Here is a 144179-nt window from a genome sequence, read left to right on the forward strand (position 1 = left end):
TTTAGCTCTACAAGAGTGAGATCGAAGAGAGTTCTGAGCTCCTCAAAGGATGAGAAACCCTAGGTAATGCCGTTACGAATAAATGGCAAATAAGGTTAAATTATCTCTTTAGTTTCTTCTAGTTGTGAGATTCCATGATGTTAAGAGCACAGGATTTGGTGAATTCAGAGAGAAGTCACTGTGGCAACTGAACCCAGGCAGGAGCAACCTCTGGCTCCTAACATTTTCTTGCAGTACTGTGAGGACTGCTGAGCTACTTCAAGGTCATTGGAACAAAGAAGCTATGTTGATATTGGCATCTTTTTCCCCTCACTTCCTTTTTCAGCATCCACAGCATGTATCATCCTGGTTTAGTGGGCTGAAGCTACTTGGGAACCAGGTTTTAGTGGAAATGCCACTTCCTAAGCAAAAGTCCTCTTTCCATCAAAAGAAAAAATGAAAAAAAAAAGAGAGACCTAGTTCCTGCATCTCTCCTCCTTGAATATGAAAGCTCTTTATGAATCATTTAGAGTCCTTGAAAAACCTTATGGGAGTAGCTTCTTTCCTTCACCCAACACACACACACACACACACACACACACACACACACACAGACACCCTAGAAAGCAATTTGTTGTAAAGCAAAAGACAGCTGAAAAAGCAGTCTTTCCAAAGACTTATAAATTTTGAATGGGGACAGCACACGCCACATCTAATCCCAGGAAACACTCAACTCATAGGAGCATAACAGTTTCAAAGCTACCCCCACTGAATCAAAGGAAAAGAAATTCAGACCAACAGGTAGAAATTTGATATAGAAACAAGAACAAATGATTTAAAATCACATTTTCTACTCAATTCCTGTGTTTGCTCTTAGCTGTGCAAATGCACAGGTATTGGGTGGGGAATATAGGAAATGCTCAGCAAATTTTTATGGAATGGATAAATTCCTGCTATGCTTCAGTTTTCAGGTTCTGTAGTCCCATGTATCAGACACATTAGACATTAGACAGAATATCTTTGTGGGCTGAGACACAGAACACAGCCATGTTAAAATAAATCTCAAATTTATACAGCGCTTTAGAATTTACAAAGCACTTTTAAGTATCACCTTGTAAAGCAGATATTGTCCCTATTTTACAAATAAGAAAACTAAAGCTAAGAGAAGTTAAATGCTTTTCCCACAGAGATTCATTGATTATATAGAAAGTCAGTAAGTAACAGAATCAAGAACAAGTCAGGTCCTTTAAGTCTTGTATGAAGAAGGCTTTCCATTATATTGCACTGTATCTTTGGCTTCAGGTTTATGAGGCTGACTCCAGCACTATTCACATCTCTTTAACCAAGGCTTCCATTTGTTGCTCAGAAACTTTGGCTTAGAGCCCCTGGCATGCTTAGGTGTCTTTCCAAGAGGCAATGCAAGGCACCTTCCATAAGTTAATGAATATTTAGTGAGTATCTGATACATGCCCATCACTGTACAGAAAGACATAAACAGAAAAACAAAACAAAAATGTGATCCCTTCTCTAAAGGGGCTTGCAATATAATTAAACCAGAACTAGTCCCCAAAAGAGAATAATTGGAGAACACAGAAATGTTAGCCTGAGAATTGTTGACTAAAATGCTAGGGAAGTTCAGAGAATTACACAGTTTGGAAGAGCAGAGGTAGATTTCATGTAGTTTGCTAAAAAAAAACACAACAAAACTTCACATAGGTCTTTAGGGATAAAATAAGGGAAGAAGTGGAAAGGAGTCCCAGGCAAGGGGGAACAGCAGGAGCAAAAACATGGAGACTGAAATAAGCATAGCCTATATAGAGGACTGTGAAGTGATTTTATGTATTTGCCTGGTCTGTAGCTTGATAAGTAGGATTTACTACAGCAGATCTGTGACCTCGTGTGGAAACTGCCTCCAATGCAGTGCAGATGGTAATCAATGTCTTTCCATCCTGTGTGAATACTGCCCGTGTTTTCCCAAAAAATCTCCATACCCAACGTACTGGAGGCCTTCTGGTATCCCACTTTTGTGGTACTTGGGTGGCATTCAGGATGTTATTCTTCATCCTTGCTACAATCCATGAAATAAAGTGGGAAATAAGGTTGGATAATAATAATAACCAATCTATATAGCACTTTTAAGATTTACAAAGCTCTTTCCTTACAAAACAACCCTGTAGAGCATATAGTAAAAATATCACTTATATTTTACTAATGAGGAAATTGGGGCTCAGAGAGGTTAAGTGATTTAACCATGGTCACATATTTAGTAAATACTGGAGTTGGGATTCCAACTATGATGGATGGGAAAGGATGTTGGATTTGGAGATAGAGGAAGCAGGTTTGAATCCGGGCTCCGTAACTTACTAGTTGTTGATTTTGGGCATATAACAATCCATCTAAGCTGCAGTTTTCTCATCTATAAAATGAGAGGATTGGACTAGATGATCTCAAAGGTCTTTTCCAGCTCTAATAGATTATGGTTCTAGGGAGTGACATAATAACGGTAGTGTTTTGGTGTTCCATTTTGTATGTACTTGGAAAATGATACAAGTAAAGGTTTCATCACAAACTAGCTGTTTAGTCACCACAAGGAGGTAACCAGGAGACTGCTTTCTCGTCTTGGGATATCATATAGCACGACTCTGAATGGTAGCATAGAAGCTTAACTCTGAAAGCTTTATAAAAAAAAGACAATATTTTATGTACAATTTATTAAGCATCCACAGTAAAATATAGAATGATCTCCCATTTTATCAAATTTAATTGTAAAAAGAACCTTAATTGTAGTAGTGATCTTTTTCAGTATTTTCCCAGGGGCTGCAGGCCAAAGAATGAGTTCTTACAGAAGTTCTTACATCTCCATCCCTGGAGATGATCTTCATTCTCTCTTTTCTATTCCTTCAAAGTGTCTGATTCAAACCGCCTCCTTTTTTGGGGGGGGTGGGTCACCTTAAAAAGCAACTAGGTTTTGAGGTAGAATTGAAATGAAGATAAGGAGACTGTTGGAAGAAAGGAGACTTTTCCAGGCATATTGAACATATGCAAAGAGGAAGGGGAAAGGGAAGTTAAGACAAGTGGGTACATAAGAGAAGAGGAATATAAGGTAAAAACTGTGTATACTTGATGCAGAAGGGGCTGAGGCTCAAGTAAGGAGACTGATGTTTCCATTGTGCTGTGAATCCGGAAAGTAAAAAGATGCCCAAATCCAAAGAATACTGTGTATACTTGGGGGCTGAAGCTGGGCATCTTGGGGACAGTCTTTTCATTCTGAAATACTCAGGAACATCAGGCCCTACCCAGCTCATTGGATGGTGGCTCCTTTTTGCCCAAAGATTTGTGCAAAACCCCCCATTTCTTTCTCTATTGAGAAATAAGATGAAGACGTGTAGGGAGAAGTTCCTTTTTAAAGGTTTCTTCGTGGTCCTAAGGTTACCAAACTTTGGCTCACTCCCCAAACAATCGCATCTTGCCCCAAATTTGAAGCCAGATAGATCCGTGCTTAGAAATAACATTTATTCTAAGGGTGTGGTGCAGTGCATCATGGGAATCGCTCTCCCTCCCCTCTTTTGCTACCCCCACCTTGTCCTCCTACCCCTCCCCTCGGCTGCCTCTGAAATGATTGGCAAGCCATGTGATTCCCTCCTTTGCCCTCCGCTTGGACACAAGTAGAGGAATGGACAGATACAGCGACAAACCACAAGACCCCTAATTTCTCCTCCAGCCAATAGAAAACTTGGCAGACCCTCCAGCCCCACGCCTTGCATCTTTCCTCTCTCTTCTTTTCCCGTTTTGAGCCCGCCTTCCCACTCCATGGCTTAACCCTCGACGTTTGACAACTCGATCGGCCAATGAGAAGTTCCCGCTCTGGGTGGAGACTCCATAAAGTGATGGGCATCCAATCCGACCAATTGATCGCTCTACCTGTGGGCGGGGCGTGAGAGGCAGCCAGTGGCGCAGCGGCATAGATGAACGGAGAAGAAAAGGGGCGGGAAGTGAGTCTCTGAAGGAGGGAGGGGAAGGCCCTGGAACCTAGCGCTATCGCTGCCGCCGTCGCCGCCGCCGCCGTCGCCGCTGCCCGAGTCGGAGGAGGAGAAGCCAGAAAGAAAATGGCGGCCGTGGCTGCGGAGGCGGCAGCGACTGCAGCGTCCCCGGGGGAGGGGGGCGCCGGCGAGGCCGAGCCAGAGATGGAGCCCATCCCCGGCAGCGAGGCAGGCGCCGAGGCCGGCACCGATCCCCTGCCTGTGACCGCCACCGAAGCCCTGGTGCTTGACGAGGCGGACGGCAAGCCCGCTCCTCAGGTCGATGAGCCGCCGCTGCCGCCGCCGGGGGAGTCCGCCCGGAGTCCCGGGGCGGCGGGGCCCGCGCCCGAGCCCCGGCTGGAGCCCGACTCTCCGAGGCTCGAGCCCGAGGAGAAACCTCCCGCCCGCCCTGAGGAGAGAGAAGCGACGGAGGAGGGGGAGGCGACGACAGCCCCGCGGGGACCCGAGCCCCTGACGCCGCCGCCGGAGGAGGGGAAAGAGCCGGTTCCCGAGGAGCCGCCGCCGCCGCCGCAGCCCCAGCCCCAGCCCGCGGCCCCGGCGCTGGTCCCGCCGGCGGGCGGGCACTCGGCCGTGGCTCAGCTGATCCCGGGCTCGGAGGTGCGGGTCACCCTGGACCACATCATCGAGGACGCGCTCGTGGTGTCCTTCCGCCTCGGGGAGAAGCTTTTCTCTGGGGTCCTCATGGATCTGTCCAAAAGGTACCGTTCCCGGGTGGGGGACCCCCGCGGCGGATCCTCCTCCCGCCCCCTGGTCTGTCCATGCGGCTGCGGGCTCTTCCCGGGGCCGACCCTCGGGCAACGTGCTCTGAGCGCCGGCGAGGGAGGCTGGGCTGCGAGAGCGCGCCTGGGAGGGAGATGCTCCGGGAGGGACGGCGGGGGAGCCCCCCAAGCTCGGGCTTCCCCCCGGCCCCGGCGCCCGTCCTTGCCGGGGCTCAGCGCATAGACCTCCCTTCTGGCGTTTTTCACACCAGCCTGGGGAAGGGGCGGGTACACGGGGGTGGGGGTGTAAGGGGAGGCTGGTTAGTGGGGAAGCTGAGTCCACAAAGCCACTTAACCCCTTTCCAGGAGGGGATCTCCCCCCCCCCCATTTCTCCTCTCTTAGAGGCGTCTGGAATGGGACAGGTACGGCATCTTGCCCTTGGAAGAGGGCATCTCTAGGGGGAGTGAAGTTGTGAAGTACCCTCATTTAGATGGTCTTAGGAGGACCTCTGGGTGGGGTAACCTTGGTATAATTATAATGCAGTTGGGGTGATTTGATAGACAAATATCAAAACCAAATCTCTTCCCTTATCAACCTTAAATTATTTAGGAAACATAAGGTAAAATCCATTTAATAGGCTGGAGATGTTAGATGGGGGCCCCATTAAAGCTTGACAAAACCTTGGGTGGGGATTCTTTTAAGTTGAACAACGTACTTTTAGATTTCAAGTGGATGTTTCTGTTAAACTAGATCTAACTACAAGGAAAGGAATTATGCACATGTGTATTTATGATACAGATTTTACATTTCTGTAAACACTTTTTCCTTTTATTTGGCCCCAAAGAAAAATTTAAAATGATGATATTCCTTATGAAAAGATTTAAGAAAAAAGACAACAGATATGATAAGATTTCTCTGGGCCTTCTAGAAAGCTAGCTTGTGAGCCTTCATGAAGGCAGGGATCTCATGTTACTTAACCCTTGCTACCTCCATCAGTATCTCACAGTGTTCAAGCAGCTTAATAAATGTTTGAAATTGAGGGAGGAAAGAGGAAGGTTTGACAGTGGAGTAGTCGTGGTAAATGTCTACGCGTGTTGAAAATTGTAGTTAAGGGTGCGTATTTTTAAACTGGAAGATTGAAATTTTTGGACCCGTAACTTCAACCAAATCCAACTGTAACCAGAACTTCTAATTTACATCTGTTTGTATATCTAACTGAAGTATACATTGTAAAGGTGAAATAGGTGATTTATTTACAAGTTCAGTGTTAACTTTCTTATTCCCTTCTTTTGCAGATCTGAAGTACAGAGCCTCTCATTCACGGCTCTCCATTCTGTTTCTTTCAACAGCATACATTCTGCTGATGGTATCTCACCTGCTTCTAAATGGCTCATTAGTTTGTCCCTTTTCATTAGAATGTCCGTTTCTCCCTGCCCTCCTACCCAAAATCCTCTCCCTCCCCCAACAAAAACCTGACATATACTGCATTTTAAAAACAGACGTAAATTGTGATCTTGAAAATAGCATGAAAAAACCTCCCACAATATTAGATTTTGGGAAAAGACCAAGAGGCTTTACAATTATTTACTGTCTTCTAGTAATTTTAAAACTTTTAAAAATGTGACTTTTTACTTTGTTTCTGGTGTTGGAAAGTAGGCATGGTAGAAGAAGAGACTGGAATTGTTGCAGATTGATTTACTAACTTTTGCAGTAGAAATCATTCAGCAGTGTGTATGCTATTGAATAAAACAGAACAGAGGACCAATGCTTGTGAGACTCTGGACTTAATATCTGCAAAAGGAAGGTACAAAAAGGTAAGTTGCTGCTGTAATTAGGATCCGTGTGTTTTTAGGCCTGAGGTGGTAGTGATTATTTTGGTTTAGTTTTCTTTAAGTATTAGGGTAATATATTTTTTAGTTTAAAAAAAATTCTTGAGTATGTGCTTGGGAGAATCACTTTTCACTTCTAGCTTTTGCAGTTGACTATTCTTTTTGAGATTGGTGAATAAATTTTACCAGGAAATAATGATTTTTAAAAAAAAGTCCTCTAGCGAATGAACCTGGGGAATTGAACCAACTACATTTTCAAATATTTGGAATACCCACTTGGTGCCAGGTTTATAAATGCCCTCTAGAAGCTTGGTTTGGGTTTGGAGGTCAGTGGTAGGGAAATGACATAGTTTCTAATTAAGAATTTTTCTGAACAATCAGCACCTTGGACAAAGTAGATATCTGATAAATGAAATTTGAATGAGTCTTGATGCAACCGCTAAGAAGGCAGGCCCAATCCAATGGGCAATTATCAAGAGCCTGTTTAGTAAGGCTTGGTGTTAGACCCTGGAGGGGGTATAAAGATTAGCAAAACAGGAGTTTTTTTTCTACTGGAGGGAAGCCTATGGATGAGTAAATTTAACGTATTTACTAAATAAATCGGGAGAACACTCATTTGGGTAATTTCATAGCAAAAGCCTATAAGATGTGGTGTTTGAGCTGAGTTTAGGTGTACAAAATAATCTTGGCTTAAATTCTGTTGGGGGAGAGGTAATCAAGCATATAGATAAGGATAAACAGGATAATTTAAAGATTTAGGAGGTAACTATAACTTTGAGAATGCACTTGAGCTGACCCTTTAAAGAAGCTAAGAGGTCAAAGTGAGGAGTGCAGCCCTTTATTTTTTGGGGGGTGAGTTGCCCAGTTTAAAAACCAATTTGAAAAAAGTTTTTTTCTTAATTTTTAAAATGCTTAAATCCTTTAGCACTTTTATATATAGCCATCTGTGGCCACAGTTATTGTATGTTAGTGAGTTATTTTTCTTTAGTTCCCACAATACTAGAAACTTTTAGTCAAAATTAAAAACAGTAATTGGGCTTCCAGTAGAAATAAGCATGAAGTAATGAGCATAAAGATAGCTTACTTTTTTCAACTTCAATTGATGGACTTTTCTTCAAAATAGCAAACAAAGCAAAGGGAAATTTATTGGGGACTGGAAAGGGTGAAAGGATCTGTTACATGTTGTTTGTTTTTTTGGTGGGGAGGAGACTGGATCTTTTTGTCTCACCTAGGCTAAAAGTATCTTTTCCTATATCCTTTAGGCAGCCACTAGTTGCTCCTTGGGGGGAGAAGGGCTCACCATATTAGTGTTGGACTTAGTGTGAAGACCCATTCTGTTTTGGCCCTACTGTAGCTCAGAACTATAGAAATTGGGTATTCCACTGGTCCCTTCCTCCAAGTGGCATGGAATACAGTTAGGCATGAGCCACAGAGCCAGGACTTTCTGTTCCATTTTGCCATGGCACTAAGGGTCAAATATTGGACAGATTTCACTTCTAATAGAAGGCAATGTGAATAAAGTTAGTTGAATCAGTCAGTAAAAAAAATTTCTTGAGTTCATTCAGTGAGTAAAAGCATCAAATTCTGTATGTGTGAATATTTCTATTTTTCTCTTTAATCTTCCAAAATCAATGGCTGCCTCATTTTCAGTGAACTCTTCTTACTGAGTTAATCTGAACAAATAGGTGGGCCAAACTGGCCAATATCTTGTAAGTTATTTTTATTTTTCTTTTTTAGGAGGGGCTAGGGGAGAGAAAGCATTTGTTGTAATATTGTTTCATTTCTCACGGACACTTGTGTCTTTGCTTTTTTCGCTTACCCCATGTATTGGAGTACTCAACGCAGTGGGGTGTGATCAGCCATTGAAAAGCTGAAAATGAAATGTATAAATGTGGGGTAATATCTTACTGTTATCTTCCTTAACACAGATATTGAATACTTTGAAGGCAGAATGGGCTGCTCATTGTGTGAAAGAATGATGCTGCTGTGTATCCTTTAGAACTTAAAAACTTAGGCTACCTATGGTCCCAGGTTACTTTTATAGTAATAATCTTTTGAATTTATTTGTATGAGGAAACAACTTTCATGGTAGTAAACTCTCCAGGCTTAACCTTGTGAAAGGAAGAGCAAGTAACTTAAATACTTTCTTTTAAAAAATAGCATATGTACATGTTGGAATTTTATAGTAACACAGGTGTGGTAGAGCAATGGCTTGGTATCCAGAAGTTTGAGTTACGTTTTTATTTATGTAACTAATTTAGCTGTTTGATTTTTGGGTGAGTCATAATTAATACATAAGGACTTCACTTTCCTTCTGTGTGATAAATGGCTTTACCTAGATAATTAGCAAGTCCTCTTTCAACTTTTTAAATTAAAAAAAAAAATTTTTTTTCACCTAGCATAAACTAAGGGTTTACCAAGGCAATTGCTGTCTAAAGAATCTTAATTCCATTATACCTTAAATGAGACCAAAATTTCTACTTTTAGGGAAGATTCAAATTTTGATTTGGAGGTTTTGTATTTTAAAGAGAACCATTGACGTAGATATTTTTAGATATCATTTGTAGCAAGCTCAATTTTAACAAGTTTGTTAGATCACATATATTTCAAAATAATAAATCAAGAAATGATTTTTTTTTTTTTGCAGAGACCATGGTGCACTAGCCATACTTTTGGTGGGAATTATATGCAGCCAGTCTGGTGAAGCAGTGAGTAGTAGTATCCGTAGTGTAAATTAAGGCAACAGCAAGGTTGAGAACATGGACCTTCGTTTGCTTGAATTTTATTCTTGGGTTTTATTTTAACCCTTAAAAAATTACTGTTATTTTGCATCCAGATCTTAAACTCCTAAGTTGTCTTCTGGAATAAAATATAATGGGCACATGCAAAACATTTTCTTGTTCAAAAATAGTCTTAGGACCCACTGCTAAGATACATTGGACATCAATGCTCTTTTCCCGTTGAGCATGTAGTCATTTTGTACTATGGATGCTACTATTTTATTATTACATGTGATTGTTTGTTGGAGGGAAAACACTCAAAAGTTGCAAGGTCCTTGGCATGTAGATGAATTTTTGGAATTTTAACAGTATTTAAAAAATCTAAAATAATTTATAAAAATAAGAAAATGGTATTTTATTGTGCCAGGCATAGCACAATGGGATGAGTGCTGGCTTTAGAATCAGAACATGCATTCACATCCTGGTTTTTGCCCCTGAGTGCTTGTGTGACTTTGAGGAAGTCACTTCACTTCTGTGGGCCTCAGTTTCTTCATCTGTAATATAAAGGCATTTGGATTAGATGGCCTCTTAAGGTCTCTTTCAGTTCTAAATCTAAGACCCTCTGTGTGCGTGTGTACATGTGAGAAAAACAGAAACAAAAGCTTGAGGGGAGATGTCTAGACCTGTGATTTCATTGGCCCCTTTTCTACCAATGCAGATCAGCCAACATCTTTCCTGCAACTTGTGGTCATAAAAAACTGCCTTGGTTCACTGGGAGCATTCTGTATTGTCGAGTGCCACATAGCCAGTATGTCAGAGGGAAGGGACTTTTGAACCTAGTTCTAATCCTGACTCAGAGAGAGGCCTATGCCCCCTGTACTCTTAGTGTGCCATAACAAAATTGTTAGGATGATAATTTGTATTCATTCTCATTATACTGAGCATTTTATAAAAGTAAAATGATTAGCTTAATCACATTAAAAATTAAACAAAACACCAAACTTTTTTGGAATTTATGTTTGTTAAACAGTCCGTAAAAGAGACTTTGAAGTGCAGGTTATTTCAGAATTTCAGTTGAATACTACTTTTAACAAAAGTAAATTGAAATTTCTTATCCTGTTTGATTTTTGTCAGTTTTCTCATTTGTCCTCCATAAAGTATGTTTGAGACCTCCTTGTTCTTTTAGTATCTCAGAAGTACCAATGTATCTCGTTTATTTATCTGTTGTTGTCAATGATTGGCCATGACCCATCTCCTCTTCCATTAACATGTATCCCGGATAATATCTCACAAAATGTTTGTGGCATGCAAATTTGTCATGGTAAATTGATGAGCCCTTGTGTATGTCCACAATGGATCTTCCATTGCTTTTTGAGTTGTTTATATTAATTTGATGTCGTATTCCACAATTGAGTCACCGTGGGGACAGTATTTATGTTAAAAGAGGTGGATTTTTTGCACTAGCAAGGAGTTTGGGATCAGTAGAAAACAATATGCACTTTTCCAGATCCAATCCAGCCAGATTTCCTATTTGATTTACAGAAGATCATTTGTATTGTAATGTTACTCATTCCAACAAGCACTTAAGAGTAGTGATAAAAACTAGACCTATGATAGTGAATATAGAGAACTCTGAGAAGAGGAGACTACCCCTGCCAACTTCTGTAATTTTTGGAGTCTGAGAATAAATTACTTGAGAGGTTAAGGGATTTGTCTAGAGTCGTAGAACTAGTTAAATGTCCAAGGCTGTACAATGAATATAGGTCTTACTAGCACCAAGGCCACTTCTCCATCCTCTACACGATGCTGTATCTTGAGACAATTTATACCAACTCATTTTTAAAAAATAGTATTTCTACTCATTGTTAATGTGGCAGGTTTTTCAGTAAATTTATAAAAGTGAACAGTGTGAGAGTTTTTGAAGGTCTGTTAGTTGTATTTATGAAGTGGATTATTTTCTTTAAAACATTTAAAAGTAACTAAATTTCTTATTTTCATTGACCTGCACATTGCAAGTCTTAAAAGTTTTGCTCCAGTGGCATATTTGTAAAAGAAATGAGTAAATTCATAATCCTTAGTGAAACTTCAAGTAGTAATGATGTTCAGGGAACATATTTTAGGTTATCATTTGCCAGAATACTTGAATAATCTAAAAGTTTTACATTATACTGCTTTGAATGTTTTTGGATATTTAAAAGTAATACAAAAAAGTATAGAAATTTAGGGTGGCAGATCTTATTTTAAAAGTAGGGTGAATTGTAATCTGTACTGTGGAGTGAGTGGGAGTGTTCACATTAATGAGATGAGCATTCAAAACAGGTCTTTGGTGAATTATTTTCTCAAATATGTTTATCTTAGTCTATAGTTTTCGCTTCACCATTTGCCTTTCTTTTAATACACTTACATGTACCTGCATGTACCACAGTTTAGGCAGCTTCATTTATTACAGAGCTTTTGGTTGTGAGAGCATTTGGTACTTTCTAGAAATGGCACTTAGATCTACCTAAAGGTAACTTTAAAAAATTTTTTTTCTTTTGCTTTTTGGTGAGGCAATCAGGGTTGAGTGACTTGCCCAGAGTCACACAGCTAATAAGTGTCAAGTGTTTGAGGCCAGATTTGAACTCAGATCCTCCAGACTACAAGGCCAGAGGTCTATCCATCGCGCCACCTAGCTGCCCAGTAATTTCTTTTTTTAAAGTCTCATAGTCTGGAGTTATTTTCTATAGGAATTATATTTCCTATTTCTATAGGACTTATAATCTTTCCCTTTCCCCCATTGTGGCCCTGCATTTCCAAGTAAAATAATTTCAAGGATAGAAGAATTCTTCCTTGACCATTGAAGTCGGCTTTCTAGTCACCCAGTAGCCAAGTTAAAGGCTGTGTGGCTGTCATTTTAGTATAAGGGAGAGAGATTTGAACACCTCAGTATTTGGTAAACTCTAATCCCCATTTGGTTTTTAGTTCTTCAAGGAACCTTTAATTTTCATTGCTGTCTAGAAACTAAGGAGTGCATAATTTTAAAGTAAAACATCAATGATATAAAATAATTAGTTTGAAAAAATGATGATGGTTTATTTTGTGACCACTTGCTGAGGAATATTTGATCCTTTTAATGGTTGGTATACTCATTCAAGCATATCTTAACTCTTGAACTGAGCCCACCTACATTATTTTTGTAGATTAAAACTAAAATGAAAGGCCAAATTAGTCATTGCTAACCAAAAGTCCGGAGTTAGAACTTAATGATATTTTGTCCAAGTGTTTGAAAACTCTTGTGAATATTTACAGTATTAGAGAAGGTCCTTTGATGGAAGTGTTCATTTTTTAAAAGAAATGTCAGGTACCTAGTTAATTAATAATCAGTGATGTCCTCTTCTGAATTAGTGTTTTCATTATTGATAGAAAAGTGGAATCAGGTTTTACTAACCTAAAGCTTTAAAATAAGAACTCAAAATTGGGAATAGCAGGAAATATGAATGAAACACTCTGGAGGTGATATGGAAAGCCCCATTTAATTTAGGAAAGACTAATATAAAGTTTGTTTTGAGGGACTATTTTTGCCTTAGTGTCTCTTGCACAGTCCTGGCACAAAGTAAGTTATTTTATCTCATTTCCTAGTCTATCCTATTTTCTTTAAAGGGTTGTTCTGAAACCACGTTTTTGGGAGCTTTAAACCACTCATGCTCTTTCACTGTCTACAAATGAGGTCTGCCCCACCATTAGCCATCTTACCTATGATTCCTGTGGTGGGAGTAATGAAAAGAAAGCTTTCTGCTTTAAAATAACTTCTCATGGTCAAATAGATTTGCCTTGAAATAGGAGTTCTTAATTTTTTTTGCGTGTCACACACCCCTGTGGCAGTGAGGCAAAGCCTGTGGACCCCTTCTCAGGAAGTTTTTTTTTTTTTAATAATTCATAATTGAAAGAAATGGTAAGTATCAGAGGTTAATGAAAATGTAACTATTTTCCCCCATCTAAATTCATAGACCCCTGAAATCTGTCTGTGAACACTCCTCTCCAGCTGCTGTGCTCTCCCCACCCCGCCACCTTTGCCTTAAAAGATGTTTTTTTTGGTATATGTATGTGGTACAACTTTTGTACTGAGTTTTTGGGAGACAGTGGAAACAATCCTTTAAAAGAGCTTACATTTTAATAGAGACAATATGAGCACATAAAATATATGTACAGAATGAATACTGGGTAGTTTTGTGAGAGGTCCTTCTCCTTGAAAGTTTGGAAAAAAGCCTTCTCAGGAAATAATTTATGTGTAACAGTAAAAAAAAATTGAGATCCAAATTCTCCCTGCCCCTCCCTCCACCTTTTGAGAAGGCAAGCAATATGATATCAATTATATATGTGAAATCATGCAGAACATTTCATAGGAAATTATATAACTGGTTCATCGCATGTACAACTAGGAGGTTGTGGAGTGAAAATTGGAAGGTTCCCATCTTACCTTAACCTCCAGTTTCTTAGGCAGATAGAGTGTATATCATCAATGACTGAAATTATTATTTTTTCCCTGTGTTTTCCTAAAGCTTAGTATTAGGAAAAGGGAGATCATTATTAGGGAAACTTAAGTCTTATATGTATTTTTGTATAAAGTTTAAAATGACCACTCTGAATTATAGTTATTACTTTTAGTAGGCACTTAATACATAATTTATTTAATTGTTGTTAATCTATTAGAATATCTGTGTATCCCACACTTCCCCTTACCACAGGCTCCCTAAGGGCAGCAACTTGTTTTTATGCTTTGTATACTTTCAAAGCCCTTACACAATGCCTGCTTATCTGTTGGGTGCTCATGGATTTGTGCTTTGGTTGTAATTAACACGTTCATTGTTTGAATGCTGGGCTTATACTAGTAGTCTACTAATAATAGCACCTATATATTTAAGATTTACAAAGAACTTCATATATATTTTCTGGCTTTCACAGTCTAGATTTTGGTCTTGATAGAAATTGGTTTATTGATAGAAATTTTTGCTAACCAAAGTGCCTTTTTCCATAGTGCTAAGGTCATAGTAACAATAATGATAATCATAAAAGCTAGCGTTTATATAGTGTATACTATGTACAGGGCACTGTGTTGTATTATTATCTCATTTGATCCTCACTACAGCCATAGGAAGCAGATTTTATTATTCACTTTTACAGTTGAAACTGAGGCAGACAGTGACTTGCCTAGGGGTCACAGCAAGTAAAGTGTCTGAGGCCAAATTGGAACTCTGGTCTTCGTGATTACAGGCACAGTGCTCAATCTATGGCTCTACCTAATTGCCTTGGTAAATAGGTCTGAATTAATAACATTCTGAAATAATGTTTTGGTTTTTTTTCCTGGAAATGATTCCTTTTGAAACTGTTTATAAATTTAGTTTGTGAAATTTGGTCATTGCACTTCCAGAAATTTTGAGTTTTAAGTAAAAAATAAAAATGAGATAAAGTCTTTGGCCCACTGCAGATATACTTGGCTTAAATATGCCGAGCAAAAATGCAAACCTCTTTATTTAAGGTAAGCTAAATATTAAAGTCAGATTGCCTTTATATGCTTCAACTAATTTTGTGATGTTTATTATTAGTTTTTAATGCTTCTAAATAAATGAGGCAGTTTGTAGAAAACTTCTTGAAAGGGAATAAATCTGGAGAAAATTTTTAAACAGGGTTTCAATATGAAATACTGCTTTCCTACCCAGCTAGCTTTACTGTCTGTACTTTCTCTTAAGAGAAGTGAATTCTGGGAGGAAAACATGTTCCTTTTGTCTTCTATTGATCTTTGTATTGTTTGCTGAAGGGAGGGGTGTGGTCTACTACCTTTGGGAAGCCTGCAAAACCAATCTCTTCTTATGTTGTTTTTGAGCCTTGAACTGTTGACTAACCTCTGCCCCTTTCTTAATAGTAAGTTTAATACTTAAAAGAAAATTGTGCTAACTGGAAAAAAAATGTTTTAATTGGGGTGAAGCCTATAAAGATAAATCAGTTCAGCATGGACAAATTGATCTAAACAGAAACTAGAGGAAACTAGATCCAGGTCTGAGAGTATGATTGGATTGAGGTTGCTTTGAGGCTAATGCTAATGAGCAATTTGAACATACCAGTACCTTACCATCAATACCACTTAAGAATTTGAGTCAGGAGCACACATCTGTGGTTTTTAAGGGCATAGAATAGTCCCATTGGCTGATTCTGTTTTCGTTTGTTTCTTTTTACCATTATATCAGTAAGTGTATTTCAAGTGTTACAAACTGTCTCCAAAAGTAACAGTGTTGTGTTGACCTTAATAATGGGGACAGAGGAGGGGGTGAGGTGGCTAGAATTATAGCACTTTATCAGAGCGGGTTTGCTTATAGAAACTCTCAGTTGGGGGACAATGATAGAACCTTTTGGAAAGAATTATGTGTCCATCTATTGAGTATATCCTTCCCTTTTTTTTTTTTTAAACCAAGGTAGCACTAAGACTTAGCTTCTTTCCATCTAATTATTAAAAAATAGCTAACTCCAGAATATTGAATTTTAAATTAATTGGGTTAGTTGGAAGGTTATACAGGTATACTAGACAGAACTTTTTTTTTTTAATTTGACATAGCATATACTGCTTAATCATTTTTCATTCCCTTTTTTTTCTCATTTTCCCATAGATTTATTATTCCTTTTCTTTGCCTTGCCTATCACTTCTAGCCTTTACCTCTAGCTTTGTTACAAAGTGTCCCTTAGCCATATAAGCCTTCCCTCTCTGAATATAGGCTCTACTAGAAGACAAATGCTGCCTAAAGTACAAGATAGCTTAGGAACAACAGAAACCCCAAGGGTATGTTTCATCTTATGTTACAAGTAGAGCTGAAGGAAATTTGACCTATATTAAGCACTTAACCATGTCTGCCTTGCCATTATTTTACCATTTGTCCTAAAATGGAACACTGTAGAAAAAAGAATTGCTGTTTTTAGGAGGTTATAAAATGTTTTTAAAAACTACTATTTGTAGTTATAAATACTCTGTTGAATGTCTTTAATATAAAGATCTCTGGAATGATCTAATCCACGGTACTTAGACAACCTGGTAATGCTTTGTCTTTTGAGTTATAGTTTATATGATTGTTAAGGGTCCTATTTGGATTTAGAAGGCATTCCTTCTAGAGCTTTCTATGCAACTTAAATAATTAAATGATGTTCATATTATACAACACACTTAATTTTGACCTTATAAAGATGAAGCAAAACTTAGCTGCTGGCAAAATAGGTCAGTCTTTTCCAGTCCTATGTAATTTGGGAAGATTACCATTAAACCTCTTTCTTATATTTGGTCATTGGGTTTGTAAATGATATGTGCAGGGGAAACTAGGTGAGTTCACTAAAAAAATTTTTTTCAAATTGAAAACATAGTTAATTTTGATACTCGGGTAATTTTAGCATTATTAAAATTACTGTTTTTGAGCAATTTCTTCAGAGACCATATATCCAGTCAGTTGCTAAAGCTTACATGTTCTTTCTCCATGTATTCCTTTCTGTTTCTACTTACATATCCAGTAACCCAGAATCAATTTTGTTTTTACTTTTTACCTGAACTAGTACTGTAACCCCTTCATTGGGTTCCTTGATTCAAAGTCTAGCCTTTATGCAATGCACAATACTATGCACTACTGAAAAATGAATGTTACTAAATTGCAGGTTACTCCTCCATTAAAAAAATCTTAAGTGGTTTCCTTTTCTCTAGGATAACTCAGCCTGGCATTTAAAGCCTTTCACAGCCTGGCTTTTGAGACTTAATTCATGTTATTCCTCTACACTCGGGTTAAAATGGCCTCCATGGATTCTCCTGAGCATTCTTTCTGCAGAGTCTGGGCTTGGTACAGGCCTAGCACCTGGACTATTCCCCCTCTTTCTGCCTTTTAGAATATTTAGCTATCTTCAAAGCTCACTTTAAGCACCACTTCCTATAGGAAGCTTTTTTCTGAGTTCTCCAGATCGTGTACTTGCTCTTTTCTGAAATTGCTTTGTGCTTATTTACTGATACCAAGATTGTGCCTCTCAGTAGAAAGCTAGGTTTCTTGACCTTATAATAGTGCCTTGAACGTAGTTGGTACTTAATGATAATTACACTAAATTGAATTAGTGCTTTTTTTGTTTTATTAAGCTTTTAATATGCTTTTCAAGGATATTAACAGCATGACTTTGTGGAGAAACTGGAAATTGCTGGTCTTGGAGTCATCAGACTAAATGAGGTTCAAGTCCTGACTCTGACACTGGCTGTAAGACCCAGGGCAAGGTGTCTGTTCTTCTTCTCTGTGTCTGTTCCTTTGTCTGTGAAATGGGGATGATGATATTTGGGCTACTTATGTGTCAGAGTGGTTGAGAAGGAAGGGCTTTATAAATGTTGTTTTCCACTTTAATAGTTTGAAAGAGATGGTAATTTTATTGTGAATGCTCCGTCCATTGACACAAATCAGAACTTTTCTATATATCTTCAGTTGCCATTCTGTTAATAAGCATCTCTTCATTTACTCAGATTAATTTTGTCTCAGTAGGCTGGTATTTGAACCATTTTATGTATTGTAATTTGGAAAATCCAGTCATATGCTCATTCTTATGGTGTGAATGACCACATGGGAAAAGGTCTAAAAATAGGAAAATTATCATTACTTGAATGTTTGTGTCCTTAGAATTATGGATAATAAGCTTCTATTTTTATTCTAAATGAAAAGGATTAGACTGTTAAGCTAATTTTAGGATTGTGTTATTTCAGAGAAATTAGGAGGTCCTCCCTCCTCCCTTTTATATGATTTTTAGAAATCTTGAAAGTTGAGTTAATGGTTCCATAGAATCATTTGCCTATAATGAACACATGATATACTAGTAATTACCCTGAGAATAGGTAACATGTATAGTTTTTGTACTACAAAATGGGCAACATTTTGGTTTTATAAAATACCTTAGGAATAAGAGGGGAGCATGATATACTGAAAGAAGGACCTTATTTACCTCTGAACCTTAATTTGTCTGTAAAATGAAGGCAATAATAATTGACCTGCTGCCTGTTAGTCTTATTTTGAATATCAACTTGAGATGGTATATACAGTGCTTTTTAAAGAGGTAAATGTAGGTTATCATTTCCACATATTAGTAATACAAGTGATATATTTAGTTATATAGTACCTATTTATTTCTTTAATGGAACACTACAAAACTAATAACTTTTCACATTAAATTTAGTGACATGGGAAAACTGGGGCTTAGGGAAAGTTGTTTTGAATAATAACGGTGTTACTGCAGAAACCCTACGATGGCATAGATCATTTTATGGATTTCATGGCTAAAAATCATTGGCTAGATTACCTTCGGGATAAAAGAGTAAAAGTGTATAATATGGAAAAGATCTTAATATCAAAATATCCATTGGAAGAAAGCTCACAAGATCTTAAAAAGGATAACTTAGGCATTTTAGGAAAAATAACTCCCCAGAGTTCTGCCCATACTATTTTTTTGCTTTTATGAACATGGAAAAACACTATTAAAGTTTTATTCATTCATTTTCATCCTTAATCGCGAGTAAATGACAGCTAATGTGAAAGTTTATTGAATTTCATTCCATTGTTGTACTCGGACCCAAAATATAAAGTTAGGGCTTAAATATATTTTAGAAATTTAAATATAAAGATTTTATAGTCCATTTTTCACGAGTGAATCTTATTGTTTAATGTAGTCAGAAAATTAAAAACCTTCTACCTTCTATATATTTAAATACCTACTATGAGGAATGTATTGTAGCACTTTGCTTATTCCTTATAAAAAATGGTGGAAGAGAAAAGATTAATTGGTAAGATTACAATCAGGGGAATATATCTTGAGGAACAGATACCCAGACTATGACCACCTATTCCAGATTCCATTTTGCCATGTGACATGATATATATAATGGCTTGCTATAGTGCTCTCATTTGAAGACATCAGGACTTTAACCAGGTAGTTTGGTGGACCAGGCTTAAACAAGGCCTCATAAACAACCTTTTCACTTTTTTGGTGTTAGATTTAGTCAGCAGGTTCATTTGGGTATCTCTCCAGTTTTGGCTGTGGACAAGAATAATTTCCCCTCCCCCCCTTAAGTTCCTTTTTTTGTGTTGTCTTTCCCCATTATATAGGCAGGGACTGTCTTTCTTTTTTGTATTTATATTTCTAGCACTTAGCACAGTGCCTGGCATATACTAGGCACTTAAAAATGTTTATTGACTAAAAAGTCAAAAACGTGTAGGTGAGGGCCAAATTTCAAGGTTGGAGTATTTTTATCCATGTGTGAATTGTATGAATGGCAAGTAAGAAAGATTAAGCTCTGATATAACAAACTCTAAGGTATCCAAAATACTTTTCAGAATGCTTTTATTATGGAGGTTCGTTGAGAGGTACAACATTATAGTGTTAGGCCTTTGGAGCACTGTAAATCATGGCAAATCATTTAATACCATGGAACCTAGGTTTCCTCCTTTAAAAGGAGGACTAATAACCATGAAATACTTATTAGCTCATAGAGTTGTTGTGAAGCTAAAGCAAGATAATGTATATAAAGTGCTTTGCATATCTCTAAGTGATATATAAAACTAGCTATTGTATCAAATATTGCTTTGAAAAAGTGAAACAGACTTTTCCCCCATAGAGAGATTTTGGTTGTCATAGTATTTGTTGTGATTAGACCCATACTTTCCAGTTTTTCTAAATGGAGGAGAGTAAAAAGGGGGGGGCGTGGTACAGGGTGTGGAATGGGTGGGACTGGAAGTCATGATATTTGATGTCCAAGGATCTCAAAATCATAATGTACTATATATAAAATTGCCTTCCATTGGTATCTGAAGGTTTAATTTTTGTTTAATTAGGGAGGCACGTTAGCACGTTGGACTGAATTCATATTCAGAGGTTTGGGCTTATATCCCTGCTTAGAGGTAGTTATTTCTGATTTTCTGTTATAGTCATGTAATCACAGGGTTAAATATTTTATGTCGATCATTAAGTATTTTATGCGATTAAGGGACTTAATTTAGAAAACTTGCAAACTGTGACTGAATTCTCTGATTTGTTTTGAGTAGTCAAAGGCATAATCATCTTGGAAATATTATAGTGAAATGATAAGGCTTTTAGATGATATTTCTTAAATTTGTAGTTATACTTCTAGAGCCATATTTCCTGCTTAATCAGTGAATGTAATTCTCCATTATAGCACAAAATTTTAAAGTTAGGCACCATTGCTGTGGAAGGGGAACTATTTACAATATAAATCACCTTAAAATGCTGCTTAAAGGTTTTTAAATTTTGTAGTAACATGAGAAGTCTGAATATTTTTTAGCTAGCTATGCACAGGAAAATGAGGTGACATGTGGAGGGAAGGGAGGGTGGTGTTAGAATGAGCAGCTATTTTTTTTCCCCTTAATGAATAAGTAAGAAAGGGATTCTTGCTTATAATTGCATTTTTAAAAAAACTTCTTGTTATAGCTTCCAGGACTGACCATTTTAAGTTAAAATGTAGGTTTGAGAAGTTGCATTCTGTCCCCTTAAGTATTAACTTAATTATTTCTTTTTTCCCCCCAAAGGTTTGGGCCCCATGGAATCCCTGTGACAATTTTCCCCAAAAGAGAATACAAAGATAAACCTGAAGCCATGCAGCTCCACAATAGATCATTCCAAGAAGGAACAGAAATCAAGTGTGACTTGAATGGTGCTGGTCCTGATGACCGTTCTCCCATTCAGCCACCAGAACCTAGCCTTGCTAAAAGCCTGTGGACTTCTAAACCACCTCCTCTCTTTCATGAAGGAGCACCTTATCCTCCCCCTTTGTTTATCAGGGACACGTATAACCAATCAATACCTCAGCCTCCTCCTCGGAAAATTAAACGACCCAAAAGGAAAATGTACAGGGAGGAGCCCACTTCTATAATGAATGCTATCAAACTACGACCCAGACAAGTCCTATGTGACAAATGTAAAAACAGTGTTGTTGCAGAAAAAAAGGAAATTAAAAAAGGTGGCAATGCAAGTGACTCATCTAAATATGATGATAATAAAAAACGGAGAAATGAAAGTGTAACTACTGTGAATAAAAAACTTAAAACTGACCATAAAATGGATGGGAAAAACCAAAATGAAAGCCAGAAAAGAAATGCTGTGGTCAAAGTTTCAAATATTGCTCACAGCAGAGGCAGAGTAGTTAAAGTGTCTGCTCAGGCAAATACTTCAAAAGCTCAGTTAAGTACTAAAAAAGTGCTCCAGAGTAAGAACATGGATCATGCAAAAGCTCGGGAAGTGTTGAAAATGGCCAAAGAAAAGGCACAAAAGAAACAGAGTGAAACTTCCACTTCCAAAAATGCACATTCTAAGGTTCACTTCACCCGTCGATTTCAGAACACCAGCTCAGGTTCCCTTCCACCCCGGTTGCGTTTGAAGCCACAAAGATACAGGAATGAAGAAAACGACTCTTCCATGAAGGCCGGACTTGAGAAAATGCGGAGTGGCAAGATGGCACCCAAACCCCAGTCTCGCTGCACCTCTACCCGCTCAGCAGGTGAGGCCCCTTCAGAAAATCAGAATCCCTCAAAAGGTCCTGAAGAGGCCAACAGTGAGGTTCAGGACACAAGTGAAGTACATGTGCCTGATGAGCAGGATGAACAGCAGACATTGGGCAAAAAGGGCAGCAAAAGCAATATCACTGTTTACATGACCCTAAATCAAAAGAAATCTGACTCTTCCAGTGCATCAGTGTGTAGCATTGATAGCACAGATGATTTGAAATCTTCCAATTCAGAGTGTAGTTCTACTGAAAGCTTTGATTTTCCTCCAGGCAGTATGCATGCACCTTCCACCTCTTCCACTTCATCCTCTTCAAAGGAAGAGAAAAAGCTCAGTAATTCCTTGAAAATGAAAGTCTTTTCCAAAAACGTCTCTAAATGCATCACACCAGATGGCAGGACCATATGTGTAGGGGACATTGTTTGGGCCAAGATTTATGGCTTCCCATGGTGGCCAGCCCGTATTCTTACTATAACTGTAAGCCGGAAAGATAACGGCCTTTTAGTCCGACAGGAGGCCCGTATTTCATGGTTTGGGTCTCCAACAACATCTTTCCTTGCACTATCGCAACTGTCCCCCTTTTTAGAAAACTTCCAGTCACGCTTTAATAAGAAGAGAAAGGGCTTGTATCGCAAGGCTATCACAGAGGCAGCTAAGGCTGCAAAGCAGCTGACTCCCGAAGTGCGGGCCCTGTTGACACAATTTGAAACGTGAACATGGACAGTAAGGTAGGCAAGAAAAGTTTGGAGGCTCCACAAAATTTTATTAGGCTAGTTAGAAATATCTTACACAAAGTAGACTTGGCCAAAACCAGGAAGAGAAAAATTGCACTCAGTTGGCTGCTTTTTTTAATACTAAAATTGATCTCATGATAACTTTCTTGACAGGCAAATGAAACCAATTGAACATGCAATCAAATTTTTTTCTTAACATGAGAAGTTTAGCAATATTTTTAAGTAAAGTCTTGCATTTTAAAATTCCTCAACCTTACCCCAAGGCATAGGAGCCATAGCCTCAATTGAAAGGCATTTTTTTGCAGGGAATATGCATCGGTTTCTTCCAAATATGTAGCCTATTACTATGTGACACAGGTTACAGATGTGGGTAATAGCTGTGAGGGGGGTGGTCCAGTAGGAACGTTTGGGATTTTAGTGACCACTTGTTTTTATTTTTATTTTTTTATAAATTAAAGAACACATAAGCCTTTCTATGCACACAAGGGCATAAGTTTGACACTTCAGTTTTTGACAAGCTGAAATAGGGATGGATGCTCACTGTTCAAGAGGCAGGCTGCAAAATTGCTCAAGAGTTTGGGATCAAGGGCTGTCAATGCTGCATAGTTGTGAATCATAACTTCCTGTTTTTCTTCCATTAAAAAAAAATCTTCCAAGGTTCTGACTTGGGAGTTTAGATAAAGAGAGAGGTTTGTTTTGAAAAATGTAAATAATTGATTGCTAAATTGGTCAGATTTTCTCCTGACTGGTTGTTCCTAAATTTTTAGGATACGTCCTAGTAAATTACACTTTGTGAATTACTTGTCATGTGTAATTGTTGCATTTTGGATGTACCTAATTTCATAATTTTGAAAAAAATATTTCCGTTTAAGGTATCTGTTTGCAGGTCAGAAAGTAAGAAAATGTAATTGTGTAATGCTCTGATATGTACAAAAAATGTAAATAAAATTGACTAAATCTGAATTATTTGTGTGTGTTTCTCAAAAAGCTTTGAAAATAAATTTCAGAATATTAGAAAATGAGTATTTTCTATATAGTACTTAGAGATAGTAACAGATCAAAAATTTAATTTCTCATGTGCCCTGCCACAGAATATTTTTTAATAAGCTCACGATAAGACATTATTCAATACATAGTCCTTAAAATTGGATCTTGTGTAGTACAAAGAAGGGTCCAGTATATTTTTAGGTTTGTTAGCTTATAAAGGTATGAGTTTTAATTCTCATTGATAAATCTTAATTTTTCGTCACATGCTTAAATTTTCACAAGGAGGTATTTAAATTTAGTCTCCTGGTCTGTTTGGTACTTTGCCCAATATTATTGCCCATTTGGGGCTTTTTTTTTTTTAAATGCTGGTGACTCAGCTCCCTCTCTTTTGTTATTCTCCATTCGTGCCCATTTATCTTTGTTAATTGTTTTCTCCTTTTTCAGGTTTGCCCTGTTAGGGAAATTTCACTTGCCTATGTATCAGAGCAAGTTATATACCATGTTTTCCAAGTTGCTTCATACAAAGGCAATAATAGTTTTTTATGTGATTAGTTTTTAGCTGTTGTTTTTAACAGGTGCATTATGTAATTTTAAATGATAGAGGAATTGACACTTTAAAAGACTTTTAATGCCTATAGGATGACAGAATTAGATATTTTAATTATTTTTGTGGATTTCTAAATAACCCAATTTGAAACATTTTCTTACTATTATTACACATTTAATGTGCTGCCTATTGGTAGTTACTCCTCTGGATGTGATCAGTTAATCAGTTTCCTTAAGCTTACAGTTATTTATGCACAAACTATGAAAACTAGATTTTCTGCTGGATAATTTAAGTAACTTCCAGGAGAACTCAATGCTTTTTGATTGTAGTAAACACACAAGTTGAAAATTTTTGATTGTGAGATGTTGTTTCACTTCTATAAAATGTATTCTTTCCTGCAAACAGAAACAACTACAATATTTCAGGAATTATTATTTGCGCTGCATTTATAAATCTTTAGTGTTGTGACTATGGTGCAGTGGAAAGAGTGCTGGATCTCAGGAGTTAGAACCTGGGTTCAAATTTTAGCTCTGTTACTTTATCTTCTGTGTGACCTTGAGAAAGTCACAACCTTTTTGGGCCCCAGTTTCCTTATCTGTAAAATGAGGGGGTTACTCTAGATGGCCTCAGAATCTCTTCCAGCTCTAAATCTATGATCCCATAATTAAAGCAAGTAGATAATCTAGAAGCTGAACCCATAGTATTATTGATTGCCCTGTGGTCATTAGAATAATTTGTTATTGGGGGCTATCAACACAATTTTGTAAGGAGTTTTGGTTTGAATTTAATAGACTGTTGACTGAATCTAAGTTCCTTGATGATTAAGGGCAAAAATAATCTGCCTTCAACTGTTGATTTTATAAACCTTTAGTGTCCCAGATACATTGTGTATATAGTGATTAGCTAAAGTCTCTCACCTTAGTAATGGTGTTTTGACAGGTATTTGCTTAATGTGAAACAAATTTGTTTTACATTTTGGAGGATTAAAATAGAAGTATCAGTGACTGTTGACCAAACAAATGAGTATTATATATAGGATGTGCTAATACATTATAGGAGAAAGGGAAGATAAAACTGTCCTAAATGAGTGATACATATTCCGGTTTTATATAATCATCTCTGAGGTAAGCAAAGAACTATATATATCCACATAGTTGCAGTCTTAATTGCCAAGTTCAATGATTGCCTCTGTTAGAAAATAAGGCACTAAGATTGATGTCCTTTAGGATGTTATTTTCATCTCAAAAGTATTTTGTTAAATTGACACTGAAATAGCTTATTATGGTAAATATATCAAACTTGTACTCCTCTGCTGCGGTTATTTTCTCAAAAGCATTTTGTCCTGATAGGTGTGGATAGTTTTCTGCTTCAACAGCTACAATTTTTTTTGCCACAAAAAGAGACTGAGGTGGTTTAGGTAATCCTAGTGAATTTCTTTTTAGAGCTCATTTTGGAGTGTTACAAAAAAAGAAATTAATTTTATTTCCTCCCCCTGTATACATTCATAGTTCCATGGGTATTTTTCCCCTGCATGGAAAAAAAAAAATCTGCTTAATGGGCCAGGTACTGAGAGTGTGAAAGGAACAAGTAAGGAATTACAGAGGGGAGCTAAAAGCTAAAAATGAAACAGGTCAAGGCAGGAAAGAGAATCATTGTTTTGATTTTGAAAATGTTGCTTTCCCAGTTGACTCAGAACTGAATGATATACCTTCTCAATGAAGTTGGAAGGTAAGGAATGACCTGATTTTGGATTTAGAGGTTGCTGATAAATATAAATTATCTATTAATACCTTCATTTCACAGATTATGAAACTAATAACTCTAAGGTTGACTTGTCCAAAGTGACAGCTAAATATTCTAAAAAAGGAGGTCTGATTCCTAGGTCTGTATTCCTACCAGGCTATTTCCCATTAATCTCCAGATCACTGTTCTTGACCAATTTTGCTTTTAGGGGCAGGTACTGTTTTTGTGTTTTTCTTATAACCCCCATGCTGAGAACAATGCCTGGTACAGTAAGTGCTTAAGAAATACTTGTTGACTGATATATAAACCATTATAACAAACATTGGAGAATTGTAGTTTTATTAAAACATGATGGCATTGCAAAGCTATCTTCTGTGGTAGCAGTGTAGAATAAGGAGAGAATACATTGTACTCGAGTAAAAAGCACATGCTTTCTTCAATAACTCTTATAACCTATTAACACTAAATAGTGATCCCGATGAATTGTGTGGCATATTTTTATTCTCTTGACACTTACTAGGCCTATTTTTACCCAGTGGGTCATAAGTAATATACCTTAGGTTTGAATTAATATTATCAAATATGAAATGTTCCTTCTGGAATGTCCTGAAAGCATGGCATGTTAAAACATGGGTTCAAGGAAGTCTCAGACCAGGTAAACCTAAAAGGGAAAAATATGGTAGCAACATAGTACTTTGATGTCAGAGTATTTAAAGTGTGATACTTTGGATGCTGCTTTTTTCCATTTAATGACCAAAGACTAGTAGGAAATGAAATGCCCATTTCAGGAGACTAGCAATTTTGAGTCATATTATTAGGCTTATATCAGAGAATTGTGATTTCTCAGTATGTATGCTAATATTGATGAATTTTTAGTTGGCATAAGACCTTTGAAAAACTAGGGTAATTTCAATTAGATGATCTGACCTGGAGAGAACTATTAGTTGTAAGTCATTCAATGAGTATTTAATAAGTATTTACTATGTGCCATAGAATATTAAGCTAAATTATAGTGTGCATGCATGAGTTGCTGTGCTAACATTTAAATGGCTTTAATTTTACAAAATTGCTGATATCAAAGGAAAGACATGATATTTACATATGTTCCTTTGCATATTTTGATGTATCTTGTGATTTTATCTATTTGGGTACTTCTGCCACTAATGCTGATTTTAACTATCGGATGTTCTCATAATTTTTCTCAAACAGGTAGAACTTCTGAAGGGGATGATTAACAAACACGGGGTCACTGTGTAATTGGCAGTACCTTTTAATAGGACTGATTATAAACAATCCCAATTGACATATACACTTTGAGAAATATGGGCAATAAAGTTAGAATAAGGAAACCCATTAATAATTAAAATCAAGTGAATTAGGTACATTTAAATTTTGGGGGGGGCGGGGGAGGCTAGGCAATGGGGTTAAGTGACTTGCCCAGGGTCACACAGCTAATAAGTAGCAAGTGTACATTTAAATTTCAAATTAGTTTCTGGATACTTAGTCCATAGTTTTCTACTTTTAATTCATGCCTTTTTTCCATTTTACTCTTTAGTACCTTTACTAATGACTGGGTACCATTATCTCTGGTAAAAGATTTATAAGACATGTTAAAATTCTTGGCGAAATTGAGGTTTTCATATTGTGTAGATTTTTAACTAGTTATGTCGTCATTTAAGAAATTTGACTAAAAAGGTCAAAAGAATTAGATTGTTCACATTTTTAATTTTCTGTGTGCAAAAGTAACGTGCATAATTTGTAAATCAAAATAGGGAGTTTCTCTGCACCTTGCCCCAAGTTCTGTACCATTAGTAAAAAATATTCCCTTCAGAGTTTTAAAAGTGCAGAATTTATTTAGCTACAAATTCATAATTAAATTCATTTTTGACCATGTATACTTGACTTGTAAATTATATATGTAGGTCCATGTACTTTTCTTTTTCCTTTTTAAAAAAATATTTATTTATTTTTAGTGTTCAACATTCACTTTTATAAGATTTCAGGTAATTTTAGTTTTTGAAGAGATGAACTAAATAGTGGCAAGTCAAGTCTTGAATTTTGGTATTTAGGTTGAAAATTTTTTTTAAAAGCCCTGTAGGTACTGAATTTAAAATAATTTAAGAGATTGCTTCTTTATTATAATGAGAAGAATGGAAGATTCCATCAAAGGTTAAAAAAGAGCTGCAGAGGGGGCAGCTAGGTGGTGCAGTGGATAGAGCACTGGCCCTGGAGTCAGGAGGACCTGAGTTCAAATCCGGCCTCAGACACAGAACACTTACTAGCTGTGTGACCCTGGGAAAGTCACTTAACTCACATTGCCTGACCAAAAAAAAAAAAAAAGCTGTAGAGAAGACTCATGCTGATGAGAATAACAGAGTTTTTTGATATCTAGAAAAGAAAACTTTGTCAGGCAGCACTTTTCTTTGATATTTGTATTTTTTTCCTTAAATTTAATGTACATAGTTCTGTTTTTGAAAAAGCACGTGCTACCATAAAATGCTGATGGTAATGGGAACGATTAGGCAGACTCTTTTAAAAAAAGGTATTTTTAAAGGTGAGAATTAAAGACTTGCCCCAAAGAAAAACTTGACTCCAACTTTTTAAGATTCTAAGAAAATGGGGAGAAAGAACATCTAACTCTATTAATGGAGTTGACCCATTACTTAGAAGAGTGCATCTGTCTCAATCTTTTAATTCTTCAGAGTCTAGCTTCAAATCTAAGCAAAGGAATGTCCTTTGCTTAGCGAGTTAACTTGGTTGTCATGGTTTTCAAATTTGCATAGAAATGGTCGAATCACAGTTCAGGTTTTTCATGCTGTTAATACACTTGTCTTTCCCCTTGGAATTTGAAATATAGTTCATATTTTAGCAGAATTTTTGTAGTTGTCTATGAAAGCAACTTTGTAAAAAGTATGTAAACTTATTGACCTTTTTGGCAAAGATTCAATTTTAAAGCCTTTGTAAAATCTGGAAGAAATGTTGTTTTTCCTAGGTGGAATATGTTAGAACTTTTCTTCTAGGTGAACATATATATATAGATATATATAGATATGTAGATATATATATAGATATATATACACACACACATACACATATATATTTGGCAGAAAAGTTATCAACTGAAGCCCAACCTGTTAAGTGTAGAAGTTGGAGGTGGATTGGCTATTATTACCTGTAGAACCCATAACATGAGCTGTCACAGATACTCTTTCATTTTAAAGACAGACAGTAGTTACTTGTAAGCCTTCTGCATTAGTTAGTGATTAATTTCAAACTATTTATAAATTAAGGTAAAGAATATTTAAGATTGTAATTTTTGGCTTGGGGGGCTATGAGGAATAAACTAAAGTGGGTGGAGTAGTATGAGATTTATAGTTGGGCAACCTAGTTGGGAGCACTGATTTTGTTAATTGTCTGACCTTAGATAAGTCATTTAACCTTTTGAGGCCTTAGTTTCCTTATCTCAAAAGTAAGAAGATTGAACTAAATCACCTATAAAATCTCACCCAAAATTATAATCCTGTTACACTTGCCCCTTGGAATTTTTTTAAAGACCATTCTAGATTAATATTTAAGAATCCTTCTCCCAAATAAGGTAGAGTTTCTATTATATCTGCTGATTTGTGTTAGGCATGGAATGTTGTATTTTGTTATATGTAGTATATAATGATGTATGTCATATATAATGTATATCACATAATGATGTAAAACTACTTTAATATTTTCTCCCTTACATACTTGGATATTGTGTAGTAGTGTTTATGTTTATCATTAGTATAATGGGGAAAATATATCCAAAAATGGCCATATTATTCTTTAACTGCAAAATTCCAGTTACTCATACATTTTAACAAAGAACCTGTATTGTCTTAGAATGTGAGCTATCACAAATCTGGAGTAAAGTTTTGGATGTATAATGGGTGAAGATGTGGAATCTTAGGTGAAACTTGCCTTTAAAAAAAAAATGGACATTGCAGGTCTCAGTTTCTGCCTCCATTCATTCAAAAAGTATTTGTTGAACATAAACTACATCCAAAGCCTGGTTAGTTTGCAAAGATGTATATAACACTTTGTCCAAAAGGAGTTTATAGTCTAGTAGCCCACTCAGTAAACTTTTTTTCCCCACAGTATATAAAATATTCATTTATAGCTATGAACTTGGATCAGATAATGGGTTGCATATATCCATAGAGGGGAAGAATATAACCTGTCTGTTTCAGAGGAGTGGGATACACATTATATCTGTCTTTTGGCGGGGAAGGGTCGAAATGTTTTGGGGCAAAGCCTATTGTGAATTATTTCATCACTGGATAGATTTAGAGCTAGAAATGACCTTAAATGTCATCTGTCCAATCTTCTCATTTTTCAGATGAGGAAACAATTTCAGGGAGGTTTAGTAACTTGCCCAAGGTCAAACAGGTGTTTTCACCCGCTTTGGTCCCGTAAGCCTGGGGTATTCCCCTTCCTCATCTCTGCCTCCTGGCTTCCTTTAAGTCTCAACTAAAATCCCAGCTTTACAAAGCCTTTTGCCACCCCCCCCTTAATACTAGTTCATTTTTTTTTGGTGTCTCTCCAATTAGATTGAGCTCCTTGAGAGCAGGGATTGGTTTTTGCCTTTATATTCCCAGAGATTAGCACAGTGCTTGATACATGGTAGGCAATTAATAGATATTGATTGACTGTGACAGATAGTAAGTGATAAAAATATTTAAGCCCAGTTTTTCCAAGTCTAAATTCATTGCGCTTTCTCTTCATGGCTGCCTCATATTTTCCTGATACTGTTTTTAAAGGGACCATATATACAGACTTGGGACAGATGAGGAAACAGGTCCAGCAAAGTTAAATGACCTGTCTGTCCAAGGTCATAGAGATAGTTGAAGAGTTAGGATTCCAACTCCATATCTAGCACTCTTTCTATTGTACCACTCTTTCTTTTTTCTTTTTCTTTTTTGTTGAATTATTTTTAGCATCTGACATATTTTATTTACTCTCTGGAAACCTGAAGAGAAAAAAAAATTAGAGCTGAAGATAAAATCCTACAAGTTGAAGTAGAAGCTAAGGATTAAAAAAAGATGGCTGTAAGACCAGTTGGAAAGACTGCTGAAGAATATAGTGGGTAGGAACAAGCTATTGAATTCTATTGCATAGATTTACAGACCACCTATGCCATCTGGATCTTTTTTCAACTGTCTCATCTCAGCTCTTTAGTACCAAACTGTTTCTTTAGAGTCTATTGTAAAATTGGAGAGAATGTGGGATGGTAATGGAGCTCCTTTCTGCACATTGAGCTGTCAAATGTAGTACCATTGTTGCTAGATGGATGAATCAATTCATTTCAGTAAATGATGCATTTCAGCAGGAAATCTGGCATTTTATTATTTTAAGCTACATTACTGGTTCAAGAGTGATTGAAAAGTAATAGGAATTCTTTGTAAACCCTTACAACCTCCCCTCCCTCATTTTTTGGTGGTTCATTGATTAGGATTCAGTGGGACATTCCTTTTCCCCTTTCCTGAGATACATCTACATCACAACAACTTTAGCCTCATGGATTTAGGATGGAAGGGCTGATAAATAGGAAAGAGAAGGATATTTTTCTTCATGGGAAATGGTAATTATTAGCAAGGGCCTGGTCCAATTTTGAGACCGTATTGATAGCAGCACTTCTCATTAAACATTTGATTCTCTTTTAAGTGCTTCATTTCAAGTTAGAACCTGGGGCGGGTAGAATTACATTCAATGTTGTTTAAAATCATGAGAAAATAACTGGTTACTGCAGAATAGAAAACTTCTGGACCCTTCTAAAATGGGTTGTATATTAAAGCGTTCCCTTTGCTTGCCCATCTTCAATTATACTCTCATGAGCAGAGAAAACTTTGATCTTTTCATTTAGTTGTAACAGGATGAATTCCTATATGTGTTCTAAATTGTTATTTTTAATTCAGAGCTTACTCCAAAGATCTTGGCCTTCTTATTTTCTACCTTTTTCCAGCACCATTGGAAGGAGATTAATTAGTCTTTGGTTGTTTTCCACTGCCCCTTTTTCTCTTGCTTCTTTCCAGTAGTAACTGCCATTGTTATTTTTTTTGTTTTTACTCTGTAGGCTGTAGTATGTAGCGTCTATGAAGTCAGCATTTTTCTCTGCTACAATTGCACTTTTCCTCCTCCAATCCCTGTAAAGAAAAGAAAGGTGGTTGTCTCACACTATTTTCATTTTGCCCAGTCATTGCCATCCAAAGGATCTTTTTCTTTTTACTGGCCTACACAGGAGATTACTCCCTGGGCAGAGTATTTATGGGCTCAAATTATAGTGAGGAGAAATCTGACACAAACATTAATAGAATAAATCTCATCTTCCGTTCATTGTGTCTATGCCATTTCACTGTTTTACTCAGAGAATGAATTATAAAAGATTTTAGATCTCATTTAGGCCTAAAGTTTTAGATTTTTAGAGATGAGAAAAAAAATAGGTTACGGGGAGCGGAAGTCATTTGAGGCCAAGTGATTACTTTTATTCTTGTTTCACATGATTTGGTTTTCCTTTGTGCTTATGGCTGGGCAGCATGATTCTCTTGTTGTCTAGCTATATTTAACTCAAATTCTACCTGTACTACTATATAGCTAGTGACCACAAGTAGATTTCACTTTGAATATTGCCAACGTGGTATGTAAACGGCTTTTTTTTTTAATTCAGTAAAATTATAAAGCCAATGGGATGACAATTGAGTTCAACAATTCAATGAACATTTATGGAATGTCTTAAGTGTTCAGTATTGTTCTAAGCACTATGTGTTAGTGTGAGGACGACTTGTGAAAACAAATTTTGTAATAGCTATAGAGTTCTTCACATCCTTTCTACCTCTGTTGTGATTATTCTTGGTTTAGGGAAAATAAAATACCTAACCAAAATTTCCTTGATAAAACCTGGTTATTTTTCTAGTCACTTTTAAAATATTGCCTTCTTCCTAGAATCTGTATTATATTCCTAGCTAAATTCCATTTGTAGTTGAAGTTTCTAAAATTTTTTCTTATGAGGTTCTTTGTCAGGAATGTCTTGTGGGGGGATAGAACCTTTTTCTCTCTAATTTCTGCTGCTGCTTTTATTTAGTACTTTTAAAAGTACTAAATGGGCAGTGGTTATTTTAACTGGGGTTAACTGGGGTTCTAAAAGGCAAGTAAATAATCTGAAGGAGGAAATGAGTTCTTAAGGAATAAAAATTTTGTTCATTTATATTTGCTTATTAAGGGTTACATGCAAATTCATGGAATTATGTTTATGGAATGTTTTACAAACTAAAGCATCAACATCAGCACCTTTAGTGTCATTTTAATAAAAATTATTAGCTTATTTTCATTACTTTCATTTAGTAGAGGTTTGTTATTTATTCAGAAAAACTCAGGGAAACCCAGTAATAACTGTTACTTCACATGATAAGAATTTTAGGCATGGAAAAATATGCTTATGTGGTTACTGGAATTAAGAGGAAAGGGGCCTCAAGTAGTCAGGACATTTTTGTGCAACAGAAGCTCTGAGCATATTCATGGATATTTAAGACTTTCTATCCTGTGTTGATGTTCAGTAATTATTCTTAGGTTAAAACAAAACTCAGGTCAAAAGTATACTTTAAATATGACATTCACTACTTTCCCTGTATTTCTAAGTTTGCTTTGTGAGCAACTTAGTATGCCAATCGCCTTGCTATGGAAGCAGATTGGTCCATGTTATTCTATAGTTTAGTTGGAACTGTGTACATAGATAGGTCCCTTACAGTCTTTTGTTTTCTGTTAGTGTTCTATATGGCATCATGCTTTTTAGTTATACATACATTCTGTGAAGCCCAAGAGTTATTCAGCATAAATGCATAATGACAAATGAAATCTGGTCACTTAAAAAAAAAAAAGGAAAAAAGAAAAACTTTTTTTTTTGTAAAATGGGTTTAAAAAACTTGAATGACTACTTTATTTTTGTTAACTTGATTTTTTCTACCATAGGTCTCAACAAATGGCAGCATATTACATCAGACAGTGACGAGTCCTGCTGCTCCCTTACAGTGTCTGACAGACCACTGTGGATTCAGATTGGGAGCATTGAAGTTAACAGTGAAACGGGCAGGTCTGTCTGTTTTAAGCCCTGCCCCAAAGTGAAGGGGGGCATCATGTCATAACTTAATTATTCCCCAAATAGTCTAGGTTAGAGTTGATGAATTCATCAGTTATTTTTCTTGTTTTCATTGGTACCTGTGTACCTCATGTAGATTTTAGGCTGTAATTAAAGTCTACTTGGTGATACCTGTCCTGCTCAGAGAGCAAGGCTAGAGTCTTCATGTGTGTGCTTTTGAACATCTGGACCTATTTCTTTTTCAGTTGGTATGCAGGGCCGTATGTTTTATAATCGTAATAAGTAATGATGGAGTCCTGGTCGAGTGGTGGTTTTTAAATATTTTCAACTCTCTCAATGGCCTTTTAAAAAAAAAAAAAAAGATATTCATTACATCATTGTAGGTTTTTTGTTGTTTGTTTGGATTATTTCTTATTGTACATATTCTTGGTCAATTTATCTTTGAAAGTCTACATAAAAGGAATAGAAACTGATCGTGGCAAAGGGCCAACAGCCAAAACGCTGTTGTAATCTAGTTCTTTAAATTTTATTATATTAAATGAGACACTTGATAAAACCCTGAAAAGTTCTGATGCAAGAGAGTAGTTCTTATTCTGTTAGAATAATTTTGGGCTCTTGCTTTGGTAGAAAAGGGATTTGTATTTAATTGTTGCCTTTAGATTTGGATATGTTTTGTATACTTGCTTACTTTCTGGAATTTTTGAGAATTTATTTGCCAGTATCATTGTTATATTGGAAGTGTAGAAGCATATTGGCTCTAATTGTAAGCAGATGATTGAATTGGAACATTCTGGATCAATTGTGATCAAAAGCTTTGGATATTCTGGACTTTTACTCATATAATGTGGCTGGCTACCCTTTAGGTGATTTGTCGTGGTCTAGAATGGACAAGTTTGTTTAGTTGCCCCCAAATAGTATTAACCGCATGAATCTTTTACACCTTTGCTCGCTTCCTTCAACTGAATTTGAAACCAAATGGTTCATAATAGTGGAAGAAGACAGATGCAGATTCACCAGGGAAGAACCTGCAAATGCATAGCTGAATGTGATTTTTAAGCAAAATGGGGGCACCATTAAGAATGGGCAACCAGAAATCACTAGCTTTGTGGATGTGATCCTGACTTGCTAACGTGATTTCAAGCAAGACATTTAACTTCATTGTGCTCTTTTCCCATTTTTTAAAAACAAATAATAGTTTTCAAGGCCTCTGAGGCATTTGAACCTAAGGTCTATATGAATAAAAGACTATTAGCATTATAATTATAACAATGAAGCATCTAATTTCATAAAGTTGTGACTTATATGAGTGCCAAAGGACAAAAACCTTTTGAACTGTCCAACTAATATATTTTTTTCAGAAGCAGTGATTTGTAATAGGCTGTCTGTGAACTTAGCTTCCAGAAATAATATTGCAGCCAGATACGGAGTTGTCCTTTTGAGCGGGCTGAATGTGTTGGTTAAACTTGGACCCAAATACCTTCATAGTATTTGAAGTATTTCTGGCAGAAACACGTCTCTCATTGGTTGGGCAAAAAACTGGCGCAGGGTGTTCTATTTCTCTCACATTAGCCTTATTTTTTACAGGCCTTGAGCCAGGAAGCGGATGAAGCACAAGGCCTCCGTTGCGCGTTAGCAGTAACACCAAGCAATCTGGCAAATAGTAGAAATGATAAATCATTTTTGAAATATAATATTGTGGGGGTGTTTATTTTTTAAATTCTTGTGCATGATATCTAGTTTATTCTTAGGCAACAGTAAATGTTATTTAATTTTGTTAGAAAATATGCCTCACAAAAATTTCTTTCTTTCTCGTGGACGATCAGTTTTGGAGTTCAGCTTTGTGTGGATTATCATATCTTGGAAGGGGTAATGATATAGCAATAATTTCCTTAAATATCTGATTTCTTGTGTTACTGTCTTGACTTCAATCTTCATTCTTCTCAATTATGTAAAGAGAACCTTTCAGTGACCACAGTGGTTTTTTTGGGATATTATAAATACCCATGCTGTATTTTTTTTCCCATGGGGATGGGGTGGAATAGAGATAACTTTTAGGCATCTAGTGAGGTCCAGGAGAAAGCTACTTCTGATAAGGGGTAGTTCACCACATCAGAATCAAATTTATCTTTTGTGTAAGGTATACATGTACTTATGCTTTCTGCTGTTGTGTTTGTTATAGGCAAAGGTTCTCTATTTTAGAGGATATCTTTGCTTGGACAAAATGCTTTCTGATTAATGAACATGCAAATACAGTAGTTAAAGAAAATTAGCCTGCTTTCTAGATATACTTATGCACTCTCAGTCTTGGCATTAGAAGATAATATTATTAGGTGATGATGCTTCTGTGTATATTTCTGTCTGTTGCAAGAGATTGATAAGCAACCAGCCTTCCTTTCTCCTCTTCACACGCACAAAGACCTTTTAATTTACAGCGGATTTCACAGAGGCTTTTGCTACTTGTTTGTGACCTTGCTTTTAAGATTTATGGCTAGTCTTTTTTTAAAATAAAAAATTCAATGAATATCACAATCCAGCAAATGTGTACTAAGTGCCAATTGTTGCTACAACGTAGGGTTGGTGTGTTGCTTTTGCTTCCCAGAAGTACCAAGCAGTTGAGTAGCTCTACTGTATTTAACAGCTTTTCTATCTTGGGGAGGGGTGTGTGTGTGTGTGTGTGTGTGTGTGTGTGTGTGTGTGTGTGTGTGAGTGAGAGTGTGTGTGTGTATATATACACATATGTATACAAATATATTTTTAAAAGATAAATATTGGTAAAATATATATGTATAAATAAGTATACATATATATTTATATGAAATAGATGCTCAGACTTTCAGGAGGTCCTGTTTTTAGTATTTTATATGTAAGGATAGGATGAATTCCCTTTTAAGTAACATTTTAGACAGTATTGAACAAATTTTTTGTAAAATCAAGTTTTTAATGATAGCTAATAATAGTGGCTGTTAACAGGTAAAGATTTATGTAACAGATACTTTAATATAGGAAACTAGAATATTTATTGACTAAATGTTGACATGTTGACATAAAAAAAGCTACTGCAGGAACAAATATTTTAGTTGTTTGGTTAGATGCACATTAGCAAAACGATTCCTCACAGTGCAGCTTGAATATTTGTTCTGTCTTTGTTGATATCTTTTGTTCAGAGTACCAGTAATATATGTTCTTTTTATCAGTTGTGTATTGAATTTAATGTAAAACCTAAAGACCTGAAGTTTAACTGAACACACTCACTTATTAATTTTATAAATCAGATGACATTAACATGGGTTGTTGGAGTAAAAATAGAGCTGAATCTTGAATGACATAGGATTTTGTTTTTATCCAAGTTTATAATTATGCCTAACAACTTTTTTTTCTTTTTACTGTATTTCAGCACAAAGACATTAGCAGCAGGCTGATTTCCTGGAACTCACTACACTGCCACGAGAGAACACCGGCTCTTCAGGACTGAAAGAAACTAGAGACTGATTTTTTTTTTCCTTTTTTCAAATCTTCAAAAAGGAGAAAATGTTAAGAGCCGTTGACTAAGACAGATCCAATGTCTTGTACTTGTAAATTGTAAATTGTTTCTATATTAAACTGAAGAAATGGTATTAGGGAAATATTTGAGAAAACTTTTTGCAATAAATAATGCATGAGATGAGGAGGAAAATGATGTGAAGTGCACATGCAAGGACTCACTTGAATTTTAAATCTGAAGAGTAACTGACAAAACTTCTTTTGATTGTGAAGTTATCAGTCCATTTAGATGTAAATCCCTGAAAATCAAGACATGGGATGATGGCAGGAACTGTTAGACTTTTGTTTTTCATTTTCAACCTTCTTCAATTTTGTTACATTTTGTGTTTCTTCCGACGCTTATGTTAGTGCAGATATGAGCAAATGGTGCTTCTAAAACTACTTGAAGCTGTAAGTCGGTTTAGCCAAGACCAAGGTTTCCTAGTAGAGAGATAACGAACAATTTTACATCTCCTGGGAATTTTTTCCCCCTAAAGCAGGGATGTAGCATTCTAAGTAGAAAGGTTTGCTTGTTAAGAAATATTAAAATTTATTTATTTGCCACCAGTATTTAACATTTTTGTGCACCTTTTAATGATTAAATACTTTTTTTTCCTCCAAATTATGAATAGGAGTAAGGAGGTGGCTTTTTCTCACTGGTGAGAATTAGTATTTAGGAATGAAAATGTGTACAAGATTAACTTCTGTTTCTATGGAGGGATTTGATGATTTTCTTTCCTTGATGATGGTTCCACCTAGTTTGGAAAATAAAGTTACATTTTCTAGGTTTTGGAGAAGACACCTGGAAAGAACTCCTTTTGGGAAGAAGTCTGTCCAGTCTAAATGCAAGAAAAATCCCTACTAACATCAGTAGGAGTTAAGCCAGGTGGAAGACTGCAAGAATGGGCCCATAGAGATGGCCTCAAACCTTTCATGAATGGAGCATGAAATAATAATAATAATATAATTATTTGGTCTTTTTTTTTTTTGGTAAGTATGTAGATGGAAATCCATTTCCTTCCCCCTACCCCCTTTTTGTTGAATAAGAAAAGCATAATATACTATGAGAATAACCAGATGGACCTATTAGAGATACTAAATTTCTAAAGCAATTTTATATTTAATGGTGCCATACTTTATAATAAACGTGAAATTTTTTAGTGGTAATAACAAATTATTTTTAAAACCAGAAAGAGAATCTGTAGCACCTACTTATATACACATACACATATATAAATATATATATATATTTAAAACCCACCTCATTTAAAGCAACATATCAGATAATTGAGCGCTTAGCTCAAATGACTTAATTTTTCATCATCTAGTGTAAATTTGGAAGTTGGTTCTTTTGGTCCATGTGGCATCTCCTTTAATAATGCCCAGGTGCTCAGGATGAATATTTAAGGTTCTGGGTGAGTTCTGGAGCATTTATTTTTGCATCTCAAGTAAGGTATATCTAACTTTTTGCTTCTGGAAAGCTTAGAGATTATAAAACAAATAAAGCTAAATTTTTGGGTTTTGCCCCAGTCCTGGCCTCCTGAGTATTTTCTCATATTACAAAAGTATCCATTTTGACATAATGGAAGGTAAGCTCAGGGTCTGGAATAGCAGGGATATTACATATTACAACTGCAGTGCCCTGGCTAAGTCATGCACATTTTAGGAAAGCAACCCTGCAGTGCACTTCCCTACCTGCTTAACTCCAGTCAGTCTTGTTCTCTCACCAGCACTAACCAATAGCACCTACTACTGGGGCTCTGTCTGACACCTGCAGTTCTTTACACAGGCAGAACTCTTATGGACTTGAAGGAGTTTGACTTGAATGGAGACTGCAAAATCGTGGTATTTAAGGGAGAATAAGGATTCTTTATTAGGGGGTTGGGTGGGGGAAATGAACAAATAGTAAAGTAAAAAGAAACTGACAAATTAGATAATTAAACATTCACAAGTTTTTCTAATGATCAGTTACTGAAGCTGTTATACTGTAAACCGGATTTTCATTTTTTTCTTTAAAAATGAAATTCAGTGATATTTAAAATGTAGATGTACTGTATTGTTGGTTTTTGCTTTCTTTGCTTTAGTTGCTTAATATTTAAGCTTTGCTTCATGCTAACTTTTATCTGTATTTTAAATGGTCACATAACTATTTCATTTTAGACTTGAATGGAAAACATGCATCACCTCTCAAGTTTGCTCAGAGTTTAATGTTAAAGAATGTCATGTAACATTTATTCCAATAAAGTCTTGGATTTTTTATATTTAAAAAATTAAAATGAATGGTTTTTGAAAGTTCCTTCTGTTTTTTTAAAAGTTAATTTTAACTCTACATCATCTGAAGTACATTCAATTATGAAACAGTCTTGAGATTGATCTTTTAGGAGCTGCCTTTAGGAATTGAATACTAGAAATACACATTGTAACTACAGACAGTTCTGGCTTTATGAAAAGTTACATTATGAAATCCGACTTTACATAAAGAATTCTGAAAGAAATCCACATTCCAGAAAAAAACACCTATGCTAACTTTACTGTGCAGTATTGTGCTCACTCTCTGCCCCTTGACCCCCCCCACCAAAAAAAAAAAAAAAGCCTAAAAAGAAAAACCCTTAAAAAAATCTTCCAAGTAAAAACAGAATGGGCTTCTGTTGCCAGTGGAGGGAATTGGCTTAAGACCTGCAGCCTGAGAGAGGAGACCTTTGCCCCATTCTGTCCACCCTCTTGAGTGTTTGCTCTGTGTCTGCCTTCTGTCTGCATTGCGGGTGCTGTGCTCAGGTACAGTGTGTCTGTCCCTGGGCCCAGCGTTTGCCTGTCTGCCCCTCCTGTCTCTCCAGTACAACTCCTAAGTGTTAGCCCAGGTTCTTTCTCTTGGTTCTGGCCAGGCCCACCAGGTGGCTAACTCCAGCCCTGCCCTCCACCTCCCCACCAAAGTCCAGGAACCATGTGCCAGCCCCCTTACTGCTTCCCTTCCCTCCCCCCCCCAACAGTTTGAGTGCAAATTTGTATTATATAATATGTAGATCAGTGTACTTATGTAAAGTGAGAACTATCTATGACATTAAAGTACTACAGCAACAACATTCAGAACTTTTGAGCTATAAGGAACCTTAGAGACCATCTGGTTCAGAGGTTAAAAACCTTGTTTCACAGACCCCTTTTGGCAGTCTAGTATAGTCTGGACACCTCAGAATTGTGCTTTTAAACCCATATAACAAAATAGGATTACAAAGAAAACCAATTATATTGAAATGCACATAAAGATATTAAAAAAGTTAATAGATCTCAAGAACTGAGGATCTAGTTCGACCCTCTTATTTTACAGAGATGGAAACTAAGGCCCAGTGAAGGGATCATTTTACCATTAAGGATGGAGTCTTTGAAATAGGAAAATAACTACAAGTCTTAGGCCCTTAATTCGGCCTTTTTGATGGTTAGGATAAATCTAAGTTTATTTCCATCAGAGCTGTATATAATGAGGTATTTCTCCACTTATTAATACCCTGTTTTGTTATAGAATATAACTGTTGATACTTTGGTAGATCACTTCCTTTGTCAGTAAACATTTATTAAATGCCTAGTATGTGCCAGGCTCTGTGGTAAGGAATAGAGTCATTAAAGAGAGGTCAAAAGGTTGATCTCCAACCACTTCACTATCGTTGCCCCCCACCCCTAAGCAGAATGTATGTTTGCTGCCTAAAAGATTTATTATTTATGAACCTATTCTGTATTACAGAGTTTGCACTGAAAATTTGCATTCAAGCAGTGAGGTATTATTGAACAAAGCCCTTTAAGCCTTGGCCGCTGCTAATACCTATTCTGTGTACCGCTTAGCAAGGCATTTCATCTCTCTGATGCTAGTTTATAATACCTGTAGTACCTATCTCACAGGATTGTTATAAAGATTAAATGAGATAGTATATGTGAATATAAATATGTTGCAAATTTCAAGTGTTAGGTAAATGTCACATTATTGTCTTCATGTAGAATAAACATTCTCTCACTAGTCTGTACTTTATCTAAGGTACATGATTAGCCGCAGTAAAAGGGACGAAGTCTGATTGACTATTAGAGTATCCTAGACTTAGCCTTGGGCTCAGTAAGTCTCAACTTAGTCTTTCATTTCTCTGGCCCTGTGTCTTCTATTGGGTATGAGGAAGTTGTGCTAATGCAAACACAAAGGACCTGTGATTTTTTGGGGGGAACTTATCATTAGAAAGGATGTGTGAATTTTTCTAATCATAGGGTACCCATGATTAAAGTTCCAGTAGTTAATAGTTTAATCCTAAGGAGACCCTGAGATACACAGAGGTTGAAAGACTTGCATTGGGTCATCTGATCCTATTGCCTGGTTTTATAGGTATGAAAACTGAGACAGGGACATTAAATGACTTGTCCAAGGTAGCACAGTAAGTAGCAAAGCCAACATTTACAAGTTTCTTGGTAAATTAGTTGTAGTGTAATTGCTTGTGCTTTTTAAGACCAGAGTTAATTGCAGTAGAAAAAGGCAAATGAAGAATCTTGACTTCCTTTCTAATGTTAATCTTTAACGAAGTAAATGAGATCTATAGTATATTCATCATACTATGCATATGTATGGATATTTACACATGCACTTGGAAAATGAGTCAGAGTATCATACATATAGTTGTTGATTTGTTTTATGCTATCCCTCAGTCAAATGAAATGACAAGCATAGTTTCAATATCATCTGCCTTTGAATGTTGTGTGTGAAGTATATCATTTTGTCCCTAGGCAGAGATCTCTCCATTAGTGGCAAAAATTCCCTGCCAATGTGAAAATTCTGCTTCACTTATTTTTATATTTGATTACTAGAGTTTCTCAAATGACATATTTTGTATTATCTTCCAGAGTCTAGCATTTTTTAAGAAAGTTTTTTTTTTTTTGTTTTTTACTTTTAGGCAATTGGGGTTAAGTGACTTGCCTAGAGTCACACAACTAGTAAGTGTCAAGTGTTTGGTCTGAGGCCGGATTTGAACTCAGGTCTTCCTGACTTCAAGGCTGGTGCTCTATCCACTGCGCCACCTAGCTGCCCCTTTAATAAAGTTTTAAAAAGTCCCTACTACATATAAAGGATGGTTTCTTAAACTGGTATTTGTGAACTTATTGTTTTGGAATTCTTTTTTCTTTTTTGGTAAATTTTAAAATTTATTTTAAACTTAAATGCAAAACAAGAAAAGAAAAAAATAAATATTGCCATGTACACAGCAGAACATAAGAGAGAATTCAATATAAAACAATAAATTTTTATTTTAAGAAAACCTATATAATAAATACCACACATTGTTTTCAAAGCTGCCCAGCTTTTCTTTGCTTACTTATAGGTTTTCTTTTGTTCTCTGCTGTGCACTTTTTCCTTTATTTTTCCCCCTCCCTCCCCTCTCCGTCACCCTAAAAAAGGCTACATTTAAGCATGGACACACACACACACACACACACACACACACATCTACACATATACACACAGATATCTATATACCTATATGTATGCTCACATGTACACATATACATTCATCCACATATATGTAAGACCATAGTGTGCTTACTTCCACTTGTCATATGTTTCTCTGAAGGTGGATAGCATCTTCCTTCATATATCCAAGTCTTTCCATGTTTTTCTAAATCAACCAGCTCATTGTTTCCTACACCACAGCAATATTCCAGTCCAATCCCATTCTATCTGAGAGATCGTCTATGAAAGTTTTTTCCCTAATTTTCTGCATTCCTTCTATTCTTGGCTACATAAGTTTTATTTACACAAGAAAATTTTAATTTAAAGTAACCAAAATTATCCATTTTACATTTCAACAATGCTTTCACCTTATAATTTAAGGTCTGATACTGCTGAATCAGCTTCATTTACATCTTTTTTTCCCTGTTTTCTTTGAAGTTCCTGACCTTTTGTTCTTCCAAATGAATATTGTTATTATTTTTTCTAACTCAGTAAGTTTTTTTTAGTAATTTAATTGGGGTGGCATTTAATAAACAGATTAAGTAAACTTGTCATTTTTAATTATATTGGTTTTACCTACCCATGAACAATAAATATTACTTATTCAATTATTTAGTTGTGACTTTATTTGTACAAAAAGTGTTTTATATAGTTCATATAGTTCCTATGTCTGTTTTGGCAGTTATACTCTCAGGTATTTTATACTGTCTAGTTATTTTAAATGACCTAAAGCAATATAGACACATAGTGTAGTTTTCCTATTTTTCTCTTTTGATTAAATCTATTTTAGCTTTAACTTTATCTGAGATAATGATTACTACTGCTGCTTTTTTTACATAATAAATTCTACTCCTGTCCTTTATTTTTATCTTCGTGTGTATCTCATTTTTATAGTGTTTCCTGAAAGTAACATATTGTTGAATTCAATTTTTAATCTGCTATCTGTTTACATTTTATGGGTAAATTCATCCCATTCACATTCTAAGCTACAATTACTTGTGTATTTTCCTCCTTCCTATTTTTCCTCACTATCCTCCCTCATTTGCCCTATCTCTCCTCACTCCTCTGCCTTACTTCTACCCACTACCTGGCCCTCCTATTCCTTAACCTACCCACCCCTCCAAGAGTCCCTCCTTTATCCTCTCCCTCAGCCCTATTTTGGAAATCTTTATTAACATTTTGATATTTTAAAAAATATTTTATATCAGCCTAGATCCACCTTTTCATCCTCTTACCTTAATCTTCGTACCCCTCTATCCCCCGATTGAGAACATGAGAAAAACAAAACCCATTACAAGTATGTATAGTTGATCAAAACAAATTTCCACATTGTCCATGTCTGAAAAAGTATTTATCTCATTCTGCATTTTGAGTCCTTCTCTTTATGAGGAGGTGGGTAACATTTTTTATTAGTAGGCCTCTGGAATCCTAGTTGACCATTATACTGATAAAAAAGTTCAGCACGATAATATTCCTCATATACCATAACTTGCTCACTCATTCCCCAAATTGTGAGCACACCCTCAAATTCTCATTCTTTGCCACCTCGAAAACAGCCATAAATATTTTTATACATCCTTAAGAGTTTGTTTTGCTTAGAACTAATCCCTCCATTCCTTCTAATTCTTCTGCTTCCCTTCTCCTCTTTCCCTCTTATATATCCATTGAGTGAAATGTGTTTCTGTATCCAACTGTGTGTGTGAGTGCATGCATGTGTGCATGGGTTCACTCTTATTCTGATCATCTCAGATGAGAGTGAGGTTCAAGCGTCAGCTTCTTTCCTAACCCCCTCCTTGTTTGTATAGATATTTGCTTGTGCACTTTGATTATGTCAGATAATTTCCCCTAACCTTCTTTTCCCTTCCTCCACTCCCAAATGTATTTCTCTTCCCTTCTCTTTTCATCTTAATTTCCATTAAGATCATCAAGACAGAACAGAACCATTCCCAGGCCTTATCTAATTAGACTCCCTTTATGAACACTTATGATGATAGGGTTCAGAGGGCACACATTTATTATCTCCCCATATTTGAATTGTAAGCAGTTTATCTTTTTTTAGTTCTTCACTATTGTTCATTCATATTTACCTTTTTATATTTCTCTTCACTCCTGTCTTTGCACTTCAAAGTTTCTCAACAGTTCTGATATTTTCATCAGAAATGCTTGGAAGCCCTCCATTTCCTTAAAGATCCATTCTTTCCCCACAGCATTATACTCAGTTTTGCTGGATAAGTTATTCTCAGCTGTAAGCCTATATCTTTTGCTTTCTGAAATATTGTATTCCAAGTTCTCTGCTGCTTTATAGTGGTGGCAGCTAAATCATGTGTGATCCTGACTGTGGCTCCTTGGTACCTGAATTCTTTCTCTCCGACTGCATGTATTATTTTTTTCTTTGAACTGGACGCTCTGGATTTTGGCTATGATGTTTTTGGGAGTTTTAATTTTGGGGTTTTTTTTTTCAGGAGGTGATTGGTGGATTTTGTTTCTACTTTGCTTCTGGGTTCTAAGAGAGGTAGGTAGTTTTCTTTCAAGAGTTTTTGAAATAGTTATGTCTAGGTTCTTTTTTTTGGTCATGCCGTTGACATTGTCCAATGATTTTTTTCTTTGACCAGTTGTTTTTTGTTATGAGATAATTTACATTTTCTTCCATTTTTTTCCCACAGCCTTTTGACTTTGTTTTAACATTTTTTTTGCCTCATGAAGACATTGGCTTTTGTTTGGTACATTCTGATTTTCAGGGTGCTGGTGGGCAAGGTTCTATTCCAAGCCATTCACTTCCTTTCTCATTCTGTCCTCCTTAGCTATCATTTCTTTTTCAATTTTTTCCTGAAGCACTGTTATTCCACTTATAAAGGCATTTTTTTTAACTCTTTAGCCTTGCTTCATCTCTTCTAAGAATTGTAGTTGAGTTTGTACCCAAGCTGTGATTTTCTCTAAGGCATTGCTTGTAGGTGTTTTGGAGTCATTCTCTTCTGCATTTATATATCTTGATATAGGTTGTATATGTGTAATCATGTAAAAGCTCATTATGGTCAGGTTCTTTCCCCCACCCCATTCTTACAGTCTACTTCCTGACTTTGAACTTGATGTTAGGGCTGGGCTCTGCCACCCTTCTAGAGGGAATGTCTGAGCTAGTCCTGAAGCTGCTTTCTTGGGATAGTGAGTGTTGTGTTATTCCAGGATCTCAGGGATGGACTGGGGACTTGCAAGCTTTCAGTGCTTCTAAAGAGGTTTGATCCAGGACAAAGTAGAACTAATTGCTGCCTCTCTGGTCCGAGCTCTGCAAGTTTCTGATCTGAGTTTGAGACTGCAAGAGTGTACTGCTACCAGGCCCTGCTCTCTCACCCAGTAGAAAAGCTCTATTGGTTCAAAGTGGCATAATTATAGGCTCCCCTTCGGTCTTGGTTTCCTGCCTTGGTTATTCCTCTGCCAGCTGGGCAAGATGCTGGAAGCAATCCCCTGCTCTGAGCTTGGGCTCTGAGTCACGCTATTGTTGCTGCTGGCTTCTGACTTTTCTTTCTTGCTATACAACTCAGGGTCTCCCCACTAGGGAATTCCATTGCTGTATGCAGGTACCCTTCTCACTCTGTCTTGGATCTGTGACCTGGGACTGCAATAGTGCAAGTTGGCACCTGTTCCCATTGCAGTGCCCCTGTATGGGTCTGAGGATGCCCTAGCATGGGCCTGGGACTTTGTTTTATGCTGATGCTCAGCCTCTCCCTGGGCCCTGAAGTGCTCCTTAACATTTTTGCTCCTGGCTCAACCATGTCCCTATTGCCTGTAGACCTCTTCCCTATTGCCTGTAGACCTCTCTGTTTATTTCCTTATGCCAACCTGGACTGGCAAAAGGACTCACTGACTTTTTTTTCTGAATTTCTCCATTAGGATTCATTCGGTCTAGTACATTTTACAGGTCTGTTTGGAGGAGTTGTGGGTGGGAGCTCAGCTGCATTGCTTCCTTCTGCTCCACCTTAGCTCTACCTTTTGATCAAATAATATTTGCATTTCAATATAATTTATTTCCTTTGGAATCCTGTACATTGTAGTTTGTGCACTTAAAAACATTATTTTGAGGAGTTGATAGCATTCAGCAGACTGCCAGAAGGGTCCATGACACAATGGGATAAGAATCCATTCTAGAGGATAAGTAGAATGATATCTTGCCAAACCTTTCTTACCAATTAGGATGGATCATTGGTGGTGTGTGAACTTGATAGTAATATGTGGATTAAAAAAATCAGCTTTTTATTTAATCCTGGTGCTAGGAGGCATGATATTGGACTATAATGGAACCCAGAGTGCTTGATGTCCCTCTGGTTTGATACTATTTGAACTTCCTGGACAGCAGCTTCCTTAATTAAATAAGCATTTATCATCAACTACATGTTAGATGGAAGTCAGAATAGGCCTTTCCTGAAAGAGCTTACATTCTATTGAAGAAGAACAAGTATATGAATAAATAAATGCAAAATGAATACAAAGTCATGAAGGGAAGCCCAAACAATTGAGGCCACCAAGAAGGGCTTAGTGTGAGGTGGTTCAAGGATTGAGCCTTTCAAGGAGTTAAGGCTTCCAAGAGGCAGAGAGGAGGGACAGCATTCCAGCCATGGGATACAGCTTGTCCAAAGGCATGCAGATAGGAGATTCAGTATGGGGAACAGCAAAAAGCTGGTTTGGCTGGAGCTTGGAGGTTGGGAGGCTGAATAATAGCTCATACATGATGCATTAAGATTTACATAAATCATATTATTTCATCTTCACAACAGTCCTGTGAGATTTGCAGATGAGGAATGTGAGGTACAGGGGTGTAACTCAAATCCAAGGTCTTCCTCACTCCAAGTCCCATGCTGTGTCCATTATGCCACACTGCCTTTCTACAAAGATAGGTTGGAACCATATTGTGTGAAGGTCTTTAAAATGACAAAAGGTTTATATACTTTGTTTAAAGGCAAAGGGAGCCATTAGATCCTCTTAAGCAAGGGTATGTGGGCCAACGAGAAAAAGAAGAGATGGGAGAGGAATATCCATCCACCCCTCACTCTGTCTCAACTTTTCAATCCACAATTACTGTGAGTGCCAAGAGATGGAAGGAGCATGACAGGAAGAGACGAAAGTTGACAGGAAGTCTGTTAATGTTAGAACTGGGTTCAAGACAGCACAATGGAAGGGGAGAGCAGAGCTAGCTTGGGACTTAGGAGAGGCTGGGCTGAGGTGGATAGGAATGAGTCCTAGAAGTGGTAGTGGGAGCTTGCTAGCCATATAGAGTTTGTCCATGGGGATGAAGTACTTTCCCTCCTTCTTTTAAATAGTATTTTATTTTTCCAATTACATGTAAAGAACATTTTTAACATTCATTTTTTTAAATAAAATTTTGAGTTCCAGGTTTTCTCCCCCCACCCTTCCTCCTTTCCCTCCTCCCTAAGACAGTAAGCAATTTGATATAGGTTGTATATGAGTAATCATGTAAAACTCATTTCTATATTAGTCATGTTGTGAAAGAAGAAACAGAACAAAAGGAAAAAAAACTATGAAAAAAAATAAAGAAAGTGAAAATAGTATGCTTCGATCTGCATTCAGACCCCATCAGTTCTTTCTCTGGCGGCGGATAGCATTTTCCATCATGATTTGTTTGGAACTATCTTGGAACTTTGTATTGATAGAAAAACTAAGTCAATCATAGTTGATGGATGAAATACTTTTGACTGAGGTTCATACTCTCAAGAGTCCTATGAATGACAGATGGTGAGTCAGTTCACTTTCAATTTAATTTTTTTCCTTCTTTTTTTAAAAATTTATTTATTTTTAGTTTTCAACATTTGCTTTTATAAGATTTTGAGTTTTAAATTCCACTTCCTCCACTTCCCCCTCCCCAAGGTAGCATGCAATCTGATATAGGCTATACATGTATGATCATATTAAACATATTTCCACATTAGTCATGTTGTGACAGAAGAATCAGAACACAAGGGAAAAACCATGAGAAAGAGAAAACAACAAAAGAAAGAGAAAATACTATGCCTCAATCTACATTCAGACTCCATAGTTCTTTCTCTGGATGTGGATAGCATTTTCCATCATGAGTCTTTTGGAATTGTCTTAGATCACTGCATTGTTCAGAAGAGCTTAGTCTAACAAAGTTGGTCGTCACACAATATTGCTGTTACTGTGTACAATGTTCTCCTGGTTCTGCTCACTTCACTCAGCATCAGTTCATGCAAGTCTTTCCAGGTTTTTCTGAAGTCCACCTGCTCACCATTTCTTATAGAATAATAGTATTCCATTATATTCATATGCCACAACTTGTTCAGATATTCCCCAATTGATGGGCATCCCCTCAATTTCCAATTCTTTGCCAAATTTAATTTTTTTTCAATGAGCAAGTATATATTTTCTCCCTCTCTCTGAAGAAGAGAAAAACAAAACTATTTTTAACAAATATGCATAGTCAAGCAAAAGAAATTTCCACATTGCCTGCATTCAAAAATGTATGCCTCATTCTGTATATTTGAGTCAGGTATACCTTTGTCAGGTAGAGTGGCATTCATTCCTTATCACTGGTACTCTGGAATCTTGTTTGGTCATTGTAGTGATCTTTTTAAATCTTTTTAAGTTGTTCATCTTTACAATTCTGTTGTTCTTGTATAAATCATTCTCCTGGTTCTCCTTCCTCCACTCTTCAAATATTCTTGGGTTTCTCTGAAAGCATCCCTTTTGGTATAAGAGCATTGCATTCCATTCATATACCATAATTTTTTCAGTCATTCGCATCAGTTCACTTTCAAGTGTTGCATTGGGTTGTTGGAGGTAAGAGTATGATATTATCTGAAGCTCTCATCCTGACCTGAGTCCAAGAGGTGAGCTAAGAACAATAATTCTGAGTAGTCAAGCCCACCAGTTTTAGGAATGACATCAGAGAGCAAAGTATTATGTCTTAGCTCTGTCTCGTGGTATCTTAGTGAAGTGGAGAAATTAGAACACTCACATTGAGAAAGGCTTTACTATATTTCCTTTAAGTAGCAGGCCTCCCTGCTTCATTTAAATATAATTTTCAAAAATTTGGGTTTTCAACATGGTTTTTCAGTAACACTGTGGAAAGTGAGGTACATTTGTGATGTTCTTGCTACCCCTAAATGCCACAAGCTGAACCATCTGGAGATACAATTAGCAACCGATGGTTCATAAATAAGAGTCAGGGAATCTTGAGTTTGTGTTCATCAGATCATTCAAAAGTGATCATGAGGCCTCATCCTGAGTTAAGCTCATGGAGAGGAGCTATCACCTTCTTTTGGGCATTTTAAACCATCAAAATCCATTTGTGCATTTTAAACCATCAAAATCCATCCATTACCAGAAAGGATCAATGGAATTACGTGCCTTGTAGCTATAAAATTATATGAGTTGTTATGACAACATGCAGTAGGGTAGCCTCACTCAAGAACAAGTACTTTAAAAGTTTCCCTAGACACACACACACACACACACACACACACACACACACACACACACACACACACACACACAGAGTTTTAGGGCTTCCCACACGCATCAGGGTAATAAATGCTCCTTCCCTGTGAATCATAATCTTTCCTTTGCTTATAGAGAATTTAAGGTTCACAGTTTATTACTTTAATGTATTTTGGGGAGCAATAAAAGGAAGGCAACCTAGGCGTTCCGTAGTGCATGACTGAAAGGCCTGAAGGATGAATGCAAGCTTCTCATCATGAAACTAACTGGGGGTAGAAGGCACCAAGGGGCCCTCCTTGTTTCTTACTTGTTGCTTTTTGGACTGACATGGATGCTGTTTAGGTAAATGTGCTCTGGGAGGTGCAATGGGAAAGAATGCCTAGCTCTTTAAACTAAGTATATTTAAAATTCATCGACTAGGAGGTGGTACAATTTGAAATACCCAAACCCTACAGTGAAATAAATATAAATACTTGTACCAGATCTCTACACTGCTCTAATTTCTGATAAGCTTGTGATATATTCTGATTGCCTGTTAATGGGGCTTAGTAGATTTTAGACTGATGAGAATTTAAGTTATACAGCTGAAATAGGAGTTCATTTCTTCCCTCAAATTGGATTATTGTTACATCTTACCCAGAAAGGGACTAATTGCTAGTGGATTGTCCCTGGAACATAGGTGGTGCTTAGAAAGTGCTTATGGATTGATTGTTAGCTTTCTTGATATAAAATTGCAATCTTTCTACATTCTGTCTCCATGACATTGGTGAAGTTGAATTCCAGAATTCTTTCTCTGTAAGAGCCCCTTGCCAAAGTAATTTTATGAGCCAAAATATGGCCTTTCTGGCCACCCAAAAGCATACATTTAAAAATTCATATAGATAGCTTGATGACAGAGTGACCTTCAGAGACAGCTAGATGGCCCAGTATATAGAGCACCTGGCCTAGAGTCAGGAAGACCTCAGTTTAAATGTGATTTCAGATACTTCCTTGCTGTGTGATCCTGGGCAAGTCACTTTAACCTCTGTTGGCCTCAGTTTTCTCATCTCTAAAACTGGGATAATAACAGCATCTACCTCCCAGGGATGTTGTAAGAATAAAATGAAATATTTATAAAGCACTTAGCACAGTACCTGGCACATACTAAGCACTGTAAAAATGTTAGCTATTACCTTAACTTTTTTTAGTTTGGAATATTATCATTATTATCATTATTATTATTATTACTTTTTAAGAGGCACAAAATTGCCAATAGTTTTCAATATGCTTTTGAATGTTGACTCTGCTCTGGCTTGGTTTCTCCACATATGTCATAATGACTTCAGTGGCAGAGAGCCACATAAGCCCCGGCACCTGACAGTTCCCTTTCTCTGTTGGCTGTTTCCTTGACAATCTTTTTAGATAGTCATAACTGGCAGCTGGGGGCAGGCAGGAACTCAGGGTACTAACAAAGGTTGGATTAGTTCCACAAACTGGAATTGTTGGTTGGGAACCTGCAGTTCAGTTTCATATGCTGATGTATTCCCATCCTCTTAAATCCAATTTAGCAAACATTTGTTAATTCCTTACTAGGTAAAAGGCATTGGGCTATTGGGAATATAAAGTAGAAAAATATGGCAGTTCTTCCTTTCAAGGAGCTTACATTCTACTAGGGGGAGTGCCATATTTACACAGATAAAAGAATACAAGGTAACTAAAAAAAATTCCATTGTTTATTTGTTCATTTTAAAAATTCTTTTCTCTTTAAATTGAGTTCCAAAAACTCTGCTTCCCTCTCACTCCCTCCCAGTCCACTGAGAAGACAAGCAATATATCAATTATACATGTGAAATCACGGAAAACATATTTCAATATTAGCCATATATTTTTTAAAGTAAGAAAAATAAAGAAAGCGAGAAAATTATACTTCAATTTGTACTGAGAGTTCATCAGTTCTTTCTCTGGAGGTGGATAGAATTTTTTCATTATGAATCATTTGGAATTGAATTGAATCATTGTATTGATATTACTATTCACAATGATTTCCTGGTTCTTCTCACTTTACTTTGCATCAATTCATATAGATCTTGCCATGTTTTTTTTTTCTGAAATCACTCCCCTTGTCATTTTCCACAGTGAACTCCATCACAATCATATGACACATCTTGTTCAACCATTCTCCAACTCACCAACAATTCATTAGAGTATCTATTTTTTCCTCACCCTTTACAGCATTTGTCATTTCTGATAGCTGTGAGATGGCACCTCAGAGTTGTTTTAATCTGCCTTTCTCTAATAAATAGTGATTTAGAGTATTTTCTCATATGACTATAGATAACTTTGATTTCTTCTTCTGAAAACTACTTGTTTATACTCTTTTACCATTTATCAATTGGAGAATGGCTCTTATTTTTATAAATTTGATTCACTTCTATACTCAATATATATTTGAGAAATGAAGCCTTTATCAGAGTAACTTGCTGTAACTTTTTTTTTATATTACCTCATTGTCTTTGGTACCTTTTAGCAAAACATAGTTTCTTTGATTAGCCTTTTTAATTAGGCCCATTTTTGCTTTTGCTTTGTCTGAGATCATGATTGCTACCCTGCCTTTTTTTTTTTTTAGTTTAGCTTAAGCATAATATATCTGCTCCAACCCTTTATTTTAACAGTGTCCCTTTCTGTTTGAAGTGTGCCTCTTGTAAACAACATATTATTGACTTCTGGTTTCTGATTCTTTTTGCTCTATGTTTCCATTTCATGGGTGAACTTATCCCCTTCATATTCAGTTATGATTACTATGTATTTCTCTCTATCCCATTTTCTTCTATTTCTTCTCTCTTTTTATCTTGTCCTTTTTCAAAGGTCAATTTTGCTTCTAACTGCCCCCTTAATTTGTCCTCTTTTATAATCTCCCCATATTCTCTTATTCCCTTTCCCTCCTATTTCCTTATTGAGTAAGTTACATTTCTATATACAACTCTGTATATACATTCTTCCCTCTTTGAACCAGTTCGAACCAGTTCCAGAGTGAGGTGCATTGTTCCCCTGCCATTTCTCTCTCCATTGTAAAAGCTCTTCCTTGTGTGCCTCTTTTATGTGAGAGATGTTTCCCTGTTCTGCTTCCCCTCCTCTCCCCCTTGTCCCAATGCATCCCTTTTTCTCCCCCCTTCATTTTTTTGGAGATCATTCCAATATAATTGACTCATACCCATGCTCTCTGACTATGTAAATTCATTTTAACTGCCTTAATGATGATAAAGTTCTTAGGAATTGCACGTATGATCTTTCCATATAGGAATGTAAACAGTTTAACTTACTGAGTTCTTTACGATTACTCTTTCATGTTTACCTTTTTATGTTTCTCTTGAGTTTTGTGTTTGAATGTTAAGTTTTCTCTTCAGCTCTAGTCTTTTCATCAGAAATGTTTAAAAGTCCATTTTGCTCGTGAAGAAATATACTCAATTTTGCTGGGTAGTTGATCTTTGTTATGCTTTGCCTTCTGGAATATGATATTCCAAGCCCTTCACTCCTTTAACATGGAAGCCGCTAAATCTTGTGTGATTCTGACTGTGGCTCCACAATATTTAAATTGTTTCTTTCTGGCTGCTTGAAGTATTTTCTCTTTGGCTCTGGAATTTGACTTTCTGGGAGTTTTCATTTTGAGAGCTTTTTCAGGAGGTGATTGGTGGATTCTTTAGATTTCTAATTTTATCCTCTGGATCCAAGATATGCAGACAGTTTTCCTTGATAATTTCTTGAAATATAATGTCTTTGTTGTTTTGGTAATGTCTGACTCTTTGTGACCCCATTTGAGGTTTTCTTGGCAAAGGCACTGGAGTGGTGTGCCATTTCCTTCTCTAACTCATTGAACTTAGGAAGATGAGTCTTCTTGACTCCAAGTTTGGGACTCTATCCACTGAGCACTTAGCTGCCCAACATGATGTCTAGGCTCTTTATTTGATCATGGCTTTTAGGGAGTCTAATAATTTTAAAGTTATCTCTTTTTGAGCTGTTTTCCAGTTGTTTTTTTTCAATAAGATATTTCATATTTTCTTCTATTTTTCATTTTCTAACTTTGTTTTATTGTTTCTTGATGTCTCTTGAAGTCATTAGCTTTCACATGGTGAATTCTAATTTTTAAGGAATTTTTTCAGGGGCAGCTAAATGGCAAAGTAGATATGGCACTGGCCCTGGATTCAGGAAGACCTGAGTTCAAATCTGGCCTCAGACACTTAACACTTACTAGCTATGTGAAGTGATTTGCCCAGGGTCACATTTTCTTCAGTAAGATTTTGTATCTCTTTTTCCATTTGGCCAATTCTATATTTTTAAGGTTTTTTTTTTTCTTCAATGAACTTTTGTGCCTCCTTTTCAATTTGGCCAATTCTGCTTTTTAAGGGTTTTTTTCTTTAATGAATTTTTGTGCCTCTTACTAAGCTGTTAATTCTCTTTCCATAATTTTCTTGCATTTCTCTTATTTGTTTGTTTTTTTCAATTTTTCCTCTACTAGCCTTATTTTTTTCTTTAACTCTTCCAGCAATTCTTGTTGGGCTTGGGTCCAATTAGCATTTTTCTTTGAGGCTTTGTTTGTAACTTTTCACATTATTGTCTTATTCTGAGTTTATGTCTTGCCACTGTAGTAACTTTTTATGGTCAAATTCTTTTTGTTGTTGTTTGCTCATTTTTACAGCCTATTTCTTGACTTTGAACTTTATGTTAAAGTTGGGCCTTGCTCACTTGGGGGTGGGAAGGCACTGTACCAAGCTTCAGGCTTTTTTATGATGCTTTTTCAGAGCTAGTTCTGGGGGTCTGCAAGCTTTGGGTACTTCCAAAGTGGTGTGATCCTAGGAGAGATATAGTTACTGCTCTTCTAGTCTGCACTCAGGTCTTTACCCAGGAAGGGCCCCTAGTCCCCTGCAGCCACAAGCATTAGTGCTTCTCCTTGCCTTGAAACTGAGACCAGGGCCACTGCTCCCTTGTGATTGACTCCCTTGTAATCTGCCCTGGAACTGTGACTCAAAACTGCATATGGGCAACAGAGTTACCAATCAGTGCCAGTTATACTCAGTGCCAGCAAAGTAACTAGTTGCCCTTACCATGTCTGGGCTCAGAGCTCCTGAACTGCTGTAGCTATTGCTGTTGCGGCCATATGTATATATTCTGAACAGGCTTCCACCCTGGTGTCACAAACTTTTCCTGCCACCCTCCTAAGTTTTCTTAGGTTGGAAAAATGTTTCAGTCTGAGTTATTATTTTATTTTTGTTTTTTTGGCTTTGCTGCTCTAAAATTTGAATTGAGGCGTTATTTTCAAATTGTTTGGTAGAAAATGTTGAGAGAGTTCAGCTGAGTTGTCTCTAGTCTGCTATCTTGGCTCTGTTCCCACCTCCCCATACAAGGTAAGTTGAGGAAAGAGAGATCCTCAACAACTCGGGGGAGCAGGGAGAATCCTGGAGAATTTTGTGGAGGAGATGGCAGTTGAACAGAGATTTGATAGATAAAAATCCAGAGGACCAGAGAGGAGGAGGCTAAATATGGAATTTAAAATTTAGGGAATAGCTTGCAGTCTGGCAAACTTGGCTGAAGTGCAGAACACATGAAGAGTAATGTGATAAAAAGCTGAAAAGATAGGTTGGAGCCAAATTTTAGAAGGCTTCAAAATGCCAGGGTGAAAAGGTTATATTTTATCACAGGACAATAGGGATTTATTTAGAGTAGAAAAATGGCCTGACATGTTAATTAGGAAGATGATTTTGAAATCCAAGCTATCATTAGCTTGATATATGAAAAAAATGCTCTAAATGACTAATAATTAGAAAAAATGCAAATTAAAACAACTTTGAGGTACCACCTCATACCTACCAGACTAATGAAGATGACAAAAAAGGAAAGTGACAAATGCTGGAGAAGATGTGGGAGAATCAGTATCCTGATGCACTGTTGGTGGAACTGTGAACTAGTCTATTGCTGGAAAGAAGTTGAGAAATATGCCCCAAAACTATTAAACTGTGCATACTCTTTGATCCAGCAATCCCTTTGGTAGGTCTATACCTTAAAGAGATAAAAGAAAGAGGGAAAGGACTAAAACATATATTAAAAAAATAGCTGCTCTTTTTGTAGCAGTAAAGAATTGGAAACTGAGAGAGTGCCCATCAATTGAGAAATGACTGAACAAGTTATGGTACATGAATGTGATGGAATACTTTTTGTACTGTGAGAAATTATGAAGGAGAAGGTTTCAGAAAAACCTGGGAAGACTTGTATGAACAGATGCAAACTGAAGTGGAGTAGAACAAGGAGAACAATTTATACAATAACAACAGTATTTTAAAGACAAAACTTTTAAAGACTTAAGAACACTGATCAATGCAATGTCCCACCACAATTCCGAAGGAATCATGATGAAACATGCTATTCACCTCCATATAAAGAGCTGATGAACTCAGAGTACAGAATGAAGTATGTTTTTTTTTCTTCCCTCCTTCCCTCCCTTCTTTCTCCCTCCTTTCTCCATTACTTCCTTCCTTCCTTCTTCATTTCTCCATCCCTCTTCTCTTTTTTTTTTTTTTTTGGACATGGCTAATATGGGAATTTATTTTGCATGATTACACATATTTTTAATGGGTTTTGTTTTTCTTGTCTTCTGAATGGGAGTGGGGAGGGGAGAAACAAGGTAGGAAGAGAATTTGGAACTGAAAATATAATTGAATTAAAAAATATATTGGAGACCTGATTTATTTCTATTGCTGCATATATAACATGTGGCTTCTTCAGATATGAGATCGCTTGTATTTGGGTAATTCATTTCCCTCAATGGGGTCTAAGAAGGATTGTCCTTATACCGAAAGCTGCTCTAATAACATGAGATTGTTTTTTCCCATTATGAAAGGTAGCATGGAACTGAGGAAAGAACCCAGTATGCTGAGTCAGAAACCTGTGTATGCATCCCAATTCTACTTCTTTTTAGCTATGTTACCTCTGGGAGGTCACTTAAATTCTCTGAACCTGTTTCCTCATCTATAAAATGTGATAATAATATTTGTATTACCTAGCTCATAGGCACATTATTATCAAACCAGATATTATATGTTAAAAAAAAGAATATGATTTTGTTTACATGTCGAGGGTAGATTAGAGAGAGGATAGATCTGAGGTGAGGAGACCAGTTAGGAGGCTAAACCATAGTCCGGGGGAGAGGTAAGAAGAGCCTGGATTTTTGTGGTAGCCATGTGAGTGAGGAAACCAAAAAGGGGAAGGGGTTAGAATGATGCTATGGGGGTAGAATGGAGATGAGGAGTTGAGGGTAATGGAGGAATTAAAGATGACTTTGAACACACTGACCTAAGTGACTGGGAGAATGGTGGGACTGTTAATGTAACTAGGAAAGTGAGAGAAGAGGCAGTATTAAGGTATTAAGCATATGAGTTCAGTTAAGGATATGATGAGATTGATGTGGCAGCAGAGCATCCAGATATGTCTGGCAGGAAGGTGGAAACATGGAGGAGAGATTAGGACTGGATGTATGTATTTGTGAATCATCTACATAAAGATAATTGAACTCACAGGAATTAATGAAAATAGAAACAGATATAGAGAAAAAAGAAAACAGGGCCAAACACAGAACCTTGGCAGGGAAATCCACTTCAATTAGGTGGCAGGAGATGGATGATTATATAGATAAGAAAACTGAGGAATGATTAGACTAGAGAACCAGGACAATGCAATGTCATGGAAACCAAGTGAGAAGAAAGTATCCAGCAGGAGGGAGTGGCTGACAGCATTAAAAGTTTCAGAGAGGTCAAGGAGGATGTGGACTGCGAAGATGTCATCGAATTTAACAGTTAAGAGATCACCGTTAACTTCTGAAATAGCTTCAATACAATGGTGGAGTCAAAGGCCAGATGACAAGTAGTTGAGGTCAGTAAACAATAAGTGGGGGTGACTTTCTAGGATTTTGGCTGTGAAAGGCAAGAGAGATATAGAACAAGAGCTTGATGGTAGTGTTAAACTACCTTTTTTTTCTGAAGAATGGGGAAAATATGGGCATATATTTGTAGGCAGTAGGGGAAAAAGTAGATAAGAGATTGAAAATAAGATGATTGGTTGGGAAAACTCCATTGATGAGGAGATAGAATAGGACTAAATAAAAGGCACTCACATAGGGATTCACCTCATCAAGGAAGGTAACTCCTTCCCTAAACAGGAATAAAAGAGAAGTGAAAAGGTGAAAGGAGTTTTGAGTGATGGAGGAGAGCCTAGGGAATTCAAGATGGATAGCTTCTATTTTCTCAGTCAAGTAGGAGAGGTCATATGATATGGGAAAGGAGTGGGTGGCCTGGGTATAGTTTTGGGGGCTTAAGAATGTGTTTGGAAGAGCTTCTATAGAAACACGTGATTGAGAGACAATCATGGAAGAAAAGCAATTGCTTTAAAACAGTGAGTGCTCATATGAAAATAGATATCCTCTACATAATGCCAGACTCTTTTGATATGTTGGTTAGTTTTGCTAACTGTTCTCCTTTCCTCCCTCATCTCTTTTTTATTCTGTGTTACAAAGGATGGCTCTCTGGGAAGAAGAGAAGGGAAGGATACATTGAAAAATGTGGCTGACGGAAAAACAAATAACTGAAATTTTATTTAAAAAATAAGACATTAGATAACACATTCAAGCGGGACTTTTCTATAGGATCTTGGCTAGAATATCCCCTTTTTATGGTTGAGCAAACAGGCACAAAAACTTTCCAAGGTCAAAGAGCTAGTAAATATCTATGGCCACATTTGAACCCTGGTCTTTCTGATTCCAAGCCTAGTTCTCTATCCACTAGGCCACCTAATTTTATTTCATTTGTGAAGTGTGATATTGTACTGTTTCTATGAACATTGTATCACAACATTATCTGGGTAAGGCTCATTCTGAAGCAGAAACTGGGCCTCAAAGTAGATGAAAAAACAGAAGCCATTATAGATACTGGTGATGACTGTTAACCAAACAAAAGTTTCTATATATTACATAAAAACTGACAAAATCCTTTTAAAAGCTGCCTCATCCACAGGGTTAACACAATTTGAAAATGCTGGGAATTGTTCTGGGATCTGCACACATTAAAATGATGCTATTTAAGGTTAAATTATTTTTTAAGAGGTAAGAGTAAGTGTAGAATATTAAGTAGGGAGGAAACAATTATTTAGCTAAACAGGTTGAATTTCATAACAACCTTCAAAGATGTACATTGCTGTACCACACAAGAGAGACAAGATTGTGAATCTCAACATTCAAGTGCATTAACCTTTTTTTTTTTTCGCTTTTTGGTGAGGCAATTGGGGTTAAGTGACTTGCCCAGGGTCAAAGTGCTAGTAAATATCAAGTGTCTGAGGCCAAATTTGAACTCAGGTCCCCCTGATTGCAAGGCTGGAGCTCTATCCACTGCACCACCTAGCTGCATTTAATATAGTGAACACACCTGTGGTTCTTAAAAATGTTTGTTCTGTGTTGTATTGAACTTATTAGCATTGGCTTTAATTTTTATTTTTGTCTTTTGTTTTCACATTGCTTTTACTTCCTAATATATTCCTCTCAATCCTGCCCTATCCAGTGAACCATCTCTTATAATGAAGATTAAAAGACAAAAATAGTTCAACAAACTTAGCTATCACATGAGACAGTACATGGGTAATATTTTACACCAAGAATCTCCTATATCTGCAAAAAGAAAGGAGAGAGGTCACTGGCCTTATTTTTAAAAACTGGCCCACTCTAAGAATCTTAGAAAAACTTGGTTTCCTTTGTCCATATAGGCAAAAAATTCACAACCAAATCCAGATAAGTCACAGAAAGCCTTTATTACCACAAGGAGAAATAATAAAATATTGGAGATCACAAGAGCTTTGGCAGTGTATTTGGAGAGAAAATGGTAGAGGGGAGGAAGGGATAATGGGAAACCAATCACTTCCACTCTTTTAGACAGGCCTGATTGATTCTCAAGGAGCTGTTTCTTGGGATCGAACAAGAGCAAATGGCTTTGTGCTGCTCAGGGGTCAGCCTTGCTTTGCAGGCTTCCTCAGAAGAGGACAAATGACGTGCAGAGGGCACCGAGGGTAGTAGCTGTACACCATAAAATGGAGATAAAAGTAGGCCCACCGCATCAGTAAATGTATTTCACTGTGACAGTAAAACAAGAGGGAAAAAGAAGTACTGTGCTCTGTTGAATAGCTTTTCCTTTAGGTAGATGCTTTTATAAGTTAAACACTGACAGTGGCTTTTCCCTTGCTAAACACAAGCTGCACACAATTTCCAAGCCAACTTTTAAGGGAGTTACTATGGTTATCTTATGTTATCTGTTGTTATTATTTGGATTTTGAACGAAATTAATAGAGTAGGAACCAGATGAGGAATCTTGCTTGATCTGGAAGTTTTCTGTGGATAGTCCAAAAGGCCGGAGAACCAAGTTCCCAAGATCTTTTAATTTACCTGCAGTGTAAAAGAAAAAAACTAATAAGTAAGGGAAGGAATCAGAGACAGGGAGAAGAGACAAAATGCAAAGATAGCCTTAGGTTAGCTTTCCCCTTCTGGCAAAGAAATACCTATTAACAAAAGTACCTGATGATGAATTCCAATAGTTTCCAATTCTACTCTTCCATCAAGGCCAAAATAAGAGCAAGTTGCTCTCTCAGCTACGTAGTCACTTCAATTCTGTACTCTACCCTAGACATGTTCTCTCAGTCAGAAACAGGAGAATCCTGCCAGCTCCTCTTTGAAGTTTGCAATTTCCTGCCTAACCAGGCTAGAGGTATCAATGAGCTAATCTTAGACCGGGTAAGGAGGAAAAAAATAATCTATTGTCCGTAGATTGACAACATTATTTCTGATGGGAGAAAATTACTGAGTTTCATGTTTCTAGTATTAAGACTAGAGTAGGGGACAGCTTGGTGGCACAGCGGATAGAACGCTGGTCTTGGAGTCAGGAGGACCCGAGCTCAAATCTGGCCTCAGACACATAACACTTACTAGCTGTGTGACCCTGGGCAAGTCGCTTAGCCCCACTGCCTAGCCAAAAAAAAAAGACTAGAGTACCCTAATTCTGATTGCACTGCTTGTCATTGCTTGTCAATTCTTCCCCTCTATTAGACTGGAGTTCAACCTCAACTGGCCCATGCTAGAACCTCTTTTCTGCAATTCCTCAATAGCTATCATTAAACTGAACTGATGGGGTGGGGAAAGAACAAGACAAGAAGAGACACAGGAGAACATAGACTTTATTTTCCACAAAGGGAGAGATAGTATCATACTCATCTCTGTATTTTTCCCCTCTCCATCAATACTTGTACAAAGCAAGCACTCAATAAATTATTTGTTGCTCTGCCATACAAAGGTTGAGTTGCTGCCCATAAAGCAAAGAAGAGCATTTAAAATCTTTGAAACCATTTGGATTAGGAATAGATGGCCAGTTGCCTAGGGTAAACATCCTCCTTTGAAAATAACCAATACTATTAGATAACTGAGTCAGTCACAGGATATTATTAGCTGAAGGGAGTGAGAAGAGAGCATCAGAATTTATAAATACATTCCGGGAAAATAATGTGATACCTAAATAAACCCAAGCAATATCAGCCCACTCAGGGGGTTAACACATCCTAGAAAACACAGGTTCAAGTCATGTGGTGGCCACTTTGGTTTTGCTGGCAATCTGGCCTAGGCCTATCGGACAAAGAGTCCCTCAGATCTTCTGGGAGGGAGTCGCTTCAAATCAGCACAACCTCACATTGCCAGAAAAAGAATTCTATACATAGGTCCAATGATCTTTGTATATTAAGGATGGATCATTTTTATTAGTTAGTTTAGCAATGGTCTTATATTAAGCAACAATACTATACCCAAAGGGCACACATATAAAGCACAGAGCAAGAAACAGTTAGAAGGGAATAGTAGAAATGCTCAAATACGGCATGATAGAAATAGAGCATTTTATTTTGACTTTGCCTGATCCTTTACTTCCTATAGCTGGCTGACTTCTTCCCACAGAACAACTATGCATTTTCTTTCTTTCTTTTTAGATGCCACCTCTGGCACTACTACTCTGTCTTCTTTTTTTATATTCCACAGCTTGTGCAATTACTCCTAGTCAAGAGTTTGATGTTTCTGTTTACTTGGGAGTCCTGATGGCTACAACTACAGATCAGGCTTCTCTCATCTACAGAAATCATCACAATACTCTCTAAGTTAAGGAATGACAGGAATTGAGTATAATTCATTTAATAAACTTTTGCCTACTGTACTCGAGACACTGTAGATGAAACGGGAAAAAACAAACAAGTATTTCTTTCTATCACGGAGATTCTAAAGAGAAGATAAAACATTTATATGATGTATAATACATACCATACATATACTATACATACAATACATATGATACAAAACAACAACAATAATAAGTAGCATTTATATAGCACTTCAAGGTTTGTAAAAGTGCATGTCTGAAGCAGGAGTAGAGCTTCAAGGTTTTTTGACTTTAAGCCCAGCTCACTTACCTAATGTGCCACCTGGCTGTTTTAAATACAAGACATAATAATGGGAGTTCAGAGAAAAGGAAGAGCTTTTTTTTTTTTTAACTTTGGGTGTGGGGCCAGTGGTAGAAATCAGGCAGCCCGAGTGACATAAGCGGGGTTTCAAAAAATAAAATAAGATTTTAACATTTAGAAATGCAGAAAGGGGATGGTGATGGAAGGAAGAATTCTAGATTTTAGATGAACCATGGAGGGGAACTGTGACGAGTTACTGGCTTCAGTAACAAAAACTTTTTTTTAGAAGTGCTAAAGCTCAGAATGAACTGAGGCTGGTGATAAATGCTAAGGACAATAAAAAGGGCTTTAAAAAAAAAAGTTATGTTGGGATGGATGTGATAAAGGTAATAGAAGAGATTGATCTTATTTTACTTCTGCTTTATCTGCCAAGAAGCATGATCTTTGGACTGTAAAGGAAAAAAACAAAATATGGTTAACAGGGAATTAGCCCAGGTATAGTTACGCTTATTTGGCCTCTGAAATTGCCATTAGCTTTTTCTGTAATTCTGAGATGAATCCTCAGATAAAGAGATAAGAGACAATCTAGTTGCCCTCACACAGTTTAAATCATCATTTCAGGATGTATTACATCCCCAGGGAATGTGAAGGAGAAAAACGTCCTGATTTTTTTTTAAAAGAGAAGAGAGTAGAGTCAAAACTATAGGCCTGCAAACTTGACTTCTAATCCTAGTAAAATTATGAAAAACATTAAAGGAACAGTTTATGAACATTTAGAAAATGAACAGTGATTACATAGAGTCAGCATAGCTTGATTGACAATAGGTCATGGCAGACTAACATAATTTCTTTTCAGACAGGATTATTAGATTGGCAAATCATGACAATGTGGCTGATGTAGTTTACCAGTCACTATCCAATAACAATGCTGCCCCAACTCCACCTCCCACCCCGAATGCAACAACAGTTAAGCAAAACGAACCAACACTGTAACCACATCTGACAGTGTATGTAACATTCTCCAACAATAGCTTTCTGCTTCTATACTAAGAGCAGGGATATATTTCCCCATCATGAGAAGTGTTTGAATGAAGGCTTGTAGGACATATCATAGTGGGGCATCCTTTACAGTCTGGGCTAGATGGCTTCTGTGGTCCATTCCAATTTTTAGATATGTATCTAGAGTATCTAGATGTATATATCTAATATGTATCTAGAGGAAAGCAGCAGAACATAAAGGCTAAAGATGCATAAAAGTCTTGAATGCTAAGCCTGGACTTCATCTTGGAGGATGTGAAGACTGATGGAAAGTTTTGGAGCAGTACAGCTATGTGTTAGAGCTCTGTCTTAGGAAGATGACTTTGGCAATCTATGCAGAAGTGATGAGAGAGATGAAGCTACAGGTGGTGAGCTTAATTAAGAAGGTGTTATCATAGTGTTCGTAAGAAGGAATAACAATGGTGGCAACTGGAGAGATATCATGTGAGGTAATATCAATAGGACTTGGTAACTTTAAAATTCTGCAAAAACCCCCTGACATATGGACATGGATACATACATACACTCTCATGTTTTTTTTTTGTTTCCTGTTTCCTATTCCCTATTCAGAGAGTTGTCCTGGGTGCCATGGGCTTATTCCAACTTTGCTGCACTCAAGATAGGTTCACTTTTTAGATTTACCAATCTGTTATATTTTACAATCTGACTGCCAAATTCTACGCCTCCCCATCTGGGAAACAATCAATTAAGTGTTCTCATTTCTGCTGGCTGCATGATCACTCACCACCCTGGATGTTTCAATGAGTCTCTAACCTTTCACAAGGCAAGAGACATTATTTTTCCTTCTGAAATCTCAAGGCAGAAAGGGTCGCCCAGAACATTGCTTGTATTGCTAGATAGGCATTTTCAGCCTTTACGAGTCTGTGCTTGCCTTTTTTTTTTTTTTTAAGATGAATGAATTTCAGTTCTGATATGTGGTAATTTTTGTGCCTTCCAGTACCGTTATGAGCTCTACTGGTCAAATATGCCAGTATCTCAGCAGATTCATCATACACAATTCAGAGAGTACAGCAGCTTAAATTTGAAACTATTTTGCAAGTCAGCTGAAGGGAAGAAATAACAGAAACACCATTTGTTTTCATCACCTTAACATCATTGCTGTTTAACACAAAATATAACAGCTACTTTGGGGGTTTCCTTTCCCTCTAATTAGAAGGCATGAACAGCTTAAAATTAGATCCTGACACCTCATTTCCTCTCTCATGAAGTACAAAAGTCTTAGCCATGCAGTCAGTCAGCTCTGGATTTTCTGTAGGCAAATAGATGGCCTAGCCCTGAGAAAATGAACTCCATACCTAATGCAGATTCTCACATTAGCTACTGGATAAAAAGGAATGTAGAATCAGTCTTTCCACAAACAATCAAAGGAGCACTAATGATTCCTGGGCAGAGGAGCTAAGAAGCAGAAAGGTGGGGAACAAGAACAAATCAAGCCTCTAGATCATTTGCAAACAAGAGAGCTTATTTCTCTATAAGCAAGAATCATCTGAACTCAATGTGTGAACTGCTTTGCAATAAACCACATACATAATGAGGAGGGAAAAAAAAGAGACACCTTATATATAGATCTATGTGACCGGTGAGTTCTAACCGCCAGAGGTATAACTGTAATTAGGGTAAGGTTTAAAATCATTAAGACTTTAGAAGGTAGCACTGAGGGAAATGTGATACAGAAAGTCAGACCGATTTTGGCAATTTCTAAGGAGGAAATGATTCCAGTTAATTCTTACTGAAGGCCCAGAAAACCCAGTATTTCTAGAAGAGAAGCAAGAAAAGATAGTCTATCTACACGTAAATAATTTATGTTATTAGTCCCAACAATATTGCATTGGTTCAAGAGACTAGTTACTATTACTTCCATCAATCTTTCAGAATTACAATCCATTCAAGATGGTACTCTCAGTTCCCTTCATGCATGTGTCAATCGGATGGTTAGGGATGGCAGGGCAGAGCCAAGAGCCAATTCAAATACCTGAGCATCCAGCACAGGTGGAGTCACAGGAGATGGTAGCACTGAGAAACAAAATCCCAAGTACCTCAGCAGACTCATTATGTACTCACTATTCCAGGCAGCAGAGGTGAGCAGAACAGTAGATAAGTCAAACAACAGGGGTGGCAGGAAGATGTTACCAGAAGGGGACAACACAAACTAAGGCCAGGAGGCAATATATATATACACAATCCAAGAAGTCCTGTTTTGGTTTCCTGAAGGTGCAGCGTGAAGCAAGGGTAAACAATGTTCACTAGTATAACTTTACCCTCCTCTGGGCTGGATATTTCTCCTCTGGACAGAGGTGATGATGCTTGGTTCATTTCCATAAAACTAATAATCAAAATAGAACCTAACCAAAGAAAGAATTCCTGCTGTCCATCCCTCTTACTAATTGGGAGCTATCACAATCACCTGCTCCGATTAGGAGGGAATTAACTGTTATCCTGAGGAATCTTCCTGAGCCCTAATGGACTGTATTAACAAATGACAGAAACTGTAAAGCCCATTAACAATTTCCATGAGGACAAGGTACAGTAAATGGCTTCTTTTTTCTTGCTGTTTAGTGAGGTAATCGGGGTTAAGTGATTTGCCCAGGGTCACACAGCTAGTAAGTGTCAGGTGTCTGAGGCCAGATTTAAACTCGGGTCCTCCTGACTCCAAGGTCTGAGCTCTATCCACTGTACCACCTAGTTGTCTCCTCTGCTTCTAATAGAAAGGAAATATAACCATACAACTTCATATTTTCCAATAACAAATAGCAGAAGTTTTTGCAGGTTATTCTCAGCAAAATTACAGTCAGTTCTCCAGCCACAGCTGTCACACTCTTGTGTAGCAAACTTCAAATAGCTGACAGAGAAACTGTACTTAAGGAAATAATGCTATCTTGGGCCAAGATTGACTGTTTTCTTCCAAAGGATCTCAAGGCACATCAATCTTGGTCAGTTCAGCTGTAAAACAGAGAAAAGTACTCCAAGGATCACTCGTCGGGCTAAGAGCCAATGTGGAAAGTGACTTTTCTTCCCTTTGCAGTATATAGCAGGGTCACATTTAAAAGCAGTATTTTAATGATTTATATATTTATTTTAAAAATATGGCTACTGAGAAACAGCTGACATTTGACAATAAAAATTAAATCATATTACTAGCCATAGCCCTTAAGTCTTCTGAGAGTTAAGTACCAGATGAAAGCAAACAAGGGAATTTAGACTGAAACAGAGGCACCAGAGATAGCTGACAGATATCTGTAAAACCAATGCTGCTAAGAGAGAAAGAGTATTTTTCTTTGAGGATTTCTATCAGCCAGGAGAGATCGGAATTTTGATTCCACATAGGAATGACATTGAGGTCAGGTTTTGTTTGCAGCTAACTAAAAGGTCTTGCTGTATTTGGTCTACTTGAAAAACAAAACAAAACAAAACAAAAAAACAAAGGAAAGAAAGAAACAGTGCCCAGAGAGAGAGAAAGTACTCTGCCAAGCAGACTCTGACTGCCTGGATGGAACTTGTTCCCTGAGCAGAAAGTCTAGGCTAGTAGCAAACCATGTCAGTTCTCATACCCAGTCTATAGTATTTTTCAAAACAAGATAGGACCTTCACACTTTGTGTGACCCACCAGAAAATTTCCTCTGAAGTCATGTAAGAAAGAGTAAAGGACCCCAAGTTACCTTTCCATTAAAGTACTATACTGAATTTATCATAAATAGCTATTTTCTTGGAATAATAGCTCCCTCAGATTGAAAGAATGTGCTTACCTAACATCTCTGCCTTTAGTTTTTCGTTCCGTTCTTCAATTTGCTTAGGTAATCTCTGAGGGAGAAGAGAGAGAGGGACAATAAAGATATCTTTCTTACAGATAAAGTTTTTGGTTAGGTTACTTTGAAAACAATAATTTAGGGCCAAAAGAGGCCATATTAGCTTCATGAAGAGTGTATGGCTTGATTTTCAGGTTTCAAACTACTGCTGAAATTTATAAAAATGCTAGGTATTTCCCATAAATAAGGCAATCCATAAAAAGAATTTGGGAGGTCAAATAAGAATTACTATAGTAAACATGGCATAAAATGTAAATCAATACAACTCTAACTATATATAAAACACACCTATCATAAAATAATAAATCCTTTTGTTTTTTCCACTGTCTACCCAACTGGTGTTTCCACAGTGAGAAAAAGTAACAGGTTTTGGGTTTCCAAAGTGAATGTAGCAAAGGTGATGGTAGGTTCATGTTTTGCTTAGTAGTGTGGGAGGAAGCAAAAAAGGTCAGAGGAGTAGGTTGTAAAAAGAAGGTACTCACCTTCTAGAAACCTTGTAATAAGGGATACATGCTGAGACATAACAAGGCTCTGAGAGAAATCAAAAGGCCAGAATGTTCTTGTTTGAAAATCTCCTTCCTGAAGTCTTACATTTTTTTTTGGACCAGACCTGAGATTTACTGCTATGTGGTACATACACTCATGGTGAGGAAATTCTCTCTGCTATATACACCAGGGCAATTCTGTGACTAGCAGTTTTTAGAGCTGCTGCCATACTGACTGGCCCAGGGTAACAGCCAAAGCAAGAACCTGCCACAGGGAGAACGCAAACCCAGGTTTTCCTCACTACGAGGCCAATTCTTTATATTGTACACCACACAGGCAGCTCTTTTCAAAGCCCAATTTTAATGCCTCATTGTATTGAGCGGATTCTGAGTTCTTGAGGGCTCAATAAGAACAGTCAGAGTTCAGAGGCTCATCTTTAGCGTTACCCCAGGATGAGGAATGTTTTGGCCACAGCAATTCACAAAGACCTTCTTCTGCTAAAGTTAAAATCCACATTAGGGAAACCACATCAATGAAATCATGGCTTTCAAGTATAACAAAACTCTAAAAACCTGAAATGCTATCTATGCTCCTTTCTTTTATTAAATCAAATTAAATTAGCACAGACTAGCTTGTGCTACAGTTTTAAAAGAGTAAAAACATTATAAGGCTAATAAATAAGGCCAAATAAATCTGTAGGGATTAGAATACAATATAGACCCAAATGCCAGAAAAGAGTATTATGTAAAATCACTTTTTTTCCCCCTCGAGAAACTCTCTCCTCTGGGAGAGAAAAGGCATATACGAAGTTCAAGGAAGGTTTTAATAATTCAGTCAAGTCAATCTACATGGATTTATTATGTACTCATATGCCAGGAACTATACTAGGCAATAGGGATATGAATTTAAACAATAAAACAATCCCTACTCTCAAGGAGCTCATATTCTCTTGAGATGCTACAATGTGTACACAGATAAGTAAATAAAAATTGCCTAGTCTCTCTCACATAGGTACCAATGCAGGAAGTGTATAAAGTACCTGGATTGCAAGATAACTGCCAAATTATCAGAGGAAAAAAAAATTGCTACTACTTTTCACAGAATTAGAGCAAATGAGCTGCTTCTGAGTGACAATGCAGGAAATACTCTTCTCATTTAACTTGGAAATAAAAACACTTTGGAGTGGAAAAGTTACAGCATACCTTATAACACGAGAGGGCTATATTACTTCCTTTTCCTTGGAGACTACCTGGTTTTTTCCTTCAACAAATAGTGTTCTTCACACATAAATGCTTCTCTTCTACAACTGCCAAATACATTAGCTGTAGACTACAACTTGTTTTTTTTTTTCCCTAATAGAATCTTAAAGAAATTAGGCTTTGAGTAGGCATAATGTTGTTCCCACCATCTGGAACCTCAATGAGGAGGGACAGAAGTGGGCACAATTTGATTCTAAATTTTGTACTAAAGAACAAGATTTCTGGAGGAACCATTTTTGTCTTTGACAAATGGACATGTGACATGCTACTGAAGGGTAATTATCATCATCAAGCTAAGACACAAACTTATGCATTAATTTCTCCTTACTAACACTGGCATGAATCTTGTGAAAAGCCCACAACTCTTTATCTTTTCCATGTTAGAGGATAGCTTTAAGGATGTGCTTTTATTCTACTAAGTCAAATTTTTTTTTATAATCGGTAAGTAACAAACAGAGAACTTTTATTTTCTGCAACTTTTAGTCAAGTGTGTAACTGTAATGATGTGTGCCCTTGCTATAAAAAAAGAGACAAAAAAGCCTGATCAGTTTCTTCTCCTATTTTCATCAAATATACTCTTAATACATGTGCAGATCATTACCTTAAAAATTTTATAAGGATGAGGAAGTATGCATATGAGCAAGAAGTTATTGATGTCTTTTCAGTTAAATGACTTTTTTTGTAGTAATACTGCTCATGATAAAAAAAAATTTTTTTAAACTTCTTTCCCTTAGAGATATTATATAAAATGATCTCTCAATATTTTCAAGACTGAGATGTTTTCAGGATAGATTTATCTCTATATATATGAGTCTGGTCCAGACACACTATTATTCTTAACTCTTTCTTAAATTCCATTTCTATTTCTTCATATGCTCTGTTAAGATGGGGAGAGGAAGGGGAATTGAGATGTTAAGAGCCCAAATGAGGCATCTCCATTGTCACAGATGATGAAAACATATTGTTACTGAAATGCTAACATATCTATCATATTTAATATCTATCTACTGCCCTCTTCCTATATCTATGACTGTTGGGTCTCACACCAAGTTTTCCACCCTTTTCACTTCCATGGCTCCTTACTATTTCATGACATAATACTGCTCATCATCTTCTGACACGCTACGTTTTACAAAAAGGGTTTGCATTATGAATAGAGGTTGCCATTATCTCTCTGCCTCATCAAGGGGATACAAGAGTATGTTGGCTAAGGAGGTGCCTGGGCTCTTGTGGCCTAGCTGTTGCATTACTTTATATCAGAAAATGGTGATCATGAAGGTCAATATCTTTCTTTCCCCATTTCTCATTTTTCAGTATTAATGGCTTATCTGGAGAGGTCAGGCAGATGCCGTTGCAACTATATGTAGTATGTTCTTCTCATCTTTAATCTTTCTTCTCAGCCAATGTGGAACTTGACCTTGTTATAACCAATCAATGATCTGATCACACAAAGGCAGCTGATTCTGTAAGTTTGTATGAAATATTCAGTGCTCACCAATGTCCAGGGCTTTCAGACATTATGGAATTGAATATGGCCTCAAAACATCTTTTGGAAAATAAATAAATAAATAAATAAATAGAAGAAAATTCCTTTTGGATTTTAACCCTGCATCCTCAGATACTGAAATAACTGGTAGATATGACTGGTGATATCAACTGACATCAAGGAAAATGGGAGAAAGAGCACACAAGCCTGGAAAAGGGCAAATGTCAAAAAGGGAAGATATGTGAGACAAAATTCTAGAGCAGTGAGCCTGATTTATTCCTAGGAAAATTCTAGAACAGATTATTAAAGAGATGTTTAGTAACTATCTAGAAAAAGAAGTGGTGATTGCAAGGAACTGACATGGCTCTAACAAGAATAGGTCAGGCCAGACCACTTTCATTCTTTTTTTTTGGACAGGACTAATAAACTGGTAGATGATGGTTTAACTATATTTAGAGATAGCTAGATAGTGCAGTGGAGAAAGCAATGAGTTAAAATTTAGCTTCAGACACTTATTATCTGTGTGACCCTGGGGAAGATGATTAACCTGTCTGCCTTAGTTTCAACAACTGTAAAGAGGGGCTAATAATACCTACTTCCCAGGTCTGTTATGACGATCAAATGAAATAATATTTATAAAGTGCTTAGCAGAGTGCCTGGCACATAGTAGGCACTTGAAAAATACTTATTCCCTTATTTAAGAGACAGCATGCAAAACAAATATCTCATGCTATTTTTGTGTTACAGATTAGAGATGTGGGTTATAAAATAGTATATTTACATGAATTCATAATTGACTGAATGATGTGACTTGAGAGTAGCCATTAATGTTTGCATGTCAAGTTGGCAAGAGGTTTCCAGTATAGTGCTCCAGTGACTTGTCCTCAGCCCTGTGATGTTTAACATTTTTATATGTAACTGGGAAAAAGACATGGATAGCATGCTTATCAAATCTGTGAATGATGCAAAGCTGAGAAGGATAATTAAATAACACAATGAAAGACAACACTAAAATCCAAAAAGATCATGACAAAATTGGGCTGAAATGAATAATTATATTCCTTTACCTTCCAATAGGGATAAACATAATGTATTAAACTTAGGTTCAAAAAATAGGCTTCACCATTAAAAATGAAAGAAGTATGGTTAGACAGCAATTTATCAGAAAAAATATTTGGGGGTTTTAGTGGACAGGAAGTTCACTATGACTCACTGTATGAATCAGCAGTGTGATATGGTTGCCAACAAAGTAAATGCTGTGTTATGCTATATTAAGAGAAGCACAGCTTCCAGGAATAAGGACATGGGAGTCCTGTTATATTCTACTCTAGTGAGTTCAGTACTTTGTTTCTCAAGTATTGTGTTCAGTTCTTGGAGCCATAGTTTAGGAAATATATCAAGTTACTCTCATCCAGAGAAGTGTAACCAGGATGAGGAAGAAGGGACAAGCCATATTAAGACTGGTTTAAGTAACTAGGGATCCTTAGCCCAGAGAAAACTTTGGAGGAAAATGATAGCTGTCTTCAGTATGTGAAGTGCTGTCATATTTCCAGTAAGAGGACATGTTTTGTTTGGCTCCAGCATGCAGAAGTAGGAACATTAGGGTGGATGGTGCAAAAAAAGACAATTTTAGACTTGCTGTCAAGAATAACTCCCTAACAATCAGAGCTACCCAAAAGCAGAATAGGCACTTTATACAAATTGATTTCATTCATATAAAGGGGGTCACAAATCCCTACATATGGATCCCTGAGGGCCACACATTAACTTAGTTTCAAAATGTAATATTATCTATATTTCATTGAATTTTTATTTACTTGGTTAAGTATCTCCCAATTATATTTTAGTCTGGTTTGGGGCCCACGAATTTGACACCTTTAGTCTAGTGCATCAAGAAGTTAAGTACCCATGCTCACACAATCAGTATGTATCAGAAATAGGACTTGAACCTTGGTCTTCCTGATTCTGAGGCTGGCCTTCTATCCATTATGCCATACAAATTTTTTTTGGAGAAGTTGGGGAGTTTCTATACATGACTATAATGATACCTAGTGTGGAATGGTTATCCAATCCATCTATTTTATGTAGTGAGAAGCAGACATCATCTGTTTATAATGAAAGAAAAAAATTTAACTTTAGAGAACAATCACCTGACTTGATTTGACTAATGTTAAGTAGATATATACTATCCTATAAAAAGGCTGATAAAAAAACTGACTGACTCTGGCCATATACATGGATCTTTCTTAAAGTATCCAAGAAGATCTCTCATTGCATTTTCCTGCTTCATTTAACTTCCTTCTTTATGGGTCTTGTAACATTTATCTTTGCTCTGGTTGCTAATTCCTTTCATTCACTTTTAAATAAGTTGCTGGATATCCAAAGATTTAAGGACACAATTGGTATTTACCACACTCTGCAAAACTGTACTTATGGGACAATGACAGTGACTAGGCTGGTGTTTTTATTTTACCCCGGCACCATCTGAGATGAGCAGCATGAAGTATAATAAGGTATCACAGATGGGAATTAATGATGCACATAGGGCTGGATGTAAACAAAAAAAAAAAAAAAAAAAAGGTGGGGGCGGGGGGGGGGGGGGAGCAAGAGTACATTAGCTGCTCTTTGGAGCTTGGCTGGCAATTCAACCCAGATTGATGACGATGACACACTCCAGGCAAGTTGTGTGCCTGTTAGTCTTTATTAAAATACCGACATTCTTTTAAGACTTTTTGTTCAACAGAGAGCATTCAAACCCTAACGTTGGCCATGTCACTACCTAGCTACTGCAAATGTTTAGAAACTATTGTTCTATGATCTTTTATTCAGCACATGGATACGCACATCTGAGTTTCGTTAGTAAGAGCACCTTTTGGACTTCCATCCCCTCAAAAGGGTCTTAATGTGGTAACCCATACTAACCTAATTTTCCCTTAAGAATGAAAATCCTGAACATGATATTCTATCAGAGAGCCATATAAAAGCAGACTTGGAATCAGAAATCTGAAAGCCACTTCTAACATCACTTGTAGGACATTACGTTATTGAATACATATTTGCTCCAGACCTTTCCCAGGGAGCCCTGCTTCAGTCCCAGATCAAGGCCACTCGCCTCTTGGCCTTTGTCTCCCTGGCAGGTCCTTCCTGGAGAGCCTTGTGTCAGCCTGGATCTAATCCTCTGGTCCTTTTTGGTCCAGAGACTTCGGTTCCAGAAACCTTTCTCAAACCTGACCCACCTTGAATTGCCAGTTCTTGCCTCTTGACTGGGCTCCTTCAGGCCACACCTTTGCCTACACCTGTCTGCAGTTCAGTGGGACTCCTAGGTCTCATGGGATACAATATAATACTATGACTGTCTATGAGGTTGGAACTTCAAAGTATATCACCCATCCTCAATAAACCTCCCTCCAGCTACAGATACTCTGCCTGGACTCATTCATCAGTGGTTAGCATAACTCTTCATATTGCCATTCCAGTGATTCTAAACTACCAGGTTACTGAAGTACAAATCATATTCATCATCCCCAACTGTCTGCTCCCACCACCCCTCTCAACTTTTTCCAATAAATGTCCTACTTGAGATCTACCCACTCCTTCCACTGTGTTCTCTGGAATGCCTGCTCCATAATTACCAAACCTGTTTTCATCCTAAACCTTTTCCTTTCCTATTCCTTCTGTCTACTGACTTTCACTGAGACTTGGTTCCCTCCCAATGACACTGCATCCTTGGTCACTCTTTCCAATCCTGCACACAAATCCCTCATCTCACTGGTTATGATGGGCAAGTTGGAATACTTTTTGCTCCCTACTGCCACTTCTAGACTCTCCTTCTACCACCACCACTCAGCAATCTCTCCTACTTTGAGGTTCACACATCAAATTTATCACCCAATCGAGAGCTGGGTAGTGGTTTTCCATTGATCTCATAAGATATTCTCCTTCCTTCCTCAAGGAATTCATTGCCTGGCTCACAGTCTTCTCTCATTTCCATCTCCTGCTCTCATAAAGACTTCGACATACCTATATTGATCCTTTAATTACCCTAACTTTTCACTTTTCAATCTACCCAACTTCCATGCTTGTTCCTCCATTCTACCTCAGGCACAACACAAAGAGATGGTCATACCCTTGAACTTGCCATCACCCACAAGTATTCTACTTCCATGTTTATTAAGTCCAAAATTCCTCTATCTCATGATAATCCTTCTATTACTCCATCTTTCCCTCTGCTTTATGCCTCCTAACTCTTGTTCACTGTCCTCATCACAACCTTCACATCTCAGATCTTTCCCAGGGCATCATCCTATATTAACTACATTCTCCTCGCTTTTCTATTCTGACCCTTTGGAGAAATCAGTTCAACTCTACATTTAAATCCCTTATACTCTTATTCTACTACTAATCATGCTTTTCCAATTTTGGATTACTCCCATCACTATCACCTAAGCTCCTATTCATGTACAACAGTATATGAAAACAGAGCTGGAGAAAGTCACAAAATTGTGTTGACTGGGTCCACTACAAATTTATGTTCTATAATCTTAACTGGGCCCTCAATGTAGCAATAATCCTTTTATATTCCTCTAACTGATCAGAGGCTATTTAAAACGGCTTTACTTTTTTTTTGGGTTAGGCAATGGGGTTAAGTGACTTGCCCAGAGTCACATAGCTAATAAGTGTTATGTGTCTGAGGCCACATTTGAACTCAGGTCCTCCTGAATCCAGGGCTGATGCTCTATCCACTGCGCCACCTAGCTGCCCCAAAACTGTTTTACTTTTCCAGCCTCCCATGGCATGCTCCTCTCATTCTCTCTAAGGACATTGCCTCATACTTCATTAAAAAAACTAGGGTCACTGGCCAAGAGTTCTCTCATCTCATATCACTCACATGCTTTCCCCCATTTATCTCCTCCTTCACCAATCTTTTAGGAATAGGCAGCCCATCTCCTTACCAAGGCAAATCCCTACAGACGTTTCCTCGATCCCACTCCATCTTCTCCAGCAGATTGCCCCTTCTGTTATCCTCCCTCCCCCTCCCTCTCTTCTAGTCTCTTATCTACTACTGGATGCTTCTTTACTGCCTATAAACATACCTATGTCTCTCCCATCCTTAAAAATATCTACCTTTGCTTCTATCATCCCTGGCAGATATTATCCAGTATCTTTCATCTCCTTCTCAGCTAAATTCCTGAGAAAGCCATCTATACTTAAGGCCTCCTTTTCCTCTCTTCTTCCTGTCTTCTAAACTCTCTACAATCTGGCTTCTGATATCATTGTTTGGCTGAAACCATTCTCTTCCAATGATCTCTTAATTGTTAAACCCAATGTCCTTTACTCAATCTTCAACCTTCTTGTCCTTTCTGCAACATTTAACATGACTGATAATCTACTTCTCCTGGATATTCTTTCCTCTTTAGGGTTTTGTGATATTATGGTTTCATAGTTCTCCTACGGGCCTACTCCTCAGTTTGCTTTGCTGGTTCTTCACCCAGGCCACGCCTATTACTGGATTCTGTCTTGGGTTATCTTCTCTTTTCCCTTTACACACTCTCTCTGTGACCTCATCAGTTCCCATGGGTTCAAATATCTCTATGCAGATGATTCCCAGATCTAAATATATATATCCCTAATTTTTCTCTTGACCATTGGTCTTAAATCACCAAATGCCTTTTGGACATTTTGAACTGTATGTCCCATGGTTATCTTAAACTTCACATGTAAAAACTGAACTGATTAACTCCTCTTCTTTACCCCCTCCACCCAACTCTACTTTCTGTCAAACTTCCCTATTACTGTTGAGGAAACTCAATCACAAAACCTAATTATCATTCTTGCTTCCTTATTCAAACTCCCTATATCCAACCAGTTGTAAAATCCTGTTGATTTTATCTTAGCAATATCTTTCATATATGACCACTATTCTTTGAAAATGCCACCACCCTGGGTGTAGGCCCTCATCATATCTTGACTATTGCAATAGCCTTCTGGTAGGTCACCTTATCTCAAGTCTTTCTCCCACTCTTCCTAAAGTGCAGGTCTATGCCACCGCCTAGTCAATCAACTCCAGTGGCTTCTAATTATCTCCAGAATAAAATCAAGTTTTCTGTTTTAACTTTCCATTCTTGTTACACCTAACTCCCTTCTGCATAACTCTAGGATCCTACAATACTTGCATTCTTTGCAAACAACACTTTACCTCCTGACTCTTCTTTTTCCCTGGCTGTCCTCCAGGCTTGGAATTCTCTCCCTTTTCATTTCCTCTTCTTGGCTTCCTTCAAGTCTCAGCTCAAATCTCACCTTCTGAAGGAAGCCTTTCGTGATCCCTCTTAATGATAGTGTTGTTTCTCTGTTGATTTGCTCTAATTTATTCTGTATATATGTTACTTGTACACAGTTGTTTGCATGTTGTCTCCCTCATTAGACTGAGCTCCTTGAGAGCACCTGGCTGTTTATGCCTTTCTTTATATCCCCAGTGATTATCATAGTGCCTGGCCCATAGTAGGCGCTTAATAAATTCTTGTTGATTTCAAACTGAAGGGATCTCAAACTCACCATGTCCAAAGCTGAACTCATCATCTTCTTCCCTAAACCTTCCCCTCTACCAAATTCCCTATTATTGTTGAGGAGACAGACATTTTCCCAGGTACCCATGTTCACTTCCATCTATTCTGTTTATATTTTGTACAAACAGTCGGGAGGTAAAGTGCTCTTTGCCAGGAATGCAGAATGCAGGTGTTGCAGGATCCTAAAGTTGGGTAAAGGGATTTAAGCGCAACAAGAATGGAAAGTTAAAACAGAAGGTTTGAGAGTTGGTTTGCATATTGTCTCCTTGGTTTAATATGAGCTCCTTCAGGGCAGAGACCTGGTTTTTTCCTTTCTTCGTGTTCTCAGGACTTAGCACAATGCCTGGCACATAATAAATGCTTGCTGACTGAATGACAGCTCTTCTATATTTTGGAGTATTAGACTGAAGTAGTGGAAGATCTAATTTCCCTTAATATTGAAAAGGCAATTAGATAAGAAGAGGATTCTATTTATAGCAAGAGGGCTTTTCATTTAAACAAGACAATAGGCTAATGTATGTCAGTAGCAAATTTAAGCTATCAAAGCAAACAAAGGCATTTTTATAAGCGCACATGTTAGAAAGGACAAGCACCAATAGTTTATATAGTATTTTAGGAAATTGCTTTACCTTTCTCAATAATATCATACTCATAATATAAACAAACAGAATAGAATTTCTGAGCCTCATCTTCTCAGTCTTTGGCTTTCTTTACCACTTTTCCCAGAACATATAGTGAAAAATCAATGGGGTACAGAGAAAAGGAAATCAACGACCCTATGCATTTTGCAGAGGCAGGCCACTATGAATGTGCAATATTGTCAGATATGGCTGATGTATTGGTTGGTTTTGCTGAAATGACTTTTTCCCCCTTTCTTCTCAAATCTTTGTTATACGGGATGGGTCAGTGAGTACAGGAGGGGAGAAAGATAGATTTAGCGAAAAAGTTGATGTAAAAGCAATATATCAATACAAACAAGATATAAATTAAAATAAAAATCAATTGGGAAGCTTTGCAGATTATGTAACTATAAAATGGCTTATTCATATGTGTTTTTAAAGACTATTAATTAGGGGCAGCTAGGTGGCACAGTAGATACAGCACCAGCCCTGGAATCAGGAGGACCTGAGTTCAAAGCTGACCTCAGACACACGATACTCACTAGCTGTGTGACCCTGGGCAAGTCACTTAACCCCAACTGCCTCGCCAAAAGGCATTAAATGCCAACGGCCTGGATTAGTGTAGTGCTGGTGGTAAATTAAAAAGCTGGGCGAACCTGGAGAACATTTTGAAGGAAAAATCAATTTGGTAACTGACTGAATATGGGGGATGAAAGGGTTAAAGAAGATTACTGAGGTTTTATGACTAGAGTGCTAGGCATGTAGTAGATAGTCAATAGTTATTCATAAAATTTTTAAAAAGCCTCCAAATACACTGCAGCAAAATAAGATAACCCTTATCCTGCAGGACTTTGGAACGTTAGACTAAGTTATTCTAAGAACAGTGTAGATCTGGAAACTGCTTTTAGAGCAAACATTATTGGGAATACAATTAGAGTAGGTATACAATTATGTTATAAATAGGCTTCTCTTGGATTTTAATGGGTGTGTAAATCAAAATTTTTGTTGTTGTTCAGTCCTGTCTGACTCTCTGTGACCCCATTTGGGGTTTTCTTAGCAAAGATACTGGAGAGGTCTGCCATTTCCTTCTCCAGTTCATTTTACAGATAAGGAACTGAGGCAAACAGGGTGAAGTGACTTGCCCAGGGTCACATAGCTAGTATGTGTCTGAGGCAGGATTTGAACTCAGAAAGATTCCTCACTTCAGGCCCAGCACTCTTCCCACTGTGCCACCTAGCTGCCCCAATCAAAATTAGGCTAATAGTATAACCAGTAGGGCCCAAAGGGTTGTGACTCAGATGTATAATAACAAAAGGAGTAGGAAAAAAAAAAAACAGAAAAAGTTCTACGAATCTAAAAAGTACTTACCATACAAGCTTCTCCTGCTTGGTATATTGATGGATCTTTTTCTAGAACAGATTTGTAATCTTCTAGGGCTTCATCTAATTTGTCGGTTTTCTCATATAATTCTGCTCTCCTCAATATTGCCCTGATGTAACTGGGATTTAATTCAATTGCTGGAGAAAAAAGGAAGCAATTATTATTATTAGGATTAAGTTGGTACATCTGCTTTGGGCTAGATTTCAGATTCCTTCTTTGATGCTGCCACCCAATGGTACAAAATGGAATTTCTCTTGTTGTGGACTATGCCCCTTTTTCACATTGATCTACTTGCTAGCTATATGAACTAGGACAAGTCACTTATTTCTCTGAGTTTCACCTTCTTCTTTGCAAAATAGGAATAATATTACTTCAAGGAGTTTTGTTGTGAAGCTCAAGTGAAATAATGAATTGCTACATGAAGAATACACTATATGATACTGGTCATTTTAAATGACGGGCTATTCCAGGGTTTTTAGTCTTACTTATGTCTAATGGAAGGTGTTTATGGATACAAGGTGGGAGATCTCTTTTGAGCATCAGTAGGCAAACGAATATGGGTTTAAACAGTTGTTTTAGGAAAAACTAGGCATGCGCTTCTATTGCAATTCCTTTCTTTCCTCTTGATTTATTGGCAGGGATGACAATACTTGGTGCTACAGCTGGAACTGAATGCTAAACTGTTCCCTTCTTTTCCCTGCTAATCATAAGCTTTCGAGGCATTTCTCTGTCTATCTGGTTACACAGGAAGAAGCAGAGAAAAAGCAGGCTGCTATCTAATTTAAACTACTCAGAAACTACAAATCTTACATGAGAGAAAAATCCTCAAAGCATTGGAGTTTTTTCTTTTTTCTTAACTAATAAAGAAAATGTATATTAAAAGATAATTTCTGGCCTAAGTAAGGCACTAGTAAGTAGAAGTTAATTTGCAGATGTCAGACACTTAACAGTCTAGAATGCTGTTGCAAACTTATAAACATAATGAAGATATGAAGGAAGGTAACTGAGTGCAAGGGGCAGGGAAGGAGATACGACTATATACTAGATAAGGAAAATGGCTAAACCCAAGATGTACAAGACAGGAATATTATATCCTCAATCCTTTGGCATCACAGTAGATTTGAAGAAAAGTGAGGCAGGACTTCAGCCACTGAATTTGTTGAAAAAGACAGTTGTCAGTGCTGTCAAGTGAAATTTCAAAAGAACCATTGTGACTTGACATATGGTTTTCAGCACGCAGGTTAGTGGGTGTGATGGTAAGTGAAAAAAGCTTAAAAGAGAACTAAAACATTTGATGATATGGACCGAATGACAGTATGTAAGGGGTGAACCAGGAATATAGTTTTAAAATGATGGAAAATAGGTTTAGAGAGAGCGCTATTGCACTGTGAGAAAATATCAAACACCCTAATGAAAACAAAAAACAAACCAGAAAACAGTCCCCAAACGCAGAAGTACTTCGGCTGATATCTCCTTCAACAAAGGAAAATAATTTGAAGAAACTGTATATTGCAGGTTTAGGTATTATAATGTATAGAGCTAGAATAGTTTTGAATTCTCAATGACATACCATCTTCCTCCTACTTAAAAATCTTCAGTGGCTCTCTAATGCTTTTAGGAGAAAATTACAAACATTTCACTCTTATTTCATATTTGAAACTCTCACAGCCTGCTCCCAATCTACCTTTCCAAACTTATTTCATATTCTCATTCGGTTAACCTAGCCTATCAGTTGTTCCCTGAATTCAACATTATATCCCATCTCTGTACCTTCGGATAGACTATCTCCCATGCCTGGAATGTTCTCCCTCCTCATTTCTTCCTCTGAAAATACTTACCTTTCTTTAAGGATATGCTCCTTAATGGAACTTTTCCTAGTACTCTCTCCCTTCTTAAATTACTTTATATCTACTCCTGTCTTATCCAGTAGATTACAATCTCAATCATCTTTCCCCTCTAATCTTTAACTACTCTCTATTTATTGGTTTGTTTTCTACTACCTTCAAACATGCCTGAATTTCCCCTATCTTTAAAAACCTTCACTAAGTACTCAAGTTATAACTTAAGCTCCTATATATCTTTTCTCTTTCTTCAAAACCATAGAAAATATTTTTGTATGCTTGCTGCCTCCACTTTCTTTCTTTATTCCTTAACCCTCTGAAATCTGGCTTCCAACCTCATCATTTAAACAAAATGGTTTTCTTGCCAAATCTTATTTTATTTCATTTCCCTTCCTTCTTGGCACATCTGCTGGATCTAATCCTGTTGATTACCTGCTCCCCTGGACACTCTCTCCTTTCTGGGCTTTTGAGACACTACTCTCTTGCAGTTCTCCTTCTCTCTAAACACTCCTTAAGTTTCCTTTGATGGCTTATCATCTAAATCAAGCCCCCCAGCTATAGTTATTTACCAAACTCAGTACTAGGCCTCCTATTTACAATGTCTTAGTGACATCATTGGCTCTCATGGGTTTAATTATTACCTCTATGCAGACAACTTCCAAAATTAAATATTTAGCCCCAGTCTCTCCACTAAGCATCAATTCTACATTACCAAATGTCTATTGGATATTTCAAACCAGATGTCTTGGAGACATCTCAAACTTAACAGATCTAAAACAGATGATCTTTCCTCCTTAATTTACCCCTTTTCTAAACTTCCCTGTTTCTGTAGAAGGCACCACCACTCTTCCAGGTTTGCATACTCAGTACTCGCCTTTATTCCTCCATCTCCCTTACACCCTTTAGCTAATCAGTTGCTAAATTCTGCTATTTCTATAACATCTCTAGCATCTGACAACTCCTCCCCACCCCTCAACTCACACAGTTGCCACCTTAGTTCAGGCTCTTATCACCTCTTGCTTAGATCAGACTTCCTAATCAGTTTCCCTTCTTCAAGACTTGGCCCATACTCCACTCAGTTGCCCAAGTGATTTTCCTTAAGCACAGTTCTGGCTATGTCATTCTTGCAGTCAAGAAACTCCAGTGACTATTACCACTAGAATCAAATATAAACTTTTGTCTATTAGACAAGTCAACAAGCATTTAAGCAAGGTACAACGCTAAGCACTGAATATGCAAAAGAGGGCAAAAACATGGTCTCTGATCAAGGAACTCACATTCAAACTGGGAGACAACCTGTAAACAACTATGTCCATACAAGTGACATGAGTATATAAAAAATAACCTCAGAAGTAAAACACGAGGAACAAGGTAGACTAGGAAAGGCTTCCTGCAGAAGGTGGGATTGAGGTGAGTCTTGAAGGAAACCAGGAGTGCACTCCAGGTTTAGGAAAAAGGCAGAGTTGGAAGATGTTCCTTTTGTGCAAGGAACAGTTGGAGAAGGTAGGTGCTGCTGGTACACAAAATATGTGGAAGGCAATAATGTGTAAGAAGACTGGAAAAATAAGAAGGGGCAAGGTTAAGAATTTTTTGAAATGTTAAAAAGGGACTTTTTTTTTAAATCCTGAAGGCTATGGGGGGTAGCTGGAGTGGAGGAAGGAAAGAGACATGGTCAAATCTGCACTTGAAGAAAATCTCTGGCAGTTAAGTAGAGACTGGACTGGAGTCTGAAGGGATGAAGCAGGGAGATACACCATCAGGCTACTGCAATAGTCAAGGAACGAGGTGATGAGGGCCTACACCAGGGTGGTAGCAGTAACAGAAGAGAGAAAGGGGTATATAGAAGAGATGCTGCAAAGGTAAAAGAACAGAAATTGACAAGTAACTGACTATGGGAGGTGAAAGAATGAGGAGTTTGAAGATTAATAATACCTACTTTCCTAGCCTAGGTGACTGGGAGGATGGTGGTCCCCTTTGATAAAAATAGGTAAGTTTGGCAGAGAAAAGGGTTCAGGGAGAGAGGTGATGAGTTCAATTTTGGAGATAATGAGTTTAAGCTTTCTGTAGGACATCTAGTTTCAGATTGGTTATATAAGACTGGAGATCAAGGGAGAGGTTAGGAATGGATAAAGAGATCTGAGAATCATCTGCATTGAGATGATAATTGAATCCACGGGAACTAATGAGATTCCCAAGTGAGATAGTATAGAGAGAGAAGAAAAGAGTGCCCAGGACAGATCTTTGAAGGATACCCACAGTTAGCAGACATGACTAGGGCCAGTATTAGAGTAGTAGCAACAAGGCATATGGAAAAAGGCATTCTACTTGGAGACAAAGTGCATTTGGGTTCAAATTTAGGTTCTGCTATTTCCTAACTAGGGCACTTCAGATAAATCACTTCACCTCTTGTGCCTTAGCTTCTTCATCTATAAAGCAAGGATGTTGCACTAAGAATCTTTGCTCTTGATCTTTTTTGTGTCATGGACTCCTATGGCAGTATGATGAAGCCTATGGACCCCTTCTAGAATAATGTTTTTAAATAAATTAATTCAAACACATAGAATTACAAAGGAAACCAATTATGGTAAAATATAGTATTTTTTTTTAAGAGGCAAAAAAACAAGTTCACAGACTCCAGCTTAAGAATTCCTAGACAAGATAATATTTAAGGTCCCCTCAGATCCAAATCCTTTTATTCTATGAATATAAATAGGGAGTACAGGTTACATATGAGATATTTCAGAGGTGATAGCAACAAGAATTGATAACTGAGAGGTGAAAGAGAATGAACAGATTAAATTAACCCCAAAGTCTTGAAAGAGGGCAGAACAAGTGAATGGTAGTAGAAGTAATAGAGAAGAAGGAAAACAGCTTTAGTGAAAAGAGATAACAAGCCTGGTTTTGAATGTGTTGAATCTGAAACCAGTTGGAGAAAGGTGTCTTGATTAGATTATGACTATCCAACACCATCGCTTCTACCTGAAATACAAAGCCTCTTCTTGAGTATTTCCATGCTACAAAATCCCTTCTCCTTTCTCAACAGATAAAGAGTCCTAGTACAAATTCCCACATTTGCTTCTTTAAGCACTAACACTCCTGTGTTCATACTCAATTACACCAAAATCATCATACCTTTGCTGCAGTCATTGATAGCAGCATCTTTTTTGTCCTGAAAAGAAATATACCATTAATATACTTTATCCAATTTTACTGACTTAATCAACAAAAGAATCAATAACATGGGAATCTACTTTACTGTTTTTATATTTCAATGGATCTGTGATTTCTTCAATGTGAGTATTCTCTTTACTTGTTCAGAGAGCAGTCCATGCACACCTTAATACTATGTAATTCCTGTCTATGTCCTTTGTAAAAGATATAAATTTACCCAACAAACTAGAGGCTTTACTGGTTTTTTTTGGGGTTTTTTTGGACATTCAATAGGTACCAATGTGTCATTTAGATTGTCCATCTGTTATTCTGTGCTTTTCTTTTCTTTCTCAATTTTATTTTTCCTATATTACTGTTTATACCACTCTTTCTTAGAAATTGCAGGTAATACGACTGCATATCTCTGTTGCCTTTTGGGTCACCTGAAATTTTGATTTTTATGACTGTGGTATTCCATGATTCAGCCATATAGTATTACAGGAATACTGATGTTAAACAATTTTTTTCTGTATGTGTTGAAGAACAGCTTGAGGAAGTTGAAAGTGCTATGCATTTTCTTAAATGCAATACAACCGTGTTCTTCTCTCTATTTAAATAAATTTTGGGCCTCTCACTGTCCATCTGTAGAAGACGTGAATCAAGCCCCAGGAGGCTTAATATATTATTTCCTCAATGAGATCTATAACCATTCAAAAGAGATCAGTCCAACAAACTGGATGGGAAAAACTAAATGAAGAATGCTGACTGCTCAGACTATGCCTGCAGTTACACAAGGTAGTCTACTGAAAAAATTCATCCCTACATATTTGGACAGATACTTCATTTTGCTCTTTTTTTCTTTTCTTTTTATTTCTTTTATTTATTTCTTGTTTTTTGTGGCTTTTGTCTTTTTTTGATAGTCTCCTTCAGAGCAAAGATAAAAGGGATGAGAAATGGGGACATGGTCTTTCTGCAACTGCAGGACCATTTCGAGTAAATATCTCATTAAAATGTGCAGAGGTATCTTCAGGCTATAGATTTTACTTAAGGCATGCTCACTTCCTCAGGTGAAGCTTATACAATAGGACTTATGAATACGAATCAATGAACAGAAGGTTGGTTACCAGGTGATGGACTTTTTGGTCATAGAAACCAGTAAAACTATAGAATGTTATGATGTGTGTTGGTGAGGGGAATATTTATACTGAGAATATCTTTTAAAATCTATAACTAGTCTACTATCTGACACGAAAACTGGAAAGTGAGCTTGCCCAAATCGGTGTTTCTTTTGGAGAATTTGATAATTACTGAATAAGACAGGTGATTATAAATTATTACTGGTTCTGCCATTCAATTCATTAGTGGGAATTTACCACAAAAGATGAAAATTTGTGAAGCATTCTGCATTTTTTGCTTTAAATATGCTCTCCCTCTTCAATCTGCCTTTAGTTTCAAGTCTTTGTACTGTGATAACTTCTACATATGATCATAGATCTAAAGCTCAAAGGGATTTCAGAAGTCACCTAATCAAAACCTTTAATTTTACAGATAAGCAAACCAAAGCACAAAAAAGCTAACTGACTGGCCCTAGGTTACAGAAGTAGTAAAAGGCAGACCTGAGATGTGAACTCAGGTTTCATCACTCCAAGTTGAATGTTCCAAATCTAGCAATCTTTCTATTGCACCATGAAGCCTTTCTTGACTCTCTAGCCATCAGTGCTCTTTCCTTTTTCCAAGAATCTTCACTTTGGATCCTCAAGTCCTTTGACGGTTTCAGGGGCCCATGAATTTGGGTGGGAAAAATGATGTCTTTATTTTCACTAGCCTCTAGCTGAAATTTAGTATTTACTTCAATTAATTATGAATTGGAAACATATTATTCTAAGAAAGGGTCTAGAGGCTTACCTAGACAGCCAAAGGGTCCATGACACCAAAAAGGCTTAAGAAACCCTGTTCCAGTTGTTAGTATTCTTCATGTGGAACAGAATTCCAAGGAAGCCCATAAATTCTCCTACCAGAAGGAATTAACTCTGGCAATCTTACAGTAATTGTAGAATCACACAATTTTCAAACCCCCAAAGGCAAATGTATATATTGCCTCTGTATTTGTGGATTTTTAAAATTACATTTCACAATGATTAACCATCCTATCCTAGTATGTGTCAACATTCAAATGCAGAGATTCTGATTTTCTAACCTTTCTACCTTTAACATCTACCTAAAATAAATTTCACAATTAGCAAATGAATTCTTCCAGAGAATTTTAGTACTAACTTCAATCAAAATCACAGGGTTTTCCTTCAAGCTACCTGATCCATATAACAAGAATATTTCTTTTAATCTTGATTCAGATTCCCGGTAAATGGAATCTGGCACGCTGTCATGTACATACTAACACCTGTTTTGTATTATAGAGGCATGTGTATCTATTAGGACTTGTAGTCTTTTACATTAATCTTTCCTAAATCCAGTAAAATCTGTTTACTGGAAAATTGGACAAGTAAGCATAATGTATAATAGGAAAAGAACTAGACCTGTGATTTCACTGTTAAAGGAAATTCTCTCTACCAATGTAAGTCAGTACCATCAAAGCCAGTTTGTGTCAGAGGTAGGACTGGAACCCAGATCTGGCCAGCTTTCTATCAAGTATTACAGGGGCTGCCTCTCATATACAAAGTATAAGAAAATTCTCAGGGGCAGCTAGGTGGCACAGTGGATAGAGCACAGACCCTGAAGTTAGGAGTACCTGAGTTCAAATCCGGCCTCAGACCAAACACTTGACACTTACTAGCTGTGTGACCCTGTGCAAGTCACTTAACCTCAATTGCCAAAAAAAAAAAAAAAAAAAAAAAAAAATTCTCCCACCAGTGTGTAAATAAAACTATTTTCTACAAGTGATGTTTTTTTTCATCATCTGGAAACACTTTGCAAGTGGTCCTTGACTATAACTCTGCATTTTATAGAGCACCTTTTACACTAATACGCAGGAGCTCAGGTTTTCTCAAATATTCATATTTTATATATAAAGAGAAGTCTTACAGTGACTTGCCCCATCTCAGGGATGAGTAATTTTAAGTTGAAGATTTTAATAAGTGGGCAACCCTCTGTATTGCAAGTCTTCCGTGGGCCTGAATAAGAAGTGGTAATTATTCTAAGTTAAATATCACTTGGCTCTTTCACTCGTCCTAATCTAGTGGATGTTTTGTCAATGCCCTAAGAAAGTATTCAATCATCTACACTAATGGGGAATGGTAATAGTAAGTTGACTTAAACTTTAAAAAATTTTTTTTTGTTTTTCATACCCAGAGAGGCAATCAGACTGCCAAGCTAATTTTCAAAGAGAAGCAACACTGTGGAATATTAGAATTCCATTAGTTCCAATTTAATAATTTGTTGTTAAAAGTTGGGACCAGGAAAGAACACATACCTGTTTCATCCTTGCAGCAGCTCGGTTTGAAAACAGAACTGATCTGTCTTTTTGATAGCAGGCAGGGCAAGTTTGAATGGCTCGGCTATAAGAACTTTCTGCTTCTACATATTCTGAAATTTGTAAGGTAAGGAGGTAAGTCTTTAGTATTTCATTTTTTCACACTATTTCTATTTCAAAAGATTCCCTTAGTATATTACAGTATTTTCTATTAAGTCTTATCCCTAGAACAGTGGTCACAGCCATACTAACTTTTCTGCCACAGAAATCACTATAATTATCTTTGGTTTGTTTTAAAGAAATATTGCTTCTTATGCTCATCTCACAAAGCATTTTCCTTTGCTCACTGAGATCCAAAGCAGGTGACCTGATTAACTAATGGCTTTTTAAAAAAAAACAACAAACAAACATCATCCATAAACATCTTTCATTTCTAGGGATGCAGAACCAGAGGACTCTATAAGTAAAAACTCCCAAAGTTTCCTACTATATTAAATTCCAAGTTCCAACTTTCATAAAGCTCCACCAATTTAGTTAGGCATTTTTCAAAGAGGAGAGCATAAATAAAAAGAGAAGGCACTTAAATCTATGCCATTCAGCATGGAAAAAAAGAAGTTATTTTGTTTGTGGTTAAAACTGAATGGCAGGGGCAGCTAGGTGGTGCAGTGGATAGAGCACTGGCCCTGAAGTCAGGAGGACCTGAGTTCAAATCCGGCCTCAGACCAAACACTTGACACCTACTAGCTGTGTGACCTTGGGCAAGTCACTTAACCCTGATTGCCTCATGAAAAACAAAAAAACAAAAGAACACCTGAATGGCAAAAGCCATCCCTCAAATAAATAATTAAAGGATATGAACAAACAGTTCTGAAAAGAATTATAAATTATTAACAAACTATGAAAGAATACTCCAAATCACTGATAAGAAAAATGATAATAAAAAACAACCTTGAGGTTTCAACACAAACCCAGCAAATTGGCAAAGATGATGAAAGATGGAACAGTCAATGTTAGACGCGTTGTGTAAAGACAGAAATGGTGATACATTATTTTTGGAGCTGTGAAAAAACTCAGCCATTGGGGAAAGGAATTTGCCATTGCCAAAGGAATTTGGAATTGGATGTCTATACCCTTAAACCCAGAGAGTCCACTGATAAGAAATATACCCCAAAGAGATCAATGACAAAAATAAAGTCTTCATATACATCAAAACATTTATAGCAACACTTTTTGTAGTAGCAAAGAACTAAAAACAAAGCAGATGTCTGTTGATTGCGGAATGGCTAAAAAAATTGTGGTATACAAATATAATGGTGTATTACTGCACTGTAAGAAATGATAAATATGATAAATATGGAGAAGCATGGAAAGATTTCCATGAACTGATGCAAATCAAAGTAAACAGTCAAAAAACATGATCAATGACTACAATACTGTAAATGGGAAAAAACCCCACATCGATCAAAAATAAACAAGAGCCTGGTTTCAAAAAAACAGATAAGAAGACACTACTTCCACTCCTTTGCAGAGAAGGGGAGGGTCCACAGGTATGGAACACTGTATATAATGTCAGAATTTTTTGATGTATTGATTGGTTTTGGTGAATTTTATCTTTTTAAAAAATTCTTTGTTATAAAAATATACCTCAGGCATAGGGAGAAAATTGGGGGGAAATTTAGGTAATGTAAAAACAAAAGACAAACAAAAACTTACTTCAAAAAAAATTGAAAAACTACAATAGACTGCTCAGAGATAAACATGTTTTATAAGCCCAACACATATCTAATATATAAGATATATATACCATATACATACACATACATATTACACACACACACACACTCTCTCTCACACTAATGTGTGTGTATTTAATCTTAGAGGTAGTAGGGAGCCACTGGAGTTCACTGGGGCAGGTTGACTTGGTTAGGCTGCTATTTAGGAAGATTACTTAGTGGACTGTATGGAGAATGGACTCTAGAGAGGGAAGAGACTCAAGATAGGGAGAACAAGGAGGAGGCTCTTGTGATAGTCCAGGTAAGAAGTGATGAAGACCCTGCACGAGGGTGATAACTTTACATTATTCTAATTTTATATATCATATTATTTGTACGTATACATATAATGTTCCACTTGTGTCAGTAATAAAATTTCTTATTTATGCCCTCTTAGGTCTAATATAATATTTAACTAGATTAAAATGCATGACTTTTAGACGTCATAAAGAGCTTGACCTTACTCTTGCTTCTGGCATATACTAGTTGTGTGACCTTGGGCAAGTCATTTAACCTCACAGTGCCCCTAGGCAACTCTTTAAAATGATAAGTTGCTGAGGTGTCAAAATGCATTGGTAAAGAGGAAATTTCTCAATGAGATCACCCTACAATAATCAAGTCAATCAGTAAAAACAAAAATAATAAAAAAACTCTACTTTTAAAATGTGCTGACTCTACTAAATAACTGTTTAAAGCTAACATCTTAGCACAAGACTCTCAGATACATAGATCCAACCCTAGTCTCTCTCTAGCTCCAGTCTTAAATCACCTATTGCCTACTAGACATTTCAAACTGGAGTCCTTCCTTTCAAATTCAATATGTCCAAAATGGAACTCATCTTTCTTCCCAAACTCTTCTGAACTTCTGGACTCTAGGCTGCTGCCATCTCTCTAGCATTTCAGGTTTGTAACTTTAGCATCATCCTTAATTTCTCACTCTCATTCCACTCAAATCAACAATCAGTTGCCAAATCTTGTCATTTCTATCTCCACAACATCTCTCACACACATCCCCTCATTTATAAAGCCAACAGGCTAGTGCAGGGTCCTTCTCACTTCCCACTTGCACTACCATAAGAGCCTCCTGCTTGTTATCTCTGTCTCAAGCCTCTTCCCTCCCCACTCAAACCCATTCTCCATACAACTCCCTAAGTGGCTTTCTTAAATAGCAGGCCTGACCATGCTAACCTTTCCCAAGATACTCCAGGGTTTTCTATCACCTCGATGATGAAATAAACACTCTTTTGTCTGGCATTCAAAGCTCTTTACAATCAGCTCCCTCCCTACTCTTACACATGGATCTTCTCCACATATCATATGTTCCAGTAATAGTGATCTACTTGCTGCCCCTCACTCATGACATTCTATCTCCCATCTCCATGCCTCTGCCCTGACTAACCCCCATGCCTAGAATGTTCTTTCTCTTTACCTCTGCTTGTTGGAATCCCAGGCTTTCTTAAAAATTAACTGCCTTCTATAGAAAGCTATGAATCCATTCCTTATTACCCCAATTGCTAATACTCTCTGTCCCAAAATTACCTTGCATTCATTTTGCATACAGTCTGCATGCATTTATACAGGGTGTCTCAAAAGTCTTAGTGCAGTGTTATAAATTTAATAGCTTTAAAAATAGTTTTAAAAACTATTAGAGCTTAACACTGTGCTAACACTTTTGGGTCACTCTGTATATGGTCAAGTTGTCTCCCTTGGTAGACCCATAAGATCCTGACAAGCAGGACTGTTTCACTTTTGTCTGTTACCCCAGCACTTATCACATGCCTGGCACTCATTAAATTCTTGTTGGTTTGTATCTTTTTCATGTGAAAATAGCTAATAAAATTACTAATATGCCTAGAATGCTCAAAGGAAACACATGTCTTTTGAAATTATGGGACAGATCATTGTTACAAAAGTAAATGCCTCTTCAAAATTATGTAAAACCATATTAATCCAAAAGCCACTATAGGCTATGAGAGTAGATGTGTGGAACATTTATCTCATTAAAACATCATGGAAAGGATTCATTAGGGTCATGCCTGGAGATAGATGCAAGAAAAATTTCAACAGTAAAAAGCCTTCGAGTTTCAGTCAAACCTTAAAGGTTAGGGTTTTCCAAGGTAACAAGAGGGTTTTTTCCTTTAATTTCTCGAGTGACAGGTAATAGATCACAGGAAAGGAAAATGAGATTTCTGCTAAAAAGACTCATGTGGAAGATGACCTGTATCAGCTAAGAATGTTGTCTATGATTTAGTAAGTAAACAAAATTCCAAGGTATTAGCAAACAAAATTTAAATAGTAGAGAATGTAGCTCTAGCAGAGGCTGCAAAATCTTCTTTTGCTGCATTATTTCTTCATAGTTTTGACAAAAAATAAGGGTTTAGGAAGACCACCACCATCAGTTCTAAAACATTTTATTTTTTAACTTACCTCCTTTCTTAAACTGTTCATTCCCTTCTTCCTTTAGTCTGGTGCTCTCCTGTCTTCTTTTCTAAAAAACACAAGAGAATTTATCTTACAGTATCTAAATGGATGACAAAACAGGTCAGTGTCCCATGACTGAATAATAATTCTCTTGATAGTTTGTCAGTGTTCTTGTTCTACTTTTAGAGATACACATGTGGAAGATTAAGGGTGCTTAGACTTTTGCATGGAGGGTGAAAAAAAATCAATAAATTAATCAACAAATATTTATTAGCTGCTTAGACAATAAATGTCAGGCACTGTGTTAGGTGAATCAGTGAGAGTTATATGTCCTGAACTCTGAAAAGCTACCAAGCTCTTACAAAATGCTGCCCTGATGATATTACCAAAGCAGAATTCCGACTGACTTGGATCCAATATGGCATTCTTTTTGTGAAAGATCAATTATAACCAAGAAATGCTACACTTTGGGATAACTCAAATGGTCACTACTTTCAAAAGGTATCAAATTCTCTCTTTTTTTTGGGGGGGGAGCAGTTGCTAGGCAATGGGGTTAAGTAACTTGCCCCAGGTCACACAACTGTTAAGTGTCAAGTATCTGAGGCAGGATTTGAACTCAGGTCCTCCTGATTCCAGGGCCAGTGCTCTATCCACAGTACCACCTAGCTACCCCCAAAAGGTATAAAATTCTTAACTGGGGAAAATGTTAAGGCTTATACTATTAAAATAAAGTGGCTAAAATGACCTATATATTATCCCACATCAAACTAATCAACCTAAGCTGGAAAAGGGACAACAGACGTACTATATGTGGTTAACCTTTAATATTGTTTCTGGCATTTATTACCAAAGCTGTAAGAAAAGCAAACACTTCCCTCACTACTTACTCACTTTGTTCCCTAACTACTTTCTCTCCCTTCTTCCAGCCAAGACTGTTCAGTCCCCAATTTTATACTTTTCTTTTCTTACATATGACATTTCTAAAGAGTAACTTTATGTTTTGGTACGGAAAAGGCATACAGATTATTATAGCAGAAGTGCTACATTCTTGGTCATGAGATTTGTAAAGGCAAATGATGGTGAGAATGCCTGATTTTCTGGTGCCCTCCTCTCTGTTGATTATTTCCTTTTTAGCCTCTATATAGTTTGTTAGCATATAGTTGTCTGCATGTTGTCTTCCCCATTAGACTGTGAACTCCTTGAGGACAGAGGAGGTGTCTTTTGCCTTTCTTTGCCCAACACTTATCATAATACCTGGCACATAGTAGGTGCTTAAATATTTATTGATCATTTTAAGGAAGTGGAATAAGTTAAATCAGCATAATCTTTGTATACAAATTGGTTAGTATTAATTAATTTCTTCCCCTTCTGGATCACAGCCTTGTCTGGCAGAGGGGCTTGCTTAGCTCAATGAAACCATGAGCTATGCTGTGCAGGGTTGCCCAAGACGGACATGTCACAGTGGCGAATTCTGACAAGAGGTGATCCACTGAAGAAGGAAATGGCAAACCACTCCAGTACCTTTGCCAAGAAAACCTCATGGACAATATTAAACTGCTAAAAGATATGACACTGGAAGATGAGCCACTCAGGTTGGAAGGTGTCCAACACCTTAGTGGAGGACAGAAGGGCTTGGTGTGCTATAGTCCATGGGCATGAAAAGTCAGATGCAACTAAAGAACAACAATTAATTTCTTTCATTAAAATGTTCTAAAGAGACAAAGAAAAAGATTATGAAGAAATCAAGATAAATAAAATCTCCTTTATCCATTAGTTTCTCTTCTTACTCTAATTGAATTTCATAGACAGGCAAAAAAAAAAAAATAATTAAACTCAACTCCACAGCAAAGATGGCACATGCTCAGCACGCAAGTGCTTTCAACCATGAACATCTTAACACCACTGCTAGTAAATGCAAAATTAGCATATATCCATGCCTGTCAGTTTTTGACAGTGCAGTTTCAGAGACTCCAAAAGCATTTCTCTACTCTAGAAGGTCTTATGTATAACACAACCCTACAGAAATGAAACAGAATACTAGGGATAAAAAGTTTAATCCATGGTGGGCTTCCAAACAGATTCCTGAGGCCAATTTCATGTTTTGGCCAGCATACATTTTTCACCCAGAGCACAAAGCAAAGGTCGAAAAAATTACAATGCAGTACGCAAATAAGCAGCAAACATTAGAAAAGGAACTGCTTCCCTCTGCACAGATTGTGCAAATTGAGGATTAATGCAATTATCAATATTGAACAGAACATCTCCTTGGTAACAGCTAAAAATAGTACTTCACGGAGAGAACTCCACCATCCCAGCTGTGCTAAGAGATCTGCTTTCTCTCTACAAAAAGATAGGGGCTCGTTTTGTTGCCAGTATGTTCTCTGTATAGTACTATACCACAAACATACTATACTACTGGAAGTTTTTCCAAGGATAGATTCAAGAGGCTATGATGCAGTCTTACAGCTGTATAGTAGTCATTATGTTAGGGTGCTTACAAAGAATCTTTAGGTAGTGGTGCAAGATTATAGCAGTCAGAGGCACTACTTCTCAGGATATATTCTTTTTACTCTAAAAATGAAAAGCTTCTAATTATGGCGAGGAACCCCCTCATACTCCTCCACAACTTCTTTTAAAGAATTCCGGAAAGGCTCATAAGAAAACATCTGCTCTCTTGTTCTATTTCAGTAAGGGATGGAATAGATTATACTGGACTCTTACCTCAGCACTCAAGGAATTCAGTGCTCAACTCACTATTAAAAACTTAGGGAGGGGAAACAGTAAAACACACTGCAGATAAACTTCACTAGAAGTTGCGTAGGAAAAATTCCAAAAAGCAAAGGCCCTCAAAAACTCATATGATTTGGAGTCAGAGGACATGGATTTGAATCCTGGCTTTACCATTTACTTCCTATGTGATCCTGGGCAAATAATTTCCCTCTGTGGGATTTGATTTCTTCATCTGTAAAGTGAGGGGGTTGGACTACATAGGCCTAAGGTTAAAATCTATTGATTTTGTTCCTAAGAATGGAATGTAATTTAACTAATGGCAACCATATTGTTAACTCCTTGCCTTGAATTAAGATTCTTCATAATCTATCTCTATTCTACCTAACCAACCTTATCTCCCACTATTTTCCTCAAATAATCCTCTATGACACAATATGCTAATTTCTAATTCTAAGACTTTACTAGTGCAGTTCCCAAATCTTTGGAATATCCCTACTTTTCTTTTTGTTACCTCTTAGAATTTCTATTAGCACTGTCACTTGAATGTACATGTGTAATATCCTAAATTTTTTTCTAATTTTGTGTATACTTTCACTTACGTCCCCAACTAGATTGTACGCTCCTGAAGGTCAGAGACATTTTTACATTTCTTTTATATCTTTCAGCATCAAGGCCAATGCTGGAGATAAGAGCAGCACCTTCATAAATGCCTGATACAAAATGGATGGTGGGAGGGGTTACAGTTCTCACATTTGTAGATACTCAATTTTTCTGATGACCATTTCTTGAATGCATTAATACTGTAGGACATCTTCAGTGAGATCCACGGATGTTCAAAAGAGAGTCACTTGGAGTTCCCCTTCCAAAATCCATTCACTCTCACACTCCCTTATTGACCTTGACCTCTGAAAGTCCAGAAAATATCAACCCAGGAAAAACCCTGAGCCAGCAGAAAGATGGGGCGCAGCAGTCTCGTAGCCCCAGAAGCTTGGGGGATTAATGGGAAAGTCCTCTCTTGCTCTGGGGGAGGGAGGAGCAGTACAGGACAGGAAATGTACCAACAAGCCAGTGGCAAGCCCCACCTCAACATACCAGGGGGAGATGCTGAGTAGGATGGGAAAACAGGCAAATGCCAACACCATGACCCCTAAGAGCCTCTGTACATGCAGGGGACCAGCTCAGAAAACCACCACAGGAGACGGCATTCTCCAGCGGCCAAATCACCAGTGCCTCAGCACAACTCTGGGAAGCACAACTCCAGGAGGCAAAGCTCCAGGCTGATAGACATCCTCCAGCACCAAAACATCCCTGTGCAAGGCTTGGGTGAGTAGGAGTCAAACATTAAAGTGCAAGGCCCAGCTGAGCAGGAGAAGCAGCTTGGATAAGTGTCCCCTGTGCTCAAGCAGGAGAGCTCAACTTTTTTTTTTTCTAAAAAGTCAGGAAATAGGCAAACACCATGAGCAAAAAGCAGAAACAGACAATGACAATAGATTCTTATTATGAGGACAGGGAAGATCAAGGCACAAATCCAGAAGAGGACAACATTCCCACATCTGAAACCTCAAAAGGAGAATATGAACTGGTCTCAAGCCCAAAAAGCCTTCTTTGAAGAGTTCAAGAAGGATTTTAAAAATCAAATAAGAGAGTAGAAGAAAAATTGGGAAAAGAAATGAGAGGTATGCAAGAGAGAGTCAATAGCTTGGAACAGGAAGGGCAAAAATTAACCATAGAAAACAAGTCCTTAAAAAATACAATTGGCCAAATGGAAAAAAAGGTACACTGAAGAAAACAAGTCCTTAAAAAGTAGAATTGGCCAAATGGAAAAATAGGTACAAAAACTCACTGAAGACAAGAACTCCTTAAAAAGTAAAATGGACCAAATGGAACAGGAGGTACAAAATCCAATATAAGGAAACAACCCGTTAAAAATTAGAATGGGGCAAGTGGAAGCTAATGACGCTATAAGAGAGCAAGAATCAGTCAAAGAGAAACAAAAGAATGAAAAAATAGAAGAAAACATAAAATACCTTATTGGTAAAACAACTGACCTGGAAAATCTAGGAGAGACAATTTAAAAATTATTGGTCTACCTGAAAACTATGATGAAAAAAGAGCCTGGACAACATCCTTCAGGAAATCATCAAAGAAAACTGCCCCAAGGTCCTAGAACCAGAGGGTAAAATAGTCATTGAAATAATCTACCTTATCGCCTCCTGAAAGAGATCCCAAATTGAAAACGCCAAGGAATATTGTAGCCAAATTCCAAAATTACCAGATCAAAGAGAAAATACTGCAAGCAGCCAGAAAGAAACAATTTAAATACCATGGAACCAGTCAGGATTATGCAGGACCTTGCAGCTTCTACATTAAAAGATCAGCAGGCATGGAATATGATATTCTACAAAGCAAGGTAGCTTGGATTACAACCAAGGATCAACTGCCCAGCAAAACTGGGCATAATCTTTCAGGGGAGAAGATGGACATTCAACAAAATAGGGGACTTTCAAACCTTCCTGATGAAAAGACCAGAGCTCAACAGAATATCTGAACTTCAAATACAAAAGAGAGTCACCTACTAATGTACACTGAAGGAAAAATAAAACATGAAAAAATATTATTGCCTAGATTATGACACACAGTTTGGTGGGTCTATCCAAATATTTAACTATAGTTGGGACAAGTTGGGTCCAAAATTGAATAGAAGAGTAGCCTACATTGATCACATTCAGGAAATTAGGCAGTGTTTTCAACGATACCAAGTTGTTCCCTGGGCCTACTTTTTATTACCAATATTTTCCTCACGATGCTATATGGCTACAGACCAAGAACGTTATACTCTTAGAAGAACTGAAACTGCAGGTGATCCAAAGAATAACAGACTACATAATAGCACATTAGCAAGCATGACTTGCATATAAGAAGTGGTATAAAAAGCATGATCAAGGTCAGGTATAATCTGAAAAGATTATAGACTCTTTATGTAATAAAACAAAACAAAATAAAAATACCACCCTGGATATTGCACTGATATCTACGAAATATAGCATGATCTACAGGAAGACCTCTGGTGTGTTGGATACTCTAGGAAAGATTTACAGAAGGTCATGGACAAAAATTGCACAAAAAGGCATGGCCAGGTTTCACTTTATATAGTTGAAAGAATGCTCATATAAATGAAATCGTGGATCTACTGAGGTATCAAAGGACTGATATACTACAAAAAATTGAGCTACACCTTTAGTTTGTGGCTCAGTTTGCCTTCTTAAAATGAATGCCTACACTGAACAATGTTCATGGAACCACTATTTTGTTGCTAAAGGCTCAAATGAGTTTTGTCTTCATCCTAGGTTTGAATTTGAATAATACATATGCAAGAGAAAAGGGAGGAATGAATACCACAGAATAGCCTCTAGAATCTAACAACTGGTTTATGATAATGCTTACCAGAAATAATTTCTTATCAGGAAAGCTAGGAGGTGCAATGGATAGAGTACTGAGTCTGGAGTCAGACCTAGTCTCAGATACTTCCTAGTTGTGACACTGGGCAACCACTTTCTGTCTCAGTTCCCTCGTCTATAAAATGGGAATAGTAACAGCACCTACTGCCAAAGGTTGTTGTGAGGATCAAATGGGATAATTGTGTTTAGCACAGTGCCTGGTACATAGTAGGTTTTATACAAATGTTAGCTATTATTCTCATATTTTCATTAACAAAAAGAAAAAGCACAGGAGTCAGAGGACCCAGGTTCTGATCTCAGCTCTATCTTGGCTAAGTGTCTTCCCTGGGCTTTAGTTTCCTCATCTGCAAAAGGAGGGCACTAAATTAGATGATTTCTAAGATACCTTCCAAATCCTACGACACTAACTATTAAGGACAGTTCCACAGAGAGTACTAAAGCCATACAATTGAATTTTAAAGTTTTGAGCTCTATTTATGTGTCCCACATAAAAAAAAAATGCAATTATAATGCTCCAACTGTGGGTTTCAGTTTGCTTAAATTGGGGCTCACATGAAACTATTTTCAAGTATCTGAGTTACATATCAGATTCCTGTTTTGTTGAATTTCAGGGTTTTTTTTAAGACCACCTCTGCCCTAGCTAATGTTGGAAAGAACACCATCTGCCAAGAGATGTTAACATTTAGAACCTTTGTGAAGCTGAAGGATTCAGTATTCATTTTTAATTTAAGCAAGGAAAAAAAAAAGGGAACTTAAGCTGACATAGGAGACTTCGTGTTGATTAAAAAAAATTACAGAACAAAGAAAGCTTTTAAAAATAATTACATTTGTTTGAAACAATCATCTAAGAAACTACATTTTCTGTTTCTCCTTACTTTCTCAATTCTTCAGTTTTTTTAATCTTTAACTTTCTCATCACCACTTATAAGACTAATTATCCTTCTGTTAAAGCAATATTTTGGCTGTATTGTACTAGAGAGCCTTTGGGACAACCGTTTGTGTGAATGATACAACACTACAAAAACTGGCAATTCAAGTTAAAAGTGGATGTTCAGCAATAAGCTCCCTGTTTTTATTTACCATTACAGTCCAGACAAATCAGAGTTGCAGAATTAAGCCCCTCTTTTCCTGAAGCATGTTGACAAAAGTCTTGCTTCTCAATGAACAGCAGAAAATGATTGGTATTCAGGCAAGATGTTTAAGAGTCACCCTGGATCATCACATTTGAAAGGATGCATCATTTTAAATATGTGTCTTTAGCAAAATAAATGGCTTCATCCACTTGCTAAATAGGACCCCTAACATAAGGGAAGCCCTGCACAGCTGTATTTCACCATGCTATAGAGGATGAAACATTCTCAACTTCCAAAGAGGTTTCTTTTGAGTGTATGGCTTTGCTCTAAGCTGAATTCATTCAGATTTGAGATGCCATTAAAACAGGAATATAGAATTTAGAGCTGGAAGGGATTTTAGATCTTTTAGAGTCCAGTGGTTTCAAATTCAAATGGAAATGAGAAGCCATACTAATTTGTACATAAGGGTCGCTGCAGGCCACATAATGGTCAGTTTTAAAATGTAATATTATCTACGTTTTATTGTATTTTTACTTATATTGTTATTACATTTTAATCTGATTTGGGCTACACAAGGAAGTGTTGGGCCACACGTGACCCATGGGGTGCACATGGGGTGCATGTTTGACACCTTTTTTTTTGTTTGTTTGTTTTTGTGAGGTAGTCTGGGTTAAGTGACTTGCCCAGGGTCACACAGCTAGTGAGTATCATGTGTCTAAGGTCACATCTGAACCCATATCCTCCTGACTTCAGGGCTAGTGCTCTATCCACTGTGTTGCCTAGCTGCCCCTTGACACTTCTTTTCTAGTTCAACACCTTCACTTTATAGAAGAGGAAACTAAAGCCCAGAGAAACTTGTTCAAGATGGCAAAGGTAGTAGGAAGAAGAGCAGGAATTGACTTTGACAGATTCCAATGTCAGTGCTATTCTGAAGCTTTATTTTGATGTGGAGTTTTTTTTAAAGCTTTCATCAGTGAAAGCTCTATTAAGTCCTATCAAGCTAGGAAGATCAAGTTATGTCCCTCAGTCCCTATTTTCTTATTTGAGTTGGGAAAGGCACATCAAGAGACTACCTGCAGGATGACAGATTTCTGATCTATGAACATTGTCAAAAATTACGTACTAAGTTGCAGATGATGGGTTGCAATCTTTCTTGGTGGAGGTAGCAGCTATGCTGATAAAATCACAGATCCTTAAATTACTGAAGAATCTGAAAATACATTATGTTCAAAAGAGTAGGAAAAGAAAAAAAAACACCTCACCTTTCTGCAGAATAAAAGCTTTTCAAAGTTATAAGTGGTTAATATGTATGAATTTTTAAATTTAGTTTTAAAAGTCTGCTTGATATAACATCATACCCTACCACACCTGTTATTTCATCAGTATAGGAAACTGTCTTCACTGAGAGTTGCCTGGGACACTGAGAATTTAAGTGACTTGCCCATGGTCACAAAGCTAGTATGTATCAGAGGCAGTACTTGAACTCAGGCATACTTGACTCCAAGCCTAGCCTTCTATGCTGTCTTTCCATAACAGAATAATAAAAGTTGGCATTTATATAATGTTTTTAAGGTTTGTAAAACATTTTACAAATATTATCTTAGCTTATCCTCAAAACAACTCTGGGAGGTGGGGTCTATTATTTCCATTTTACAAACAAGGTAACTAAGGCAAAGAGAAGTTAAATAATTGTCCAGGGTCACATAGCTAGGTAACCGTATGAGCCAGGATCTGAACTCGGGTTTTGCTGACTCCAGGTCCAATGTTCTATCTGATTTCTGACTTTATCATTCCACTGAAAGTGCTTTCTACAAAGTTACTAATGATCTCTGTTGTCAAATTAATGGCCTATTAACAACCCTTAATTCTCCTTGACTTCTATGCAGCCTTTGACACTGTTGCTCACTCTCACTTCCTTGATGCTCTCTAGGTTTTCAGGACAGTATTCTCTCCTGGTTCTCCTTCTACTGTCTGACCTCTCCTCTTTCTCTTTTGCCCTCTAACCAAGTGTTCTACAGGTTCTCTTCTCTTCTCCCTTTATACTACTTTACTTGGTGATCTCATCAGCAACCAGGGATTTAATTATCATGTCTATGTTGATGATTCTCAAATACACCTATTCTGCTCCATCCTCTCTGCTTACCTCTAATCTTGTATCTCCAGCTGCCTTTCAGACATGTCAAACTGGATGACTAGTAGACATCTTAAATTAAACATGTCCAAAACTGAACTCATTATCTTTCCTCCCTAAACCCTCCCTCCTCCTACCTTCCTTGGCTACTACAGGGGACGACGCCATCTTCCCAGGCCCTCAGGCTTGCAACTTAGTAGTCACTCTAGACATCTCACTATCTCCCACTGCCCTGTCTGTCATCAAGGCCTGTCCATTTCACCTTTGCAACATCTCTTGAATATGCCCCCTTCTCTGCTCTAACACTGCCATCACTCTAGTACAGACCCTCATCACCTCACATCTAGAGTATAATAGCCTGCTGATGGGTCTGCCAACAAGTCTCTCCTCATTCCAATCCATCCTCCATTCAGTCACTAAAGTGATTTTCCTAAAATGCATGTCTTACCATGTCACCCCGCCCCCTCAATAAACTGCAGTAGTTCCTGATCCCTTCCAAGATCAAATACAAAATACTCTATAAGGCATTCAAAACCCTGCATAACTTAGTGTTCCCTCACTCCCCCCCCCCCCCCACGCCCCTCCAGTCTTCTTACATCTGTCTTTCTGACACATATTCTTCAATCCAGTGACACTGGTCTCCTGGTTCTTCCACAAACAAGACTCTCCATCTTTCTGCTCTGGGCATTTTCTCTGGCTGTCTCCCATACCTAAAACATTCTCCCTCCTCTGCTCCACCTACTGACCTCCCTGGCTTCCTTTAAGACAATTAAAATCCTATCTTTTACTAGAAGGCTCCCCCAACTTCTCTTAATTCCAGTGCCTCTTTCTGTTAATTATCTTCTATTTATGCTATATATAGCTTGATATGTCTATATTTTCATGTTGTCTTCCTTATTAGATTGTGAGGCCTACAACTTAGTAGGGCATTTAATAAATGTATCGGTTGATTATGCACTATGCCACCTAACTGCCTCTATAAGATAATGGATTACTTAAAGGTATACCCTACTTTAAGCAAACCTGGTACTGTATATGGAAATTTGAATATTAAAATAGAAACTGCATCACTTCATAAAATAATTCACGATACTCTTGAATTCCTCTAAATAGTAAAGTACTCTAGTATATTTAAAAATGACTCAACAAAAAGTCTGTTCATACATGTTTTAGAAACAAATCTACTATGTATAGCATTCAATAAAATATTAGTAAGATATTACTTGAAAATGAAGATGTTAGTAATACCTAGCACTTATATAACACTTCCAAGGTTTGAAATGTGCTTTATAAATATTAGTTCACTTTATCCTCACAACAACCCTGGGAGATCAGTACTATTATTACCATTTCCACTTTACAGATGAGGAAGCTGAGGCAGATGTCATGCCCAAGGTCACATAACTGTTAAATGTCTGAGGACAGATTTGAACTTAGACAGATTTGCCTCTAGGCCCAGTGCTCTATCCACGTTTTACCATCTAGCTGCCTAGATGTTAACCTTTTCCAAAGAAGTAAATTTTAATACTCTACTTTTTATAATAAAGACTAATTAAAGCAGGATTTAAAATGTACTAAAATTTAGCATTTATATAGTGCTTTTTAAGTCAAGAAGTATTTATAAGTACATATAGTGCAAGGAATACAAAGAAATAAAAAACAAAAACTAATTCTTGCTTTCAAGGAGCCCACAATTTCATAGGGCAGACAATATACAAACAAGATATTATAATCAACAAAAGAAACACATTAGCAGTGGGGGGGGGGGTTTGTAAAAAGCTTCTTAAAGAAGATGGAATGGGATTTCAGCTGGGACTTGGAAGGAAGCCAGGAGACAAAGGTAAGGAGGAAGAGAATTCCAGGCACATGGAACAGTCAGTGAAAATGCAAAGAATAGGGGTATGGAGTGTGTTGTTCAAAGAACAGAAAGGAAGCCAGTATCACTGGATCACAGAATATGTGGAAAGGATTAAGACATAAGAAGAATGGAAAGGCAGAAAGGGACTAGTTTCTCAAAATCTTTAAATGCCAAACAGAAGAATGCGTATTTGATCTTGGAGGTAATAGTGAGCCACTGGACTTTCCTGAACAAGGCCCTGATATGGTCATTGCCCTGTTTAAAAGGGCTCTTTAGGAAGATGAGTTTAACAGCTGAGTGGATCATGTACTGGGGGGGTGGGAAGAGACTTGACCTAGGTGGACCAGTCAGAAAAGGCTCCAGGTGTGAGGTGATGAGTGTACTGTACCAGAATGGAGGCAGTGTCAGAGGACAGAAGGCGGGAACATACAAAAGATATTACGAGGCGAGAATTGACAGAACTTGCAACTGATAGAATATGGAAGTGCGAGCAGTGAAAGAAAATAATAAGTTGAGGATAAAACTTACATTGTCAGCCTAAGTGATTAGGAAGATGGTGGGTCCCTCAACAGTAATAATGTTAGGAAGAGGAGAGATCTTGGGAGAAAAGATAATGAATTATTCAATTTTGGACACATTGGGTTGAAGAGGTTTCAGTCAGTCAATAAACATTTATTAAACATCTCCTATGAACCAGAATAAGTGCCAGGGATACAAACCTGCTCTCAAAGAGCTCACAAGGGGCAGCTAGGTGGCACAGTGACTGGCCCTGGATTCAGGAGGACCTTAGTTCAATTCCGGCCTCAGACCAAACACTTGACATGTACTAGCTGTGTGACCTTGGGCAAGTCACTTAACCCCAACTGCCTCACCAAAAAAAAAAAATAAATAATAATAACGTAATAAAAAATCAAAGGGCTCACAATTTAATAAGGAAGACAACATGCAAATATATACAAAGCAAACTACATGTAGGATAAATAGGAGATAATTAACAGAAAAAGGCATGAGAATCATGAGCGGTTCTAATAAAAGATGGGATTTCAGCTGAGACTTAAAGGAAGCCAGGGAGAGATGATGAGATATTCAGGATGACTCCTAGATTGCAAGCCTGAGGGACTGGGAGGATGGTGTTGCCCTCTGTGTGACAGGGAAGGTAGGAGGAAGGAGGGTTTAGGGAGAAAAGACTGTAAGTTCAGTTTTGGACATGTTTAATTTAAGATGTGTACTACTAATCCACTTTGACATGTCTGAAAGGCAGCTGGAGATACAAGACTAGAGGTAAGCAGAAAGGATGGAGCAGGATAGGTATATTTGAGAATCATCAGCACAGAGATGGTAACTAAATCCCTGGGAGCTGATGAGATGACCAAATGAAGTAGTACAGAGGGAGAAGAGAAGAGTGGTGTCTTAAAAACCTAGAGAGAGCACCAAGAAAGAGAGTGTGATCAACAGTGTCAAAGAAGTCAAGGAGAATGAGGACTAAGAATAGGTCACTAATTTGGCAACTAAGATTATTAGTAACTCTGGAGAGGGCACTTCCAGGGGAAGTGAGGTCAGAAGCTAGATTGTATGGGGTTAAGAAGAAAGTAAGAGGAGAGAAATGGAGGCACAGGCACCTGTTGTAGATGGCTACAAAAGGTAGAAAAGCTACCAGACAACAGGAAGCTGGGATGGAAGGATCAAGTGAAGTTTTTTTCAGGTTGAGGCAGAAAAAGACTGAAAATAAGTGATAGATGGGGGGTAAAAGACGGGACAATCTGTTGAAGCAAAGAGGATGGAATGGGATTGCCTGATCTGATCAAGCAGAGGGGTTAGATAAGGAGTAAGACCACTTCATGTGAGCCAGGGATGAAGGAGAAGAGTGGAAAAAGAAGCATTAGTATTGTGAGATGAGGAAGAGGAGAGAATGAATTCACAGTGAATGGCCTCATCTTTTTCCTGTAAAGTATGAGGCATGGTTCTCAGTCAAGATAGTGGGGAAGAGGGGAGCCATGGGAAGTTAGAGGAGGGATGAAAAAGTTTGGAAGAGCCACTGTGGACAGTGGGACAGTGAGTTGATACAGCAAATATGACAGGAATGCTTAGCCAGCAGTGATGGCTCAGTTGAGGTTGTGTAACAGAAATTTGTAGTGGACCAAATCAGAATTAGCATGATTTTCTCACCTTTGTTCAATAGCACAAAGGCAGCAAATGATGGGAGTGGTCCAAGGTTGAGGCTTAGCAGTTTTGCTTTAAGATTTGCAAAATGCTCTATATATATTACCTCCTTTGATCTTCATAACAACACTATGAGGTAAATGCTATTATTATCCCCATTTTGCAGATGAGGAAACTCAGGCTGAGAGGTTGGTTAAGTGACTTGCCCAGGTCATATAGCTATCTATATGTCTGTCCTAATTCTATGTCCAGCACTCTATCCACTGCACATATAGCTACAAAAATGCCTTTTTCCTTAAGAATGCAACATTTGGCAAAAGACAGTGAAGCCAAACATAAACCAAGGCATATACCTTATAAAAAATGAACTCCCACATCTTTTGTTAATACTATGATGGTTATCTACACAGACATTCAACCAAACTCCAACTGTATTTGTTGACTATGTTAGATGTCATTATCCATACCTGAAACCCTTAAAGGATTTTTTTTTAAATTAAGTACACAAGAGGAATATATAGTTACTTCTACATTTTGAGGAAATAGTTGATAGATCAAATATAGGAACTTTAAGACAAAATTTTTGAAAGAATACCTTTTTCCTTAGTTATTAATTAAAACAAACATCTATCAGAGAAGTCTTCCTTCCTTTCAGTGAGATCCCAGGCAATGTGGGGGATTGCCTGAAGGATTTATCCCTATGGTCTGAGTCAATCTATATAACACAAGTGGTTAGGACATATCAGGGCATTCATATCTTTTGAAGTGTCATTAAGCAGCAATCACTTATTCTAAACATAAGGGTTTTTTGTTTTGTTTTTTTTTTTTGCTTATTGCAGAAACAACTATAGTAGTTAAAAAAAAGAAAAAAAGAGAATAAATTCAAGGACTTAAGGCAGACAGGTTTATTTCCAAATCTTAAATCTGTCAACAGCTATCTGCTACCACCTACAGTTTAGGAAAGCAGTTGCTATAAAACAAATTTGTCTGAATTTAACATTGGAATACCAAAAAGGTAGAATTCACATTAGAAACTCAGGCAAGAGGTAAGAATGATACAGATTTACCAAGATACCCACAATAATGGTTATTATAACAATATCAAACATTATGATACAGTAGAAATACTGGATTTGGAATCAGAGACTTGGATTCAAATCCAGCCTCTGCCTTACCACTTGTGTGACCTTGGAATGGTAATTTCAACTCTCTGGGTCTCAGTTTCCTTATCTGTATTCTAAAGGGGGCTTTTCCAGATCTAAATCTATGATCCTATAAAGTATTCTTCTGTAAAGTAAATTATTAAATATATCACTCTAATATAATACAAAAAAGAGGCAGGCTTACAAGGCCTGTGAGTATCAGAGCACTTGGGACTAGAACTCATGTCTCCTGAGCCCAAGACCTAACCTTTTAGTTTCTGAGTTGCTGAACACAATGTCTTAAGAGTGCTGTGAAGATTACAATGGCAAAACACTCAGAAAACACTGAATGTACTGGGGAAATCAGTCCTTCAAACTGTTCTAAGATCAGAAGGGGAGATTCATATGTTCTTAAGCAGTCTCATATAAATGGTAAACAGTGACTTTGCCAAAATTATTGTCTTTGAAATCAGGGATCATTTCTCTTACAAACATTTACACAAAGAGATGCAGTCTGTTTCATATATAACTTTCAAAGGTCTTCCTGAAATGCTTCCTTAGAGTGTAAATTACCAGTAATTCTGGGGAGATCTGTTGTTAATGGGGACTTTTGGAGATCTTTTTTTAAATTACTTTATGGTCAAAACTGATTTATCACTAATCCTTGTCTATCCTTCTGTGTCTATCCATCTGATTATCTCTACCTTGATAAATACTTATTGCCTACTAATGTTGAATTTCAATTTCTTAGAAATGGCTTTAACAAAATAAGGCTCCTTTTTAAAGTCCTAGGGCCTTGCCAGCAGCAGAGTACAAACTCTAGAGGTTTCTACACCAGGCAAGATTATTGAGCACAGGTTTAGCGACAGTGTGCCTGTCACTGAGGAGCAGAATCCCTAAATTCAGAAAGTTTGCTATCAAGTGATAATGATGATTTTTTTTTTTTACCACAATATCCTGAAGGCCATCTGCTAAAGTATGGCCTGGTTATTATCTGGGGTGGCAGAAGGAGCACGCACAATGACAAAATCTTGGAAAGTATTAAGATGAAGTTCTGTCACAAATTTTTCTTTAGAATGAAAACTAAGTTAATTAAACCCAGATGAAGAGGTGATATATTCTCTAGTTCAGACTCAGCTTGACAACACCCCTTTGGCATTTGTCCAGTGTTCATTTAGACCAAATATTGATAAATATAGCAAGTTGTCAATGAATGCAGACAGTTTTAAAAATAAGACATGTTAAAATCTAGGGAAAATGAAAAGTTAGAGAGGAAATCTTTTGTGATATTTACAGGAATACCGTATAGACATAATAGATGAAATTAGAGAACTTTCCAGAGGCACCCAGAGAAAAGCCCAATGAAAACAATTCATTTCCCCCCAAGTAGGCTGATGTTGCAAAGATGTTTAAATCAAGCAGAAATAAAGGATGGAAGAAATACAGATTCTAGAAAAAAGAAAGAGTATAAATATCTGCCAGAGTTAGACCCATCTTTAAAATGTTGAAGGGTAATCTTTAGAACAGTTTTTTTTGGGGGGGGGGCTAGGCAATGGGGTTAAGTGACTTGCCCAGGGTCACAAAGCTAGTAAGTGTTATGTGTCTGAGGCCGGATTTGAACTCAGGTCCTCCTGAATCCAGTGCCGGTGCTCTATCCACTGCACCATCTAGCTGCCCCCTAGAACAGTTCTTCATGAAAATTCTTTTGCTTTGATTCAATGTTCACCAACCAAGCTTCTGAGCTATATGTAATTTGGTTTTCTGAATTTGCACACACACATACACAGACAAGAACACCCCATTGCTAGCCATCATACCCATTATAAACGAACAAACTGGCAGTCTGGATTTATGATAAGTTTGCTTAGCATCAATTAATTCATCTGAACCTGGAAGAACTAATAAAACTCGGTTGCAGGATACACAAGACTGAAAACCTTGGATGGGTAGATACACAATGGTGCACTAACCTTGGAAGTCCTTCCAGAAAAGCTTTGTCATCTTAACAGAAACACTGAAAACATTCTCAAAAAATGTCAGATCTGTCAGGCCTTCACCCCAGCAAAGACCCAGGCAGAACGGCAAGGAAGTCCTGTACTGATTTTTACAGAAATAGCACTAGTGAAATAAATGCTGAACTAAAAAAATCTTATGCATTTCTGGAAATAATTTCTCTAAGATTATCAAATCATTAAGTGCCTAATGATTTCATTTTCAGAGGTATTTTCACTAAGGTAACTTAAAGTATTTCTGCACTCTCTAATTTTTTTTGCAAGACAATAGTCATAATTTGAAACCAATAAATTTAATAAAGAAAATTGACCCTCAGAAGATATTAAGACACATTAAGATATTAAGACACATTCTACTCTCCACTCTCTGCTTCCTACCCAGCTTCCCGATGTAACTATAAAAGAGACACTCTATGTACCTTATGGCATTTTTTTCTTGTACTTTTTTTCCTTCAAATACTTTCCAACAATTACTACAGTGCTTGACACACAGTTGATGTTTAATAAATGCTTGTTGACTTATGTTCAAGTCCACTTCTAACCTAATGTGACCAGTTGTCAACTATTAATGACCTAAGTTGAGAACTTCAATGAATCTCTTGGCAGAAAAGTATGAACATTAGATGGATGGTCACATGGAAAAGTTTCACTTGAGGTCAAAGGACTCAGAACACCTATACTTCCTTATCTCTAAAAGAGGTACCTTGCCCATTGAAGCTTGTTCACTGGTAAAGCAGCATAAAAAGGCCTATTGGCTATGTTGTCTCTTAATGAATCTTTGCATCCATGTGTGCATAAAGCTGTTATGTACAACATTTAGTAATGTGAATGGAGATGACATAGTTATATATGTCCTGTTTCTTTCATTAGACCAAAATCTCCTTTTGAGAAATTATTTTCATCTATTGTATTTTTATCCTTAGTGACTAATGAGATTATGTAGGTAAAGTACTTTACAAACTTTAAAGTGCTATGTAAATGTTCACTTTTATGATGAAGCTAAAACAAAAAAATACAACCTATCAAAAACCTCACGAAACCAAAAGAAGAAAACTTAACTTTATAGGCCTCTGGAATCCATTTTAAAGAACAATAATGTTTTTTCTATTTTCTCAAAATTCCCTTTTTAAGTTTTTGCTGTTGAGGATAGTAAACAGAAAGGAAAACATTTAAGACTTGACTAGACGATGACATTCAATTGCTGCAATGTTATACATTTCTAGTCTATCACTACAGTATCTATGACAATATAGGAAAGAGGAAGATACTAATGAAGTGCTATATAGTAATACTCTACTAGACATTTTCAAACATCTTTAATTGGTTAATTTGAAGAAATGTACCTTCAATGAAGGTGACTTTTTTCATAACAGAGGTAAAGATATTTACCTTTTTCTCTTCATCTGGCATATCTTTTTCCAATCTCAGTAAGTATTCTTCCTCTAGTTCTGAGGGATTTACATCATCACCCAGTTTGCCTTTTGGCTCTTCCACTCTTGGATCCTCCTTGTCTTCAAATGAGTCATTACAGTCATGAAAGCACTCATCTTCTCCCTGGTCCTGAACATCCTTTAGTACTTTGCTGTGAATACACTCATCTTTTAAACTAGACACCAGGGGGCTAGCACACTCTGATTTCTGGGGATCAGTAATCTTTAAACCATTGAGCAAGTCCTCCGGAGGCCCAGAACCTTCTGCTTTCTCCCCCATGTTGACTTCCATGGGGGGTTAAGGATAGAAACTTTGGGAGACAAAATAAATAAATAAATAAATAAAAAATTTAAGTTGGCCAGTGCTGTATACAAAAAGGATGCTATTTGCCCCATTTTATGTATATAGTACTGTTTTCTTATACACATTTAAAAAGTTGTGCACAACAATACTATTTCATATTCATTGAAAAGTAGAAGTAAAGCTGTCAAACATTTAGGCCAAGAGAGGAAGGAATATAGATAATTTTAAATGAAGACCACTTTCCAGGTCAAACACATTACTAAGACTGCTTATAAACAGTAATTCAACTTTTATCTCTTCCTCACTAAACCTTTGTTGGAAATGCTAATTGATGGGATCACTTACCCACTATTTATTAAGCACTTACAGTGTGCAAAACAATGAAAGAAAAAGAAAAATTTGGCTATAACTTGATCTCTCCCCTCATAGAACTTTCTAGTAGAAGAATAAGACCAGAATTCTCCCTTCATAGAATTTTCTAGTAGGGGAATAAGACATAAGTACTAAGTAGCAGGGAATGGTCAAAAGATAGTCAGGAGAAGTGAATGGACTTGGATAGCCAGCCCCTTCCCATTTCTGCACAATGACATATGCACCTAATACGGTCAGAGGATCAGAAAAGAAACTGTAAGGGTTATCTAGTCAAACACCCTCATTTTTTCAGAGGAGAAAATAGGTCCAGAGAGGGGAAGGACCTTGAGGTCATACAAGAGGGAAGGGAAGAGAGAAACAGAGGGAGAGATAGAGGTGAGAGGAGGGCAGAGAAAGCCATACACATGCAGAGACACAGAAAGAGACGCAGACACAAGAGAGAGACAGTGAGGCACAGAGAGACGCACAGAGAGACAAAGACACACAGAGAGACAGAATGAGCAGTGGGAGACAAGGATCTAGATAGTGTCTGTTTGGGGAAGGGGGAGCGTGGTGTTCCCAGAAGCAATCCAGGCCCCCCATGAGCGTTTTGGTTGGATGACGCCGTGCAGGTGGCCCGCCTGCCCCCCCAGCTCCGAGCACTGGCCGTGGAAGGCCCCGTGACGAGCCCCGCCTCAGGCCTCGCCTCGGAGGGCCCGGCGCCCGGCTGCCCACAACGGCTCCGCTCTGCTTCCCCCCACCCCCCCCGAGGACTCGGGCTTGGCGCCCAATCCCCAACCATAGGGTCCGAGCTCCTATGAACTAAGAAGCCACCGCCCCCAGAGCCCGAAACGTCTCCGCCTCCCTCCTCCCCGCTCTCACCGGGGGCCTGTCAGGCCCGGCCCGAGGGCTCTTCTCTCCGCAGAACCAGCAGCCCCGACGCGGCTTCACCTTCTTCACAACTTTCACCCTTCACCTCGCTGAGGCCGTTGCACTTCCGCTCGCGCCGACCAATGACCTCGGCGCCGCGAAGCATTCTGGGAGTGGGCTACGGGCCCTAGGGCGGGGAAGCAACGACCCCCCGCGGAGCTACGTCACTGTACGGACTGTGTATTCAGCAGGTCGACGCCATGTTGGATTACGGAGGGGAATGAGCTGTCTGAGAGACCGAGAAACCTCTGGAAAAAGAACGCCGTATGACTCAGCAAATTTTTACTTTATATGAGCCGTGGGGAATTTCCCCCTCCATTTCATTTAGTGCCCTGGGAGTAATAAACATAAAACAACCCCATGGTAGGAGCTAGCCTTTTCCAAATCCTTTTCTGTAAGCACCTTTCCCAAAAACCCTCTAGGGTTTCTTCTGGTTCTTTCTGGGAAGTCGCTCAACAATCAATCAACAAACATTTATTAAGCGCTTACTATGTGCCAGGAGCTGTGCTAAGCGATTGGGTAATCAAAGAAAGGGGGAAAAATAAACCGACCCCAAGAGGCCTACATTGGAATTGGGCAGACAACATGTAAATATCTTAAAAACAAACAAACAAACAAATTAGAACATAAAATGTGATAGGAAGGTAATCTCAAAACGGAAAGGCCTTTTGCAGAAGTGAGATTTGAGCTGAGTCTTGAAGGAAGCCAGGGAAACTTAGTTACTTAAAAAAGAAACAAAAACAATCCAATAAACTTTGTCTCTCTCCCTCCTCCCTTCTTCCCCTCCTGCCCGCTCTCCTTTTCTGAGTTGTAGTGACCTAGTACTGAATGGGTGCCCACACTAAATAGGTGCTAATATGATTAGCCTCCTGGAGGAGGAGGGGGTTGGGTTAGTGTCTGGATCTAAATTTCCTGCCTCCTATCCACTGTATTACCTAGCTGCCTTGCATAATTTCACAATAATTTTAAGAATGTGTATCACCTAATTACTATGTAAATTATTAAATATTTTGGTTATTAAATAATTTATATAATAATTAGGTGATACACATTCTTAAAATTATTATTCTGTAGATGAGGCAGCAATGCAACTTGTCCAATATTAGAAGCAGTACGTTTTCCACTACAATATGACTTTAGGTATCTAGTATCTTGCCCTTCCATGCTGCAAACTAAAGATGATTTTTAAAAATATCTGCCATGAAACGTCAGCAGTTACTTTTTTAGCAACAAGTAATATGACTAAGATGGTGGTTTAGAAGCTGGCTATGGACAATGGCTGTTAATACCAGTGATAAATGGATGAAGATGATGTATTAAATGGAGTTCGTGAATATTCTGCATTGAGGAAGCCATTAAGAAGACTGCAAATTACATTGAAATCAAACATGATATGACTTCTATACTAAGTTCCCCTCCTTTACACCCTGTTTTGGCACCCTTCTTTGGACAGAGAAAGGAAATTCAGCTACAGCTGGCGTGGACTAAGCTAGCAAAACTTTCTTTCTGGGTTCATCAGCTTGGACCACATAATTTACTCTGAGTTATGGAAAATATTTTCCAGCCCTCATATCATTATATTAAATATCTATGCCTATTTAAGGACTAAAAACCCTGGTCCAAATGCTGCCAGGTAACTCCACTTCAGGCATGAAGACAGTTGCCATTAACCCTGGAGTAAAAGGAAAGGCATTTCTTTGTTCCTTTCCAACCTCTGCAGTCCCTGGATCATTGTGCTTTGTAGTCTGGATGCAGAGGTTCTGAGAGAATTGAGAAAGGAGATAAAAGAGTTCCACCCATGTGACACTTTCTTCCTTGATGTGGGAAGGAAAAGGTGACCAGCTTCTTACTGTGTGATAGAAGGAGCCAATACTCTTGAAAGAAAAGGATCCTGTTCAGGCCTTTGGCACCATTCTTCAGAGATACCGCTTAATAATCAGCAAAGCAAGGGAACAATCCTTTATTAAGTGCTTACTATGTGCTGGGCACCACAATAAACCATAAGAATACAAATACAAGAGAAAAGAAAGACAGTGGCTACCCTTAAAGAGTCTATGTTCTAATGAGGGAAGATGACACACAGAAGGGAGTGGAAATAATTCTTATGGGCTTTCTAGGCTCTATCACAAATCAAGTTTGGAGAACCATTTTTATTCTGGTTCCCTTTATATGGAAGAAAGGGGAAGGAGGTGCTATCAAATCTGTGCTTATAGCCTAAGACACTTTTTTGGGCTATTGTTCAGTTGAGTCCAACTCTTCATGACCCCATTTGGGGTTTTCTTGGCAAAGATACTAGAGTGGTTTGCCATTTCCTTCTCCAGTTCATTTGACAGATGAGGGAACTGAGGCAAACAGAGTAAAGTGATTTGCCCAGGGTCACACAACTAGGAAGTATCTGAGGCTGGATTTGAACTCAAGAAGACCAGTTTTTCTGACTTCAGGCCAGGCACTTTATCCACCTAGCTGCCTAGACTTTTTGTACTGTAGGATCAAATATTAAATTTAAAAATATGTGAAGATTTATAATTGGAGGACATCAGTAAGGTGTGTTGTTTGAATTGTTTTTGTAGATATGAAGAATTTGTGAAGCAATATCCACTATTTTATTGCCTATTTACTGTCATAAGCAATTAGCAAATATTTACTGAGCCCCTACTTTGGTCAAAAGAGACTTCCTAAAGGTACTCTGAGGATGAAAAAAAAAAGATTAAGAACTAGTCTTGCCCTCATTGAGCTTGCAACCTAGTTATAGATATAAAGCATACTTAGGTGAAGCATTAGCTTTCATAATGCAGGTGACATGTAGGTATCCAAACTTTAAAAAGTAGTATAGAAGTTGAGAGGAAGGAGATATCAATGGTTCATCAGGACCAGAAAGTTTTCATGGAGGAGGGAGGACTTGAACTGGATCTTGAAGGATGATGGTTAACACTTAGATAAGCAGAGGGAAAGATAGGGAGTATCCCTGGTAGGGGGAATGCTTTTTGTTCCTACAAAAGATGGTGTGATTTAACATCAATTCTCAGCCTCCAATAAAATCCAGATAGGCAGAAAGGAGGGGCAGCAGGATGGGCACATCTTTCCCCACCCCTCCAACCCCTTTCCAGTTCCATTGGTACTATTTAGTTCAGGCTTTCATCTCTTTTTTTCCTCTTTATTCCTCATTTGGCTGTGATCTTCTGAATTTCTTCATCACACCCCAGGAAACTCTTCATCTTGCAAGATCACATCAGTCCTGGAACTCACACATAATCAATACCCTCTGTCTTGGTACCCCTCTGATTAATCAGAAGGGCAGAGAGCTCCTCCAGAACCTTGAATTTAGGAGGGCACCCAAGCCAGCCATCTCTTTATTTTCCTACCCAGCTGTAGTCTTTTGGATTTGGATTTCTCCATCATGCCCCAGTGTGGGGGTACTTTACCACTTCCCTCTCCACTTTTCAGTTTCCTTTTGTGTATTGTCTTCCCCCTTTAGATTATAAGCCCCCAGAGGGCAAGGGCTATTTGTATTTGTATTCCTAGCACTTAGCACAGTGCCTGACACATAGTAGGTATGATAATAATTTTTCATCTTTTATTTCTTTTTATTAACATTTATTTGCAGGGAGGTCAGGACCATTTCTTCTATTTAGGAGGTTATTGAGCTGTTTGAAACCTGTCCCATGGGATATAAAAATTTATTTAAGGTCTCAAACATTCCTCAGATTAGAAGCCAAAAAATGTAGTTAAGGTTTCCTGAAATAAATTACCTTACCTTATTTGAGGAATGGATTCTGCTCTGTAGACATGTAAATCTCCCCTCTCAATCAGCCCATTTCGAACTCTCTAAATTTAGTTTAATCTGTAACCTGACTTAGTTTATTAGGTTTATTTCCTTAGGAGATGTATAAGATAATGACTCTGCTTAACCAAGTTTGTTCAACTTTTATGATTTTTTTTTTAGACAATTGGGGTTAAGTGACTTGCCCAGGGTCACACAACTAGTAAGTGTCAAGTATTTGGTCTGAGGCTGGATTTGAACTCAGGTCCTCCCGACTTCAGGGCCAGTGCTCTATCCACTGTGCCACCTAGTTGCCCCTCAACTTTTATGATATTAAAGGAAGCATAGCATTATGAATCTTTAAAAAATTTCTATAGCCTAGAAGAATATATGAGAATGCAATATGTAAAAGAACTAGTTCTCTGTCATTCTGACATAATTTTGTCTATAAAAGGCCTCTTTAGACTCCTCATTTTTGTTCAGCATATTTTTTGAACCTCCTAAATCTGTGCTTGAGCATAATAAAACCTAGTTTTCTAAATTCTGTAATTTCTGCATTTTGATAGATTTATTTCAGCAGTAGTACCACATGAACTCAAATGACACGGCCGCTGCAGTGGTGAGCATGAGACCAGCTCAATACTCTTAACCCGGAGGCACATTGAGGAGGCAGGAGACAGCAAAAGGGCAGAAGCTCTGTTTATTAAGTGCTAGTAGCTTTCTTTTATATCCTTAGTAACACCTGATCAAAGCATGATCTTCACGTGATAGCTAATCACCAAGTCTGCTGGACACATGCAGCCCTCGTGTTCAGGGGTATGAGTAGGATTTTTCTCCCAATGAGAGGAGAGCCGAGCCAACTGTGGGAGCTGCGTGTCAGCAAAGGAGAGGTCTTGTGAGACTTCCTTGTTTTTGCCACTCAACAGGTTGTGACCCTCAGCTTCTGCCAAGAGAAGCTAGAACTCCCATGGGAAAACTCTCCCAACACTCAAAGAGGAGGTATTTCTCCCATAACATAGGTGCTTAATAAATGTTTATTGACTGACTGACTAGACTATTTTAACAGCATGCTCATGGGCCTTTTCTACCTCTAGTATCTTCCCTCTGATGCGTACTCCATATCACTTAGGTAACAATTCTTAGAAATTAATTTCTTAAAAATGGTTTTTAAAAATATCATCTTCATTTCCAAATATATCCTTTCCCTATCTTTCCCCACAATGAGCCATCCTTGTAACAAACAAAATAAACAAACAAAACCAAAAAAGAAAGATGACAGAGATGTGATGGCCTAGAGGTGAAGATTCAATCAACCAGTCAACCAACCAATCAATCAATCAACAAGGATTTATTAAACACTTACTACCAGTGTCAGTCACTGTATTAAGCTCTAGGGATACAAAGAAGGGCAAAAACAGTCTTTGACTTGAAAGTTTTAGGCACAGTCAATATGTAGATCTGTTTTGTGTAATTATGCTAATATAGAGGCATATCCCAAACCTCTTTTTTAGTTTTTCTAGAAATATTAATAAATGATTTTTTTCTAGCCTAGATACCCTTTCCAAGACCTTTTTGTATTTGAAAGTGTATGGAAGGCCAAGAATAAAAGGTATTTCTTAGGGAAATGGACTAGGAATGGAAACCATACCTTCAACAAAGAATACCTCTTGTCTTATTAAACTCATTGCCAGCTCCATCCCTTGATGATAGGATTATGACCCACCTAGGGGCCATTTTTCCTTCTCTCTTGATAAAAGATTAAGATGTTGATCAGACTAAGAAGATCCTTTTGATTACTCTAAGAGAATGCTTGAGGGGAGTGGTCAAGGAAGGAATTGAATATTGACTATTGTTTTGGAATATTAATACTAAACTGTATTTTCAACATATTAAAACCTTTATCTTGTTCAAGATGACTACAAATGTTACCTCAAATCATCTAGGGAGAGAGAGGGAGGGCATGGGGAGATTATGCCGGGTTGAACATTTCTCTCTTTATGCTAGAAATGCTTGGAATTAAGATGTTAAATTAAATAAAATAGTTTCTGACAGATCTGTGTCTAAAACACAGAGTACAGTATTATTTCTTTTTCCTTTGGTACTAACTTATTGAAAGGGAGGGTGTTTTTGGAGGAATGATTTTGAGAGGAGAGGGTAGGTTGTGATAGCTATGTCAAAAGAAGGGAAGAAAGAAAGGAAGAAAAGAAGATAGAAAAAAAGGAAGAAAAAAAGATGATCAATTATTTGTTAAAAAAAAAAAAGAACAGAGGAGAACAGAAGAGATCCAAAGGGAAACACAAACAAGTGGGACAGCTCTTAGAATTAATGTGATGAATTTAGTATATACCATTAAAAAACAACAACAACAAAAAGCTGTATGTAATGATATTTATGGTATCATATATAATACTCTTTTCCTGTTCTTTGTATATGGAAATATTTATGTTTGTTGGTGTTTGTCACATTCAGAATTATGAACTACTAATTTTTTTTTTCAAAAAGGGGGGTAGCAGTTTAACAAATCTAATTGGCACAAAAATCAAATCTTATTTGATATTGATTTGATTTGAAATATTCTACTCTGGAAGTAATCTTATTTCAGGGTTCTGATTATATTACTCCTCTACCCAAAACTTTCATTTACTCCCTGTTATCTTATACAATACTGACTGGTACTCAAAATTCCCCATAATCTGGCTCCGCTATGTTCATCCGTATCTCATACTACTCTTCTTCTTGTATTTTACATTCAAATTGTACTGGAATGCTTCCCTGTTCCACTTACCTCACCCTGCTCTCTCCTGTCTCAGTATTTTTGCTCATGCTGTTTGCCATGCCTGAAATGTGTTTCCTCCCATCTCTGAGTATTGGAGTCCCTCCCCATTTTTAAGGTCCAACAGAGATGATAATTTCATCAAGCCCTCCTAAACAATATTCTTTCCCTCCTTAAAGAGGGAAGCTGTCATAGAACTTTTCTTATATATCCCTTTTTCATTTATTTTATTCTTCCTCTTATAGATTTAGAGCTAAAAGGGATCTTAGAGGTCATTTAGTCTAATTCCAACTCCATTATTTTACAAATGAGGAAACTGAGGCCCCCAGATTTATCCAAGATCATGCAGGTACTAAGTGGTAGGAGTGGAATTTGAACCCAAGTCCCATTATTCCTAATCCATTGCTTCCCCCCCACCCCAGCTGAATCATACTTTGTACTTTTCTTCCCTACCCTGAATTAGATTGTAAGCTCCTCGAGAGCAGGGCTTCAAGTAGATCTTTGTATCCTTGGTGCCTAGCATATTCTAGACACTTAATAAATGTATGTTGAATAATTGTGAAAATAGATCACTTAAAAGAAGGGAGGAAATCTTATCACTCTGGAGTGGGGGCAGGTGATTCCATTGTTGTCTTGTTAAGGTTTATATGGCCGAAGGAGAGGGTAGCTTAGTTATCTAGTATTAAAACACTAACTATAAATCTGAATATTCAACATATCAGAAGAAAGATGGTATCCACTTGGAGATTTGAATGATGGGCTTTTGCCTTTATGATAAGTAAGTTATGAGTTTTTCCTTTGATATATATGTATGTTTTAACATATAGGGCAATGAGCTGGCACAGTAGATAGAGCACTGGGCTTGGAATCAAGAAAATTCATTTATCTGTCTTCAAATCTGGTCTCAGACACTTCCTAGCTGTGTGACCCTGCAGTCACTTAACCCTGTTTGCCTCAGTTTCCTCTTTTATAAAATGAGCTGGAGAAGAAAATGGCAAACCACTCCATTATCTTTGCCAAGAAAACCCCAAATGGGGTCATGAAGAGTTGGACATGACTGAGCAACATGTTTTGACCTCTGATTCTAGCTTATTAGCATTATTTCTTATTTCACAATATAGATTTAGATCTGGAAGTGAAATTAGAGGCTACTGAGTTCAACCTTCTCATTTTACAGATATCAAGAAGGAGGATTAGAGAGGTTAAATGATTTGCTTGAAGTGGCAGAGCTGGGATTTGGATAAGAGCCCTTTGGTTCCAAATCAAGTACTTTCCACCTGCTACATCCTTCCTCAAGCCATATTATGAAACTGGACTTTTTGGGGGAGAAGTAGCAAGCAGTAGGAGCCTTCAATGAGCAACTTAGTTATAATCAGTAGTATAAACATCACAAAGTGTTTCCATAAATTGTTTGGAAAATCTATTGAAATGCTAGATTGTTTAGAGACTTATCTTCCTTGGGAAGGCAGCATGACTAACAAGCATAACAAGTTCCCTGCCACTTTGTATCATGAAGTCGTGATGGATTTATGCAACCCCCTGAATGTTGAATGACATCTCTTAAATTTTATTCATGACATGAATTGTGGCATAAAAGTTGAAGAAGACAGACATTGTCTAGTCTAATTTCTTCAGTTTATGGATGATACAACAAGTACTGTCAATTGAAGTAATTCATCTAGGTCATACATCTAGTTAGGGATAGAAATAGGACTAGAACTCAGATTTTTAACTTCTCTCACTTTAGGGTTCTTTTCACTGGTACTACTCCTATTTTAATTGTTGTTGTTCCTCTCCCTTTATTCTCTACTTATTTTGTATTTCCATTATATCTATTTTGTATTTATTTATCTCCATACATATTCTTTACCATCAGCAGAATTTAAGGTCCTTGATGTCAGGGTATACTTGTCTCTGTAGCAAGTAGGACCATCCCTGGTTCATAGACATAGTAGGCACGTAAAATGTAAAAAGTGAAATTGAATTTGACTTCTTTTTTCTTTTTTTCTGAGTCTTACTCTCATAAGTAGAATAAAAAAAAAGAAAATGGAACTTTCATGAATCCTAATTTTGCTATTTAGATGTAACAACCTGTCATAATAATTAACTTGTTTAAGGGGGGGACATAATGGTTTCCAAGATTCAGTTAGTTCCCTCTTCTCTGGCTTTTGGCCGTTAATTTTAGATGAAATGTTCTGAGTTGGGCCACAATTGTTCTGAACCCCCAGTTAGGAAAATTCCTACCACTCAGGCAAAGGTTGGGATCCCTGCCTAACCTTACATTTATATCTATCTCTAGTTAATTCCTGGCCTCTTTGTGGTTGAGGCAAAATTCAAGCATTTGGGTAACAAGATAGCAGATTAAATTATAATATTTATGGATATATAGGTATAGGGAAGGGGAGTTGGGGAAAGAGTTGTTATTTTCTTGGGACTTCTCTCAGCCTAGGTCATCCCCTCAGTGGATAGAGTGCTGGCTCTGGAGTCAGGAAGACCTGTGTTCAAATCTAGTCTCAGACACTAGCTATGTGACCCTAGGCAAGGTACTTCTGTTTGCCTTAGTTTCCTCAGCTCTAAAATGGGAATAACAATAGCACCTACCTTTCAGGGTTATTGTGATGATCAAATGAGATATTTGTAAAAAGCGCTTAGCACAGTGTCTGGAACATAGTAGGCATTATATAAAAGCTGATTTCCTTTCCTCTAGAGAGCCAATGGCTCTCTTTGTTATTCCTTGTCTTTGCCATAACTTTGTTCCTTAAAGGTATTCTGGAAATGCCATTGTTGGCTCTAACCTTTGAAATCCAAACCTTCAGTATTCCTCTCTCTGGTTTTGTGATAGTTTCTTTCCTTTATATAACTTGTCTGGTCTAATCTCTCATATTTTGCTGTGATTCATTCAAAGAGGTATACAGGCCCTGTTCATACTCAGTTCTGATTTTTTGATTCAATCAAAATGTGTTCTTAACTAGTTAAGGTATAAGAACTAAAACTGGATGGATTCAACCCCACCTTTACATTACAAAATGGATACAACTATTAAAAAATTTGGGTTGAGTTAAGAGTAATGCATTTTTAAAGCACAAGATACATAGAGGAAAGACTTTAAATATTCTAGTCCATTGTCCAATTATGCCAGCATTTAAGGTTTATAGAAAATTCACTGTGGGTTTTTTTTTTAACCACAGTACGTTGGCTCTAGTTTCAGAGCACACAGCACAGTGGTTAAAGTTTACTTCATCTTGAGTTATTGATGAATTCTACCTCAAGTAAATTTAGGACATTCTTTTGTTGTGTTTTTACACCGACTTTTATGCAAACTTGCTCCTAATCTAGTGCTAAAAAAAAAAAAATCCAGTCACAGAGGTCCTGAGGAAAACTCTGACTCTAATCACTTAGTCACTCAACAAGCATTTTAAAAGCATTTACTATGTGCCAGAAACCATGGGGATACTTAAACATTTATATCATCCAGTATAAACATCTCATGTTTGTCAAGTCTTTTTTTTTTTAGCTTTTCAAAGTTCAGTTACGTTATCTCATTTAATCCTTATAATCCTATGATGTAGATAGATATTCCAATTTTCTAGTGCTTAGCACAGTTCCTGGCACATAGTAGGTACTTAATAAATGTTTATTGACTGATGATAGATGAGGAAACTAAAGTATAGAGATGAAGTAACAGCTCATTAGTGACAGAATGGAGACTATAATTTGGGCTAAAAGATCACGACTTTTAGAGAAGGAACTTAAAGATCATCTAGTCCATTTCCAGTAATTTTTCAGATGTTGCAACTGGAGCCTAGTGAGAATGACTTGCTGAATATCAGCTAGTTAGTAGTAGAATGAAGATTTGAGTTCAAATTTTTTGAGTCTAGTGCTATTTCTAGTATAATGCCTTAAGAAACTATAAAGAGAAACATGTGCAACCCCAAACATCACTCCTATTAACTTTCTGAAAAGAATCTTCCTTTTGGACATGTATGATTTAGCTTTGCTACAGAAATGAACAGTTTATGGGACATACTAATAGAGATTAAACTACTGATTATTAGTGACTAATTCTGCAGCGATTGAGGTAAATTAGGAAATGTAGATGAATTCAAGAGACTAAAGCAAATTCTGATTTATCCCATAAATACTGCAAATAAGCCTTTGAATCAGTTAATTCCTTTCAAAAAGGATATGCCCAAATATAGGTGGAGTAAGTCATAAGTGTGGTTTTAAGGTGAGAATAGTTCTGAGATGGTTAACAAAGTAAATCACAGAACCATAGAATTTTAAGAATTGTAAGGAATTTCCAAGGTCACTTAGTCTAATCCTTACCTAAAGCATGAGCTCCCATGACACGCCCAACAAATGGCTATCCCACCTGTGCTTGAACACCTTCATTAATGGGAAAATCATTTCCATCTGAAGCAACTTATTCTACTTTTTGAGAGCTCTCATTTTTTGAAAGTTTTTCCTTATATTAATCCTAACTATAAGGCATAATTTAATACAAGGAATAGGAACTTCTGATGGTTCTGATTCCCCCCTTCAAAGTTCAATAAGTCAACAAGCACTTATTAAGTATTGATTTTGGACCAGGTATTGTGCTAAGCCCTTGGGATACAAAGAAAGGCAAAACCAGTTTCTGTCCTCAAAGAGCATACCATCTGATGGGGAGGACAACATGTAAATAACTAGGTGTATGAAATATGTATGTATATGTATATGTATATATACATAGATTTGGAGTAATTGGAAGGTAACCTGAGACAGGAAGGCACTAGTAGCTGGAGGGACCAAGAAAAACCTGCAGAAAGTAGCACTTGAACTGAGTTCTGAGGGAAGCCAGGGAAAACAAAGGGTAGAGGTGATGGGGCTGAACATTCCAGGCATAGGGAACAGCTAGTGCAAAATCACAGAGATAGGAGATAGTGTTATGTTAGAGGAACTGTAGGCAGGCCAAGTGACTAGAGAATAAAGTTCATGGAGGGGAGTAAAGTCTAAGAAAAGTGAAATGGGAGGAAGGGGTTGGGTAAAGAAGAGCTTTAAATGCCAAACAGAAGAGCTTATTTTTGGTCCTGGCATTAATAGAGAGCCACTGGAGTTTACTGAGCAGGGCAGTGACTTGTTCAGCCCCATGTTTTAGAAAAATCAGCTTGGGGCAGCTAGGTGGTGCAGTGGATAGAGTACCAGCCCTGAAGTCAGGAGGTCCTGAGTTCAAATCCTACCTCAGACACATAACATTTACTAACTGTGTGACTCTGGGCAAGTCACTTAACCCCATTGCCTAGCCAAAACAAAACAAAACAAAACAAACAAAAAAAAGGAGGAAAAATCAGCTTGTCAGCTTGAGCGGAGGTTAGGTTGGAGAGAGATTAGTGCTGGGCAAGTAGACCTGAGAATCATCTGCATAGAGGTAATAATGGAATCTATGGGAGTTGATGAGGTCACCAGACAAAATAGTATAGAGGGAGAGGAAGGCCCAGGATACAAACTTTGGGGACGCCCATGGTTAACAAGTAACCTGGATGAAACTTGAACAGGGTGACCGGTTAGAAGGAAATTGCAATAGTCAAGGTGAGATGTGATGAAATGTGAGTTGGGGTGGGGCATTTAGGAGAGATATTGTGAAGGTAGAAATGGTAAGATTTGGCAGTGGATTAGATATGTGGGGTGAGGGTATGCTGTTGAGGATGACACTAAGATTGTGAACCTATGTGATCAGGACGATGATGGTGCCCTTGACAGTAACTGGAAAGTTTGAAAGAGGGGATGGTTTTAGGGGAAAGATAATGAGTTCTGTTTTTGACATGTTGAGATTGATATGTCTAAGGAACAGCCAGCTGGAGATGTTCAAGAAGCAAATGGAAATCAGGAGAGAGACTAGGGCTGAATACACAGATCTGTATGGAAAAGATATTTGAACCCATGGGAGCTGGTGAGATCAGAAAATGAAATAGTTTAGAGTAAAAAGAGAAGAGAGCCTGGAACAGATCCTTGGAAGACACCCATGATTAGTGAGCAAGACCTGGGCAAAGAACCATTAAGAGAAACTGAGAATGAGTGGTCAGACAGGTAGGAGAACCAGGGAAAGCAGTGTGACAGAAACCCAGAAAGGAGGGAGTATCCAGGAAAAGGGGATCAACAGTGTCACATGCTGCAGAAAGGTCAAGAAGAATGAGATTTGAGAGAAGACCATTTGATTTGTCAATTCATTGGTAAGTTTGGAGAGGGCAGTTTCACCTGAATGGGCGTCATTCAACTGAATGATGAGGTCAAAAGCCAGATTGTAGAGGGTTTAGAAAAGACTGAGAGGAAAGGGAGTGGAGACATTGAATAAGATTACTTTTTCAAGTTGTCTAGCCTGGAAAGGGGGACAACAATATAGTATGATAGTAAGGGTGGAACAGAATCAAGTGAGATGTTTTTTTGTTTGTTTGTTTGTTTTTAGGATAGAGGAGACATGGACATGTTCATAGGCAATAAAGAAGGAGCCAGAAGATAGAGAGATTGAAAATAATGGAGTGGGAATAAGAATGGGAGCAATTTTCTGGAGAATTTGGGAGGTGATAGGATCAAGGATGAATATATGAATATGGCTTTGGCAAGAAGAAGGTCATCTCTTCATTAGAGACAGGGTTAGTGGAAGAGATAGTTGGTCAAGATGTCTGAATGATTGTAAGATGAGGAGGAAGGGGAAAAGGGGAACTCAGCAAATGGTCTCAAGAAGAGGTGTACTTCAGCTGTGAGGGTGGGAGGAGGGATGTTATGGGAGGCTTGCGGAGAGATGGTTGCTGAGGAGAGTAGGCTAGAGAACTGATTAGGGAGGAATAAAATAACTTCTTTGCTGCAATGAGGATCCAGTTAAGATTACATAATGCATTTGTAGTGGACCCAGGCTGCACAGTTCTATAATTTTTTGTAACTTTTCAGGAGCATGTGAATAGGAGTGAAGGAGATAGATGCTGAGAAAAATGTAAGGTTGGGATTTGGCAAGGCAGTAGGACAAGGGGGAAAGGGATTCAAAGGTAGAAGATAGTGCAGATGTAAGTAGGTTCACCAAGGAATCAAGATAGGATAGGGAGGAGAGTGTAGACAGTTTAGGGGTGATGGCCTTTAAAGGAATTGAAGGGTGGAGGGAATAGGGGTCATGGTGAGGATGAAGAAAAGTGTTATGGGTTATAAGGCACAGGGAAAGATGGAATATAAAAAAATTATGATCAGATAAAGGATTTTCAGAGTTTGTGAATAAGGAAGAACACTTGTGGGTGATGGCAAGATCAGGGGTATAATTACCTCTGTGTGTAGTTGAGGTGGTATAAAGGAAGTCAGTCAGCCAAGGACTCACTTTTTTTATTTATTAAGGACTCACCATATGCCAGACACTGAGTTAAGGGTTGAGAATACAAGAAAAGGCAAAGAATGGTCCCTGCTCTCATGAATCTCACAGTTTAATGGGAAAGACAACATGAAACCAACTTTGCACAAGCAAGATAAATAGAGCATAAATAGGAGATAATCAGTAGAAGGAAAGCACCAGCTTATGAGGCATCAGAAAAGATGAAAATCATAGAAGATGAGATTTTGGTTGGGACTTGAAGGAAATGAGGGAGGCCAGGAAGTAGAGAAGAGGAGGGAGAATATTCCAGGCTTGGGGATAGTCATCGAAAATGCTTCAAGTCTGGGGATAGAGTGTCTTGTGCAAGGCATAGCAAGAAGGTCATGGGAATTTAGAATACTTAAGAGAGAATCAGTATTTATATACAAATTACATAGTATAAGGGCAGGAGGTTAAGAGGAGAGAAGGTACTGAACCGGTTGTAGAAGGAAGGAGAATATCCTAAAGGATGGTATATAAAGGCCACATGGATCTGGATTGGGTGATAAATTTGGATAGCTTGAACCTCAAAGAAGGGGAGCTTATTTAGTGAAGGTTGTAGAGGAGAATTTGAAAATGGTAATGGGGAGCAAGGAGCATCCCAAATTCATCTCCACAAACACTGAGTTGGCAAGCATGAAAGAAAAATGTAGTCAGTACTGGAAAAGGTTGCAAAGGAACTGGTGTCTTCAGGAGAGACCCAGGTCTCAGTGAGGTAGGAGGATTGAAAATGCTTCAAATCTGGAGATAGAGTGTCTTGTGCAAAGCATAGCAAGAAGGTCATGGGAATTTAGAATACTTAAGAGACAATCAGTATTTATGTACAAATTACATAGTATAAGGGCAGGAGGTGAAGAGAAGAGAAGGCACTGAACTGATTGTAGAAGGAAGGAGAATATCCTAGTAGGTAGGAGTGAGAAAGGAAGATGCTCAAGATAAAAAGTAAATCAGAACAAATCTAATTCTACTACATCAGAGATGTCAAACACCCAGCCCACAGCTACAAAAGGTAGCCTGCAACACTCCCTAGTGTGGCCTGATCCAGGTTAAAATGTACAGTGATTAGGAAATATTTAACAAAATAAATAAAAATATAATAGAACATAAATAGTGTTCATATGTGGTTTTCTAAGTCAATATGTACCCGCAAGGGATCCTCATGTATAGTCTAGTGGTCCCTATTTTTATTTGAATTTGGCACTACTGCAATACATGACAGACCTTTATATGCTGGAAGACAGCAATCATGTCTACATCTGTCCTCTCATCCCTAAGTCTTTCCTTCTCTTGTCTAGCTATCATCACTTCTTTCTACTGAGCCCCAGATGGCCTGTCTTGTTGCAAATGAGTTTAAAAGTCAATTTATCACTCAATTCAGCAAGCATTTATTATTAATTCTCTTTCCCTGTTTTTGTTTTTGGCAGAAGATGCTGTGTTGAAAAGACCTTGTGGGAGATGAGGATATGGATTTAAACAGAAATGAATTGGTAGCATGGCCCACCAATTCATGGGTCCCCAAACATACCCATTTGGCTTCAAATGAGTGGGAGACAATCTGGTATGATGGAAAGAACCCTAGTTTTGGAGTCAAAGAAGCCAAAGGTAATTCTTTACTATTATTGTTTTTCTTACTTATTACCTGTATAACCTTAGGCAAGTCATTTCTTTTCTCTGGGACTCAGTTTATTTATCTATAAAACAGGAAGGCAGGATTAGATTTCTAAAAATCTCCAAATCCTATAAACTTAACATGCATTCAAATTGAGAGGCATCCAGCAGATGGCATCATCGTACCTCTGAATTCTTGGTTCAACTCATCTGTCCTTACACCTCCTTTGAAAAGGAGGCAGTTGGAAAGGTTTGTAGACACTGCAGTGTCTAAAGAAGTGTTTACAAGTTTCAGCACGTAAGGAAGAAGGATGTAAGTAGGTTCACCAAGGGATCAAGATAGGATAGGGAGGAGAGTGTAGACAGTTTAGGGGTGATGGCCTTTAAAGGAATTGAAGGGTGGAGGGAATAGGGGTCATGGTGAGGATGAAGAAAAGTGTTATGGGTTATAAGGCACAGGGAAAGATGGAATATAAAAAAATTATGATCAGATAAAGGATTTTCAGAGTTCCCTTCCCCTCGGGGAGGGGAGGGAAGAGGAGAAGAGAGTCAACTCCCCGCACAACATGGAAGTGGGTTATTTTTTATGCACTTTTTCAAGTCCTTGCTATATCATGGTTAGTGAGCCCCTTCCTCCCATTTTGTACACCTGAGGGGCTGGCAGTGAACCCTTTCCTCCCTGTCTTGAAGAGGCCAAGGTTTGAAAGTACCAATTGCCAAAAGAGAAAAGAAAAAAAAAAGAAAAACATTTATGATCTGCAAAGGAAGAAACTGAAACCTCTCTCAGGGATTTAGAAGGCATGAAAACACCTGCCACTACTGTTTGATTTTTGGAGATGAGTACTGAGTGATGAAAAAAAAAGCCATCACTTGTCACTCAATGTTCTGGAGCCTTCCTCTGAGGAGCTAGAGGCTTCATGTCAATGATCTGGAAATGGAAAGATCACAGAACCACTGCTTGCCTTTTCTGGTGCCCTCTGTGAGACAACAGTAACGCTCCAAGGCAGGCCAACATAAAGGTGTAGGATTGTAGAGCTGGAAGGGACCTTAGAGATCATCTAATCTAATCTTGTCCTTTTACAGATGAAGAAACTGAGGCTTATAAGGGTTAAGACTCACCCAAGGTCATGCAAATAACAAGTAGCAGAACTATATACAAGCCTGGGTCTTTTGGATTCCCTGAACTTGGCCTCCATGCCTCAACTATCTTTCCTTCCAGAAGATCCTCTCATCTCCTTCCATTTTGAGGAGATGCCCAGGTCAACTGTCCTTCATTCCTCCTTAGGCTCTGTTTATGACTCTCTAGAGAGAGGCGATTGGGGTTAAGCGACGTGCCCAGAATCACACACCTAGTGAGTGTTATATGTCTGAGGCCGGATTTGAACTCAGGTCCTCCTGACTCCAGGGCTGGTGCTCTATCTACCTCACCACCTAGCTGCTCCCCCTCCCCCACTTTCCATTCTTTAGAGCCTGTAGTGTTCCATGACTCAGCTGTATAATAACCCTGGCAGAATATTGATTTTTAAAAGGCAGACCTTTGTTTCAGGGGGAAGTTTGTGTTCATTGCTTCTGTAGAGCAAATTATCACCTTAAAGGCTCTCCCTCAACAAGATATCTTTTGTGCATGTGTAAGAATTATGTAAAATTCTTTGAAAGATATGACAATAGAGATAGTTTTGTTCAGTCACTCTCTGGTGAGCCATGCCTCAATTGATAAATAAAACAGAGATATATGTTCACGACAGATATTTTCTGCTTTCTTGGCAAAGATCCAGAAAAGAATCTAAGTTGAAGAGGGATTTTGATTAATGGTGATGTTCTCCAGCTGTTTCTGTCTGTACATGACATTGTGCTAATCACACCAAGCCCTGGAATATTGCAGAGCTTCTGGTATATAAGATCTATAACCATTCCAAAAGAGCTTGGCCTAACTATTCACATAGGAAGAACCAAGTGGATAAAGAGTATCTATTGTCCAGAATATGACATGCAACTAGATGAACAATTATTCCATATACTCATTCATTATATCTATATTTATATCATATATAATATCATGTCAATCTATTCTATCTATATATCTATCTTGAATGACATTGCAAATGGACATTGAGTTGGGCCCAGAACTGAACAGGAAGGAGGTAGTATACTGGATCACATTTGGTAAATTGGTTAATTCTCTTAAGAAATATCATAGTAAGAAATGTGACAAAAGAATGCTCCCCCATAAATCTGGGGCACCCTCCTCCTCCTACTCACAAATACATACAACATTCCTGGAATAAGTGGACATACCTAGGAAACACACATGGAGAAGCACACGTATAAGGATTATACATAGATGAGGGATGTATGTGGAGGAGCAACTCATGCTACTGATGTCGCTGGGTTGGTATCTTTTGATTAATACCATGCTACTGGCCTTACTAGTGTTGTTTCCCACTTTGTCTGATTAGACTTTGTGTCTACTAGATGTGTAGTGTCTGGAAGTATGAGGATGTAATGTGTAGTCAGTCAATTAAGGGCTTTGCTCCTTCCAAGGAAATGCTCCCCTGTTCCGTGGTTGCTGCTCCTCAGTGCCTATCGTGGATTCACTTCTGACTTCAGCCAGAGTCCTTACTTGACATCCTACCTCTTCCCCATAAAAGAACATGTAGTAGCTGCTATCTTTCTCTTAGCTTAGATCTCAGAAACTTAAGCTTTAGGCCTTTTAACAAGGCAGACTCCTCTCTCACATATCTACTATCAGAACAGGGAAAAAGGCATAGTGGCTTTTTCTAATCTTCTTTCCCCTCAATTTTCGGTTTCAAATACCTGTTTTTATTATGCAGATATGACAGATAGCGTGTCTTCCTAAGATTTGAGCTGAGTCCAACTGGCCCATGGTCTGTCTTTTTCTGTCAGAACCCTGCTGCCCTCCTTAATGTGTTGGGCGGAGTGTGTCTCTACCCTTGGTATGACTCAACATTGAACCTCAAAGCTCTAGGACTGTCCTAATGCTCTCAGCTGCTAGTATTTCCCTTCCCCTCCCCCCACAATTCCTTGTATTTAATTTGTGCATATTTTGTGTATATTTATATGTACATTTTGTTTTCCTTACCAGTATCCTTGAGGTCAGGGACTGTTTCATGTTTGTCTTTGTATTCCCCAACACCTATCCAGCACAATGTCTGGCACATAGTGCGTGCTTAATAAATGCTTGTTAATTGATCAATTAATTGATACCTGATTCTCATTGTCAAGACGAAGCAGGTAGGGGGTAGTGCTTCCCTACCAACTCCTACCAATCTGTCTCCCATCCCCATTCTTTTTGTGTCTTCTTTTATCGTTTCAAGAAGAACATTAAAGTTTCTTTTAGGCTGATATTAATGGTTCAGCAAGTTAGAGTTAAGTAGTAGAAAGCACACAATATTATAGGCCCCATTCTAGAGCAATGTATGGACTTATACTTCCCTGGGGATGACTTTGGTTCTGGCTACTGCTAATGGCACTTCTGTCTATCAGGTGGACCTAGGCAAGTTATCAGTGGGAAGAATTTTCACTTTTACAAATTACTAGCTCGCAAGACTTCCATTGTTTTCTTACAATGGGGTTTCCCACATTGAATTCTGATGTGGGAAGGAGGGAAGAGATAGTCCAAAGTGGGTCCAAGTAGAGGGTATGATGGAGTGGGAAAAAGTCACGGACTAGGAGTAGCTGGGTCACTTAATTTTTCTGAACCTCAGTCTTTTCTTTCAAACGGGTACACTTCCAAAGTATCACAGTACCAAACGAGGATAATGCTCTTTCTACCTTTCTTAAAGAGATATCACAAGAATCAAATGACATAAAGGATATGAAAATATTTTGATAAGAAGACTAAGAGACAAATAAACTTTCTACTTATAGAAATGGTTTTGTTTTTCTGAGTTTGTGGTGTTCCATGATTTACAATGATTTAGCATTGTTGGTAACATATTTGTTGTTAAGGAGATGGGTTTTTGTGGCAGGCTACAGCTTAGGGTTACTGAAAATGTTGTGTATTTTCCCCAAATTTGATATAGGCCAAGATGTATATGTGGATGGATAGCCTGAGGGCTTCACTGTTATGCATGAAATATTAAAAGGACCAGAAGAAGGTTTTCAGTACCTTGGGAAGCTCTTCTCTGGAGGATTTATGGAAAAACTGGACAGGAATCATGCAGGATGATATGGACAGGTTAAGATTTGCATTGGTAATTGCAGTACCCACATTGTTGTGATCAAGGATCCAAAGGAGGAAACAGGTAGTGAGTGCTATAGAAACACAAGATATTATGTTTCTGGTAAGGTTGAAGGGGGAAAGTGGGACAGCTACATTATTTTGATTCTAAGCAGTGGGTGACCCACTAAGAGAATCTCACATACATTAATTTGTAGATCACCCTTTTTAAAGGGTATCATTTGGAAACTTTTCATGAAAATTCCTTGTTTCCTAACAAACCCATTGGGGAGGCCCAAAGCTGTTTTTAACCATAATGAATTTTTAATCCTAAATGACTTCTTTCATAGATGAATGTAGGAAAAGAGGGAGGGACAATATGGGCTTCCAGGAGTTTGAAAACAGAGAATGAATGAATGAATGAGTACATATTATGTACCAGGCACTGTGCTAAGCATTGAGGATACCAGTGTAGAAAGTGAGACAGTCAATCCATTGTATTCTGTTAACATTCTAAATCACTCAGTTTTGAAATCCTCTTCTGGCGCTGAAAAATCTTAATTGGTAACTGAGTGAGTTCAAAACTGCCTCCAGGGGTGGGCAACCTGCAGCCTAGAGGCCACATGTGGCCCTCTATGTCCTCAAGTGTGGCCCTTTGAATCCAAACCTGCAGAACAAATCCCTTTGATAGAAGGATTTATTCTGTAAAACTTGGACTCAGTCAAAAGGCCACACCCAAGGACCTAGAAGGGCACATGTGGCATTGAGGCCACATGTTCCCTACCCCTGCTTAGCCCATTATATCTAGCTGGATGTAGATCACCACCAGACCATGTTTCGTGTTAGCCATCCACCCATGCTGTTTTGCTATTTTCCCTGCCAACCCATGTATAGTAGGCACTGTAACCTAATCAATATGATTATCATTGCTTCTGGAAAAGGAATATGTCAATTTAGTTTTCTATGGATCAATTTGGGGGCAGCTGGGCCTGGAATCAAGAAGACCTGAGTTCAAATCCTATCTCAAACACTAACTATGTGACCTTGGGCAAGTGACTTAACCTCTGTTTGCCTAGGAGGCAGCTAGGTGGGTCAGTGGATAGAACTTGAGACTTGGAATCAGGAAGATCTGAGTTCAGATCTTATCTTAGACACTTACTGGTTATGTGACCCTGGGCAAGTCACTTCACCCTGTTTGCCTTAATCCACCAGAGAAGGAAATGGCAAACCACTTCAGTATCTTTGCCAAGAAAACCCCATAGACTGTATGGTCCACTGGGTCACAAAAAGCCAGACACAAGTGAACAACAACAAACAACAATGGATTGATTCACCACTCTGGTGACTCCCTGAATCAAAACTTTTCTTGATAGTATTCCTTTATATGCATTGTCTCCTATTTTTGAATGTAAGTTCCTTGAGGGCAAAATGTTCATATTAAAGAGGGATTCCTCATATATGGTGAGGACCTCAAGATGCTCCTGTTTGTGGATAATATCATGCTTAAAAAACTTTCACTAGACCCTGCCATTTCCTCAAGCTATCTATCATCTTTTATCTGTCCTTTCTTTCTCAGTCAAAATCCTAGAAAAAGCTGTCTAGTTGCTGCCTCTACCTTTTCTCCTCTCACTCATTCCTCAACCCTTTGCAATCTGGTTTCCAAGTATCATCTCTCAACAGAAACTTCTCTCTGCGAAGTTACCAGTGGTCTTGTAATTGCCAAATCTGATGGTCTTCTCTCAGTCCTAATCTTTCTCAATTCATCTGCTTTATTTGATGTTGTTGACTACCCTCTCTTGAATACTCTCCCCTGCTCCCAGGTTTTTATGACAGTATTTTCTTCTGGTTCACCTCTTACCTGTCTGATTGCTCCTCCTTCTCCTTTGCTGGCTCATTATCTGTATCATATACTCTATTTTTAGGTGTTCCCCAAAGCTTTGTCCTAGGCCCTCTTTTCCCTCTACACTTGGTAACTTCATCAGCTACCATGAGTTTAACTATCATTTCCATGCAAATGACTCACAGATCTCTATATTCAGTTCCAGTTTCTCCCTTATGCTTTATTCCCAGATCACTAATTTGCCTCCTTGATGTTTCAGACTATATGTCCTAGAGACATTTTATACTTAATATGTCTAAAACTAAACTCATTACCTTTCCTTATAAACTTTCCCCTTTTCCAAACTTCTCTATTTCTGTTAAAGATACCATCTTCAAACCTGAGAAACTTTTTTTGGTGAATTTTAAATTCATTTTCAACTTAAATACAAAATGAAAAAAGAACAAAAAAGATTTCCATATACACAACAGAACATAAGAGAGGATTCAATATAAAATAATACACTTCCATTTCAAGAAAACCTATAAATACTACACACTGTTTTCAAAGCTACACATATTTTCTTTGCTTCCTTGTAGGTTTTATTCTGTTCTCTGCTTTGTACTTTTTATTTTATTTTTTTCCTTCCTTCCCTCCTATTCACCAAATAAAGCTACAATTAAATGTGGATATATATACATATACATAGATATCTAGAAACATACACATGCATACATACATACACTCATACACATATATGTAAGACCATACTATGCATATTTCTACCTGTCATCTCTTTCTCTGAAGGTAGATAGCATATTCCTTCATAGGTTCAAGTCTTTCCATGTTTTTCTAAATTAACTAGCTCATTTCCTATACCACAGCATTATTCCAAACCTGCCTTTTTTTTTTTTTATTTTGGCTAGGCAATGGTGTTAAATGACTTGCCCAGCATCACACAGCTAGTAAATGTCAAGTGTCTGTGGCCCGATTTAAACTCAGGCCCTCCTGACTCCAGGGCCAGTGTTCTATCTACTCCGCCACCTAGCCCTCACAGCATTATTCCAACACAATTACATTCTATCTGAGAGATTATCTATGAAAGTTTTTTCCCCCCAATTTTCTGCATTCCTTCTATTCTTGGTTACATTGCTTTTATTTATACAAGAAAATTTTAATTAAAAATAATTGAAATTATCCATTTTACACATCAACAATGCTCTTGCCTTATAATATAGTTGAAGGTCTGATGCTGCTGAATCTTCTTCCTTTACATCTTTTTTCTCCTGATTTCTTTGAAATTCCTGACCTTTTGTTCCTCCAAATGAACTTTTTATTATTTTTTCTAACTCTAGGATAATTTTTTTTAGTAGTTTAATTGGGATGGCATTGAATAAATAGATTAATTAAGATAAAATTTTTTTATTATATTGATTTTACCTATTCATGAACAATAAATATTACTCCAATTATTTAGATCTGACTTTATTTGTATAAAAAGTGTTTTATATTTATGTCCATATAGTTCTTGTATCTGTTTTGGCAGGTCTACTCTGACAGTATAAAATACTGTCTAGTTATTTTAAATGGTCTAAAACAATATTAAGTAATATTGGTGACAGTGTAGTTTTCCTATTTTTCTTTTTTAATTAAATCTATTTTAACTTTAAAACTTAAGAAACTTTCAAGATTTTCAGTTTTATATTCTTGACATTATCTGGACTCCATATTCCCTTATATCCAATCAACTGGCAAACCTGGCCATTTCTATATTTAAGTCACTTCTCGCTTCCATTCCCTTCTCTTCATTCATATAGTTACTATCTTAAGTCAGACCTTCATCACCTCTTATCTAGGTTATTGTAATGGCATCTCAATTTGTCTCACATCCTGAAGTATGTCACTATTCTAATCCATCCTATATAATGCTGTCAAAGTAATTTTCCTTAAGTACAGATATGATGATTTGACTCCCCTACTCAATCAACTTCAGTGGCTTCCTGTTTCCTCAAAGATAAAACAAACACTCTCTGATTAACTTTTAAGGCCCTTCACAACCTGGTCCAATCAATCTTTCCATTCTCATTGGACATAGCTCCTCTCCGATCCAACCAAATTGACTGTCTCTGAGTTCTTCACTCATGGCACTCTATCTCCCATCTTTCCATCTTTGTACTGTCTGTCCTCCGTATATGAAATGCACTCATAATATCCCTCTCTTTCTTGCAAATGCAACTAAGGCATCATCTTCTGCCTGAAACATTTTCTGATCTCTCCCAACTGCTGGTACCCTCCTTCGCAAACTATCCTGTATTTAACTAGTTTGAGTGTGTATTCACTTTATATTTATGCTACATATATTTTTATATGTACTTGTTGTCTACTCCCATTGGTATATAAACTACTTGTTTGCACGGATAATCTCATTTTTTATACTTATACCCTCGGCATCTAGCATAATGCCTGGCACATAGTAAGCATTTAATAAATATCTGTTGATTGATTGATAAAACCTGGAACTTTGTAAAGACTCCTAAATGAAATACATAATTGCTCAAAAGTTCATCTCTTAACTGTCCATACAGGAACACCCTCAAATTATGAAGAATGCCTATTTTCCAGAATATTATATGCAGTTGGATGGACAAGCCATAGAGTTGGTCCCTCATCACACATACGCATACGTATACACACACACACACACACACACACACACACACACACATACATCTTGGATGGACACAAAAGACTGACAAAAAAAGCATGATCAGGAATTGAAAAGGGAAAACCAGAGGACTGCATTGCACCTGGGAAATTTTACAGTACTGCAGAAACTATCTTATCTTTTAAAAATCAGTATTCTTCTGGTGATACAACTGTGAATCCTGAAGAGAGATTGTGAATCATAATCTCTGAAGAATCAAAATGATACATCACCCAAAGGACAATGGAAAGATACATGGTATGCATTAATTGGCTGCAGTATTATTTCCAATGAAGAATTTCACACAAAAGTGATATAAATACATTATCAAATAGATATATGATGGGAAAAAGAAGTGGAGCAGTCATGTAGTGTGAGCAAAGATTAGTAGACCAAGAGCTCCACTGATACCCAAGTAATGTCAAGAGACTCAGAAGAAGATGCCCAGAATGTTGGGTGGAGTTACTGTGGATAATTGAAAAGAAGAAATGAGTAAAAGTCACACTGGATGAGAAGGTATGGATGGGTTGTAAGCTGTATTTTTTTTCAAGGATTACTTATACCAATGAAACATGTATCCATCGAAATATTGAAGAATCCATTTCTTTTTAAATTTTATTTAAATAATTATACATATATTTTTCCAATCAGCAAAAACTGCCTTCTTGTCCTCCTGCTTCCCACTTCCCCGCATTCCCTGCCACCACCTTGAGATCTAAAGAACATACATTTATTGTCAAATCAAAGTAAATTTCTACGTTGTCTTAAAAATGGTCTCTTTCTGTCTTTTGCCTCTCTACTGGGAGGTAGGCAACAAGTTTTATCATTGACTAGTCCTCTGGAATTGTGGTTGGTCCTTATGGTGATAAGAGCTTCTAATTCTTTCAAACTTTTTTGCCTTTACCATATTGCAGTCATCGTATGAATTGTTCTCCTTCTGTTCAGTACATTTGACATCAGATCATACAACTCTTCCCAGGTTTCTCTGAAGTCATCCCTTCATGTTGAAGAATATATTTCATAGACTCATAGAATTTGAGGGTTAGAAGGGCCCTCAGCTACCAACTGGTCCAACCTATACACAAAATGAATTCAAATCATAACATCCCTGACAAATAGTCATGCAGCCTCCAATTGAAGATGGAGGAGAAAACTGCCATCTCAATAAGTAACTCATTCTACCTTTGGACAGCTCTAATTGTTAAGAAGTTTTCCCTGACATTAAACCTAAATTGGCTTCTTTATAACTTCCACCCATTGTTACTGGTTTTGTCCTCTGGGACCAAACAGAAGTCTAATCAATCTTTCAAATGGCAGCACTTCAAATATTTGCAGATAGCTGTTATGTTCCCCTGAAGTCTTCTCTTTTGTGCCAAGTTCTAAATGTGCCAAGTTCCAAATGTGCCAAGTTCCTTCAATCAATCATCATATGACATGGAGTCACAGCCCTTCACCATCTTGGTTGCCCTTTTTCTAGAGACTGTCTAGCTTATCAATGTCCTTCAGTGGAGATTGCCAGAATTGAACACAATACTCCAGATAAAGTCTGATGAGGCAGAGTTCAGTGGCGCTAGCACTTCCCTATTCTTGGAAGTTATACCTTTTAAAATGCAACCCATGGTCACGTTAGCTTTTTTTTTTTTTTTGGCTGTGACATTATTGACTCATACTGAGCTTGTAGATACTTCCAGATCATTTTCAGACAAACTTCTGCCTAACCAGGCCTCCCTCAGTGTACACTTGGGAATTTGATTTTTTGTATTCAAGTACAAACCATTACATTTATCCCCAATGAATTTCATGTTATTAGATTCAGTCCAATGCAATAGCATGTCAAAATTCCTTTGGTTCCTGATTCTCATTCACTTTGTTATCTCTCCTTCCAAACTTTGTGTCATCTACAGGTTTGATGAGCATTCCATCTACTTTCTTATTCAAGTCACTGATAAAAGGGTTTGATAGCACAGGGCCAAGCACAGATGCCTGGGTCACTCTACCGAAGATCTGTTGTCATACTGACATTGAACTATTAACAAGTACTATTTGAATCTGACCATACATCTAGTTTTGAATCCTTCTGATTTTGTTCAATCCATATCTCTCCATCTTTTCCTCAAGAATAGTATGAAATACTTTACCAAAAGCTCTGCTAAAATCCAGTTAAACTGTGAAATACAGTTCATTTTTCAGTCATGTCTGACTCTTTGTGACCACACTTGGTTTTTTTTTTTGGCCAAGATCTGGGAGTGGTTTGCCATTTCCTTCTCCAGCTAATTTTACAGATGAGGAAACTGAGACAAATAGAGTTAAGTGATTTGTCCAGGGTCAAACAACTAGTAAGTGTCTGAGGCCAGATTTGAACTCACAAAGAGGAGTCTTCTCAACTCTAGGCCTGGTACTCTATCCACTGCACCACCTAGCTGCCAGCAAAGACTTAGTAACTCTGATCAATACCATGATCCACCACAACTCCAAAGGACTTGATGAAAAATGCCATTTATCTGCAGAGAGAGAACTGTTGAATTCAGAGTGCAGATTGAAGAATATTGTTTATTTATTTTGCTTGCTTCCTCCCACCCTCCAAAAAATGGCTAATGTAGATATATATATATTTGCCTGACTTCATATGTATAATGGATGTCATGTTTCTTGTCTTCTTAAAGGGTGGGATAGGGAATAATGAGAGGGAGAGAATTTGGAACTGAAAATAAAATAAAAATTCAACCAAAAAAAATCTTGTTATACTATATTTATAATATTCTCCTCTTACATAGTCCTGTCCAAAAAAAAAAAAAATAGGAAATGAGGTTAATCTGGTATGGCCTTTTCTGAGAAAAGCTATACTGGCTCTTTGTAAGCACCTCTTCTCTTTTTAGATGTTTACCCACCACCTCCGTAATGATTCATTCTAGAATTTCCCCAGGACCTGAAGTAAGGTTCAGTGGCCTATAGCTTGCCGACTCTATTTATTCTCTTATCTTTTTTTTTTTTGAAAATTGAGAAAATTGAATCTTTCTCCATTCATGAGGCATCTCTCTCATCTTCCATGATTTTTGATTTTTTTTTTCTTTTTGGTGGGCCTTGGTACCTGCACTACAGCTATACCCTTAGGACATCCAGGCTTTTTCATCTGCCTTTCACCTCTCCTTTATATATGTTGCTCCTTCCAGCTAGAGCAGGAGTTCCTTGAGAGCAGGCATGGTCTCTTTTTTTTTGTTTGTTTTCCCAGCACTCAGTATAGTGGTTGGCACATAGTAAGCCTTTAATAAATTATTTTAAATTAATTAATTAATTAAAATGTTATTGACAATGGCTCAGCCTTAACATTTGCCAGTTCTTTTAAAACCTAAGGATGTTGTTCATCTGAGCCAGCTAACACAAATTCGTCAAGAGCAGTTAGGTGCTTTTTAAAAAAACACAGCCTTCCATACGTTGGCTATCAACTTGTCTAGTCATTTCAGTTTTATTATTTATAGTATAAAAGCATAAGGACATCCTGGTTGAGGTACTAAGAAGGAACGTAAGGAATTATAGGCATCTTATTATTCATAGACATACAAGTGGCCAGATCCCTAGCCTTTCAGTTCTACAGGTAAACATAAGTGGTGGCTTCAGTGTACAATGGGATACTCCAAGGGATACTCCAGAGATCTGGGTTTCCACCTTAATATCTGATTGTTGTTGCTTGGCAGATTCAAAGGAACCAAGTAGGAGGAGGACCTTCAGGAACAGTTAATCAGCAGGTGACTCAGACCATGACTGTGATTGGGAAAGTTTGCTAACTCTGTAAATATTGATTAGTGAAGTTTTGTAAACTGATTATGATCAGGAGAACCTTGCATTCCTCACCTGAATAAAGCTGACTAAATGAATTATTGGATACATAGGAAATTCTTGGTATGTGGGGGTGAGTGGGTGGGCAGGAATCAGTCAGTGATCAAACCTAAACCAGTTTTTAGGTACATAAAAACTTTCTGGTACATAAGCAGGTCAATCAGTGATCAAATATGGAGTCACTTCTGTCAGTTATGACTCAGTAAAAGGCCAATCTTTATAAAAGTTTATTGTCCTTTGCAGAGGGAGTAGGGACAAGATAAGAGTTGAGCAGCTCTGTCTTCTCTGTTGCCAGTTATCATCATACCATCCAATTCTAGGAAGTTTTTCCTTATGTAACCCCAGTCCCAAAGCCCACTGATATGGGACTGTCTCCTAATTGGTAGCAATGAATGCCCTCTGCTGCATGAGCGGCAGGGAGAAGTTGGCAAGAGATGAAAGGGCTTCAGTTTTTAGCAAATCCCCCCTTGGGACTCTTCAGGCCAAGCTTCAAATCTTCTTTTAAGCGTTGAGTTGCGTTGGACACTTCCAGCTTCCAGCTTTGAGATAGAAGAAGAAGAGGCCAATTCCAATTCAGATTGCTTAAGGAAAAGACTCTGGGAAGACATAAGAGGAGCTGGTGGTCTCCACGCTGTCCCCATTCCCAATTTGCTGCACTAGAGACTGTGGGGAATTTATCCTTGAGGGAGATCTAGGACTCTCTCTCTCTCTCTCTCTCTCTCTCTCTCTCTCTCTCTCAGTTGAGCTGAGCTATTTTGTTTTCAGTAGGAGAGCTCCTTCACTCTTTATTGTCTGGCACAAATTCTCCTGTGAATACTTTCTCAGATTTCTCTTTTGCTATGATTTGTATAAATGGACTTCTTTGCTATTTGCTATGTATGTTCATTGTGGAATTGATATTTGGTGAGAAAGGGGTTAAACCTTGGATAAAAAGCTTGGGGTCTCCCTTTTCCTCCAAATAACAAAGTGATCAGAAGTTAAATGGAACCCAATCATATCCCCTGGACTAACAATATTTAAAAAGAGTTGAAAAATGTGATTCTAGCCCAGTACCCCCTATTTCTGAGGAATGCAGAAAAACGTACAGCCTCCAAGCTCCTGCTTCCCCTTCTGGAAGGAAAGTATTCCTTGGAGAAGGGTGGGAGAAGAGGCCAGAGATAGCTATTCTGCCTTCCTTTGAGCCACACAATGACAGCCCCTTCTCTGCCCATGGGCCTCACCAAATATATGGGATCCACTCTTTCCCCTACACTTACATTAAGCATGAATTTGTCCCCCTGCAACTCTCACCCGTTGCTCCTTGTTCTGACCTCTGGTGACAAGCAAAACAAGACTAGCTCTCTTCCATATGACAGCCTTTTAAATATCACTCTTTAGTTTCCCCTTCTCTATCCCAAGTCTTTTTTTTTTTGAAAAGCCATTCGTACATGTTTCATCTGTTGTGTAACAGAGTTAAAGTCATAATGACTACATTATTTTCCAAATAAACACACAAAATGCAAGTTATAGCTTATCAGTGGTTAAGTCCACCAACAGGTCTTAACAAGTAAGTGTTGGCAGGTGCCTACCCCAAGTCTTCAGGCTAGATAGCTCCAGTTTCCTCATAGAATAATTTTTGTTCGTGTCTTCAGAGTTCATTCTTGAGAACTTCCCATCCCTATTGGACTGACTTCTCTTGTAAAATTATAGGCTATTAGATTCTACCTTTTTTTTTCTCTGAATGCTTTGAAAAAATATCTCCTCAAAAATAGGATAGGTGGTTAGACCATGTTGGACTTTCCTCTTCTCCATCTCAGACTCTAAGATGCAATGGTCCCTTGCTCTGAAGGTCCCTATTATTTGTACATCAGCAGCCAGTTCTTTTCTTAATCTTGTTGACCAGAAGCAAATAACCTTGTTTCTTTCTCTACCTTTTAAAAAGTGAAGTTATTTTTAAGGCAAATCAAGAATAAAGTCCTTCATCACTACTACATTATATTTCCTTGGTTGTTTTGTGATCTGTCTCAAACTCATTGTCTAATTTCTCGCTTTTTTCTGGGTGTTCTGTAATGTGCTGCATGACAATGTTGCTTCTGCTCTCCATCTTCAAATATTCTCCACTATGCTTTGATTCAAGATTCTTGGATCTCCTCACATAATTTTATCTTAATATTCAATGCTACTCCATCTCCCTACTCCTTTTACCTCTTTTATATCTTTTGAATAAAGTATACCTTCCAGTGCCATATTCTAGTCAGGAGTCCAATCCCACCAAATCCTAGTCATATGTGTTAAATTTTCCTCCTTGCTTTGGGATATCTAGGTCACTCTATTTATCACCCACACTTTGTACATTTGTATATAGTTATTTGAGGCCATATCTTTTATTGATGGAACTCCTCTTGTGTATTGTCTCCTGTGAATTATCAATCCCTTCTATTTTTATTTGTCATGCCTGTCATGGTATCTATGGTATTTGGTTTGGCACACACACATATACATACATACATATACATATATATGTTCATGTATATGTATATGTGTGTGCAGTTTTCTCTTCTCCATTTTCAATTTTAAATCCTATTGATCAAATTTACAAGGCTTCAAGCAAATATATTTTTATGGGCTCTCATTCTATCCTGTGTGAAGAGCCCATTATTCTTTTTCTAACCTGTGATTCAGAAAACCAAATCCTATTCTTAGGCATCATCTTCTTAGCCACTTGAAAATTCCTTCTTTTTCTTCTTGTGGTCCTTAATTCAGTAGTAAGCCCACATTAAATCAGCTGTTATGATTAAACCTTACCTGAAGTCTTCAGTTTCTTGGCCAGCACTTCACAATTCTTTGAAATGCTTTCTAAATTTCTTCTTGTGGTATCATTTACTCCCCACCTGAATCATTGGTAGTGTATAGTGGTCATTAAGTTTGACAAGTCTTGGACGTTCTCTGTTAGGTCCTGGATGTATGACCTTAGGAAAACAGCAGACTTCTGTAATGTTTGTTTCTTCGATGGAGCTTTGTTCTCATCATGTGACTATTGCCCCTGCTAGTGAAGATCTGTAGTTGATACAAACCTAGGAGAGATGGTTAACACACTGTATGATAGTATCAAAAAAGTCTCAACAGGCACGAGCATTGGGCTGAAATCTCTAAGATGAAATTCAAGAAGAAAAAACATAAAGTGTTATACTTGGGTCTAAATAAAGCAACTTCACTAGCACAAGATAGGTAAGCATTTATTAAGTACCTACTACATGTCAAGCACCAAGCATAGTTAGACTGCAGCTTGTCTGAAAAAGATTTGATGGTTTTAGTGGAATGAAAGCTCAATATAAGTCAGTGGTGTGATGTGGTAGCCATGAAAAGCTAATGCAGTTTTGTATTTCATTAAAAGAGGCATAGATTCCAAGAATAGGCAGGTGGTAGTCTTACTGTACCCTGGTCTCATTAGGCCTCACCTGGAAGATTTTTTTTTGCAGTTCTGGGAGCCACTTTAAGAAGGGTGTTGACAAGCTGAAGAGGCTTCAGGGGAGGGAAACCAGGATGATGAAGGGTCTTGAGCTGATGACATATGAAGACTGGTTGAAGGAACTGTTCACATTTGGTCTGGAGAAGGGAAGACTCAGGAGGGATGAGCTATCTGTCTTCAATTATTTGGAGGGCTGTTATGTGGAAGATGGATTGGTCTTGTTCTGTTTGGCCTCAGAATGGGTAGAAGTTGTAAAGAGGCAAATTTAAACTTGATATCAAGAAAAGCTTCCTATACTTAGAGCTGTCTGAAAGTGGAGTGGACTGCCTGAAGAAGAGGTAGTTTCCTTCTCTTTGATCAAAGGCTACATAACCATGTGGTGATTAAAAAGGTTCGAGTGACATCATTTCTGAGTATTTTAATCATTTTATTAATAATACCAACATTTTAATGAAAGGATGGTCATTTGGCCATCTCTCTTAGACCAAAGATAATCATGGTGGGCTCACACTTTATATATCCTTTGAAGAGTAGGTGTTCCCCAGGAGGGAAATCAACCCTGATTGGTTAACAATTAATGAAAAAATGAATATTACAGTGAGGGTCTGAGAGTGACATCATGTCACTCTTGGATTGAGAGACTATCTCCATACCCAGGCCACCCTTAGCCTTGGGAAATCAAGACAAAAGGGTCTGTCTCCACCCAAGCTTGATTGAATGGAATTCACCTTAGGCTAGAGATTTCTTGTAAGGTTGAATGGGGAGAGATAGAGGAGAAGGTTGACTCAACCTTTAGAGACTGAGGTCTTGAAAATAGAATAAGGGGGAACTCTGAATTTCCCTAAATCATTAATTATTAATAGTCATTTCTCTCAACTACTTATAAGGTATTTTTTAGTAGGGGTTCCATTGATGTATGTGTTGCGCCAGATGACTGCTGATGTCCCTTC

General features: G+C 37.6%; 2 protein-coding genes across 7 annotated transcripts; one reads left to right on the top strand and one right to left on the bottom strand.

The window, feature by feature from the left end:
• Positions 1-4085: 4085 nt before the first annotated feature.
• Positions 4086-39656, top strand: PWWP2A (PWWP domain containing 2A). Of its 6 annotated transcripts, XM_027841927.1 has the most exons (4): positions 4086-4717; positions 20838-21805; positions 33814-33934; positions 37335-39656. In XM_027841927.1, the coding sequence occupies exons 1-4, from the start codon at positions 4086-4088 to the stop codon at positions 37357-37359; spliced, it is 1746 nt and encodes a 581-aa protein (XP_027697728.1). In that variant the 3' UTR covers positions 37360-39656. The 6 variants fall into 6 exon arrangements, with proteins under 6 accessions (XP_027697728.1, XP_027697731.1, XP_027697727.1 ...); XM_027841930.1 differs by lacking the exon at positions 33814-33934; XM_027841926.1 differs by lacking the exons at positions 33814-33934; positions 37335-39656 and having other exon boundaries at positions 4086-4400; positions 4500-4717; positions 20838-23469.
• A 20537-nt stretch (positions 39657-60193) lies between these two features.
• Positions 60194-111775, bottom strand: TTC1 (tetratricopeptide repeat domain 1). Its single transcript, XM_027841912.1, has 8 exons — positions 111687-111775; positions 110109-110460; positions 92162-92222; positions 87963-88075; positions 84518-84554; positions 79533-79681; positions 67691-67745; positions 60194-60840 (listed from the first exon to the last, which is right to left on the bottom strand). The coding sequence occupies exons 2-8, from the start codon at positions 110439-110441 to the stop codon at positions 60704-60706; spliced, it is 885 nt and encodes a 294-aa protein (XP_027697713.1). The 5' UTR covers positions 110442-110460; positions 111687-111775; the 3' UTR covers positions 60194-60703.
• Between the last annotated feature and the right edge of the window lie 32404 nt (positions 111776-144179).

The sequence above is a fragment of the Vombatus ursinus genome, unplaced genomic scaffold (genome assembly GCF_900497805.2).
Source record: "Vombatus ursinus unplaced genomic scaffold, bare-nosed wombat genome assembly UNPS02014863.1, whole genome shotgun sequence".
Classification (NCBI taxonomy): Eukaryota; Metazoa; Chordata; class Mammalia; order Diprotodontia; family Vombatidae; genus Vombatus; species Vombatus ursinus.

Excerpts from the sequence above, each read along its gene's own strand:
- PWWP2A (XM_027841925.1), top strand. The coding sequence starts at position 4,086 with ATGGCGGCCGTGGCTGCGGAGGCGGCAGCGACTGCAGCGTCCCCGGGG. Across the intron at positions 4,718-20,837 it reads CTCATGGATCTGTCCAAAAG|GTTTGGGCCCCATGGAATCC; the intron begins GTACCGTTCCCG and ends TTCCCCCCAAAG.
- TTC1 (XM_027841912.1), bottom strand. The coding sequence starts at position 110,441 with ATGGAAGTCAACATGGGGGAGAAAGCAGAAGGTTCTGGGCCTCCGGAG. Across the intron at positions 92,223-110,108 it reads TGCCAGATGAAGAGAAAAAG|AAAAGAAGACAGGAGAGCAC; the intron begins GTAAATATCTTT and ends TGTGTTTTTTAG. Across the intron at positions 79,682-84,517 it reads TATCAATGACTGCAGCAAAG|CAATTGAATTAAATCCCAGT; the intron begins GTATGATGATTT and ends TTTTTTCTCCAG.